This window comes from Gymnodraco acuticeps, unplaced genomic scaffold (genome assembly GCF_902827175.1).
Source record: "Gymnodraco acuticeps unplaced genomic scaffold, fGymAcu1.1, whole genome shotgun sequence".
Taxonomy (NCBI): domain Eukaryota; kingdom Metazoa; phylum Chordata; class Actinopteri; order Perciformes; family Bathydraconidae; genus Gymnodraco; species Gymnodraco acuticeps.
This window is the reverse complement of record NW_022989778.1, coordinates 231,148-375,326: the sequence shown is the minus strand read 5'-3', so window position 1 is coordinate 375,326 and position 144,179 is coordinate 231,148. Positions and strand designations below refer to the sequence as shown.

The following is a 144,179-nucleotide window of genomic DNA, read 5'->3' as shown; positions in this document are numbered from 1 at the left end:
CAAATAAACCTGCAGTGCTACCCCAGAATGCTCAACACTCAGGATTAATATTTAATTTTTCCCTCCAGCTAACTGAAGAGCTTATGCAAGGAGTAAAAATCTCCAGGTCTCCAGAGATATGTTACTGTGTATGTGTGTGCCCAGCTTGTACTGTACTATCCACACCAACCTGGTAAAGTAGACTCTGCAATAGTTGGCAGTTTGAGAAAGAAAAAAAAAGAGGATGGGATATTTCTCCCGCCATCTGTTTACTTGCTTCAGATCATTAGTAAAATATTAGTAACAATGCCAGCAGCGCATTAATTGAAGGTGTCAAACTTCCTTCTTTGGCTCACAGTCACCTCTATCCAACACTAACCCACCTCAGCAGAATCAGCCCCACTTATACAATACATGGGATATCCCAGCACTGTGCAAACACTGTGAAAGGACATACTGTGTTCCCATTGTCCTTGTATCCTTTGTGTCATATCAACAAAAACAGAGAATTTAAAGTGACATTCAGGGTAATATCAGTGTTTTCAAAATGATATAATTACATTTATTAAAGGCTTAAAGGGGCCCAATTATGCTTTTTTTTTATAGTGTTCCCTTTCTGAACATTAAGGCATGTAAACATGTGGCAGTAGAGGCACAAAATACAAATATGCAACCTGTACATTAGCATAATAGGGCCTCTTTAAACTTGGAGATAAAAGGAGAACTTAGGAGAGATGAGGCATAAAAAGCTATTTCAATAACATATACTCCAAAAATAACAATACACTGACATGAATTGTCTGTATTCAAACAGCTAGATTTGGCAACGGTACTTATGAGTCAGTTACTTTAAAGACATCATTATTAAACTACCTAAATAAGTGCGGCTTGGTACTTCCTGTTTTTGTTTTGCAGTCTTTTTAATGTCACACTGTGTTACAGTAACAACAATAAAGAAGTGACATAAAGATAGCAACTTTGACTCTAAAGTAAGTGGCTGCAGCAATGTTTATTTCATGTTTGTGACCCAAAGCTAGGCATAAGATGATTTCTAGTGAATTGTGCTTTATAAATACTATAATTTGAACATTGAAGATTGTGTAACACACTTTAAAAAAATCAATTTGCTGATGGAAGATAAGGGGATATTATTGAAGACGTTATACTGTACCGTGAATAAATGGATTCATGTGGTTGAAGTTGATAATCATCACTCCAGTGAAATCAATTAGTTACTCCGCTCTGTATCAGCCATTGTATACAAACCTCTGACAGCGTAGGGAAAATCCTTCTACAGTGTATTCGTTAAGTGGAACAGGCTGTGAGTAGCTTTCAAAACCAACACATTATGCATTGGAAAAAGTATTCCCACAATTATAGAAACATTGTGTAAACCGTGTCGTGGTTTTGCTGAATCTTAATCAAATCAAATCAAATCAAGTTTTATTTATATAACACATTTATAAACGATTTTTGGTTGAGCCAAAGTGCTGTACATATAATAAAAATAGCCTACAGTAGAGACACTTTACAGCAAATGATGATGATGATGATTCAACTTATTGTCATTACGTAGTACAGGTACTATGTAACGAAATTGTTTCTCTGCATTTGACCCATCCTAGTGTTAGGAGCAGTGGGCTGCCATTATGTACGGCACCCGGGGAGCCGTGTAGGGAACGGTGCCTTGCTCAGGGACACCTCGGTAGCACTTGGTCTTTCCGGGACTTGAACTGGTGACCTTCCAGTTGCCAAGCCAACTCCCTATGGACTTCACCACCACCGCCCATGAATACAACAATCACTGCATTGAACCAGCGAATAAACCGCATGAATCATTGCAGCAATAATGGAGTTTGTAGCTGACATGAGCAGCGCTGAGTCAATTGTTGTGCAACACTCACACACAGTTCATTGTTAACACCCTTGACATCTAGTCATTAGTGATCTGCAGCGCAAGGACGTGACACATGCTTGGCATTTATATCAAACAACACATGTACATCCCACTGACTGCTCCCTTTGACATCTGCCCACATTAAAACACTCCCACAAAGCCAATCCCTTGCCGTCTCCCGGCAGCTAAAACCACAGTTCACACACGTTATTATCTCTGCTGCAGATCATTTCCCTTCGTCCTGCAGGAGGCAAAGGAGGCCATGTATGTTTGACCGAGCCAGGGAGTGTAAAGCAGTGGATAAATCTCTGTAAGCAGGCCCTGGCACAGATCCCCAATTGCCTGCCTGCTGTGTGGGCAGTGGGCCTGAAGGGGACTAATCCCTTGGCATGGGCTCGGGTCACACATGTCGATGTGTACGTCTGTGCGTCTGCAGAAGATCCAAGCTGCAGGATGAAGACCTGGCGAGGGATTCAAAAAGCCCTGCAACGCCTCCCCTTCTTAAAGCAGCCCACACAGAGTCTCGCATGCTCCTCGGAGATGATGGGTAATGTTTTTGGAGGTGTGCCACAGACAGGGACTGCCCTGCTCTTACATAACCTCGGTCTGCGGGAGATTGCGTTGGAGTGTGTGGCCTTTGACCCCTACATGCTGCTCGGTTTTTGCTTAAGTGGACAGCAGATGTGTGGTTGTAAAAAGTTGACTCGCTGTTTCAGCCTCTTCAAGCTGCAGATGGCTAAGAGGGCGCGGCACCTCTCCTGTCAGTCATCTTGGCAATTAAGGTGAGCTGGAGGGTGGCTCAGGGGTAAACAGGTGTCAGCCAATTAGAGGGTCAGAGGATCGATCCCCAAACTCTGCAGATGACATGTTGAAGTTTCCTTGGGCAAGTAGGCATCTCTACGGTATTCAAGTGTAGGCAATGTAGGATAATATAGTAGCTTTTTCCCTGCAGCTTTACAAGTCCCACTGTGATTTCAAGACAGCACTGTTGTCTGTAAAACACTCGACACACATTGAAATAAGCTCAATATTTTTTCGCTTAATAGAAGAGGCAACAATATCATAAAAGTAATTTTTTTATAGCCTTTTAAAGACAACCCCACTATCATTGGTTGTCTGCTTAAGATAACAACATCTCATCCAATTATTAAAAGGCCATGTGAAGAAAATCGTTTGAAACATTTTCTGTTCATACGCTGATGTAATCTGAGCTCACATGTTTCTTATAAACACTGAACGTATCGTGTCAATCAACCTAAGATGGGCCTCTTTCCAAGAATCAAAGACTTGCCTCTTTCAAGTATTGACATCAAATTTCAATATGATTTACTGTCATGAGTGTAACAAGCGCATTGCCAAAGCGTCAAGTTACAAGATTAATTACAGTTCATAAAATCAGTGAAATCGCAAAGCTACAAAACAAAATAATGAAATGACATTTGATTAAAGCACAGAAATGCATTACCCATTGAAGCTTGTTTTACTGCGACTGATGAAAATTAGATGAAAAGATTTAATTTACTCTCAAAATTAGAGTCCGCCCACTAAGTAAAGCCACTAAACCTATTATACTATAAACACACGACCAACAAACAGTCTAGCACATGACTCCCCGTAATACCACAAGTTGTAATTTTTACACATGGGCTTTGTACAGAATCAACATATAAGCTTTCCAACTGCTGGTCCGATTCTGTTAACTTCAAACTGAGCCAGGCTAGCTGTTTCCAGTCGTGCTAAACTAAGCTAACTTATAAAAACATTACAGTGTAAATCTTCTTTGGTCACTTTTTGTAGGTTTCTAAGAAAGCAAGCTTATATTTCCCAAAATGTGGAACTATTTCATTTAAGTTCTTGGGAGTGGAAACATCCTCTGCTTTTAATTGAATGCGGCTACACTATTAAAAGTTCACTAATGGGAAGAGACTTAATTATTTTCTGGGGGCAGACTATAAATACAGCTGGATACTAACAGGAGATGTGCAGCATGGCTTTTATTACCAACACTGCTGCAACATTTAAAATACTTTGAATCATTCTCTTATGGGAGGAAACAGTACAACAAAAAATAAATATGGATACAAGAGATAATATATCGGGAGTATCAAGTCTGTTTGTGGTGAATTGTCCCTTACATCAACATTATTTGACGGTTTCATAATAACTTATATCAAAGTATATATATATGAAATATGAAAGTATGATTATAGAAGAGACGTTAGTCATTTTGGAGTCTAGGAATGAAACTGTCCAATTATTTATTGTATCAAAAAGTGACAGCTCCAGGTGAAAGCTAACACCAATAGGTGAGCAATGACACCTTGATTTGAACTGAAGCACCCATTGTCTTGTTGGGTGTCATTTTTCAGAGATTCCAACTATTGATCACAAACCAGAGGTGTAGTGGAGGATTAAAACAGTCCAACCTTTACATCTCAAGCTGACATATCTTTGGGAAAATTCATGACATAAAAGGAAAGTTGGACTCTTGAGTGCTTTTCTGAATACACAGCAGAATTGATTCCCACCCCCCTTTATAATGGTAATTATTTACCTTATAGTGACCACTGACATATTTTACCCACATTAAATCTACAGCTGTCACACTGACTAAAAGCTCCTCAATACATTATTCATATCTAGTATGTGCAGGTCCAATAGCTGTTTTCTGGAGGCAAACTATTACAATCTTGGCAAAAAAAATCTCAAGGCAGAGAGAAATTATTTCAAGGTTATAGATTTCAAAGGGAGGGGAAGGGGGGAGGTACTAATGCCCTTGAGATTGAAGATCTATAACCTAAATTATCCAGCAAGATATCAAAATGAGGATAGCAGGTGATTTGGAGGCCAGTTATTAAAGGGGTTTGGGATTTAGAAAATATGGATTTGGTTTCATAACAGTAAGACTAGTGTTGTTTTGAGGAGCATGATGGGCTTGCCTGGTCGCACAAATCCAACCTGTGCGATTGATCTGGTGCAAATAACGTGAGAGATCTCCGGGCCGATCGATGAGGTGTCAATCCAGACAGTGGAGATAAAAAACAGCATTATTTAAAAAGCTGTTTGCACATGCATTCAGGGGAAAGTCCGGTCTCCTTGAAAGGGCGCATAGTGGGAGGGCAGCTGGAAGCACAGGGGGCTGATGGTCCTCTCTCTCATCAGCTTGTTCTGCACCGAGGAGGAATCCATGTGAAGGGGGAGGCGCCCGAGCGAGGCGAGCTGCACGACTGCTGGCCGAATTCAACAATTAACCTTGATGAACACAGATTGGTTTCACTTAACAGACGCAGGTGCGTGGAGTTTGCAATCCGGCGCAGCTGAGCGACCCCACGTTCATGGCTGTGTACGCTGACGCATTTGATGCCAAACACATAAACTACACGGAGTGAGGATATTGCAGCTGATGTGTGTGCTTTTCTCGACGGGACAGGATACACGTTGCAATGGGAGCGCGTCCGACACCCTTCCTCTTGCCGAATTCAGGAGCATCGCTGAATTGAGTTACATTTGGTGAATTTGACCGCCTTGTCATTGCCCAGCCCACCGGTCCCAGCAGCTGAAAGGCATCTTCGTTGGAGACGAGCAAAAGGGGGGAGAAACTGTCCGCTCCACTACTCTCCATCTGCGCCCTGGACGGCTTGAAATGAGGAGCACATCCCGGCTGTGTTCCGTTTGAAGAAGGCAAGCGGGGCGGCAGTTTTGTTGGCTTTCAAGGACGCAAACAAAGTGGCCACCGGCCGAGCTGAGAAGCATGGAGCGGGACGACACCGACACCGTGAGCGCGTCCAAAAAGACAATAATCTCGAAGATATTTAAAGTTCGTAAGAGGAGGGAGATGCTTTTCGTTCAGGTGTGCTTTATCTGCAGTGCCCTTTTCCTGGCGTGGGGCATGTCGGCGCTGTTGACCAAGACAGGTGAGTGGGGAGGAGACTGCTGAGATGCACCGGGGCACAGGGAGCTGGGGAAGGAGCTAAAGACTCAGAAATCTGCAGTGAAATCATGCACCCACACACACACTCATCAGTATACTTTATAAAGCATCGATCACATGAACAGCATTATTCTCAAGGGCATTGGATGAGAGCGTTACATTTGTTTGCATGTTCATATAGTAGCAGACCGAAAGTGAGGAAGCGATGCCTCTGATGGTTGTCCACACGTATTATAAGATATATTAAAATGCAGCAAATGGCCCAGGATGCGTTTGTTGTACTCCTGACAGTCGAAAAAGTGAGCTGCACATGTTAGTGTCACGTTACAGTATCTTTCTTTTATCTCAGTGTTGGGTACATGCGTCTGTTTGTCCGTATGCCGCAGTGTGCGCGCCGTGGCAGCGGCACGTTTTTAATTTGAGAGGCAGGCTCATAATCACGCACACCTCCTGCTCCACATGCACACAGCGATCATGTAACCGATCCCAGAACGAAAGCAATTTGGTTGTGGTTTGTTTGCGCTTTGCATTTTTTCCTGCCCTATCTTGTTGTTCTTGTTGGGCATTCTCGGTCTCACTACACCGGAGCTCAGGATGGTGTTAATGCTGGCATCATCACGCCTGGCCCGGGGCTACACACACACACACACACACACACACACACACACACACACACACACACACACACACACACACACACACACACACACACACACACACACACACACACACACACGCATCATCACGCTTCTAGGTTTCGCATGGCCATCGAGGGATGGTGATTTTACGCAGAGGCCACTGACTGTCATTTAAAGGGTGGGGGTGGAGGGTGAGTGAGGATAAACACTGGGACACGTTTGCTTGCTGAATGTAACAATATTCATAGCTTGATGCTCGAGGGGTGATCATGCGTGTGATTCCCCCATCCAGGCACACACACACCAAACCACATGCCCTCCCATGCACACATGTCAAAACTCTTACCCCGGGTGGTGCAAACAATGACACACACACACGCACACACAGTTATGTAAGCTAACCTTGATATTTTGCTGGTGAAGAATGATATCTGACACAGCAATGGGATCAGAGGTTAACTACCCCCCCCCCAGAACAGTGCAGGGAACACTAAAACTGTGTCATCTTGAATTTTGGTCTGTACCCCCCCCCCTCAAAGTGTTTCTAACCCTATGCCTCAGCAGACCTTGGCCTGTCCTGTGATCTGTCCATCTGCAACCACTTAGGCCCCGGGCCTGAAAGTAGCTGTAAATTCCCCACAACTCAAGGTTGACTTTTAAAATCTGTCCAGGGACTACAGATGAAAAATAGCCTCTTGGCTAACTCTGGCACATTTACAGAAATGTTCATTAATGTGCACTGTCCCTGTTAAATAAATGAATGAATAAAACTCCTGCCTGGCCGCAGATCTCTAACTGATGTATCGGGAGTTTTTATTAATTACATTAAAAAACAACAAGAGGCTTAAAAGATTATTCTGGAATGATATCATACAGTCGAGTGCAAATCTCTTATCTCCAAAGGCAGGCACTGGGAGCCAAAGTAAGCCCTCCTCTGTCACTAATGGCTTGCCTTTTTTCATTTAATCAAGTTTGCCTGACCCATGCCGTGATATTCATGCAGGGGTATTTGACAGAAGGTGTTTTTCCTTGTGAATACCAGCCTGTGTCCTGTGGTGGTTGTGCTGGGAATTCAAGGTGACACGAAAAAGAGAAGAGAACCAGAAATACATTCTGAATCCACGAGACCCAAACCTCGCCATAATGAGATCTAATTGAATAGCTGTGGCCTTCTCATCTTTCATCCATCACAACAGGAACACGCATTTGTCATGTCACCGTAAAACCTGTGCCATGTGTTTGCCACCAATTTGATTGATAGTAGTATGGGGGGGGAGTGTTGATGTGCTGAACGGTCCAGATGGATGGGATTTGATGTACTACTCCCGGGTTACATCTCCATAAAGAGGGGTGGGGCGCAACATGCTGTCGTGCATGCTGATGGTTGCTGTGTGCGGGTATGTGTGGCGTAGGCTGGCCTATAACAGGTGTTTATGAGAAGCAGGGCTCAGCTCTGACAGGTAGCTGCAGCGGGATGACGCTGATGCAGGAAGGTGGACACGTTTAAGCGTCTTCACCACAAAGAGAGATTGATGGATGGTTGTCCTTGGTCCTGAGCTGATTGGACAGAGCTGGAGGACAACATTACTGCTGTGCTATTGTTGCTTGTTGTCTCCCTCTGCTCCTCAATGTAGTCTCAAAGTGCTCACAGCCTTATTCCATTTGGGTTTATTCCTTTGTTTCTGCTATAAAGTAGATTTGGTCTCTGGAATGTAACTGCGGTTTTCATGATTTCAGGTTGGATATAGTGTAATACTGCTTATCTATAAAGTAACTTTAATGTGCGCACAGTATGTTAACCTTCATGGGCGGCTATTCTGAAGATTATCTTTTTGATCTGAAACGATAATGAGGATATCTCCCTTTTTTTGCATTCCACAAATCATTGACTGTGGTTTTAAAGAATATTTAGCCTGTCTGTGGTAAGCTATTCCAGATTTGATAACTCTAAGCCTCAAGGTTTTGGTCTAGACCATGTACCATGCAGTCTAGGGATTGCCTTTTTTGCGTAGGAGTGTATCGGATTTTTAAAAATGTTTTAACATTTAAAATGATTTAAAAAAACCTGAAAATACTACACTTCATAGTCCTACAGCCCATACAAAACATTAAAGAGAGCAGAATGTCAGCCCGGGACGCAGCATAGCAGTGCCACTGGTGTCTGCTGTAAAAAAACACTGTGCTCATTGAACATGAAGAATTAGCCTGGACAACAAATCAATGTGAGTCATGCCTACAACACACTGCGGTCCATATTTTACCCCCAGCCTGCCTAGAAGTATTGACAGATCACGCCTTAATTGTTTCTCCATATCAGATGCCTGACAGAGAGCATGCACCGAATGACCCATGTTTCAAAGACATGCATGTCTGTTGTCTTCCAGGAAACTATAAGAATCTGTGTCTTAAACAAATGATTTCACAGTTATGGTCAGGTGACTCTAACTTCTTCAAGGACTTGCGTTACTGTTGCGTTACTGACTGTTGAGCAAACTTTCTCTGAAAAGAATGAAGGTCCCCCCCCCCCCCATTCACACCTTAAATTAGGACAGGTTTTACATTGACCATTGCTAGAATACAGTGAAACAAAAGACTGGAGACATTATAGGAGAGAGCTGGTGAGTGGGGAGGAACAGGTTGGAGCGATGACTGGAGGGTTTGGTCTTTTGGATCTGAGAGCTGTGTGAAGCAGCTGCGGTACAGTCTGCTTGTCCAGCGCCTGCTGATTGTCCGGCTGTCCAACTGTACTGGATTGAAAGCCATTTAATAAAGACTGTCAGTAAACATTTGGTCCAGTTAGTTGAGTTGAGACAGGGACGTACTTGAAGGTTGGAGAGTAGAAAAAGACAGGGTGCCTAAAAAGATATTTGATTTATGTTTGTCAGGCGCTTGTTAACATGCCACCTGCTAGATGTGTAAACAGACTGCTCATTTTCCTGAAAAAAAACACTTTTATTAACTGTGTGACATGCTGGGTTAACAGCTTGTTCACTCAAACAACACAAGAAATCATTCTACCAAAAGTTATTATTAAATATTAACTCAAAGTGAATATGTGTCGTTTCTAATGTACTTTGAATTAGGGTTGAAACTACAAGTACATTTATTGTTCAATGAAATCAGATTATGAATCTGCAATGAACTTAATCCATTAATAATGTTTGTAATTGTTGCGCAAAAAATGCTATACATCTTGAGTTTAAACTTGTAAAATATCAGTATATTTAGGTTTTCTTTGACATTGACATTTGGTCAGAAAACGCAATTTAATAACAGTACCTTAGAGACTTTTCTTAATAATTTGTCCTTGGAAGTTATTTTTTTTTCTATATTTGTTGGACCAAACCATTGATGAATGAATCGAGAAAGTAATGAGATTGTTTGCGTTAGTTTGCAGTCCCCAATTACTCATCAGCAAGCATACACCGATTCATTTCCTAACACTGAGATAATGTGATTCGACAGCTACAAAGTCTTTCACAACCTGCAAAGAAATTCCAAACAGGTAGCGTGAACAACTTGTATATCAAACACAGACCATCTGTCCTCAGGGTATTCCCTAGTGACGCTCATAATGCGTATACAGCGATACTGTTTAATCATGCTGCTATAAGTTACTACTTTGTCAATTCAACATCAAATTTGTGTGATATATTATGAAAATTGCATGTTTAAAACGCCGCTCAACTCGTTGGACTGATTTTACATAATACATTTGGGACAGCAGTAGTTTTTATGTCCTCATTATGGAGGCTTAAGAGCAGTTTAATGAGAAATGAAACTCACGCTCCTCCTCGCACTCTCCCGCCCTGAAACATACAGTAATGGCACGGCAGCTACATGTTGCTGTGTGATTGCTGACGCCGGATGAAAATGTCATGTCTAAAACTTTTAAGAGCAAAGCAACCTTATTTGGATTAAGTACCGTGATCATGGACATGTTGGGTCATGAAACATACTCTGTGCTCGAGCAGCCATGTTAGTTTTAATGAGTTTCAATATGTAAAATGGAGTGTCGAGGTTTCCTAGCATAACAAATGAATTGTCTCTGCAGATATTTAGCATTGACCTCCAACATGACGTGTGATATAATGTGCATACTTGTCGACAAGCTTGTTTTATTCATGTTGAATGTGTGATAAGCAGAGCTTCTGTTTTCCATTGCAGGCCATGGGATGATCGTGGAGGGACATCCGAACCTCGAACACTGGGGAAGACGGCTAATGGCCTCAGTTCCAGACAACGAAACGGAGCAGAAGAACTGTTCAGCACCAGGTATGTTTTGGGATTAAAGATTCACTATCAACGTGCTTTAACCTACAAAAGATGACTGACTGTGTTTCATAAGAGGTCCCACATAGTGATGTACCAACAGATCGTCACTCGGCTCCACAGAGCATCTTAGCGTCTATCAGGTCATTGTTTTAGTTTTACGCCGAACAAAAATGCCCTGAATATCCCACTACACTCTACCTGCCCAACACCAAACAGCAGTCAAGCTCAGTTAGCGACTATCTACTGAACGTATAAAGCATTTAGAAGCTAAAGAGCCATATTTTTCCCCCAGGAACAAAACCAGCTAAACGTACAGTATGAGACGTGCATTCCTCATGCCGACAAACACTATTGCAAATGAATGAATAGGTTGTTTCATCTATGAATAGGCAATTTTTTGCGAACATGTTTGCCATAACATTATGAGGTTTTAATGCTGTCAACAGCTTGTTAAACTGCAAATAATTAATTAATTAATTAATTAATATGGCTTAAAATGAGCAATTTTCCTCCATGAGATACAGTCTGTAGATAGTCAATATCTCTAATTTCAAAAGCTGGGAACAATTCAACGTCAGAAACACAGACTGCTATGGGCAGACTATTTCAAAGGATGTCTTATTCCAAGACAAACGCATTAATAACATTTGATAAAATCTCAAAGTAGGGCTTAATATTGAACGTTTTTAAAATGATATCCTGCTTTGATTGGGTCTCTATTGCTCTGACTCAGTTGAGAATACTTGCGCTGAAAAGGCTATTAAAAGGGTTGGGTATTGATTATGCTGAAGCGTCTTTGGTACGCTTAAAGGAAGCAGCATTCGCTATAATTAGACAACTAGACTCTATGCTGACAGTTTCACTGACACGGCTCACATCCTAAACTGCGTTTCTTATGAAATTATTGATTGAAATGTAGCGGCAGCAATGCAAAGCCATGTCATCGGAAATTCTTAGTGTTTTACAAACACATGGTTCATTTAACTCTATATGATCCTGCATGACAGTGTATTAAAACGGCTCGGAGTACTTTTAGCAACATATGATACGTATACAGTTTGTACTTCCTTCATATTAAATGGCTGAACAGGATTGACCTGCTCTTTCAAGCCTCTATATTTTAAGCCTTGAAGGGGCAATTTATATTGAAAGGAAACCTGTTGAACTAATTTGCTACATTATGTGCAACTGAATATTCTGATTTTGTATTACTATATCTTTTGGCTCTCACTCAAAGGATGACACCAGGATGCAGACGATTTAGGAAGTCATTTAAAAACGTACCAGTTTTGTCACAGCAGGAAGCATCCATCAGGGATTAGTGAACCATTGATTCTGGTACCTCCTATTTTATACATATAAACATTAAAAACTAAAATGTTTACACTAATGACTCTACACTATTCAGTATTGTGGCCATTTGATGGTGAAGCTCTCAGTCACAGTGGGTCCTTATTGAAATGAGTGCCAAATGACAAGATTATGTGCTTGAAGTTTTTTTCCTAATCCTTTAGGATTACCTTATTTTTTTTCTTTCAAATGTCTTCGGCACTGGAGGCACCAGACTGAACTTCACATTCCACACATTTCTCAACGGCTCTAGTTTCCTTTCCTCTGATCCCTCCACTGCTCTGCCTCGTCACCGTGATATGATCATATGACTCTTTGTTTCCTGGGCCTTGGTCTGGTGAATATTCCCGTGATAGATTTCAGGCACCTAAACTGACCAGTTGCTTTGTTTCGCCCAGTCGCCAACAGCATGAGCCGCCCTGACTGACCTATCATACGTAGAGTAATGTTCATTATAGTATGTTCTGCCTCTACTGTGACATTTCTCCATGCTTTAAGGTTCAAAAAGGTCTTTATTTCTCTCATACTACAATTATCTTCAAACAAGACGAGTAAAATCTCTGCATCAGTTTGAAGAAAGTGCCTCAAGTGGTGTTTGGTCACATGGAATCACACAATCAGCTCTTTGATGACATGATTCATGGTCAGTTATATCCAAACAATTCAACAAACACAACTCTGGAAATCATCAATATGAAAATCTTGCATGATTTGACACACTTGTCTTTGTAGTTCAAAAGACAGTCTGACTTATTGTTCATGTTGCAGTTGTCATCTGGAATGGATTTGCATGGTGTCTGTGGAAGGAGACAACATTTTGGAGTATGACAATCTTATTTATCACCCGAAGATTTCCCACAAACTTAACATAAGTCTTTGCTTCCAACTCTCAGTGAGAATCATCTTTGTATCACAGATCTGTGGGTTTGTCCAAATTCCCCGGGAAGTTGTTTGTCCAGAACTGATGATTCAGCCAAAGATAAGCTCGGCTGTGAACCCCTCCAGGGGAACGCATTCACTGTGCATCCCAGCTCGATCGGATAACAATTATTATAGGAGGCATTTTGTTTTATGCTGAGTGTTTGCAACATCTAAAGCTCACTTTAATTAAGCCACTGTTTGTAGAAGGATAGATCACATTAAGATAGCCCTGAGGCCTGTACTACACTGAACAAAAATATAAATGCAACACTTTTGTTTTTGCTCCCATTTTTCATGAGATGAACTCAAAGATCTAAAACATTTTCTATATACACAAAATAACCATTTCTCAAATATTGTTCACAAATCTGAAAAAATCTGTGATAGTGAGCACTTCTCCTTTGCCGAGATAATCCATCCCACCTCACAGGTGTGGCATATCAAGATGCTGATTAGACAGCATGATTATTGCACAGGTGTGCCTTAGGCTGGCCACAATAAAAGGCCACTCTAAAATGTGCAGTTTTGCTTTATTGGGGGGGGTCCGGGGGGGGTCCGAAAACCACCATTTGCCTCACGCAGTGAAACACATCTCCTTCGCATAGAGTTGATCAGGTTGTTGATTGTGGCCTGTGGAATGTTGGTCCACTCCTCTTCAATGGCTGTGCGAAGTTGCTGGATATTGGCAGGAACTGGAACACGCTGTCGTATACGCCGATCCAGAGCATCCCAAACATGCTCAATGGGTGACATGTCCGGTGAGTATGGCCATGCAAGAACTGGGATGTTTTCAGCCTCCAGGAATTGTGTACAGATCCTTGCAACATGGGGCCGTGCATTATCATGCTGCAACATGAGGTGATGGTCGTGGATGAATGGCACAACAATGGGCCTCAGGATCTCGTCACGGTATCTCTGTGCATTCACAATGCCATCAATAAAATGCACCTGTGTTCGTCGTCCATAACATACGCCTGCCTACGCATGAGTGGCCCATGGTGGTTGTGGGGTTATGGTATGCCATAACCCCACCACCACCATGGGCCACTCGATTCACAACATTGACATCAGAAAACCGCTCACCCACACGACGCCACACACGCTGTCTGCCATCTGCCCTGAACAGTGAAAACCGGGATTCATCCGTGAAGAGAACACCTCTCCAACGTGCCAGACTCCATCGAATGTGAGCATTTGCCCACTCAAGTCGGTTACGACGACGAACCGGAGTCAGGTCGAGACCCCGATGAGGACGACGAGCATGCAGATGAGCTTCCCTGAGACGGTTTCTGACAGCTTGTGCAGAAATTCTTTGGTTATGCAAACCGATTGTTGCAGCAGCTGTCCGAGTGGCTGGTCTCAGACGATCTTGGAGGTGAACATGCTGGATGTGGAGGTCCTGGGCTGGTGTGGTTACACGTGGTCTGCGGTTGTGAGGCCGGTTGGATGTACTGCCAAATTCTCTGAAACGCCTTTGGAGATGGCTTATGGTAGAGAAATGAACATTCAATTCACGGGCAACAGCTCTGGTGGACATTCCTGCTGTCAGCATGCCAATTGCACGCTCCCTCAAAACTTGCGACATCTGTGGCATTGTGCTGTGTGATAAAACTGAACATTTTAGAGTGGCCTTTTATTGTGGCCAGCCTAAGGCACACCTATGCAATCATCATGCTGTCTAATCAGCATCTTGATATGCCACACCTGTGAGGTGGGATGGATTATCTCGGCAAAGGAGAAGTGCTCACTATCACTGATTTTTTTTTTCTTTCAGATTTGTGAACAATATTTGAGAGAAATGGTTATTTTGTGTATATAGAAAATGTTTTAGATCTTTGAGTTCATCTCATGAATAATGGGAGCAAAAACAAAAGTGTTGCATTTTTGTTCAGTGTACGAAGCCGGATTTTCACTCAGCGAAGTAACTTCAGGGTTAACTCTGGGTTTCCGGTCCTACGACGCTGGTTCATTTCTTACCGGGGTAGATCTCCATGGTAACTTATGCTGAACGGCAAACCTGGTCCGGAGCAGGTTAGGTTCCTGTGTTCACTCAGTGAAAGCACCGCTGCTGACCAATCAGAGCTCAGTGTGCGGAGTTTAAAGCTATCAAGTCATATTACAGGATAGAGGAAATACAGAAAAACTGCCATTGCAGGAAAGACGGCCGGCGTGAACGTCGTGAACATTTATAAAATATCACCTCCCATTTTCAGAGCAATCTGACTAATATAACATTAGCATTAAGAAAGCTTACTTAAATATCTGCCACAACATAAGTAACCGGATCAAAGTAACATTACGTACAGACGTACGCACTGAGTGCAGACGTCGATGTGTCCCATTATCATTCATATCACATCATAATGTATCATATATTTCCTTATCTGAGTCAGCTTCTTGAGCCGTATCTGGCCGTGCAAAACTTAGTGTCTCTTTTATTGGCCTTTGACGAATTACCCCTAAACTAACAGTTGTTGTGCCTCTGCTGAATTGCAACGAATGCCTATAAAGTACAGAGAGCTAAAACACTGAGCAAGGGACTGATGCATCCTCTGGTTACTGTTATTTAACCGTCACATGGAGACCTCGAGTCACACCACCCCTTGAGATGCGTTTCCCCTGTAGCGGTCCCATAACAAATGGAACAAATGCACTCTTTACTTTTTTTAACCTAAATTTAAGAAGTTGCAATAACTCTCTGGAACAAAATGTTGTATCACTGAATTCAAAAGTCAAGGCTGTGAGGAATGTGATCAGAGATGTGTGTTTGACTTAACTTAAGGACACAGAATATTAGATCATATGTTCCCCTGTGGCTAATGAGGAATCATTTGCTTTTAATAAAGATGCTCTAATACCATATTTAAAACTCCGACTTGAGTGGCATAATTGGCCTGATAGAAGTAGACTGCGACAGGGCAAAATGTAGAAGTGAACAACAAAGCAAAGGTTTTAGTATGGCTTGGTTTGTACTATGAATTAATCCGACAGGATTTGATTGTAGAGGTTTTAGATATGGCACTAATCTGCTCAGTCAGGGAGGGTGCACATGTTGCATGTTAGGCTGGAACAGTGGCGTGGGCGAGGAGGAACTGTGGGTGACTGTGGCCCGACGCGGAGGCGTCGTCACCCTGCGAAAGCTTGCACTGTTGCTTTGGTGTAAATGTCTGTTGGTGGGTAGAGTGTGACTTCTGCTGCTGGAGAAAACACAAAAGGATTTTAGGCAAATGTGTGGATGGTGTATTGTGAGTCTTGGTGAATGTGGTCAGGAAATTTGGAGGCATCTAGAGGGTAAATCTGCTGGCTGGTGGCGGCAAGTCCATGTAGGAATGCAGTTTGTCAACTCCAGGGAAACACCAGAAGGAGGCTTTTTAAAAGGGAATTACACAAACGCGGATTATGCTGCGGTGCATAATGGAAACTGACCTCGCTTTGCTTCTCCCTTGCATGCCAACAGTTGAACAATGCAGTTGAGGGGGGAGAGCAGGCACGAGCACCTGCAACAGGGCACTTTCCGCGCTGTGCAGTTCAAACACGCTTGACCTCTTAAGTCATTCACATTCTGTTCGGCTTCAGATCGGCAGCCCATGCGCTACGCATTAATTTTTCTGTTCTGCTTTTGACTAGTGCTTTTCATTCAAACTGAGGCTAGAAAGGACATTTCCCCAGGTTTAAAGTCTGAGTGGTAGCTCTTCTCCCTTTTGCTTTTACACTGAGGAAGCTGTTTACCTATTTCTCCCGTACACAGCTGAATGCTTGCGTCTCACAGCAGCGTCGCCTTTAGGTTATTGAACCAGGAGTCTTCTGGTCCACCAGCTTGGCCTCTTTCAACAGCCTGACTGCTCCCTCTCGTACACACGGTCACGTATAGGCTGAGGGGAATTCATGCTCAAAGTAGAAGTGGAATAGGTATGCGAGTGTGTTCATGCAGGTGAAATTGCATGTGTTTTAAGTGCTCACATGAGCAGTTGTTCATGTGATGTTTAAGCATGTGAAAGTATCGAGCTAACAAGAGGATAATCCTGTGTCTTGTGTTAACTTGAGCCCCCTGCTCCTTTTCTTTTCTTCTCAGAACCTGTTCTTTCTGATGGTCACAGAGATTTTCCAGTGGCTCGTGATGTTGTCCTGTTTTACAAGAATGGCTGATGTCAGTCACAGTTGAGTCATGCTGCTCAGCGATGTGTGCCAGAGCAAGCTAATTATCTAATGGACTAATAATGACCCAGAGGAATCATTCTCCTCTGAAGAGTCTCTGACACTACTGTACTGGAGTGTCGACTGTATTCTGTTAATGACTGGGCTGGTGTGTGGGTCTGTGACAGAAGGGAGCACCAGGCACGGAGCCAGAACATCTTACATGCATCATAATATTATTACCCCGCTGTTTATTATGTGATTAAGTTGTGTTTTTACTTGAGGTTTACTTGACATAGGACTGTAACAACACTTTCTTTGTTAGTCTTTTTAGTCCCGCCCACCTTTAGTAGTGTAGTAAGTGGTACAGAGTGTTGTGTACAGTAGTTGAGACGAGAGTGTAGGGTTGAGACTGTCCTGATTGATTGAAAAGTTTATTAACAGTTTGTATATTGGGTACAGTACAGCTCAAAACATACAATTGTTAAGGGGATGCAGACCAGAGAAAGACTTTCGTCTTGTTTACATCAGGGTCCCCCACATCCTCACAGTCCTCGTGTCTCTGGGACAACAGGTGGCACTCAGTACTGAGCTCCATTTTATATAACGGCACAATATCTAGAATATTACCAGGTTATGGTATAATAAATGTGAAGAATGACTGGCATGCTCTGGATTTAATAAATTAAGGTTATCTAAGTAGATTTCCTATATTAAGAGAGAATATATGTTACACTCGACATTTGTGCAATTATTCAGTGTTTTTAAATAACTACAGAATACATTTGACTTAATGTGTAGACGTGTCACAACAAATATAAGGAAATGTACCCGTGTTAATGGTACATGGAATAAAAGCAGGATTTCAATTGGTTTTATGGACTATGTGAAAAGGAATAATGGGAGGAATATTATTTTTCTCATAAAAAAAAGCAAGGCTCTTCCCAAAGTTATTTTCTTTCATCCTCCACAGACTTTCAACAACATTACATGAATATTTAAAAAACGGTAACCGTGTTGAATTGGTCCCAGTCAATAACTTAAAGATGCAAAGGAGATTATTATTCCCTTTTTTTCGGTTTAAAAAAAAAAATGCTGTCCTTTTCACATGGCAAATGTCTTTCAGAGGGAACGCTGGAATAAAATAAAAACATTTTGGGTAAGAAAAAAGAAAATGGTGTCCTCAAAATAAAGTCAGGTCACCCTTTTCGGACCCCTTTTATAATTGTAATGCTGTCAAACTTAAGGACGTAATGGCAGTGCTGCATCTTATAAAATGCAAAGTTTCAGGGGTTGATAAGATGAAGAGGGAGGGGTTGGGGACACGGATGAACAAAAGTGTTGCCAGTCATTTCTTGCATAAGCTGCACAGGTGTCCAAACAGAGAATCCAGGGTTTATTTATAGTATTTAGATCAGCTTCTGAAGAGGACTTTTTTTTTTTTTCAGACATCCCTTTTTCCACGCTCTCGTTCCCTTGTTGCCTCCAAAAATGACAGCAGCTCCACACAAGAGCAGCAGGATAGATACTTTTTTGTTTCTTTCAGATGTGTACACATTTTGTTAAAGCAGAACACCCTCTACTCTATTCTAATAACAGCTTTCTTGGCGCCTTCTTAAGCAAATTTACCTGAAGATCTTTTTTTGTACAAGCTGTACTTTATGATACAATTATGTATGCTGTAGTAAATCTGTTGGGGGGAGGAAGTAATGTTAAACTGCAACTATTTTGATTATCATAATTTTTCACTTTTAATTTAGCATAAACCCCAAACTTTCTAATTCCAGCTTCTCACTTGTTCTTCTTCACTGCTTCTCTGCTGCTTTTATTTGCAACTTACATTTAAACAATTGTAAGTTGCCCTAAACTCTTTGAATGAATTCAGAAGGTTGGTCAAATCTTCTTGATACATGATTTCAATTTTCGAAGAGAATTCCTTTTTTGTCACAGAACATTTTCTGCAATAAGTTCTTCCAAAATCCATCATAACAATATGCCTTCTCCTCTTTATTCCCCTTATTTTCTGTAAGAGTGAGCCATAATTCAACTCAGCTGCACATTAGTCTATTGATGGGGCTCATTTGAGATGCATCACTTAAGCAATCTGTGTGTTGTGACTCTCCTGTGTGTCCGTCCTGTCCTTGTGTGGGAATCGCCTGCAGAAGCATGTTCACGTCCGGTTTGACCTCTACAGCGACGAGACAGAGACAAACCCTGTAGACGCTGTCTGCTGAATGTTTACAGGGGCTGGGAGGTGACCCCTGTCTGTCATCTCTCTGCTGGCGCCTTTTTAAACACCTTTTGTGACCACCTATTTTGACCTCTCTCTCAGCCAGCCCTGCTTGTATACTGTGGCAAGGGGCTGAACATGTAACCAAAGAACATGGATGTCAATGACATTTAATTATCGATTCATGGAAGACCTGCAGGTTTGGCTACAGAACGTGGAAGCAAGAGGTGAACAGGCTTAGACAAAGGCAAATTCAAACTGGATACTTTCCCCATGGTTTTATATAGTAAGCAGCCATATTAATGTATGGTTGTCTGTCCATGAGGTATCGGTAGGAGTTTAGCGTACTGTATTGGCATCAGTTGGTTTTCAGTCACCTCCGAGGGCACCGCTGACATATCCTGTAATTGATTGTGGCTTTGCTTGAGGGCCGTCTGCTTTTCAAGACGTTTCATTCAGCACATAAACCTGTCAGAAATGAAATGAGCTAACGCCGCCATCGACCGTTAATGTTGCAGCAAAATTCCAATGTCAGCCAGGTGTTCTTCAGTTTCTCGTCGTACTTCGCAAACGCATTACTCACTCTTTTTGTATGACTATTTTGTCCTCTAATCAGTAGCATTAAGTCATTTACTGTGTCATAAAGGCAGTCGAAGTGCTAAAGTGAGATGCCAAAACTCATACAAATCCCCTAAGATTTACTTGTGTCCCACCACTACTGACTCAAAGGAACTAATGCTATTTCTGGCAGAGATGTGTTGGATGACATATGAAGGTACAAAATGTACTACATTTCCATATGTGATGTAATCTGGGAGGCATGCAGTTGATTAGGTGGGATTGGACTATATATGTGCAGTGTTTGATTTGCTTGTGCAATGTTCCAAATGCAGCACTGATTCAGTCGTGTGTGCACACCATTGTGTATCAGAGAAACAGGCAGTGGGGAGGTTGGGACAGATGCAGTGAGAAGTCTCAGGTGAGCAATGTTCCACTTCACAACTCCATATGCGACTAGGGCCAAAATATTGCCTTTATTCTCAGTTGTAACGGCATTGTTCTGCCAGCTCAGACTATAGCATTTTGTTCTTGCATAATTTTTGTGTTACTGCTCTGCTTGAGTTGGTAAAGCGGAAAATCCCTCCTGTCTATTTTTTTTTTCTTTAGCAAATGTGTCTGCATCGCTCTAGGGATGGCAAAGTTGGTTGAAATTGCCATGAAATTCATCTATTTGTAGTGCACAAAGGATGAATTGACTGTCGCGGTAGTGTCAGCACTGTTGACAAGTATTCATTGCTATTTACAGCTGGCATATTCAGTTATGTCCCTCGCATGACTAGTTTGGTGATCCGCTTTAATTTGGTGCCATCATTGGGTAAAATACTTTGGCTTATGACCAAACCAATGAATGACAGCCACAATTTGACTGTGTGCATTGCTAATTGGCAAATGTTAGCATGCCAACGCACTTAACTAAGATGATAAACATGGTCAAAAACACAAGATATTTTGATTTCACAGCAGGGAGAGCACAGGTGTAGGAAGCTAAATGAATGATGGCTGAAATCCACTTTGGCTCATGAGTTCGGTTTCCTAGTAAGGCATACTGGCTCTCACTTTAATAAAAGAAAGCCATTGTTAGTGTTAGTAACACCTGTGCTTTTCCTACTTTGGCAAGTCCAAATTTCCGCAGTGAGAAAGGGCCTATTGTCGTTGTGTGCACCTTATTTGCATTCTCTTATCAAGGTGATATACAGAATGTAAAAAAGCACAGCCCTATATACTGTACAGATGACCAGACAGCAAAGGATGCTACAAACCCAACACAGACACTTCAAAATAAAAGTACACAACAAAAGAAAAAGAAAAAATATGTGTGAGTTGAACCCTGGGTGAATATAAAAAATATATTAAAACTGTGAAAATATCCACTAAACTAAAAAACTCTCACAACTGTATCCTTAAAACACTGCTAAAATATTCATTGATTGTGACATGCTGACATTAGCATTTAGCTCAAAGCACCACTATGTCTAAGTATAGGCTAAATGAGCCGCTAGCATGACTCCTCTTCATACATCCATGCTGTAGACTCTTTGTCTAGTTTTTTTTCAGTTGGATTGTTTATTCTCCCTGTAGTATAAGGCTAACTGTAGCTTAGAGCTAGCTTGAGTAAGTGACGTGTTATGCTAGTTTTGTGGCAGGCCTGTTACAAGGACAGACAAGATATGAGCCCACAGCTCCTGCCCAACACAAACAGGGCGGATTTCGCCGCAGATGTCGAAAGACGGCCAGCTTCTGTCTCCAGCCAGGTGCACCGTGGAGGCTGCTGCGCTCCCAGAGATGTGAGCCGTATGCTGGTACCACAATCACACTGTGTTCCAGCTGCACCTCTGGATGATCAGTCCCCAGCATGGGAGGGTTTTCCGCCTGCTTGATTTTAATTCTGTATGACTTCAGGCTCTTAATATAGCCAAAGCTTTTACATCAGGTTTTGAAGATGAGATAGGATGGTTGTTGTTTTTTTCCCCCCTTCCTTTATTCCTTGAACAGGGTCTAAAGTCATTTGTTGTCGAGTCGTGGGACTGAAGATGATTTACAAAAAGTATTCAGATCCATCTCAGGCCTTTGAAAATTCAAAGCCTCTGATGTTGTCTCAGGTTCCAGTTTTCTTTTTTGGATGATGATCACAGGCTGCTGTTCAATTTGCATTTGACCCCTTCTTGCTGTGGTGCCCTGTTTTGAGGTGTACAAGAATCCAGTGGGAAGAAACGGAACAAGGAGAGCAGTGATGAGGCTCCCATAGGTACCACAACCAAGAGTTTTTTTTTGGTTAGCTTGTTTACCCAAAAGGCAACCCCAGGCCTGCTCCTCTGAGACTGACACCTACCTTGAAGTTTATTCGATCCTCTCTGGGTGGTTTGGGGACATGTACCTCGCTGTCATACCGCTGATGTGTTGTGACCGTGACATTTCCTTTCTGCTCCTCAGCGGTACACGAGTTCCCCAGTGACCTTTTCACCACTGATGAACGCAGAAAGGGGGCCGTTGCACTTCACATCTTGGCGGTAAGAAAAGTTGTATGTTTTATGTTCTTGTTATAAAGCTGCTGCTTCTCACAGAGCTCAGATGGTTGCAGGTAGATTTAAGGTATCAGTTTTTTTCTTAGCAAGATTGTAAAGATCATTTTTAATGTTCAAATGATGCACGCATGAGAAAGATGTATGTAAGAAAAGTGGGTATTTGTTTTAATACTTCTTGGAGCGTTGGGGTTAATTCTTGTCCTTGGTATAATGCATATGTGCTCTTGGAATAGCTCCGTAAGTGCATTTAGAATTTGTATTCACATATTCCCTTAATGGGTCTTGAATTGATCTAGCCAAGGCACAACTACATTTAATAGGGCTTGGTATAAAGTAAGCAAAAAAGGCCTACATGCAAATCGGTAAAATATGAAGCACTAGATTAAAATCAGCCGATTTAATAAGTCTTTACTATATTTTGAATTTACATCAGAACAACTAAACTACAAGACGTCATTCATTTCATTTTACAGTTTCGAGGGTCATAAAGTGCCGATGTCTCTCAAAGGAGAGCTTTAACTCATGAGTGTCTGTGTGTGGAAACCATCATAAATATGCTATTGCTACTCTGATATTATAATATTTTTAGTCAGAGCTCGAATTTCAGAATGATTAATCAAAACAATGCACTGACTTGTATTGAAAACAGGCCCAGAACGGGGGGGGGGAAAAAGGACAGGCAAATGTCCAATATTTCTATTGCATGAGCTGCTTCCCCACGTCGAAAAAAAGAAGCTATTACTGTCTACATTCAGCCATGCTCCGCTGATTCGACATGGAGACACACAGGCGCATGTGGAGTTCTTCAGTGTTGTTCAGCAGGAGGTGCTGTTCTTCACTCTGGATTGAACTGGCTTTAAGAAAGGTTCTTAGTCAAATACAACTCGGGGCTGTAGCCAGTATTTTAAAACGTGCTGAGGTCAAAACACAACAAATCCTGCTCAGAAAACTTTGACCAGAAACTAAACAAATTTACATTTCCAAGCATAAAATGAGGTTTCAAAGCCTTTTTCATACTCTGGCAGAAATGCTGAAACTTACAAACATGTATTGTAAATTTTCAAGTCTGTCAAGTCAAAGTATTCACTTTTGCCCCAATGGCTCTGCTGCAACTCAGCGAGGGAACACAGGGAATGTTATCCTAAAAACAGTGTAGGGGTGTTGAATATAGCTGAAAACTCATTAGAAATTTAGATGTGTGTGTTTGTATATATAGTTGTTTTAAATATATTGTTGCACTGCAAAAAACAACAAATATATAAAGGACATGCCTCCGTGGTGGCACCAACAATACACTTTATCTTAATAGTTTTTTATTGCATTGAGAATTTTACAAACATTAGTGGGAGGCAGTTGTGAGGTGAGAGACCTGCAGTACTAATCCTTCCCTTGTGTAATTATTTCTAAACCTCAATAATCGCCAACATTATCATCAGTATTGTTTTTCTGTTGTGCCCAATTGTGGTTTTAATTTAAGATTGAAGATCAATTTAAGATTGAAGATCTTCTTAGTGACAGGTGAGGGGGGAAAAGTACTCACAAAATACTGGATGATGGGAGGTAATATACTCTGTTAAAAGTAAAAGTCCTGCATTATAATGGTTCTTTAAATACATTTAAAAGATTAAGGATAGAAAAACGACATGTGTAACAGTACTCATTGTACAGAATGGTCTATTTCAGAATAATTGTGCCTATATGATAATAATTACTGATGCATTAATATGTACATTGCTTCAGTGTTGCAGCTTGTAAAGGTGTGGCTATATTATAATGTCATATACTGAGTAGATTAATTTATAAGGGTGCTTCATCATTTATCAGTTGATTTATATTTTGTTCAGAATAATCCAAATCTACAAAGTACCTAGTAGTACCTATTAAATAAATGTAGTGGAGTAAAAGGTGCCATATTTCCCTTTGTAGTGTTTCGGGGATATAAAGTAGCACGAAAAGGAACTACTCAACTAAGGTACAAGTACCTCTAAAATGTACTTAACTATAGTGCTTTAGTGAAATGTTTCCTGCATAACCAGGAAATGAAAATTTGTCCAGACTGATTTTGAAGTGTCCCCATCTCTATGTTCCACACTGAAATATGAGTTCTTACTGCTGAGAGGAGTGAGATGAAGTCTGTGTGGGGGGGTGTGATCATCCTGCAGTCCTGCACTGCCCCCTGTGGATAGCATAGAGCAGAGCACTGCTGCTGGCTGCCCATAGTGATGTCACAGCTGATCTATCATTTATAGATCTTGCCTCAACTACTGAAATAGGCTGCCTCCCACCCACATCTATCCTGACATAAATTGTAAGAGAAAACTGCCCATCTCTTAATTGACATTTTAATTGGGTGCTGTGTTTTGAGATTCCCCTTCATCTGTCCTTTAGCTGGAGAACATGGGGCTCTGCCAAGGCTCTATTTACTGAGCTAATTTCTGCTGATTTGGGATGTTTCTACACAGACACAGTCCATATTGCCCTTGTCACACACACACACACACACACACACACACACACACACACACACACACACACACACACACACACACACACACACACACACACACACACACACACACACACACACACACACACACACACACACACACACACACACACACACACACACACACACACACACACAGTTGCACTTCTGATGTAACTCAGCTGATTCTGTCTCTAGGCTCTCTACATGTTTCTCGCCCTCGCCATAGTATGCGACGAATACTTTGTGACAGCGCTGGAGAAAATCTGTGAGGTACTTGGGAGTTTTAAGTCTTTCATCTTTTCAGTCGCACATTGCCGGTTCGTCTGTGAAATACTTTGCTTTATTTCTGCAGAAACTAGATCTGAGTGAAGATGTTGCAGGAGCCACCTTCATGGCAGCTGGCAGCTCTGCACCAGAGCTTTTTGCATCCGTCATTGGTATAGACACACACACACTCCGACATTCCCAGATGGTTGGATTCACCGCTGATTCTGATTGGCTGCTGCTTCCTGTGTGCAGGTGTCTTCATCACCCATGGCGATGTGGGTGTGGGGACCATCGTTGGCTCGGCCGTCTTCAACATCCTTTGCATCATTGGTGTCTGTGGCATCTTTGCTGGACAGGTGTGTGTGTGTGTGTGTGTGTGTGTGTGTGTTAGAGGGACTGACTTCCTGCTCCGGCTGCATCCTGCTGTTTATTTTTAGACCGCAGTACAGCACATGTGTGGCAGAAGTTTTTTTTTGCTTAGGGGGAACAAAGCCATCTGCTTCGGTTAGCTTTCTCAGAACTGGTTTTACGTAGAAATGTAGAATAAACTCTCGGGGCATTCACGGATCATAACTCTGTTTCTTGAAGTAAACTTTTACATATTGTGTGTGTTTGATAGTATCATATACCAACGTGCTTCACAGAACTCTAATACCCACAGATAAATAAAATATCTAAAATGTGACACTGCACTTTTCCCATGTGTTATCAGGTGGTGATCCTGACCTGGTGGGCAGTTTTCAGGGATTCCACCTACTACATCCTGTCTGTTTTGGCTTTAATTGCAGTAAGTTGGACCACATGGATTTATTAATTAAAGGTGGGGTAGGTAAGTTTGAGAAACCGGCTCGAGATACACGTTTTGTTATATTCCATGGAATGCTCTTAACATCCCGATAGCAATGAATATCTGAAGTGCTTTGACAAAAAATACATACAAAAACGTCATCTGTGGAAGCCGTAGTACTGTAAAAAGCACGACCAATCTTTTTAGCCGGCCCGGCTAAAGTAACTGGATGGCCTACCTGCCTGTCAGCCTTCCATCGGGGCACAAACTTATCTCGTGCCCTCATTGGTCATGTGCGCGTTCGTGTGTGTTGGAGGAGGGGCTCTGTAAGGAAGTGGCAGATTTTTTCCGGCTGTGTATTTTCAAATTCTAGCGCACTCGAGCTGGTTTCTCCAAAATTACCTACCCCACCTTTAACATCAGCCATGAATGTAGTTTTTTTTTTTTTTTTTTTTTTTATCTAAGAGAAATGTTTAATTTTTACTTTTCAGTTCATCTATGACGAGAAGATAGTCTGGTAAGTTTCTCATTCAGTTATTCTGTAAATATGTCCACATTTTGAGCAAGACCATGAACTTTTCAAAAATAAATAAATGTGTCTTCTAATTTATGAGCTTACATTTTAAGCAATAAAACTCAACCTTTCTTCACATTCAATGATTTTGCTTGTCTGGTATGACCTTTAGATCATGATGGCTACTGTTAGCAAACTTGTAATTTATATTTCTGTAACTGACATCACTATTTTCAGGCTTTACGTTACACTGTGATTTCTCATTGTCCTGTAACTTTTTGAACACAAGTTGAATAATCTCGCTTAGAAATGTAAAACTTCTAGGTTTTAAATCTTGGTTTATCCACTGTAGTAATCTAACATGTCCTGGATATTCTATGTATTTCTTATCATGTTATCCATCTTATGTCTTTTCTTCCTCTTTAGGTGGGAGAGTTTGATACTGGTGCTCATGTACATGGGATACATCCTCGTCATGAAGTGAGTTCTGAACATTTTGTCTCTTATTCGATTATTCAGTCCGTCTGACTGATGGCACGTTCCCACAGCAACCACCTGAGTGTGTGCGTGGGGGGGATGCTTGAGCTCTTACCCACTGATACCTGTGGGCTGATGATGAGTGCACTCAGGTTTCACAAGAGGAGAGTGGGTTTCCAGCTGGAGGGAAGCTTCTCATTTCCATGTCCTCTTTCCCAGATGTTAACGCTCGGCTTGGCTGCCTCAGTTCCAGAAAGATTTTTGTGATGCCCTTTCAAACATTTGGGATAGCATTTTCCTATTTTTTGGATCTTTGACAATCATACTAGATATCAGAACTTGTATAATTCAATTTTAATTATACAAATGGATTTATACAATGTGTTTTTAATGCTGCGAATAGATCTCCAGTTGGCAATTTCTGGTGTTTTACTAGTTTTAGTTTAAACGAATAATGAACTGTATTTAATTTTATAAAACTGTTGCCCCATGAAACACTTGAATATAGTGTATTATAGCCTTTCTTAGGGGTAGGGGTGTCTTTGTAGTCATGTTCTGGGGTATGCATAATTTATGAGGATTTTTCGATAACAATCTTACACAATCTCGTCTTTCTGTTTTTAATCCGTCACCTTTCAGCTTGTATCACCAAAGTCAACCTATTTTGCCTTATTGTGTGTTCATAGTCCAAACTGCATAATGCCGCCCCACGTCTCTGTCCAGCCGGTAATCTGTGTTACACTCAGCAGCCGTCTGCTCTCTCCCTGCCATAAGAGTTTAATCTTTCTCCCTCTTCAGTGGCTAAGAGCACAGGCTTAGCCGGATCCCTCCTCTCCTTTCTCATTTGGAGGAAAGAAGTGCTTACTGTAGGATGTGTTGTCATATGTCTCCCCTCTCCCAAAAATATCTGCTGACCATTACGAGCTGTTCCAGACAAAATGGAGTAGAGAGGGTTTTATTTAGTGCCATCAGAGCACCGAGGTGACCTTCCAGCGCCTGGGTTAGTTTTTGTATATTTCCCCTCTCCTCAAATAGCATGCGTGCTGACAATTGTGAAAACAAATAACACCATAGGGAAACAACTAATGACACAATGTAAAAGTAAAACAAATCTATTAATGCTTTTGAATCCTAAATAATGAGCATTTGTTTTGGGATGTCATTAGTCTAGATTGCTTGGGCCCAACATTGACTTAATTAAATTAGAATCAAACACCCTCCTCCTATCTGCATACAATTATCCCCATTTAGTCTCTTGTCCTCAAAGACTACAATGTTTAAGTAACTTTTTACAATGTAGCACAAATTTGAACTTCTGGGTAGTATTAGATAACTTTGTTAGCATTTGCCTGACATCTTAAAAACTATATCCACAGTTTAAAAGTGGATACTGTGATGATAAAGAACAGTAAAGTATCCACAGTTTAAAAGTGGATACTGTGATGATAAAGAACAGTAAAGTATTACCATTAGTGTCTCTTGTCAAGCTAGCTCGATGTTTTCTTATCACCTTATTCGAGGTTAAAGAAGGAATAAAGCTCTGTATTTATTTTTAAACTTTAACTTTATCGACAGCATCAACATTCCTCAATTTGACTCCTAGTAACATTTTTAGCCTTTGTCAGTTTTGGCTTAAATTCTGTACAAAAAATCTATCCTTTAACGCTGAATTCAGATAAATATAACAAACTTTCATTTAGTTTTAAGGTTTACACTTTAAGGCATATAACCTCATAAAGGGAGAGGGCAGCTCCTGTGGGGAGTTTTGTTCCCTTGGTCCCATGTTGCCCATCTTAATATCCTTTTTAATATGACACATTAATGAGATCTTTCATAGTGTGTTATATTCTTGGCAATGTTTCCCCGAGTCAGTTATGTTGAAATTCCCCGTGTACATCTTATACAGATGTTATGGGCTACACATTGAAACCATTGCCTTGAAATTTGTGGCTAGATGGTTTTCCTTTCTTTTTTCCGACAGGGATATCTTGAAAGTGGCTGAATGGCTTTTAAAGCTTTTATAAATACCCACATTACTTCATTCGTTTACAATTTTACCTGCAAAGATGGCCCTTCTCGCACAATGTTGAGATGACCCTGGCAATTAAAGTGTGTTTAGTGTTTGTGAGATCCCTTTTGATGAAATGTCCCCCAAATGGTCTTAGGCCTCTGGGAACACTAACTTTCTATTCTAATGTAGAATAGCATATGTTTGTATATTAAAATGCTGATGTGGGTTTTTAGAAAGTAGGCCATCTTTACTGTAAACTCATACTATAGAAATACAAAGGAAAAACTGGTTATTTTGGCTAATTAAACTGCATATTCAATTCAGTTCCAGCCTTTCATCTGGAGCTCATAAACCCTATTTGTTGTAAAAGTATTTCTTCAAACTGAATGCCTTATCTTTTTGTTTCCCCCCCCCCTTTTTGAACTCTGGGTTGAATTATTTCAGTATCTTTAATTTAGGGGATTTTGTTCCATCTCTTTATCAGATTCAACTCCAGCATGCAGAGATTTTTCACGGGTGCAAAGTCGAAGAAGAACGTGGCCAACGGTAACGCTGCGGCCAGCAGCGAGATGGAGGATGGTAATACTAGTTATGACTATGTTGTGGATGACGACCCGTCATTGCCATTGCTCTCACCAGGTAAGGTTAATCAGACAGGCTGGGTACCCCAAGACTATTCTCTGCCAGTAGTGAATAGTGAAAAATATATTAGATTTGACTTTGATTCTCTGGAAGACTGTGGTTGTTTCTGCCGTTCGAGGGTCTGTGGCTTAAGCTTTGCTCCTTTCTGCTGAATTTACCTACATTTTCCTTATCTTATTCTGCTGGAATTAATTTAAAGCAAAAGTTTGACATTTTGGAAACTATGCTAATTTTGTTCCTTGCTGACAGATAGATGAGAAGATCGATAACACTAACATTTGTTTAGCATAGCCTATGTACTGGAGACCGTGTTATGTCTAGATTATATCTCTGGATTTGCAAACCGTTGCATAATGGTTAAGATTAGGCATTGATCCTTGAAAAGTAAAGGTTAGGATAATTTGTTGGGCAGCGAGTCTTGTGAAAGTTAGTAAATCAAGAGTTAGAATGACAAGGTAACTCAAAGTAACGAACAAGATAAAGTCAAACACATAACAGCTTTTAAACCAGTTGGTTATTTTCTTTACCCTTACTTTACATTTGTACAAATGTAACAGCTGAAAGAATGAGTTTACTAATGAGCTTTAAGATGATGGTAAAGAGATTTTGTTACCTTGGTAGAAGCATGTGAATTATTTCCCCCCGTTTTCAGGCTTATCCCAATGCTAATCTGCTTCTGTCTGTAGCTTCATATTTAGCATAGCCTACTGACATGAAGGTGGTCTCAGTTTTTCTATGAATTTAACAAATAATAGCTGACATGCTAAATATTGATCTATATAGGTGCTTTTATGAAGATTGTCACCTTCAGACAAAGCTAGGACACTCTTCACATCAATGTGTTCCTTTGGTACAGTATGCTAGGCTAACTGCCTGCTAGCTGTAGCTTTATGTAATGTTAACATCAGTTCACACAACACATTTTCCGAATTGTCAAACTATTTTTAACATGATTCTGCAGAACTACATTTTTCAAAGATAATGAAAACTTCAGTCCCTTGACCTCATGAACTGCACTACCTGAAGAAAGACGGTTTGTTAAATGTACCTTTATCTTTTTCTTTGTCCTGTGGTAATTTTGTAAGTCCTATATGTTCCTCGATTAATTTTTTCTTTTGCTGCCAAGTCCTTTCCTTGGCTGATAAGCAACTGAAGCTTATCGGAGCATACAGGGGGCACAAAATGAAATGCTCCTGTTTTTAAAATGGGGCAGCAAAGTAGAGTTATTTAATCTTCCTTCAGTAATGCAGTTAAATGTCAGGGGACTTTGTTGTCTTGGGTTTCAGACTTATTAAAAAACGTCTGGACACATTTGCCTTTTCTAAATAACATCTTTTACTGTCATGCTCTTTGAGATGTCCTTTTTGCCGCAACGCTCCACTTCTTCCTTTCCTGCCTTTGGCCTTTTAGAAAAAGTCTAATCAGTGACATTTGACCCTTTCCACTTTGGCTGCATTAGATTTAACCTGCCTGTCTGTTTAGCCTTACTAAACTTATTCTTGCTTACTGTCAACAGTGTTGTGCTGCTGTGTGCCAATTCTTTCTGCTTGCATACTACTTTTCTCCTGCCAGTCTCTGGGGCGTAGACACCCTCACTCCTGAAGTGGTAATGAATTTCACTAGAGGAAATGTTTATGCCGGCTCTGTTTACACTGTTAATTTATGTGCATTCTTGCATGCATAATAAGTCAAATTTAAGGCAGTTAAACTAATAAGTTTACTGTAGAACTTTTTTAATCCCCATTCACTGCATCTTAAAGTTAATTGTAAACAGAGAGCAAATGAGGAGTTATAGGGTATCAATAAAACATGTAGAGATAGGTTTTATTGTCGGAGCACACATTTAATGTGTCAGATACCTGTATTACAGATTAACATCGTCAACTGATAGACGCCGGAGGTTATTTTTTTCATGTCATTTTAAAATTAATCTCGGTCGACCGATAAATATTCACTACTCGCACACTTCAAAGCTGCACCAGGCAATTTGGGAAAGCTTTTTGAAGCTCAGTACACAGAAATCATGTTAACTCTGCTGGTGTGTGATGTCTTATACCAAAGGGGAAAGAGTTCAACGTTGGTGGGTCCAGGGGGGATTCCCAAATATTTAAACTCTATGATATGAGGGTAGAGTGAAATAAAAAAAGGAGTGATCATTAATCTGCTACTCTGTCAAAACTGTAGTTATTTTATTAAGTGGTCCCATAGCTGAATTGGCTGCAACTGGAAGGTTTTTATGCTGCTCTGTGAACCTCACTCATATTTACATACATATATTCTATATCCTTCAAATATATGCAATTTGTATTTAGACTGAACATGTGTTCATAGGTGAACTTCTGTAAAAACATCCTTATAAATACATCCATGAAAATCTCATGCATAAAAGTGTTGGTTTTTATCAGTTGAAACAATTCATAGGTTAACTTTTTTTAAAAACCTATGAAATTATCTGTAAAATTCAATCGTAATGGACTGCATTAGAAGTTGACATTTTGGAAGATGATCTCACTTTATTGCGAGATGTAAAACACTGGATTTATAATGCTTTTAACCTTCATATTATGTTCCCTTAAAATGAGTTTTCTGGCAAGACAACAAACACAAAGAATCTCTTCCCTCATCTCTGAAAAAAAGCTAAGGGAGCCAATCCAAAGGAGGAATGAACTTCAGAGCTTTGGAAAACATCCCAACCTGTCCAGACGGGACATCCAGGCTGTTATTTAGTGGACGCCGTTACTCTGAAGTTTTGATTTGTGCAGGCATCAAACTGCCCGAATTGAGCCCACGTTGTGATTTAGGGTAATGGGAATGGTGCGTGTTGACATGAAAATCTTGCCTGGTGCAGCTCTAACTCAGAAAATATGACAAAATATCTCAGGTTTAGCAGTCATTTATATTCATTAGCAACTTGTCCCAGGAAACTGGAGTACTATTGACTTCAAAATGATTCTCCAGTACAGTACATTTTCTTGCTGCCTGAAGTTTTAAAGTCCATATACTTCAGTGAGGCAATTAAAACTAATAGAAAGTGAGTGAAAACAATCATGCTTGTCCGATGTTTGGTGGATTCATGTTTTTGATTTTTGGTTCACCAATTACATTTGTTTCATTTTTCTATATTTAAATCATCTTCATCAGTCAAGCCCACCAAGGAATACAGCCGTGGATCGGTGGTCATGGTGGACGAGATCATGCACGACAGCCCTTCAAAGTTCAGGTTTCCAGAAGCGGGCCTCCGTGTCATGGTCACCAGCCATTTTGGACCCAAAACCCGTCTGCGCATGGCCAGCCGCCTCATCATTACAGAGGTACAGATGAACGTTGTTGCTCCAATAAGATTAGCTACTGATATGTTAATTTATTTTAACTCCAGTTAAGCCCCATGCCCCCATGCCCCGGCCCGCATCACGCAACATCTTGCAAGAAACAGCGTCTGAGGGCTTCTTAACATTTAACAAACTATGAATGTGTCATACCCACTTAACGGAAAGAAACTCAGCTATCAGACAATATTAACCATTTTTAGCTAAACAAAACACAAGGGTAATAACAAAGGCTCTGAATTAGCCCTGAGCGAAACAATTCTAACGCACTTAGCACAGAACTCACGGTAAAATACCCTTATTACTTATCGGATCTGCACAAACAAGACATCGATTAGCAAGCTGAGATTCCACAGATTCCATAAATATAAGTATCATCACTGAGCAATCAAAACTCGCGACAGGGGAAGCAAACCTAGACATCACACAACGTAGCTTTACGGAGCAAACACGGGAGAAATGTCTTACCTTTTGCTGTTTCTGATCAAAAGTTGTGTTCATCGGCTTTAAAACGATAAAAACGCTGCTGAAGATTAATCCAATGTGTCTGTCACTTTGAAATGATTACTGATAATCCATCTTTATATTTATGTCAATAACGGAGTTTTCATATAGCTGCTATGATGGCTACCAGAGTGTATGACAGCTTCCGGTTTTGGGCATTCTGGCTATGCATCATTCATTCACCAATGGGTAATGTTTAGATGGATTTTAGGAACTCCCCCTCGATTCTATTGGCTCTAATGGTTCAAAAGAGGTGTCAATCATCCAAATCGACCGAGGGGGGCCAGAGATATGGAAAATCCACCCAAATGACCCCAGAAGTGTTTATTTTTGCTAAACCTAAAAAGGTCAAATGTCACTTGTTTTGCATCAATCTTGATACAGGGTACTTATTATATGTTATAGTTTGGATTCCTAAAGCTTTTAGTCTCCGATCCCATCATTCAAGGGTGGTTTTCACTATAAGTAATGTTTTTTTTCTTTGGACGGACACTATAATTTACATTTTCTTACTATGTTCATTCTGAATTTACTTTAAAATAAAAAAGATTCTATATTGATTCTAACTTTTCTACATCCAACTCACAGGTTTATCATTGCTTTGAGAAAAAAGATTATTAACTTACCCCTTTTTTAGAAGTGAAGATATAGTCATTTGTTCTGGCAGTCATTTTCGTGAGCATGAAAAACAGGCTTGGGGCTTAACTGGTTAAATCTTTTCAGCTTTGTGTTTGAGATTAGTTCCAAAAAAGGCTTCCCAAAGAGTCCTTATCTCACACACACACAGTATGAAAAGATACGTTCAAAATATGGCTGGAGCGATGCAGTCTGAGTATAAGCGCGTCCTCTCATGTGCCCTTTGACTTAGTTTATTTTTTCTGAAAGCGCCAGAAGTTGGTCCAAGCTGCCAATGGTGTGGAGACACAAGTGATCGACGGGAAGGTTGAGATCGAGAACGGAAACGTGCCAGAGGACAAACCCACCGAGGAGCTGGAAAACATAACCATCTCACCGTTTCATATCCCACGTATGCATTCACTTAATGTGCATTATTTGGTGGACATGGATGGATTCCTTGGGGTTAAACGTATATGGAAACAAAGTAGTTTTTTCCTTATTGACATTTCAGACACTTACATTATTTATATCTGTGTCCAACTGTATATCCTTTCTTTAAATATGCAATACATTATTAATGTCTTTGCTCAAATGTCACTGGCTTTATATACAAATTATAAAATGTAAAGAAATGTACAAGTTGGTATTTACAATACACAAAGGACAGTAGGTCTCCTTAGAAGGACATTAATAATCAATGTAGAAATAGATTCATAATATCTAAGGGGGACACCTGACTTGATTTTAAAGTGAAATATTTGTAGGAAATGTAGCGTTTCTAATTATAAAAGTGTAAATCAATGTAATATGTTGAAAGAAAAAAAAAAAGTACATTTTTCCACCATATTACTGAAGAGCAAGAGGCCGATATTTGGTTATAATGCGTCTTCCTGTTGCAGGGGGTATTGGTAGTAAGTTGAAGTGGCTGATCTCGTGGCCTCTGCTGCTCATGCTGTTCGTAACCATCCCAAACTGTGCCAAGCCTCGCTGGGAGAAATTCTTCATGCTCTCCTTCTTCTTGGCCACCGTCTGGATCGCCATCTTCTCCTACTTTATGGTCTGGATGGTGAGTGTAATGTTTGTGTGGATCAATCAATAACTTAATATGTTGTGAGTGTGAGAAATGTGGTGTTTGTTGGGTCAAGGGCTGCTGTTACAATAGACGTAATTTACTATTTAAAAAAAAATGTGTCGTAAAGCTTGATGCGATTAATTCCTTCTGCAAATTGTATCTGTGAAAACATTCAATGATGGCCATTAGAAATCAGAAAAATCTATTATAAAAATGAATTGAGGCCGTATCAAGACCTGGATTCACAATATTTTAGTCTAACTGTCAAATTTAGCACATTCGTGTGCATCACAACCAAAATGGTGAAAGCAACCGTTAGCCAACTGTTAGGAAACTGAAGTTTAAATGTTCGATGGTCAGTAACGGATCATTAAACAAGGACATTTTTGGCAAAGTTTAATGTGCTTTTTGCCATTTCATAATGCTATTTTTAAGTGCTGACACTATATCTGTCTCAGGTGACTATAATCGGCTACACTCTGGGAATCCCTGATGTCATCATGGGCATCACTTTCCTGGCAGCTGGCACCAGCGTCCCAGACTGCATAGCCAGTCTCATTGTCGCTCGGCAAGGTATACCGATTGCTCTGAAACATTTTAGATGTAATTAAGTTGATTTATTACAAGGTGGAGACCCAGAAAGTGCTTTCTGGGATGTCCCTTTTTGGATGGAGAAATGTATCTGTATGTATTGTATTCAAAGTATCCTCATACGACATTGCGTATGATATCCTACAAAAAGTTATCCTCATTTTTTGTGAGTTTTCATACAAATCTTTAGGAACATGCAGAATAAATCTCCTGGGAGGAAGTCTTGTGTTTTTGTCCATACCATCCACCCACCCTTTCTTTGTCCCAATGCAGACTTTTAGACATTGTATTCTTCCTAAATCAAAATCATATGGATTATACAGGAGTTGTTTTAGTAGGAAATGTACATATTACAGTGAGTTTCCTTAGTAGGAATTGCTACAATTTGCATACACATGGCGTTTACATGCATGTGTGCGACTACACCATAATTGATAAACCTAGCAGACTTTGTTCCTAGGGTAACAAATTAGTTGTCCGCCTCATGCATGTAAAAGAGTTGGAATTAAAAAGAAAAACAGCTCTGCATATATCGACAATATGGGGAGTCACGACTTGCATCTGAATAAGGTTTGGGCCCTTGTGAATAACTAAAAGTGCAGAACAGCAAATCATTAACCATCGATTAGAAAAATAAGTTTACTTGACCTGAAAGCATAGAAGAGAAACTTCCTTACCCTTGCTCCTTCTTACTACTTTTGGTTTTGTTGCAGGTTTGGGAGACATGGCGGTGTCCAACACTATTGGCAGTAATGTGTTTGATATTCTCGTGGGGCTGGGGGCTCCCTGGGCGATCCAGACTATGTGTGTGAGCTATGGATCAGAGGTAATGAGCTTGTTTTCTTCACAAAAACTCATGTTCATTCTGTATTATTTACTTATTGTAAGTCGCTTTGGATAAAAGCGTCAGCTAAATGTAATGTATTATTGTGCATGTGAGCATAGGAAACAAACAATCCAGTTACTCCTTATCTCTGATGTTGACCGATAACGTTCAGGAGCTGCAGGTGAATTGTTGTTTTTCCCTTGTGTGTTGCAGGTGATGATTAACAGTAAGGGCCTGTTGTACTCTGTGGTGCTTCTGCTGGGCTCTGTGGCCCTCACGGTGAGTAATAGTTAAGGATGTCTACGCTATACAAACATATTGACAGGAAGAATGCCTGTTTGCCGGACATGTCTGAAGTAAAAATTAACAGTACATTATTACAGAAAAACAAGATCCCTGTTCTCATCACTGACAGATGCTCTGTTACACAATAGTGAGTGACTAACCAAAACATTTAAATGCAGTGTTGTTTTTCCTGTGAAATATTCCCTGCTGCAAAGGAGGTTTAAACGTTTTTCTTTTTGGAATAAACAGAGCGAGATTTGGGTAGTTATTCATCATCATCAAGCAATCTGACTCTTACTGGAGAAAATAAACCAAAATGATCCTTTTTAAAGCAATTATGTCTGACTTTCTGGCCAGAACTGAATTGAAATATATTCCTACTTTACAATTTGACATCAAACAAACATGGGTTTTTGAAATGACAGTTTATCCATGTTTTTCTGAGCTTGCTTTCTGTGCCGGTGTGCCAGCTGCAGAAATTCTTAACATCTACAGAGATAAAATCACTGCTGTGGTGTAATCTCTGAGCAAAGATGAACACGAAAATGCTTCTTATAGATTTAAGTTTCATGATGAAATATGCATTTTATGTGTAGTAGTGACATTTTACTGCCTATAATTCAGCTTTTTTTTCTCCATCATTTTATTTTTGCTAAAACGACAACTTCGATGACCACACTGACCTATTTTGTATGCGTGCAGGTGCTAGGGATCCACGTGAACAAGTGGAGGCTGGACACGAAGCTGGGCATTTACGTGCTGGTGTTGTACGCCATCTTCCTCTGCTTCTCCGTCATGATCGAGTACAACGTGTTCACCTTCGTCAACCTGCCCATGTGCATGGAGGAGTAGAGTACTGCGCAGGAATCGCATACCAAAACCTCAACGCTCCCATAGCAACCCAACATTTTTATTTTTCTTTCAATGATACTGGACCTATCTGCAGACTCCTTTCCTTACTTGCAATCCTTTGTCCCAAATATGAATCTCATTTCCTAAAGAGGCAGTTTAGCTGTAAGAGTGGACTCTGTTCTGCTTCTCTAAGTTGACCTCTTGTCACACAGTGCCGGTCCTTAATGCCCATTTGTTCAGGCTTTGCCTGTTATTGCAGTTAAAGTCTTTATTTCCTCTTGTGCGCCTGCTAAATTTCTACCCATCTAGCATGCCTTTAGATGTCGGGGATCTCAGAATCATAAGTGCCCCTGTTGATTGTCGGTGTGTGTGTTTTCACTGTTTTCACATTGTAGATTTCCACACACCATTTCCAAAGCCTTTCCACAAACCAAACCAGAGTCTGTGAAGAAGAAAAAAATCATATGATTCCAACCAAAATCCCCACATAGACAGAACTCTCCTCGCTTTCTTCCTAAAACAATTACAGTAACCCCGGCACCCAAAGATAAAATACACTCCTTTTTCTCCCCCCACGGAGGAGGGCTTTGTCCTCGGCAGCTCCCCCCCTCCTGGACCCAAATATCCTGGCATGGCCTTTGGCATCAGGGAGCAAATAGTGTTAGCGCTTCGATCCCTCTCTGCTACTCTTCTCAACCTTCATCTGCTTGATCAAAACTGCTTTGTTTTCTTAAAAAAAAAAGATGACATTTTGTCAGGACGCTTTGTGTCCAGACATTTCACAGATCAGATGACTGAGGGTGTTATGCATATGCAGCACTGCACAATGTAAACTTGTAAACACTTCATTTATTTTGTATTATTTTTTTTCAAACCAAGGTTTTGTCTCGTATGATGTGCGGAGGAGAGCTTGTTGCAAATATAGGACATTGCCTGTTTTTCACTGAAACAAATTGCACATGGAAACGCTTTTCTTGCTTTGTGCTGTAAGGAGATTTGACCACTCAGCGTGGCTGCTGGTGGAGACTCCACTCCAGCGTTTATTCATTCATCAATGGGTCAGTCCACTTTTCCCTCTGCACAACTTCATTAAAAAAAACTGGCTCCAGATCTGTGGATGCATTGGATTTTCGTCATCATCAGGTGACTTGTGGTCATCTGGAGACAGCCACAGCATGGAGGTCATTGTTTTACAGTAAATGCAAAGAAACAAGGCGGTTCTCGACACTGACTGTCTGCTATCACACCCTCTGGCCAGTAGGGGGTACCTCAGCCCCTCTACTCAGGGCGGGGGTGCCAACCACAGCCGACGGTTATCAGGGAAACTCGGAGATGGACAACTCCAGCAGATGGCGATGGTGTGGTCTCTTGATTTTTGAGTTACATGTAGATATTGCACTTTAACAGCTGTCCTCTCATTTTGAATCAACTAGTGCTTCCTTCTGTGCGTGTGTATTTTCAGTGTAAGTGTGTGAGTGAGAGGATTGTGTGCGTGTGTGTGTGTGTGTCTGCTCAGTATGGGCCCACGCTATGTTTCCCACTCCGGGCTCTCCACACTTGGGACGGACTGGAACCTTGTTAACACCACGAGCACACCCACCTCTGACTGCAGTGCATGCTGGGACATTACATGCAGCTCCTCCACAACATCACTTCTGGGAATCATGATGGATACCGCCCGACCCACTTTACAAAAATCGGCAGCTACACTGCAATCCAGACATTTTGACATCATGCAAAAATGCCCGTGAGGAGTCCACAAGTGCGGTGCAGAGACTAAACGTGCGTGTGGGGAGTGTTTTCAGTGTCGAAATTATTCCTGTGCCACACCGTTGGCAGCAGGCTCTTGTATATGCAATCTCAATTTAAAGAATTCTATGTGACAGAGGGCCCCTGCAAGGTTGCCATATAGAGACAGGGGGGAACCTCGTGGAGATGTGACGTTGGTTTGTCTAGTAGTACTTGATGTGTGAGCTCACAGGTGTGTGTTTAGTAAAAACGGAGGAACTGAGCACAAAGGACTTGTCCATTTTTGGAACTGGCTCTGAGGGAAGTCCTACACACGTTCTCCTTTTTTGCCCCCTCTTTCTCCACTATTGTCTCCTCCTGCACAAGGGCATTAACTCTCCACTAACTCTAGCTGAAGGAGCAGCAGGGAATGCATGGATGACTTTCCTCCACCTCCCTCGGGACGTTGTTATTTTTGAAAGGACATGGATGAGAACAGACTTAAAGGGTAAAAAAAAGAAATACAAAAAAAAAAAGTTGGACCCCCTTAAGCTGCTACTCCATCAGGGTTCAAACTGCTGTGTTTACTGGACGGAGTTGACCACACAGGGCCTACAGACTGCTCCACTATGACATCCTTCCTCCTCCTGAACCCTTACAGTGGGTCTTATATAGAAACAGGACCTAATTTTTGATGCTTTTTCTGGGGAAGGAATGTCCGTACTTGAGTTGATTCAGAATGTGCAGGGTTATTTATTTTGTGTATATTGTTGTTGCTCTGTGTGGTCATGTCCCTGTTGCCATGTTTGAGTGGCACAGCAGGGGGAAACACTACTCTTTTGTCCTCATCTTGACACAGTTCTCACCGGTTGTCTGACTCACAGCTTGGTTACCAAGTCACTTTTTTTGGACGTGGGGGAAAAAAATAATTAGTATTCAGATGCTGTTTTTGTCGTAGCTCTGCATACATCCAGAATGTATGAAAAATCCTGTGTACAAAATAAGCGCGCACACTTTAGAACACATGTTAGAAATGGCAATTGAACACAAGAGAGGACCGGTATGTATTTCTTGATTGAATGCGACCTGATGCACTGTGAGCTCAATGTGACGTGGGAGTTGTTTGTCAAGAATAATAAATGATTAAAAAAATATATTTAATGTAAAGTTAGTTACTATAAAAACATTACTGAGGACATCTGTATAACTTATATGAATGTATTGTCTTGCTATACTGGACATATCCAACCAATGCATTTTACTGTAAAGCAATAATGTGAAGAAAATAAATAAAATGGCAAAAATAATTCCTGTACATTTGTCTCATAAATTCTTGAATTGTTTGTGAAACACATAATTAAATGAAGCCATTTATAGATGTATCTGCTGCTTGTTCGGTTTTGTTTTTCACAGCATGCACTCATGTTTTAAACAGTTTGAAGGGCACGTCTTCGGTTTTGTACGCCCCATACAAAGTATATTGCTTTTCACCATTGAGTCTATCCATATTAGGTTAAAGTCAATGGCGAAAAGTAATATACTTTGTAGTTTTGTTTGTTACTTTATACCTATATATTTTAGAGTAAATAAATGTACTTTTTATTCCATTAAATGTATTCTACAGCTGAAGTTACTTTTTAGATTAAGATACTGCACTAAAAAACACTTTTCTGCAGAATGACTTTTTTTCCTAATATGTAATCATGTCAACCTTCTGCTGATAACACTTTTCTTAAAGTTGTAATGCAGCAATATGTTATTGATCTTCTACAAGTTGGAAGACACAAACTTATATGGTCAAATTGTAAGCAGCAGATGCCAAGACTTTTAGTCCCTGGTCCAAAAACACTAGATCCCTCAGTTCCCATAATGCAACTTTGTAATTTCACACTTAAAGGGGCCATATGATGCTTATGAAGTTTTCACTTTCCTGTAGTTTTTTCACTTCCCCAGTTTTTTTAGTCCGGATGCTGCGGTACCGCCTGCCAGACGGCAGCAGACAGTACAGTTTGTGGCTGGGGTGATGGGAGTCTTTTATAATCCTGAGGGCTTTCTTCCTGAGCCGCTGGAAGTAAAAAGGTCCTCCATGGATGGCAGCTCCATCCTGGTGATGTTCTGTGCAGTTTTCACCACCCTCTGTAAAGCCTTACGATTGCAGCTGCCATACAAGGCCGCGATGCAGCCGGTGCCCAGCCGAACAGGGGCCCATGCAAAAAAAATTAAAATAATGTCTGTCCAATGACCTTGCTCCCCTTCATGTCATGTGAATGTGATACCTTGCGTGACGAGTGAACCGTTTAATCAACCTCAAAAGTTATAGGTACTGTAGCTAGCAGCAGCAAGTTTGGCAGCATTATAAAAAATGTAATAGCTTGCATTTATAATGTATTGCTAACCAAAGCACAAGAGCGGCGCTCAAAAGAGAAAGGACAAGAGAGAACAAGGAGATGTAACTGCTAAACTGACGAAATTAGACAGTTTATTTTGTCATACATCGTCCTCGAAATCTCAATTAATTCTGTAAAGTGATTGTGTGATTAGTTCGCTGTGCCGTTGTCAGGCTGTGGTGGGCTGAGGCCAGGGCAGGCTGTTGTTGATAGCTTACATGTGGCACTTATTGTGTGTGTCCGTGCGTGTGTGAGCGCATCAGCGTGTGCTTATGTTTTGGGCGATGGGGGGAGGGGGCCCCAAAACAATATTTGCACCGGGGCCAATCACAACCTTGTTACGCCACTGCAGTCAGGATACTCTCTATGGTGCACCTGTAGAAGTTGCAGAGTATCCTGGAGTCCATGTTGAACTTCCTCAGCCTGCGGAGGAAGAAGAGCCGCTGTCGAGCTTTTTTGGTGATGGTGGTGGTGGTGTGAAGAGTCCATGTCAGGTCCTCAGTGATGTGGACACAGAGGAACCTGAAGCTGCTGACTCTCTCCACCGTAGTCCCATTGATGGTGATGGGGGCGTGTCCCTCTTGCTGCTTCCTGTAATACACAATCAGCTCCTTGGTTTTGCTGACGTTGAGATGGAGGTTGTTATCCAGGCACCAAGATGTCAGGTTTTCGACCTCCTCTCTGTACGCCGTCTCTGGTGGAGGTTCCTTAAGGTGGATTTTAGTTCTAGAACTTTTGACATTGTTGTATTGTTAATGGATTTGTCTCTCTCTCATTTATGAAGGTTTAAAGAAAAGTATCCCAACAATATTGTGTACTGAACATTTTATTTTTTTCTGTAATTTATTCTGAACCATTACTGTGAGTTTTAATTAACAGAAAATTACCACTGGAGGACAACTTCAGACATGCTGACTCATTTCCCCCTTTAAACAGAAACCAAATGACACAGCACAGTTTCACACTGATTCTAGCAGTTTAAGATATGTTATATTTCTTTGTGAAATTACCCTTAAGGTACATTTAATGAGTTTCATGTACTCATTAGGGACGCTTTTGCACCAGTAGACATTAAAGCACAACAAAAGTGTATGTAGCCTCAAAAACTCTTTCTAATATATTCTGGTCACATCACCATGGATTGATTACATCTTTTATTTTTTTCCATTCTACTAGCCATGCTTTTATTCAATACAAAAAATCTGATTTTTAAAAATGCAATCATACCAGCTGTAGATAGATTCACACTGTTGGCGCTAAAAGTAATACCATGCAACAATACTTTAAATTTTTAGGATATGTGTGAGAGTTGATGGCAAATAAATCATCTGCTATTTAGTTGAAGCATCCCTGAATACAAGATCTAAAATGGATAAGACCCACTCACGGTCTAGACGCAGCAACAGCTTGTGTTGTGAATGATGAATAATGATTTATTGGTTCTCACTGAAAACTTTTCCAGTGCGATAATCAAGCTGAAGAGCGCTTTATTTGCGAGACAGGGTGATTGCAAACAATCTGTTATTTATCGTGACGGCTGGCAACATGTAAAGAGCCTATTGAGTGGTGAATGATGCAAAAAGATGATTGGATCTTGCCTCCATCAGTGTTTTTTGTTGTTGTAGTTGTTAAAACCAGTAGGGGGCAATGTTGCAACAGGATTCATGTCCCAGTGTCATGGACAAACGTTGTTACTGCTCAGTATGTAATTAAACCGGAGCTCCTTCACCCCAGTGAATACAACTCTGGCAGTATATATAAAAGTTTCAGAAATCAAACTGTGACAAAGTCAAACCATGACTTCAATGAATCCTTTCAGTATGATTTCCTGCACATAAAACATATTGCACATAATTAGCAAATGATGGATGTCCATATTCTTCATCAGCCAGCAGACAGGCAGCCATCTGGTGAGACCAGCATGGCCCGGGCAGGCTCCTGGTTCCTCTTCCTAATGAGCCACCCTTTTGGCTTCGCCGTTAACAAGCTTCTCTGTCAGCCGTGATCTTGTGCACTGATGAGCTCCCTGTCTGCCCCCCTAACAAGACGTTCGTGCTGCTTCTTCGTGTCTCCCCTGAACACCGGCTTAGCTCCCCATTTGTTGTACCACATATAGAGACAAGGCCCACGCATCCTGGCCTCCACATGCAGCACCGTAATCCTGCTTTGGAAAGTTGTTTATATGTTCCCCCACCGCCCCCACAGTTACAGTTAGGGGACATTTTATTTTCCTTGCCAGTATTTTTTTGACTCCACTGTGCTGTTTGGGTAAATTGCTGTGCTGCATTGATGGATGGTGAACAAACTGGGTTGCTGCTGCTCTCTGCAATCCCTCTTAAGGGCACCCTGCGCTGCTGAACAGAAGGTGTTGTGGGTCGCTCGTGTTTTCTTAACTGCTGGTTTGTTTGTCTTTCTCTGTGGTGTACCTACATATGTTTGTTTTTCAGAGTACTGACATTAGCTTGTGAAAACTGGCTGCATTTCTTTTTTAAGGAGAAAGTTCAAATTAGAAAACAAAGATTACCACCTCTTGTGCTGTTTTTCATTGCAGATGTTTTGATATATTGTCTCTTATATTTTTGCTTCCAACCCACTTCAATGGTAAATTGAATTTTGTGGTTGGCGCGAAAGAAAATACATTAAAAACAGAAACATCTCTTCCCAGAAACAATTTCCCGGTAACTCAAGATAATCCACAGATCTCAGTGTGAATAGTTTCTATTTTTAATTCTTTAACTTTAAAAAATGTCCTCATAAAAACTGTTGACAGAAAGTAATTTGGATTCTTCAGATCAGCTGTAATCTGTAAACCCCTTTTTGGTCTTATTCTGTCGAGCTGGTGACATGTAAATCTTGGAGGTCCTGGGCTTTTGGGAACATTTTTGTTCAAGTAATAGTTCCCAATCCTTTCCGACTTGTAGCTCCTTTAAAATAAAGTGATATTTTCTTGCCATCCCTTATCACAGATTGAAAATGTCACTTGTTGATGGACAGCTCAACCAGAGAAGGCCGGTTTACATAATTTTATTTGAAATGTGAAAAAGTAAACATTATGACATCCAGTGATACATTAACACGTGACGTCCCTCTTACAACCAACCAAACACATTCTCCTAAACCTGCCGCTCTATTTAAGCTGCCAGGTCTTCCTGCCTCTGCCTCGCTAATGCTGCTGTAGCTGCGTTCATACCCTTCTGCTGTGTTCACGTTGCTACTGCTGCTGTGTTTCATGTCGCTGCTGTTTGCCTGCCCCACCACCACCCCAGCTCCATCCTAGCATCCACTTGTAGGCTTGGAGAATAGTTGTCTAATCATCACTCAATGTTCTTTGTAAATCTATGGAGTGATGAGGCCCGAGCCTAGACGCGAAACTCAAACTATATGCTTCTTCCAATAAACATGTGAGTTGTCTGACTGAATTATGTGAATCCAAATGTGTAAACCTAAACCCAAGTAGCTCTTTAGAAAATGCATTTTTAAAGTGTGCAAAGCTTCCGTAGAATTGCACTCTCCCATGGTCTTGTCATGTTTCCTTTTTTAAATGTTTTTTTGGTTGAAATTACTCCTGTCCTTTTGTTCAGAAGTCCAACATCTTCTGGCTGAGTCCATTTAAAGCCTGTAAGCTAACAAGCCCCAATGCTTAAATGGTACATTGCTATTGTACTCCATTACCACTGTGACCTTTCGCTGGTATTTAAACCGTCTGCATACTTTATAACTAGATACAATTAAAAAAAAAATGAATAATGATGAGAACAGTGACATTATCAGAGCTGTAATCCATGGGTGATTTGGGAACTTTTTTCAAGCAACAAAGACAATAATGAACCCACTTTTTAAATATGACATAAATGAAGTCATAAAGGACAGTCAGCTGTTTTCACAACTAACAGCAGGACCTTCTACAACGGTGCAAACTCAGCTTTCATTTATTCTTATCTGTTTATGGCAGCCCCCACATTCTGTTCCCTTGTGCATTGTGGCTCCGTGATTAATCCATTCTGCACACACTGTACAGTTCATGAAGGTAACACAATACCTCCTTATCTACGTATGTATGAATATTAAGCAGTCAGCCAGTTGAAGTGAACAGTGCGCAATGGAGACATAGTTTGATAAGACCATCTGGAAATACCAAGTAATGGTGAGTCATGCTCTGAGCCCTTTATTCAAGGTTATAGTTAAGATGTGTAACGTACCATAGATAATTGAGCACTGTGGACTTTTGTTAAGCTAATCAATAGACATCTATTATTAAAAGGACACAGTTCGAAAGGGTCCAAGGTTTCCGTTTACTTTATTTCTTAAGATTCACACTCAGAATCATATTTCATTTAAAACTATAACACTGAAGCTGATTTGGATGCATGGCTTGGTTTTTAGAAGAAAGCGATCATAATGCAGTGTATTCTTATCTATGTTTAAAATAAGATGAATCTATGAGTGCATTATATTTTGTTAAAGTTGGCATTAATTCAACATTAAATCATGACTTTTTTCACTATTTGTGTGTGTTTCGTTTTCAATCTGTCGTGACATTTATTCATCTAAATGTTATGTGACCATTGCAGTATTTCTGTATAGCATACAGTGTTATGTTTATGCATATTTAATGATGATATATATTTGTTTAGGATCCTTGCGAGAGTAAAAAGCTGATCCGTCGTTCCACGACCTGGGAGTACGCTTATTCGGTCTACATATGTTTTGTAGACTTGGAGAAGGCGTATGACCGAGTTACTGTGGGAGATGCTGCGGGAGTATGGGGTGAGGGGGTCTCTACTCAGGGCCATCCAATCTCTGTAGGCCTACTCCCAAAGCGAGAGTCCGGGTCCTCTGCAATAAATCGGACCCATTTCCGGTGAGGGTTGGCCTCCGCCAGGGCTGCGCTTTGTCACCAATCCTGTTTGTAATATACATGGATCGGGTTTCGAGGCGTAGTCGTGGGGGAGGGGGTCTGCAGTTCGGTGGACTAAGGATTGCACCACTGCTTTTGGCAGATGATGTGGTTCTAATGGCTTCATCGGTCTGCGACCTTCAGCACTCACTGGATCGGTTGGCAACCGAGTGTGAAGCGGCTGGGATGAGGATCAGCACCTCCAAATCTGAGGCCATGGTTCTCAGCAGGAAACCGATGGACTGTCCACTCCAAGTAGGGAATGAGTCCTTACCCCAAGTGAAGGAGTTCAAGTATCTCGGGGTCTTGTTCTCGAGTGAGGGAACAATGGAGCGTGAGATGGGCCGGAGCAGCGGGAGCGGTACTGCAGTCGCTTTACCGCACCGTTGTGACGAAAAGGGAGCTGAGCCAGAAGGCAAAGCTCTCTGTCTACCGGGCCATTTTCGTTCCTACCCTCACCTATGGTCACGAAGGATGGGTCATGACCGAAAGAACGAGATCGCGGATACAAGCGGTCGAGATGGGTTTTCTCCGCAGGGTGGCTGGTGTCTCTCTTAGGGATAAAGTGAGAAGTTTGGTCATCCAGGAGGGACTCGGAGTGGAATCGCTCCTCCTTCGCGTCGAAAGGAGCCAGTTGAGGTGGTTCGGGCACCTAGTTAGGATGCCACCTGGGCGCCTAGGGAGGTGTTCCAGGCACGTCTAGCTGGGAAGAGAGCAAGGGGTAGACCTACAGTAGGACCAGGTGGAGGGATTATATCTCTTCGCTGGCCTGGGAGCGCCTTGGGATCCCCCAGTCAGAGCTGGTTGATGTGGCCATGGAAAATAAAGTTTGGGGCTTTCTGCTGGAACTGCTACCCCCGCGACCCGATCACGGATAAGCGGGAGAAGATGGATGGATGGATATATTTGTTTATGTTTTTTGTTTCACTGCTACATCTCTTATATATTGTTGTTATATAGTTTACATGTGGGGCATCTTCTACATGTTTTAATTCTATACATTGCTGCTACCTTTCCTTTATTTTCTATTTGCCCTATTTCTACGGCAGTGTTTTGGTTTGCACCTGCTTCTACCTAATGATACAATGTTTAAGCTTCATTAATGCATTATTTAGTCCACCCTGGGGCAACGCAACAACCTGTAAAACATAACGTAGACATATGATTACAGTGTAAATATATATACAGTTGCAAGAAAAAGTACACACATAGCGTTGTGTGTTCCTTCCAAACAACTCAACTTTGGTTTCATCTGTCCACAGAATATTTGGCCAGTAGTGCTGTGGAACATCCAGGTGCTCTTTTGCAAACTTCAAACGTGCAGCAATGTTTTTTCTGGACAGCAGTGGCTTCCTCCGTGGTGTCCTCCCATGAACTCCATTCTTGTTCAGTGTTTTACGTATCGTAGATTTGTCAACAGAGATGTTAGCATGTGCCAGAGATTTCTTTAAGTCTCTAGCTGACACTCTAGGATTCTTCTTCACCTCATTGAGCATTCTGCGCTGTGCTCTTGCAGTCATCTTTACAGGACGGCCACTCCTAGGGAGAGTAGCAACAGTGCTGAACTTTCTCCATTTATAGACAATTTGTCTTTCCATGGACTGATGAACATCAAGGCTTTTAGAGATACTTTTCTAACCCTTTCCAGCTTTATGCAAGTCAACAATTCTTAATCGTAGGTCTTCTGAGAGCTCTTTTGTGCGAGGCATGCTTCACATCTGGCAATGCTTCTTAAGAATAGCAAATTCAAAACTGGTGTGTATTTTTTATAGGGCAGGGCAGCTTTAACCAACACCTCCAATCTCGTCTCATTGATTGGACTCCAGGTTGGCTGACTCCTGACTCCAATTAGCTCTTGAAGAAGTCTTTAACCTAGGGGTTCACATACTTTTTCCACCCTGCACTGTGAATGTTTACATGGTGTGTTCAATAAAAACATGAAAACATATAATTGTTTGTGTGGTATTAGTTTAAGCAGACTGTGTTTGTCTATTGTTGTGACTTAGATGAAGATCAGAACACATTTTATGACCAATTTATGCAGAAATCCAGGTAATTCCAAAGGGTTCACATACTTTTTCTTGCAACTGTATATATATATATATATATATTAATTGTGGATTCAAAAAGTGTACACATTAAGGGGCAATGGAGCAACCATGGAGCAACATTAGCAATAATCTGGAGTCTTGTTTCTGGCCACCTGACACAAGTAAGTGAAATATTCTCTTGTTTTAGTCTTGTTAATGTTAACTGAGGCGTGAGAGAAATATCTGTCTTTTCTTAACGAGGCTTAAATTAAGATATAACATTTTCATATCTGTGCGTTAAGTAGGGAGCCAGCTGGGGATAAGTTTAGCTAGCATGGGATAAGACTGAAAGAAGGGGGAACATCTAGCATATCTCTATTTGCAATTTAAAATATATAAATACCAGCATTTGAAAAGCTTTGTAGTTAACATGGCGTGTCTTGTTTGTTAAACCAAAACGGAAATGTGAACACACTTGTTGTTTTATTGTAAAATAACCCGCAATAACTAAGAATTAAAAGCATACACTGCTGCTCACACACAGGTGTTTTGATTAGTCGCTGAATACACCTCTGTTAGGTGAAGATACACTACGCTACAGTGCAGAGGAAACATCATAGATGTATAAACTAGTCTGCATCTTCTTTAACTTTAAATAAAAAAAAACACATGTGGTTCACAGAAAATAGAAAGGAAGAAATGTCACACATTTAAGGATGGTTGTAGTTACATCCAAGGCAACATTGGAATCTGAAAATATAATTCTGCCTACTTTTAATGAGGCTTTTCACCAAAATGTTAAAAATGTGCCCGAATGACGAATGCAGCTTGAAAACTCAGTGACTCCATGGCAACACTACACTTCCTGTTTGAAGTTGAGTCTGCTTGACCTACAGTGCCACACTCTGAGAACCCCTAAACTGAAGTAAAACTCTACTAATTGGCATGGAGAGCTGTAATGTCATAATCCAATCCCACACTTTGTCTAACTGCAGTTATTAGGAAGGCTGTTGTTTGTTGACCAAGACTCCAGTGGACATACATGTGTTTGCAGTCCTATGATGGAAGTCAAAGAGTGATTTCCATATAGATTACTGTGCTCGGTGGGTAGTACAGTCGTAGGGGAGTGTAGCCAAAGTGATTACGATGTGAGAGCCATTTACTAACCAGTGTGAAGCAGAGAGCAACCAGTAAAGCAACTGAGTGGACAAACTCCGACAAGTCAGCAAATCAAAATGAGGTCAAGAGAGAGTCTGTAAAACTAAGAACACCATCCTTGTCTGATTGGTTTGAATTTATCTGAGACTAAGTGCTACAGGAAGTCACGGATACACAGTAAATTAGAGGCAGAGAGAGAAAAGCGCCTTTACCGAGTTATTACACATAGAGAGCACAATTACATTCCCGATACGCATGCCTGGTGATTAATGAATGAATCCCTCGCTTACAGGGTCCCAGAATAGGTGATCTGTTGCAAAGGCAGCCACAGGTAATTTATTCTATTCCCAAATTTTCCATTTGCTTTCTAGCCTTTAACCACTTGCGCTGACAAGATTTATTCAGACAATAGCGGTATTATGATGTAAGCTTAACAATGAGAGAATATTTGGTCTCAGTCACAGGGTTATTAGGTTCTAAATGGTACGAGTGACTGGTTCTTATTCATACAGTGGGACATTTTAATTAAATGCTGGATATGGATCTTCCCATTTTTAGAAGAAAAGGTGCTGAGTCTACTGTTTAGACAGCATAAGAGAGATTTAATAATGTGAATTGCGGCAGAGTGCAAACCAGGCCATGATATGCCTAAAAAGGCTCCACAATCTCAAAACATTATGTAATGACTCAATGCTGCATCTTCAGCTTTGTTAGAGATAAAAGATAACACCTGTTGTATTTCAACATTTAGACATTTTTTGTTGCATGATTTGTGCAATTGAATTTCTTCCTTTTTTTATTATTTATACTTGTTTTATTGTTATTATTGCACTATGGCAAAATCTAGATTTACTGCCTCGTTACTTACAAAGCGCTAATATAGGACAAACGTTCCTAATATAGAGACCTGGATGTGACGATAACATGTGCAAGGTGGTTTTGAGAGATTATTTATTGTAAGCGAGTAATACCTCTTCCTGTGGGTGACAGATCATGGACTGTTAACAGCGTAATATACATGTTCATTAATGTGATTTTGGTTTTGGTTTTGAGTCTGACAAGCCATTGTGTTGCCTTACAATGGTATTTGAAGTTTATTATAACTTGGGTCTTATTTTCTAGTTTTGTCTATTTTTATTATTGGTTATCAAAACTCACTTGAGTAATTGCTGAGATCTCCTAATGTTGTGATGTATCTACAACAAAAGAAACACACGCCCTCCGATGATTAAACCAATTGTAAGAAAGTCAAACATTTGATTGGGTTATTTGAACCACTTTATTTTGGAGGTGAAACTGTAATAATCCATCACTGCCGAGAAAACCATGCACCTTTGCTACTATTATTTAGTCACTGTGCACCAGCAAGTTGATCTGTGACAGACAATGGTGCAGAAACAAGGACGCTTCAGAATTACACTTTTATTTCCAGAAAAGCCCCATCCTCTGACAATAAAGCAATTTAATTGAATGGAAATTGAATTAAATCTTCATTCAATATCTTCAGCCATGTTGGAGATGTTCTACTATGTCTTCTTAGTGTCTGAGACGGTACATCGTCAATGTAATAACTTCCATGTCTTAAATTCACTGGACACGCATGTCAGCATATTTGGGTTCAAATTTTAATTAACTTGAACTTTAGCCAAAAAGCCTGGCAGAAAATCAGAGCAGTACAAGCATGTTGCCCTTCTGATGTGAAAACAAATTATTTTAACACTTGTTTTGGATGAGCTTATGAGTTTAATTGAAACCTGTATGATTGCCTGACATTTTTCTTTTTTTTTTGATCTTTTTTTTTTTTAGCAACGTCCCTACTTTCCCTGATCTCAGCAATGTACTTGGTGAGTACAGTATTATTATCACCGATATAAATCATGGCAAAACTGAACTGTTTACTGTACAGTAATGGCAATGTATGAATAAGTAAAGTAAAAAATAGATAACATAGAACATACCTAACACACCATAAAAGCTACTTCCTCACACCTTACAGAATTTAAGGTGTTAACACTTCACTTTGTCAAAGGGACTTCATATATTTGTATTTCTTATTAATTATTAGGCCTCATGGTACTATAATACAGAAGCTGAACTGAAAATAACCCGAATGAACTGAATGCGCCTGGAGACATATGCCTGGAGAAATAGCAAACACTCCACCCAGCTAAATCAATATCTTTCTAAGAGATTGCAAGAGAAGAGACTGGCAGTTTATACAGATACTGTAACCCCAAACTGATCCTCTCAGTTAAACCATTGGTTGTTTGATTAGCTTGAAGAAACATTGGACTGTGCTTTGGGAATTCAATTACCTTTTCATTGTGCACGCTTTAGTTAAGTTTCTTGTGGCGGTGTAATTTCTAAACAAGATTCTATGAGTCTTGCTCTCTGATTATTATGCAAAAAGTTTATAAGCAAGCAAATATACCTTAACTTGAGTCTTGTAGCAATTTGCCAGCCATGCACATTACCGGAATCTAACTAAAAATATAATTAAGCTGTTGCAATTGATGTCTTTGCTCTGCTGTGGATATTTGCCAGTAAAGTGAGCAAACCCATTATCGTTTCCTTGTAAGTTTTACTCCTGCAAATGAGAACACATCAAACTATTAATAGCTTTAATGATACAAATTAAATATGTCAATCATATTTATTTTTGTAAATTAAAATATGAGTGAAGTTTGTTCTGGGATTTGCAGTCCAGTCTGTATGATTAAGCTTCAGTGGCTCGAATAAACAGCTTTGAACTATTTTGAGAACCAGCAATGAAATCAGAATGATATTTTAAATGCTCTACATTATGCTTGAAAAGTGAAAAGAAGAACCTCACTCCTTTGTTCTTCATCGAGCCTCGTTGTCACTCTGCGGCTGACAGTTCTCGCTAATGGAGTGCGTCTCTTTGAGCTGAGATCAGCAGTTAACCTTAGTTCACCTGACGGCAGTAAAGTGTCTGTCCCTGTGAGCCTGACAACTCTTGGGTCAGTTAAATAAAAATCTTTATGGCAACACAAGGGCATTTCAGTATCAGCTGTAAAAGTTCTCAGGTTGGTGCAAATAAGATCAGTGTCAATGGAACAAAAGGGAACTGGGAGAAAACTATTTGAGAAAGGGTTCATTAATTTGTTATCACATTAAAGATACATCCTTTGCATACTGGACATGTGGTAGCTTGAGGGGTAGAGCATTAATGCCAGGTGGAGGCATATCACCCCTAAATATTGATGTGCTATGTGCAACGTTTGCTTTTATGTAGACATTTCAATGACAAAAAGCGCATCAATAACCCCTTAATTAAAGTGGACCTATTATGCTATATTGGAAATATATTTGCAATATACAGATCACCCATGGTAGCCATGCCTCATACTGATCATACCCCTCTTTTGCAGCCCTGTTAGAGAAACACAGATTTTGGGTCCTTAACTTGAAAGAAAAAAAAAAGAGGGGGCGGAGCTAATGCCTGATCAGAATTCTACCGGAGATAAAGTTACATTCTGCTGTGATAAAACGCCATCCTGTTCTAAACCACATCAAGGATTATTTCTGAAACAGTATGGAGCTCAAATGCTTTCTCTCTTGCGGGTTTATCACAAGGCGAGTTCTTTTTTTATCTCCTGCTTTTTAAACACATGTGCTCTACAGTACAGGTTAGCTCTGAGTGTTAGCGAGGCTTGCTAATGTAAACAAAGACGAGATTACGTCCAAAACACGTCAGGCATTGTTTCTGATAGCAACTTTTTGTGTGTCCGCTGCCGATTTTGACGTCATATCGGCAGCAAATCTGTACCCGCTCGTTGTACACCCGTTTTTAAAAGATCTGGGTACAGAGGAAAAGAGAAAGGGTTTTATTTTCTGACGCTGCGTGAGTTCCCCGACGCACCGGGGACACATTTATGTATACAATACACCAAGAAGTGCATTTTGCATGATAGGTCCCCTTTAAGCTAAAAATAATAAATATGTAAATGGTTAATTTGGAAAAATAAACCATGCTTTCATCATAAATCTTTTTATTCATACTTTTATTAAAACATAATTTGCCTCCAACAAGTAAAGAATGTACAATAATACTAATTAACAATAATAATTATTAATAATAAATTGAATAAACTTTTTTCTGTTTGAATGATATAGTATTTATATTGTATCTTGTGTCAATTCATTAGTGAGGTGTTCTCTGGACATTTTTTCTGACTTCAAGGCTTCAGCTATAGGTTCGGAGGAATGTACAGTACAGGAAACAAAAAGCATCTCACCATCATATACGTTTTTTTTCTATTTTCATGTATTTCTTCAGATTTTCAATACATTACACACATAAACCACTCACATCTGTGCCAAAAAAATAAGCTAAACCTCCTGTGGTGAACACGTACGCCTGCAGGCACACATACTCTAGGCTAGAGTGTGCGTGACATACACACACAGTAAAACACACGCTTGGATGCCTGCAGTGGACGGTATAGTGCTGAGCTCCGGTGCTTTTATCAGACATTTGGTCGTAAAGCGTTACACTGACCGAGACAGCAGCTTCCACAGAGCTCATTTCTCAGCAGAACCCTACACAGAGGGAAAAGCATTCGTCTGCCACCAACCTCGCTGTAGCACAGCACAGATAGCCCCCCATGACTGACCCTTATCAATCTCTGCTCCTCCTCTCCATCAGTGCCTCGCGCTGAATGGTAGTTCCTTGGGTGCTGGAATTCAAAGGAAATGCCACATAGTTGAAAAAGTGACCTTTAAAAAATATAAGATACTCACCGAGGGGCGACCAGCTGCCCATTTTACACAACATAATGTCACCGGTCTGCACACTGTGGAGATTGTCTTTTTAATAAAAGTTTGAGCTTTGAAAACATTTGAAACAATTAAAAACACAATAGCACGATAAAAACCTTTGACTTGATTTCAAAGTCTGCACGCTGCACTCAGAGTCAAGTGTAGGTTTACAGTATGTTCTGACAGGCAGGTGATGCTGAAAATCTCTTTTATGGTTTCACAGCAGTTCATGTGGGCTTGACAAGAGCAGAATATCATCCCGTCATGCAGCTGATTCCTCTATCCACCTCCACCTCCAGTAGGTTTCATTAAAAAGCTTTGAGTTTCTAATGATGCTCAGTCCAGAGCTGGCGGTCATGTGTCAATGACGTCCTGCGCCGGCGAAGGTTCATGTGGTAAACTGGTGGCGTTGGGCAGCGGCTGCGTGTGGCTGTTCTGCTGCAGCTCTAGCGCCATGGCGTTCTGCGGGTGGGGGAACTCTTTTACCTGTCGGCGGTACTCCAGGAAAGTGGACGCCTTGGTGGCGATGGCCACCACGTTCTTCCCGACAAAGATGGTGGAAACCCGGCTGTCCTGAAACAGCACCATGTTCACACCCCGTATGAGGATGGTGACCACGTTTATAGTGACCAGGCTCAGGACCGGGTACAGCATCATCTTCTGGGGCGACATGTGCTCCCCCTGCATGCTGATTTCACTGAGAGACACGCAGGGCAGGATGAGCAGCAGGATGTAGCAGTAGAAGAACATCAGGCCCTCGGCCCAGATGGGTAGGCCTGTCCGCTGCGGCTCCCACAGGTTGGCTTGGATATCCAGCAGGTCCAGCAGGTCCAGAGCCACCCAGAACAGACGACTCCTCATGTCCTCTTTCTTTCGGAAAGTTCTCACATATTCCATACTATCCAGAGCCACTAGAACCAAGTACAAGCCCGGTACACATACTGATAATAATAACGTCAAAGCTTTCCTGGCCACCGTCTCCAAGCTCTTCCTGTCTGCCTTGCAGTTCTGGAAAACAAAGTAGAGTTTTATCTCTAGGACAAAGATGTAGAGAAACCAGAGGATCATGGCGTATCCTCTTCGGGCGGTGCGCACCTCTGCACCGACCCACACTGCCACATAGCGCAGCACTATGAGGAAGCATACATCCCCTACCAGCACTATTATACACACACCAATCTTTCTGGGACCCTGGTTCTGCTCCACCAGGTAGGCGTCCATGAAGGCCATGCTGGTCATGATGACGATGGTGGTGAGGCACACGTGGCGTTTGTCTGGGGGCGGTAACACCATGGCGAGGGCACCTGGTGGCTCTCACTATTAGTCCCCAGTTTCAAAAGCAAAAACACACCAGAAGGTGATTGGGCACTGTGTCCACTCCAAACCTCTAAGGTTGGAGCAAAACGAGTTGCATTTAAAGTGTTTCTGATAGCTCTTGTGTGCACAGGAGCAAATGTCCGCCTAGAGGGTCTTTATATTACAACAATACTATAATTGACTACACGATCAGTCTTTAAAGGAGGACGGTTATTGCAATGTAGAAGCAGAGCAGTGTGTGGAGTCAGCGGAGATATGCTGGCTGCTGATTGCTCTCAGACCATGTGAAAACAGGAACATCACCTCGTTACTCAACGCACTTCCATTGATCCGCCTCTGTCCCTGAGCAGCGACTACACCGCGGGTTTTACAGCTGACACACCATGACTGATATTAATCCACACACAGTCAAAGGGAGAATACTCTTAGAGCATGCTCGGTCTAATGGAAATGTGATGGGACTGCGGGACACGCTGCTGCAGTATAGAAATGTTTATGGAGGGGTTTGTTTTTATATGAGACTGTGTTGAAAGCAGGAGTTGTGCGCGCGCCTGTGCTGCAGCTCAGCATGTGCGAAGAATTCCACTTTGGAAGCTCCCGTAGACGATGGTGCAGTGTGTGTGGCTCCTTGCGATCCTGCAGTGTGTGTGGAGGGAAAGGAGGTGTCTGCAGTGGCCGGAGTCCCCCAGCCGCCATAAATCACGGAGACAGCAGGTCAACGGCCCATGAGGCCTTGCATCCGACGCCGGCTTCCCTGGGGGTAGGCTCTTACACCGGTCTGAAGATCCATCCTTCCCCCCTCCTCTTTCCACGTGCCAGCCTCTTCACAGCCTAGAAAAGGGAGACATAAAGAGGAGAGGAGGGGGAGGGCAGGAGAGGGGGAGAAAGAAACCTGTCAGCACTACTGGGCCATATAACACCGTTTTCATTGCCAATGGCCCTCCACATACGATGAGCCAAGCAATGTGTCAGCTTGGCTCAAGTAGAGCCTGTTAAACTATTGATAGGGAAGGACATATTGCACATGTTGGAGTAGGACTGCTTCATGATGTCATTACCTCTCTATTGTCTGTGATCTGTCACAGGACAACTGGAGTCATGGCTTAATATCCTCTGGTGGTAATGTTATTATCTTCAGCATATTTTGGGAACATAATACCCAGAAGTTTAATTTGGGCAATTGAATTAATAGAAGATTTATTACAATCATTTGTAGAAACTCATTTAAAGTCTTATGAAGTAGCGAACTGCCTGACGAGTTGTTTTTTATTGCTTTACTTGGTTCTACATTTTCTTCTTGTGCAAGGGTAAATGGCAAAAAGATTGCAAGTTAATTTCCTACATCTTTGGTTCAGTATGGTGCGCTGACATTTCTAAAATAAAACATCGACCATTTGAATGCTGTGTGTGCATGCTGTATCATTATTACTGGAGGACTAATAGGATTAAGGAGTGTTTGTATCAGTGACAGAAATTGATCGCACAGACAAACAAACCGACTTTCAGCTTTAATGTGTGACTTTCATGCATGCTCAGTGTCTAAAATGTGCCAACTGTGTATTGAAAATGATACAATTCCCCCCCGTTTATTTAACCTTCAGTTCAAGCTCCATTTAAAGTCTATTTTTGCTGAATGATGTTTCAAAGTGTTTCTGTTTTGACCTGTTTAGTATTCCAGCTGCTGTGTGTGCTGAAGCCTGTGACGGCTTGGGTCAGGGGGGGCCTCTCTTCAACAGTCCAGTTTACAGCACTTTGGAAAAAGAAACCGTACAGATGCTGAGAGCTTAACATGCCAGCAGGAGTCCACCTTGCGCACTGGCCTTGTCCATAAATAACACAGCCTGTATAAATATTTGCATAGAGAGCAAACAAGGCTTTGAGAAAGTCAAATGTGTTAATTGAGCAGAAAGTTCCCCACGAGTTGAGCTTGGTGAGCTTCAGGAGAAACTAGAATTGATCTGATGCTCTGTTCTGCTCTGTTAATTTCTGTCTCCTCCTCCACTCACTGGATCCTTCAGGCAGAACACAAATAAATCACATTAGTGTTTCTGTCAGCTGGGGGTACGTTTCAAATTAAGATATGACTGTATCAGGGAGCATCTGCAGCAATCCCAAAATATTACCGTCTCGCCAAAAGGGGAGTTTTAGTTGACCTACAGACCACGATATTAATAATGTCTGAATCTCTGCAAAACAAACAACAGGTAGTACTTGAATTGTTGGCTTACCACAGCTTACTTCACTATTTATCAACATAAAAAAAACGAAATAACTGACAACTAAAAAGCATTCAGTGTTCAAACGTTAAATATCGATCCTTCAAGTGTACTTCACTAACTTAGTATTGCTTTTACATAAAGATTGGTGACCCCCAAGAGACAGATTTAAAGAAGGTGAAAATCAAAGCCACAGGTTGTGACCGAGCACAATGAACCGCGTCGTCCCTTAAAACTGTCCGGGGTCATTGGGTTGTTCCCTACCTCTCTCCCTCATTTCCCTGTTATTTCTTTACAATCCCTATAAAATAAAAGCACAGCAAGATGACGGCCTCAGGTTTATTCTTCAGATTTGGAAAGTCTTTATTAGACTATAAAGACTTTATTTAACTCATTTCATGGGCTGAAAAGTAATCTCCATTAAAATTTGTTTAAATTTGATGTCTAAAGTCGTAGAAGTTCAGAGTACCAATTTTGCTTTAATGCACCCTTTTATAAGCTTGTACTACTGTCTTGTCATTAGTTAGTATGTCGTTTATCAATGCTTTCACAGTAGGTCATTCATAAATTTACATTTTGAGTTGCCGCGTTGCTGAAAAATCACATCAGGTGGTTATTATATTTTATTTTTCATCATAATAAGGTCATGTAATGTTAGTTAAACCGATGAGGATCTAGTCTGCAGTTACAAGTGTCTATTTGTTTAAAAAATATTCACAATTTGGGGAGATGCTTCACTTTTCTTGTTTGCTTAACATTAGATTAGGAGATTATTGTCAGTCTTGGATTTGCACGATAAATACGTAACTTGGGTCAGCAGTCGTTTAGCTCGAAAAAAAGGGGAATCGACAATCCTAGCTCTAACCAAAGATATCTGGAAAAAATTGCATATTTTCCAAAATGTTGAATTATTCAAACATTAGTAAAATATGAAATACAACTTCAAACTGTGATCAATAGTGAGTCCAAAAGAAACAGAAGGCCAAAGCATTCATTTGTCTTGATATTTACTGATGCAAAAAAACAATGGCTGACCTTTCAGTGCTATTGATTGGATTCATTTTGAAAAGCCAATTTAGAAATGGATTACAAATTGATCCACCACTGTTTACCTTTGTAAATCAAAGGCTTCTATTTCACTCCATTTTGATGAACTGAGCTCTTGATATGAGAGACTTAAGTATGTGATGAATAAACATGAGTTTGTTTTCAGCTGCTGTGTGAAACCTCAAAAGCAAAATGAGCTTTTTGAATGAGATCCAGAGTTTTTAGAGAGGATTTTCATCAGAAAAATACACCACTTGAATAATATGAACTGTACCGTGCATCTACAGTATAGAGAATATATGAAAAACAACAACCATGGAGCTTCAATGGCTCATAGCAGAAATGTTAATAGATACATTGTGCTGTGTCACTGCGCACAACCTTGTGTGTTGAACAAAAAAAATCATGTAACATATAATAACATCCCGATTCAAAGGCTGTCATTGAAAGAGCCTGACACCAGAATGAGCCTCATTTGTAATCCAAGCATGAATTTGAATGTTTAAAACCCATTATGTAGAACAGTGCCTAAGTAAGAGATTACATTCATAGTGCGGTGATTAATTGACTGATTAGCAGAATGCTGTGGATCATTAATATGCTATAGGGAAGGCTGCCCCCACATATACAGTACATCATATCATCATTTAAATGCCATTCATTATCAAGAGAGACTTTGAGATTGTTTCCCTAATAAACGGATTACAGCCGGAAAAATAATATTAGAGCGCTAAATTGGATGGTTTGAACCTCCGTGGAATTAAAACTCGAGCTGCAAAACATGGATCCCAAGATGTCATTAACGTGATTCAGCGCTACATGGAACAGGAAGCTGATGAACTTTGGCAGCAATGGACGATTATTAATCCTTTCGGTCATATTCTGTAGAAAAGTGCCTTTGTCTGTGTGAGATGATGACATGAGTGCTCTGCTCTGCAAATTCTGTTATAATTTAGAACTCTACCATGAAGATTAACCCCGCAGAAAGAAATGTCCATTAATATGTAATTTGACAGCTGTGATGACTATAATTTTACATCTTTGTTTGGCTTTTTACCCTGTGAGAGCAGGGGGCCTCTGTGTACTGAACGCTGAACATGCTTATATGCTTCAATTACATCGTATTAATTATGGTGTACTATAAAAAGGCAACATGGAGGGCTGTGAACTGGCAGCACAACATTTCTTTGCAGAGGAAAGTCTATTACTGTGTCTCTGGTCAAGGCCATTATCTCTCTAAACAGCCAGAGTTTTCTTGTCAGGCAGTTATATTAACGGTTAGCCTCCTGGCTGCCCCCAGGCCTCCACATGGATCACAACAAGGACAAAGGTTGGGGCAGGAAGTGGCATAACTGCAACTTTCTTTTGTTAGTTTTTCAAATTATAACCAAAAAACACACTGGAGTTCTGGTTAGTTCAAAGCTCCGTACAGTCAGTACAACTATAAGAACAGCATTTTGGCCCCGGATTCTTCCTCTCCTTCCCAGTTGGAAAATCAAATCAAAAGTTGTTTAAACGGTGCAGTTTTGAGCTACTGCTTTTGAATATGCACGATCACAGTTTCCCTTTAAGCACTGACATGCAGTATCTTAATTACCTGTGTTCTCGCTTTTGATGTTTGTCTTTTTTTTGACACAGGCTCAGAGCTTAAGGACAGTAAAGTCTTACAAACTTCAAGAGGCTTTCTTTCAACACTAAGGTGTTCTGAGACATCATACACCTCGTGAGGGCTGTGAGCTAGCACTTGTTTACAGCAGCAACATCATTTCATCCAGCAACTGTGGATGGTATGCTCTATTACATTCAGGCTTCAAAGGAAACTGAGCTGTTTATGCTTTTGGGGAGCCATATTGTTATGCATTAAATGTATCCTATTACATTTCAAACTCTGCATTCACTCCACGCTTCCGCTCACATTTCTAAAGCCTCAAAACCCTAAGGATGATCACATTTCAATGTCAGCAACACAGCAGTGGGACAGTGCAGGTCTCCAGAGCCGTCCGTTTTGTTCGATATTTATGTCAGGTTGTCTTCATTAGGGCCAGAATGAGACCCATATGTCGTCTTGGCTGCCAGCCATCTCCATCATCGCAGCAGGTGTTCTGCGCCGTCCTTTGTGTTACAGTCAGCGCTCGGATAGTTTTGGGAGAGGTGGCAGATTGCTTTGAATCCGCCCAGTACTCAGAAAACAGCTCAGAACAGCTAAGCCCGAAACTAAATGTTGTAAACACACACAAACAGAATACACACAGGCACGTATGTGTGTGTGTGTATGAAAGCTCTTACACACACGCATTCCTTCCCTGAAAGGTTGCTGACAGGATCTGCAGGTCACGTCTTTATTCCATCTTTCACATCCTGATAACGTTCTGTAGCCACACACTGATCTTGTACATCCTGTACTGATTGTAACAAAGTCAGGTATTAGATCCCCTAATCCCTGAATACATGTTAATACATATCTCAGATAACAACCTGGCTGTGTTCAAACACGTCGGCTTGATTCCCCCTGACACACTGACGAGTGTGTGAGACATCTCTCAGGCGCTCGGCACATTTCTTTAACATATTAAACCAAACTCATCTGCCCTCATAAGGCTTAACCTTGTCAGTGTTGCATTATTCACACTGTATGGTGCATCTAATGGATCGGTGCGCTGCTTCATTGGAATTACAAACACGTCTGTTTTGCATTTTATTGATAGTATTTTTTGGCAGGTGTAGTCCTTTCCACCTGTTTTGTGCAATTCAATGGTACACACTTTAATGAGTCAAAACCCAATACACAGGGTTTGTGTGTTATTCGCTACCATCCTTTCCATTCTCTTGTTTTCTTGTTATCCTGGCATAATATGCTTGTAATTGCTTATGAGGTTGCACAGGGTTAGAATACTGAGGAGGATCTGAAATTGAGAAGAGCACTGTGTTTTGTAGCAGTGGCTAAGCTCATTTTTATCACCCATTATGGTTGATTAAAGCTGATCCTCGCTTTACTTTGTTATGTCACATTGTGCATGATAAGCACTGAAGGTTCATTTCAGCACATAACTGTTACCAACCCAATCTGTATCCAGCTGTCTGTGCTTTCAAGTAGCTGTGGGTGTTGATCAAACGCTGCCGAAATCAAGCATGCTGCACATGACAAAGGACGGATAGCTGCTGTGCCGGGTAGCCTCCCATGATAGGCATTGTTTATGGTTAGAAGTAGAAATCAGCTCAAATGTGCATTTCCTCCAACTTGGCCCACAGCAGCATAGACGGAGCTTTTCAACATAACAGACGTGTATTCTTCTCTCCTGCCAACTCTGAAACGGCCATAATGTGCGCAGCGTCAATCAAAGTCTATTCTGTATTCACAAAGCTGGGGAGAGGATCAAAGGCACCGTGCCACAGTGAGTCATCATCACAGTGAGGAGCATCCCTCTGACATCCCACCCAGAAGTTAGTCACTGACACAGGGGGTGAACATAACTTATACGCAAGACACTCTTGAAGTACTGTCCAAAAATCATGTTGTTTAAGTGGATACGGCTGTAACCTTTTTGTGGAAGAAGCGTACCATTTCCTCGTCACCAGCGTTTTGAAGTTGCTGTACTGTACGCACACTGAGAGCTCATCACTATAGCCCGGTTCCATCAGCTTCTGTAACTCAATGCAATCTCTCATTGAATCCTGGGGTTCACCATCCATGTTCTACCATCCATCCCCATCTTCTACAGCACTTTGAACCCTTTATGAATTCATCAGCCAGGATTTATTTTTTAGCATTCATTACATTACATTGCATTAGGGTTAGGGTGCATTCGAGCAACAAGATACAACCTTGAAGAAAACAGAATCATAAAAGTACATCAGGTTTCATAGAGCCAAAACATTTCAAGTGCTACTCAACTGGCTTTAGATAAGCCAGTCCTTTATTAGTATATAAGTGCTTTGTTAGCAATTCTTTGTAAGTAATTCTATCGCTCGAAGTGGAGTCGAAAGAGATGAGTTTTCAGTCTGCGCCGGAAGATGTGTAAGCTGTCTGCTGTCCTGATTTCAATGGGGAGCTCATTCCACCATTTTGGAGCCAGGATAGCATTCATGAAACTATAGTCCCTATTTAACGTGAAACCAGTTCCACCCACACTCTTTACTCTCTAACCTCCTCTCTATAAAGAAATGTGAACCATGATCAGCCATTACTGTCTGTTCTCGCTTTGTTTTCATCAGTCTGTGAAACTAGTAACATTTAACCCATGATGGTGTTTTAAAAACAACAATAATATTTCACAGTTTTTCCCAAATGTATTCCAATCCCATCTAGACAAATGGAGTGAATGCTTACCACACTCCTAAAGTGGCAGTACTTAACATTTAGGCCCTGGTTGATTTAGCAAAACCCTGTTTACTGATGTTAAAGGCAACTGTGTTAAGACCAACAAAACAAACCATTTTTGTTTTGGTTACAAATTCAGGCAATAATTGGGCTTTTTCTAGCACACTGTAAGCAAAGCATGATCTGATTTTATGCTGCACAGGGCATGAAAACAGCCAAAGTGGGGATGATTCCTCATTGAGGAGTTGGAGCTGTCGCCTGCAGCTCTTCGTCTGACAGATCACTGCAGCTGACTCTTCCATTACTCCCTGCAACACTTCAAACTGATCCGCTGTAAAAAAAACACTGAAATGAACGTTGTCGTGTTTTTCAGACACATTTTTGATGAACGTCATTGGTCAGCTCACTGTCAAACTCGTTACATTTTCTCTGACTAAAATTGAGCCTGGCAACCATAGCTTTAATTTATTCATTTACATTTTTTACGAGTTAAGTTTCTGCCTTGGTAAAGAACAAAAGACCAATTTCTCTCTCTTTTTACTTTAACTTAAAGAACCCATGGCCATTTCTACTGATCATATTTCCATTGTTGAGGTCTACTAGAATAGATTTAAATTGTGCAATTTTCCAAACTCACATTGGTTTCTCATACAGCATCTCTGTAAAGTATGTGTATTTACCGGTATTCACTGTCCTAAACGGCTTGTTGGAGCTCCTGCCCCCCACCCCATGGCAGGTTAAGGCTGTTTTGTAGGCCCCCTATTTAAACAACAAATCAAAGTCATTTATAGCCTCGGCAGGCTCTGTGATCGCACTTCTCCACTCTGCTCTACACGCGCCTGGTCCTCTCCTCCAGATGAGTGACGTATCGGGCCTCCCTCATGTATTTGTCCAGTTGGCGTTGGCTCCCCTCCACGTAGCAAGTCCTCGTCGTCCTCTCCATCTACTCCAACAGATAATGTCCCTCCTGTCTGTTCTTCCTCTCCCGCTACTCCATCGCTATCAGAACCAGACGGCCTACTTGGCTCAGAGGCCGCACGGCCGGCAGCGCTGCCGCTCGTTACAGAACTCATCTGTCCTTCCTCCTCATCCTGGCCTACAGGTTTAAAATAACCTGTAAACTTCGGCATTTTTTGTAATAGGCCTAGCTGCTTGTCTCGAAACTCCTTTTCCCTCAACAATTTCCTTTCCCTCAAATTATCAAAATATGGAGGGAAGATATTTTTGTTTGGATTACTGGTCTGGGGGAAGCTCACGAGGTGTGTGTGTGTGTGTGTGTGGTGTGTGTGTGTGTGTGTGTGTGTGTGTGTGTGTGTGTGTGTGTGTGTGTGTGTGTGTGTGTGTGTGTGTGTGTGTGTGTGTGTGTGTGTGTGTGTTGTGTGTGTGTGGTGTGTGTGTGTGTGTGTGTGTGTGTGTGTGTGTGTGTGTGTGTGTGCGTGTGTGTGTGTGTGTGTGTGTGTGTGTGTGTGTGTGTGTGTGTGTGTGTGTGTGTGTGGGGGGGGGTTGTGGGGGGGTGTGTGTGTGTGTGTGTGTGTGTGTGTGTGTGTGTTTGTGTATTTTTGCGTTTGTGTGCATTGTGTTCCCGGGGAAAACACTCACGAGAAACACCGGCTGTTGTTATGCCTGCTGTGACGTCACGACTCCGTTCTCCGCTTGTAATTATGCCGTCACAAGCTTCAAAGCTGTAGGCCTATTTATCATCTGAATTTGCCGAAACAAGTTTAATATTCTGGAAGCCAAGACTTTGTTTATTTGAAATCAGATGAAAACAAACTGTAACGGACCTTGCCGTGTTATCTATGATTACTATACGCCTTACATTCACAATTTCATCGGAGGGAGGGGAAGCGGCGCTGTGGAACAGCAGAGTGGCGAGGGAGAGCTGTCTTCTTCCCTTTACAAGCTTCAAAAATGTATTTATCGTGTGATTTTGGAAATAAAAGTTTCATATTCTGAAAGCCAAGACTTGTTTATTTAAACAAAAATAATAATATAATATTTAAAATTAAAATAAAAACACCCGAAAAATGAATTTAATTATTTATTTATTTTAAACGTTATTGGCTCATGATAGGCCCCCGATCTCCGTAGGCCCCTGGGCTTCAGCCCAGGTCAGCCCGTGCATTAAGGTGGCCCTGGCGATACCCAGGAAGAAAACATTGGAAAAAGAGAAATCTCCAACGAGGCGTTCTGGGGCAGCATAGACAGGTATTTTCTGTGTTACGGCCCGTCCACACTACAGCTTCGACAGCTTCAAAAACGGTTTCCAACGCGTCTGCCCATTCACTTTGAATGGGGTGACGTCACGTTGCCTCGCTTTTCGCCGAACTTAATTGTGGGTAGCATAGCGGTCCGTCTCCGGCGTCTCCGGCGTCAGAAGTTGAATGTTCAACTTCTGACGCCGGAGACGCCGGAGTAGCCAGCGCCAGCCAATCAAATCCCGTTTCTGAAAATCTGACAGCTCAAGCGCTAGCCAATCAAACCGCGTCTAAGCTGGGAGAGATATCCCGCCGTTCATTTCTATATTTAAAAAAAAGATGGAGGAGAAAATAATTATCGCCGTAGCAAATCACCCGGTTTTGTATGACCAGACCCTCTTCACCTACCGGGATACAAACCGGAAGAACCAGTCATGGAGGGAGGTGGCAGAGACAGTGGGTGAAACTGGTATAGGTTTTCGCCTGTTTGGGGAGTTTATATATATATATATTGCTCGCATAATATCCCCGGGTTTTTTTGAGTTGTATGTTGGGGGCGGGAGATTCATGTGATTGGTTGTTGGTCGCGTTGCTTGAATAAAATCCCCAAGCTTCAGACACGCCCAGCTCCAAGCTTTTTTTGAAGCTGTATGGACGCTCCGTTAGAGTTTTACTCCCTACAGGGTGAACTTTGAGGGTTTTTGACCGTTTACATGCATACAAACCTTCATAGCACACAAGGGGACGGGTAATAACCGGAAAAGCATGACATGGGCCCTTTAAATGTCTGTCTCTTTAGCCAACACATCCTCACTCCCAGGTTGGCCTATGTTGACATTATGTCAAGTCCCCTGTGTCGGCTTTTTCCAATGCAAGGGGGGGCCCTTAGCGTCCATTTTCAACGCAAGGGGGGGGCCCTTAGCGTCCATTTTCAGCTTTCCGGGATGTCCATATGCTCCTATGGACGCTCATGGAAGCACGGCATTCGTTTGTGTCGGCTGCCCTTAAAGGCAATGTGAGCGTCCATTCTCATTGGATAACGGAGAATTGTACACCCGGAAGTAAGTATTCCCCTTACTGTCGATTGATTTTACAGTGATATCTGCACTACTCATCGACTAAAAAACACCAGATTATCCTTGTTAATTACACAACATTGATTGGTTTAAATTGTGTGCAATGCTTTTGTATTTTCCCCCTTCGATTCGGAGAAACAAATATTTTTTCGGAGTAAAAAAGGATGGCAGAAGACACTACACTACCTAGAATCCCCAGCTATCGTTTGGACTACACCATGTGCTCTGTTTGACGTCACGTGATCTTCAAATTTCTCCCTGCAGAAAAAAAAAACATGGCCGAACTTCGTTTTATTCTCGGTGGAAAATGCCTATTTTAAAGTTAGTTTGGCCATTAAAATGCGTTTTGATGTCATTTGATGCGAGAAATATGAGTTGTTATTTCAGATTATGTGTGCCGTGGATGTACATGATCTTTAGTTTGCTAGTTATTACGAAGATTACTTCAGGAAATTGCGTCCATAACGTTCATTGTTACCAAGGTGGTTGCTAGGGACGCTGCTATCGATATTATTTCTGTTATGTTGTGTAACTGTTTAATGGTGTTATCTTTATTGCTACCCCCTTCCCCGTCAATGTATAGTGTTGGTCCACAGCGCAAACATATTAGTTTAACAAAATCCGCATCTAAAGATAGCCTACGTTATTTCCCCCTGTGCAATTGCAGTCTCACATCTCACAGCACATCGTCATTAACAAATACCGGAAACAGACCGAAAACATTTAAAAAAAAAAAAAAAAAACTTTATTCCGAGTGTGCTTGCTTTTCTCTTTGAAAGTCATCACATACCGGCATTGTAATACACGGTTCGGCTGCATTAAATATTACATATCTGCCGTAGTTCTGTATTTATAGAGCCCTGATGAGAAGACTTCTAGACAAACATGAGGAACTGAAAACGTGACGTGGACCATAAATAGATCAGCCATTAAACAACATCTTACATTTCTTTTAACACAATACGTCTCCTTGCAGTATCAACACTAATTCGGCTGACTTTTATATTTGATCCAATTGGTAGATAGGCTGTATTTACACCATAAAGGTGCAAAGCTGATATAAAGGGACACCTAGTGGTTAAAGCATGTTATTGAATTTCATTATTTTTATTATTAGATATTAATAGGATCCCTATGAAATATATTCATTACTCGTTATTCTCTACTAATAGTTAATTAAAGACTGTATATAATGACTATTTTGCACATCCCTTTCAAGATTTCAAGATTTTCTAAGGTTTATTGACATATCATATAGGCCTACACAACTATGGTGTAGTTATGCATTGAATGAAAAACTTGGGTCGCAGGTTCCTCAATAGTGCATTAAGACATCTATCAATATTTGTGCATACCTCCAGCAATGTTAACTATGTTGAAGCACTTATTTTAACTGATATTATACATAATGTATTATACTCTTATAAGATGTATGTAGATATTTCATCTCCGGCCTTGTCAGGTATTGAACAATCAATAAATAAAGAACACAGAATTGTTGAATATAAAACACAGAATTTGTGTGATTATACTAAATGATTTACAAATAAACACCACTGCATACAACTGTTACACATGCTGATGTAACGCAAATGTTCCAACTTGGGATCAATAAAGTATATCTTATCTTAAGCTGATCGATGGCTACTGCCATATTTGCAAAATGTGCCTCTGAACCTTGACAAGTGCATGTTTCAGGCTTATCAATTAATGTAATGTAATGTAATGTAATGTTATCAATTAACAACAGGGGTCACAAACATAAGACCAGCTGTTAAATAAAGCTCTTTTGACCTTAGCTGGCATGTGTGTATATATATTAATGCTGCCCATTATGGGCACAAGCAATTTTCACCCATTTATTAATTATATGTTTTAAATGTGAGTGTTTCCTATCCCCTAAACCTCCAGGGATGTACACAGTTTAATACTGGCAACTTCTTATTATGGGAAATACGAAAACGTCTTTTAAAACTACAACTCCCAGTAGAGACGTGCCATAGATAGAGAACATGTTGCGAAACAGAATAGCCAGCATGTGTAGTTCTGGGGACGGGGTGGGGGAGGGGGGGATGCGGTGGACCCGTTCAAATCCAGTTTTGGACAGTCTGCCGTGGTTCCATCCCATTTCAAGTGCTGTTCGAGGCTCGGCGTAACCCTCGGAGCACACTCTCCAATCACAGAGCTTGAGGACTATCAAGGGGTTTGTCAAACAGAGCACATGATGTAGTCCAAACGATAGCTGGGGATTCTGGGTAGTGTAGTGTCTTCTGCCATCCTTTACTCCGGAAAAAATATTTGTTTCTCCGAATCGAAGGGGAAAAATACAAAAGCATTGCACACAATTTAAACCAATCAATGTTGTGTAATTAACAAGGATAATCTGGTGTTATTTAGTCGATGAGTAGTGCAGATATCACTGTAAAATCAATCGACAGTAAGGGGAATACTTACTTCCGGGTGTACAATTCTCCGTTATCCAATGAGAATGGACGCTCACATTGCCTTTAAGGGCAGTCGACACAAACGAATGCCGTGCTTCCATGAGCGTCCATAGAAGCATATGGACATCCCGGAAAGCTGAAAATGGACGCTAAGGGCCCCCCCTTGCGTTGAAAATGGACGCTAAGGGCCCCCCTTGCGTTGGAAAAAGCCGACACAGGGGACTTGACATAACGTCAACATAGGCCGACCTGGGAGTGAGGATGTGTTGCTTTAGCAGCTACAGTAAATGTCCCACTATGTTCACCAGCTAGTGACTAACTGCCTGTGTGCCGGCTGTTTGGTGTTGGACAAGCAGAGAACATTTGTTGTATTGGATTTTTTGTTGATGTTGCTAATAACATCTGCCTGCTGATGCTGAAAGGCTGCACGACTGTTGAAAAATAAAACACTAGTAAAGTGGCGGCCCTTGAAATGAAAAAACAATGAGCTGTTAGATCCTTAAACACTAGAACCGAGAGGAACTGCAGTGCTGCTGATATTTCTCTGTGGATTCATTTAAGATACCCTTTTTTATGATGATTTATGATATAAAAATATTGATTGGCGCTGCTTTACGGATAAAAAACATGATGTTCTGCCAATACTCCGTGTCGTTTAGGATGACTGACGCTTCAGCAGCATGTCCTCTTTGCCATTGTTTAAGAGCACACAATGACATAAATCCAGTGAGAAATGGGGAAACACTACCACTACTGCTGTCAGTGTAAACATGATCCTTTAAAGGGAAACTCCACTCACTTTGAGATGTACTGCAGGTCCTTTGATCAACTTTTTCAGTTGACCTACAAAATCACTTTAATACCCAAATGTGCTTTAGCCTCTAATGCCGCTGCCAGCTCTGATCAACACATAACGTCATCCCCAGGAAATAGCCTCTAATTTTCTCTCAATGTTATCAAAATTCCCTGATTGTAGTCAGTGAAGCGGGACCACACATATAAATCTCAGCTGCTTTGTCCCTGGCTTTTGGTTTCGCGACTTAAACTCCAGTAATAATAATTAGGAATTGGCCGAATAATTAAGGCAAGCTTCCTTTTAATCCCTTCTGTTGAAAAAACACACCTTCAAGCACATACTGTAACTACCCCTCACACTGATAATTGGATTGTCCCTTCAAGTGATTGTTGGACACCCTTTTCATTTTTCAAATTGAGGGCCACAAAAGAGTGTAAAGTGCCGCAGTGATTACCATTAACCCTCATCCTAAACACACACACACACACACACACACACACACACACACACACACACACACACACACACACACACACACACACACACACACACACATATACGCACGCTCAAACAAATATCTCTTGCATGGCACTCTTCTAGCTTTCTATTCTCCCAAGCACCCATGCAAGGGTTTAACAAGCATATTGATTTGCAGTTCCAGCTCTCATATTCATTTTCTCTAATGATAATTTCGGAGTGTGATCACCCAGGGACAGAAGTGATTTTTATCCAGCGGTTTTACAGAGAGATCCATTTAATCTTTGTCTCAATAACCAACCCCCCTGTCTTCCTCCTCTCCCCAGCTTCCTCTTTTGCCATGCCTTGCAATTCCTCCTCCTGTTGCCATTTCTAATCCGGCCACCCGAAGGGAGGAGGCATCCATACCTCATTCCTGTCACGCTTCCTTTCAGTTTGCTTTCCATCCCACTTGAGGGTAAAATGACTTCCCAAAGACATCAAAACCTCACAGGTCCGTTTCAGTATTTATCACTCTTGAATTGGGATAATGCAGCCAATGTTAGCTGAACATGCAGAGTTGCAGATAAGAATCCTCCGGTTCAAACAGGTATTTTAGTCACTAAAGCTAACTGTGTTTTTATCTTAATTAAAACCCCACTCCCCCTGCTGCTCCTACTTGCTCCCATTTGTAAACACAGATGTTCACTGTTAGGTAAATGGGTAAGGTCACCTCATGCACTGTCCTCAGAGGTGAACGAAGAAGCCAGAGAAATAGAGGAAGGAGATGAGATAGAGGGAGAGGGATTGATGCAAGAGAGCAAGGGTTGCAGTTCCACGTGATTGAATGAAAGGGAAAAGAGATGCGATACAGGGAGGCTTTGAAGTGCTGCTAATGAGCTGTGAGTAAAAACGGATGGCTTTGCAGAGGAAACAGATTTGAATATTACCAGTCAGAGACTCAGGGATCAGAGCGAAAACCAGGCAGAGAGAAGCAAAACATTTCGCTTTCAACAAGTCATTTAATCTTACATTCAGTCTGAAAGAATTATGTTCCATGAAGCGAGAGAGGAAAATCTATTTATAGGGTGCACAAATGTTCCCCTTTTTAAGGGTTAGAGTTTTTAAAGATAATGTACCCTTTTAGCCGACATTTTCTGCACTTTCTGTTCATGTGCTTCTCATAACAGCTGTGAAGTATTTGACAAAACGTTGCTAAACTTTGAATGTGTCTCACGGGCCGGGTGTTGCTGAAGGCGGCACCTGCTTTGTATGATAATGAAATGGAAAACAATATTTCACTCAGGATTAGACAATTGCCTGCCTGCGACTCGCTGAGGAGTGTCGAATGTCTTGGCAACTTCTTCTGCTGAGGTGTGTTTCTAACTCTCTAAAGTTTAGAAGTGCTCTGAGTCTCTGAAACAAGGATTCATGCCATTTTCAATTGCATCAGTGGAACCAAAACTGGAACATTTCACCAGTGTTCTCAACTGGATGTGGCTCAGACTCAGCCTATGACCAATCATTCCCCTCAGGACTTATTATGTGTTGTCTACTAAGGTTTTTACAGGCAATTATAGGCTGCGTAAATGTGAACAGACTGGAGGCTTTTGGCATGTTATTGTGAATCTGTTCAGCAGTGTGCAATTTTTGATGGGTAAATGATGTTGATGGCATCATTTGGCTGTATGTTACATTGTCAGGCAGAAGCTATCCCGCAGTTACAGAAGAAAATTATACTCAATTGCAACCCACTTACTGAACCTGAACAAAAGTGATGTCTGAATTCAGCGGGCAAACAGCTAGGAAGATGCAACATGTCAATACTATAACCTCTGAGCTACCAGAAGACGCACACTTCTCTTTTCCATCACTCACACCAAATGAACACACCAGACCTGTCCACTGAGCCCGAAGAGAGAAAACTGATAATAATGATATTCCTGGTAAGACTGCATACAAACATATCTCCATAAAGTGTAAAAGAAAAGAAGCATTACTGGGATTAGTAGCTGCAAGTCATTTGTGAATTTCACATTAAAACCCCTTAAAGCAAAAACGAATAACAGACACTCAGTGTTGCACGGCGTAACTGCCCATTACTGATGTATAGACACGCAAACATACTGTGTGAGAAAGTCTTAAAGCCCCTATTACTGTATACAGCCACACACGTTTTCTCACTCATGTTGCCTGATTAGAGCTCTTCTCAATACTCTGAGGGCCAGTTAAGCTGTGTGTGATTGACCTCTCCTCTGACAACATGTACAGTTTATTTTAATGTGTGGGCTGCTTTGTCACAACTCACTGCCAATGTGCATGCCTCAAAGGAATATAAAAGAAGCGTTCACGCAATTGACTTTGCTTAAACTCCCAATATGCTATTTTATAGATGTGAATGTTACATTAACGGAGCAATTGCTAGTGATGACACAAAATGATACCCTTTGGAATCTCAATTCCCTGCTAATTACTGTATAGTCAACTGTGAGAGTCTATAGTTATGTGTGATGGATTGCCTAAGAGCCATTGTGCCCAGATCCATAAAAGACATTTAGTCACAATTATAGGTCAGGTATTCCATTATGTGCACATTAAAGAAAAAATCATGTCACATCTGAAAAGGATTATTATCAAAGTGACACTAGAATCAATAAAATATCCTACTTGCTCCATGAATAATTCTCACGATCATGCTCGTAATTATATAACAAAGTGTGCTGTTGTGTGCCACTTCTACCCCTTCACATGGCCTTTGTCAAGGACATCAAGCACCATTGGCATCCACTTAAAGATGATAGCATATTCCTTTTCTCTTCATGCCGGCACTTTCTTATCAATTAGAGGATCTGAAGCCACGCATTTAAGAATGACACGAACATCAGGTTGTCTGATGCAAGCAACCCTAAAGAGCCCCCCAAGCAGATGGGGCACACTAATAAACTGCTGCTGTGCCATGCTCTCTAAACAATGCTATGCGGTAATTCACAAACAAATCAACAATGCAGAGGAGCCATTAAGAGAAGCAATTCAAGTCTGAGGTATTAATTATGTGACTGCAAACGTTTAAACAGTGAAATGCGGCCTGCAAGCAAACTTTTCATTAAAAATGTACATTTCATGTCTGCTGTAAACAATATAGAAATGTAAGGCTATCCTTAAAATATCCTTATTCATCTATAAAAAACAACATCATACTTAGTGGTGCTTTAGTCATATTTCCAACACTGCGTCAAGCGTTGATTGGAGCAGCGGGAACCAAATATTGTCCAATCCTGACTGAAGGTCTCAGATGAAGCTGGAGGGCTGTTGTGAGCTAAAAAGTCAATTTGATCAATCAGCCTGAATCGCTTTTTCAAATGAGAACAGCCTCCATCTGTTGAAGTGATACGCTGATGTATAACACGCACGCACGCACGCACGCACGCACGCACGCACGCACGCACGCACACACGTGCGCGCATACACACGTTCCGCAGACTAGCCTGCATGTTCATAGGCAACAGAGTGTATAAAGGAAATAATTGAAAACAGCAATTTGCTGCCTCTCCTTTAGAATGAGCTCTGTGTTTCCAAATGCGATTCTGCCTTTGGGCTGCGCTGTAGCCTTTATTAACAGATTAAAAGCCAAAAAGTAATTGAGCATTAGCAATTCATCAAAAAGTTATTGGCGGGTTGGACTTGCCAAACTGGGTCTTAAATCATTCAGGCCACGGGCTCCCATTTTAGCAATCCTATTTTTCCAGCCCAGAGAGGGAGTTGGTGAAATATGCTATGGCCCGCCACTGTATTCATTTCTGTGGTTTGTAATGTCCTTTGACAGAAGCAGAGCCCTATTTAACTGCCTCCTACATTGACACGCAATTTAGTTTTTGCTAATTATAGGGTACAGCGGTCATAAATTATTCCACGCTCCTTAGCTCTCCCTCTCCCCCTCTTTCTTCATACACAGACAGAAACACACACTCCCACACTAACCATACAAACAAATTACCATCTGCTGATTTTCACACTGAGGCTGAATGTCACACACAATGGGATGCTGCACACTGACTCTGGGTGGGGGCTGGAGAGCTGAGAGACAGAGAAAAGGAGAGAACGCGCAAAGAAACGAGAGCAGGGGAAATCCAGCAGTTCATCTGTCCCCTGCTGTTTAAAGCCATTCATAAATACTCTGCATCACAGTCACAGATTCTATGTGACTGTAGTGTCTCAGTATATCACAAGCAACACTTTAAAATATCACAACACCAGAAGATGGAAACAGAAAATGTATCCTGACAAGAGAAGAAGTGTAGGGTTCAGAAACTGCCAGCTCAAATGTAGCCTGTTAACAGCATGGCATGCTAGCTCCCCAATTATAATAATGAGACATTCACAGAGCTGCTATATTCAGTCGCATGCGGCACAAAGGTATTATTGAAATGTTGAATAGTGCTGCAAGTGCTGAAACTCTGAAACTGACTTTTGCTGTGCTTGTGTGTTGTTACTGTATATGTGTCACTATGTCATGGCGTTAATAAGGTCAACACTAAAGGACAAAGACACAGAGAAGCTAAAGAAATAAGAAAAATAAGACTATTAAAACATTTGGTACATCTACAACATTGTATATGTCCTATGTTGTCAATCTATTAAATAAAAAGTAGTTATTAAATAATGAAAGAACACCAACTGAATTCCCCATGCATCCCTTGTTGCTGTATGACTCTGGACCTCCATGTGTACACACGATTATTAATTGTATCTCAGCTGTTAGGAAATGAAGCTTGTTAACCTGTAACAGTCGTCCCTATTCAGCTGCATACCCTGCATAATAAATCAATTTCTTTCAATTAGAAAAAGAAAATATTACCTATTCCTTGCAATATAGTATAACAGTGTCTTGAAATTGCTTAAGATTAAAGTTCTTTAGTAAAAGATAATACATTATTTAATCTCAATTATGTTTGTATTTTAGTTGCTAGTATAGTAGCAGACACCCAAAGCATTATTATGTGTTGATGAAAAGTAGTGAAGCATTTCAATCCACATTTGAACATTGAATTGACTTCCTTGTCTGGTTTTGTTGCAGTCATTGTGAGCTAGTTGTATGTTCCTACAGTAGAAGGTCTTGGTCTGTGGTTTTTAGTTATCCCTCATCTGGACTATGTTTTTTTTACTCTGCTTTATTTCTCTCTGTGTCTGGTCATAAATGTTGAGTATCCACAAGGGGGAAATGCTCCAGTTCTCCCATTTCTCTCCTTGAGTGAGCTCTGAGATTCCTCCCCTAGCTCCTTCCCGCTCTGCTCCTCTCCACGTCTCCTCTGCCCTGATTCCTTCCTTCTCTTCACAGAGCCTGTTTGACCTGTGCTAAGGGGATACAACTCTGCCCTCCTCACCCCACACAGAGCTAACAATATTCCCCTGCTCCTGGTTATGCTGAGCATTCACACGGCAACTCTCACTCAAGGTCATACATTCAAGGCTAAGCTCACGCTGTTCATGTTTACAAAGCAAGAGAGGAAGAACAAGCGCTTGGAATCAAAATTGAACCTCCATAACATAAAAAAAACTTAAAACAGTAATGCAGAGAGGACACTGAGCAGCAAACCAGCAGGCTATGTTCAACAGAGCGACCGATCTCCTGGTGGAGACTAGGGAGTGATATTGAAGAACATGCTGTAGTGAAGACCTGGCTCCCCTAAGAGAAAACACTCGAGGCCAGTTTCACAGACAAGGATTATGCCTAGACTAATTTGCCTTTTCAACAGATGTCTCTTTTGAGAAATCTCTTTAGTTGGACACTGAGTGCACGGACCCCCTGTGTTTCCTCTTGAACTTTCTTCAGATCAATTGTCTGGCTTTTCTCTCTCTCCGAAAGCCTCGGACCAACATGGACTCGCTCCATTGGCAGTCTCACCCCTCTACCCCTCGCTAGGACTGGAGATTTAAAACCTCAGCAGATAGCACAAGTACGGCTCCGGCTAATTCATCATGTTAAATATCCCTTAGCCCTCTGCTCCCTCTGTGTAGATTATTCAAATGAAGGCGCCCTCATATTTGGAAGTAGGCCGTGGACATATCGGCTCATAAATTTGCGCGATCCAACAACACACTCCAGCTACAGAGAGCTCCCATGATGTATGCTCTTGTGTGTCATAATGTACTATTATTCCATTTGCAACACGCTAGTGGGTGCTGTGCCCGTGTCAGCCACCCAGATTAGAGTCATAAAACTTGGCTCTGGGATGATGTGACATTTCGCCCGCGCTGTAGAATCTCAGCAGGCTGATTATACGTTCACACTGTAAATTAAAAGCCTGCAGCAAGAGTACCGAGTCAGGCATGCACATGGTATGTTAAATGTGAGCATATACAGTAGGAGGCGTCTGTCTATTCTTGTCTGTATATAATAATAATACAAATAATAATAATGCATTACATTTTTTATTAGAGCGCTTTTACAGGTGCTCAAAGCGCTTTACAATTACACATATTACATTACACATATTAAGCATTCATCCAATTTATAGATGATGGTGCTGTCTGTGTGTTTGAATTTATACATGCAGCATGTACAGGAGCTAACACTCGGCATGTGGGCATCTCCACTGTACCCACAAGTGTATTCAGCCATGACACGCATGTTCTCAATAGAAAGTATTTGCCTCTCTTTCCTACTTGCGTTCCTAAAACTTATTATGAATATTCATCTTGCTCTCCTGTGCTGTGTGTGTGTGTGTATCAGTATCTCCCCATTGCATCGGGTGGGGTGGCAGCGGGTTGTACAAGGGAAGGAGAAGGGACAATGAATGACATTGACAGGCAACGTGCTGCAGAACTTCTCCCCGTTGCAGGGACACTGAACTGATCGCTGATAGCAGATGTGTGTCTAATTGCGGAGGGGTTGGGCGCCCTGGATACGTCTCTGTCTCTGCCTGCCAGGAAGCTAAGCCCCCTCCAGAGCCCCCAATCACTGCTTCTAATTAGAGGCCTTATCTCTGTCAATCACTGTGCCATTCGCTCTCTGGATAACAGGGGAGCAGGCCTGGCCAAGGATGGCGTGGTGGTCACAGGGGACGAGAAACAAAGATAGACAAGGAGGAGAGAGAAAATGCTTCAGGGAGCTGAGGTAGATTTGGATGGGTGGGGGGGGGGGGGGGGTCAAAGGGGTGTGTGTTTGTCCCTGCTTGTGTGCAAGAGTGTGAAAGCACTGGGCTTGTACAGGTGGAGTAAAAGAGGAAAGGTGTGAAAATGTCTTCCTTTGATCAACACCTACAGATTCACTCTACTCCACTGGAACAGTACGAGGTTAAGTGCTTAGCTCAATGGCAGCTCAACACTATTGAGGGAGAGGCGAACTATTTATCCAGCTGCTTCTATAGATGGTTTTCAGTCCCTACGCCTACAGCATATATGTACCCTTGACAGCTATGCTCGAAAATAAAATGATAAAAGACATATGCATAGTTAGAAACAGAAAAAATATATAGAATATTGGTATGCATGGATTCACAAAAGCCTTTCAGACATGCACTCGGTCCGGCTAAGAAGCTAGTGTTACTACTCAACTTACAGATTGAAGTGTCGAAGTCCATTGAAAACTCAGAATTCAGTTAATGGCTTTTAGATTCAAACGCTGTGGAATCTAATATTTACACGCTTCCTCTAGAGCTGTGGCGAAAATCAACACCATCGACCAGATAACTCCAGCAAGATGTATTTAAATCTTTAACCAAGACACGTTGAATCAAACTTACAGATCAACAATAGACTGGAGAAGTGAAAGTGTAACCAAACGCAGATAAAGTGTCTTTTTTGGTGTGCTATTATACCCCAACATACATGGTTAATGTTTTGAATATTATTAAAAAGATAATAAAAACAACCAATAATGGGAATTATAAGAATTCCTCAATACAAATACTAATTGGTGTTATGCTGAGAAATTTATTTGTATTCATTTAAAGGTAAAAGGTAAAATGTAGCTTGCTTGCCCAGTGTGAAATTAAGAGACTATATAATCATGTCTGTAGGTTAAATATGGAACTGGAGGTTAGATGTGATTATATCAGCTTGGGCAGGGGGAAACATTAATTATTACAATAAAGTAGCTACTCTTAACAGTCCGTGATGTCATGTGCCTCCCTGAGATTATATTCTCAGTCCAACTAAATCACATTGCAATTCACCAGACTTAAAGTTTTAGGTCATATATACTTATGACTGAGTTAAACAAGATAATACTTGATAAGACAATCACATCGTAGAGGTATGTGAACAGAAAACCTGGGCAGGGAGAGGTGAGATGTTGAGGTTAAGTAAAAAGAGATTGGAACAAAAGGACAGACGTGTGGCTCTGAAGCTTAAGTGTGGGATAAAAAGGGAGATTAGGCCAGGGGTGAAAAGGGCTGGAACATGTCCAGAGTGAGAGTGAAAATGAGAGGAGAGTGAGGGAGGGAGGAATCCTCTCTCCCACCCATCTCAATGTCTCTCCATGCCGGTTCTGTCTGAGCACCTTTTCAAAATCAATTTAAGAAATTACCATTCAGCCGGAGTTCCGTCATTAGGATTTTATAATTTCATCTTCCTCCTCCAGTGCCTTTATCCCAGAGCCCCTCGGTTCATCTCTGCAGCACAACCCCAGTGAATAATTAACCGCGGCCGTGAGCGGAAAGGCGATGAGCGACACAAGCGTTCTATCATTCACACACAGCCGCACACCTTCGGAGGCGACGACGGCGGCGTGCTTTTAAGTCTCTTCCTCGGCTTCTATCTTTTTCTACGCTTTAACTTAAACCTGACATGTTTCTTGCTCTCACGCTGACACGCCAGCTCTATGAGATACAGGTTATCCTTCACATGCACTCACATCCAGTTTATCATCTGCACACACACTTGCTTACTGTCTGTCTCCTCTGCCCGTCCTCTAGTCCCTGAAGGCATTTCGGCTGAGTAGGCAGAGGTAGGTGGGGCAGCAGGGTTTGGGAGGGGTGTGTGTGCAGGGACCTCAACCTCTAAGATCCACTATGTGCCACAGCAAGTTGGCAAGCTTCTCCATCAATACAAGAACAGCAATACCTGCTGAGGCGGGGGCGGCAGAGCCCTCACCTGACCTCTCTCGCCTGCAGTGTAGAGCTCAATTACCCCAGGGTGGGCTGGGAGGAGGTGGGTTTCTGTTAGAGGTACGCAAGGTGTGGATCTTAACTAGGTCTTTGCCTCAGGACCAGATAGGGGTGAATGTATTTCTAGACAATCAATAGGGAAGCTCAAACTCATCCTCTGCAGTCCAGCCATTTCCAGATCTCTCAATACAACTGACTCTGTGCAGAAAAGGCATTCATCGCTGAGCCATTTGGTCTAGAGAGTGTGTCATATCTGCAGCTATTATTCCTTATATTCTGCTCACACAGCTCCAGCATGTCACAGCAATATGTGATAATGGTTTCGCCTAAGATTTGTCAGGGTTGGGGAAAAATAGGACCCAAATGCAGATTGAGGAGGAAGCAGGTTTCAAAAGGAAACAAAAGGCGAGCTTTATTTACAAAAGCTGAACAAAACAAGAATGCATGAACAGGTACGAGGTAGCATCCAAACCAAAGGTTGAGCAGGTCTCCCTTGTAAAAGAGTTCAATGATCTCAATGGGATTTATCTGGATAAATAAAGGTTTGAAATGAAATGAAATGAAAGGTGACTGTGACCAACATGAAGGGAGACATGAACGACAAATAATGAACCGACACCGAACACAGGAAGAGACTAAATACAGGGAGGCGTAATCACGAGACGAGAAACAGCCGGGCAGGGAAGGAGAAACACAAGGGCAACAGGTGAACACAATCAGACAATCAGACACACCAGGGAAACTAGCAACAGGGAGGAAGACAAGACACAGAATTGCAAAATAAAACCAGGACAAGACAGACTAAACAAAACCGTGACATAAAACTAAGATTAGTGACAAGATTAGCACGTCAAAATTGTCTAAATGCACTGAGATGCAGTCGGCGCCTGAGAGATATTTTTAAAATAGATTTAGTTCTGCAAAGTAACTACATGTGTTTGATTTGCTTAGCTCCCTTTTACTGTATGCATATAATTGGTTTACTCTTTCTTTAAAGCGTGTTGTTATTTAACTCTTCTTATTTTCTTAATGTCTTTAGGTTATCATTTTAATTCGTTTCCGTCTTGTATTATAATTGGTTCTTGTGGAGGCGTCATTTTAATGTTTTTTAAAGTTACTGTTGCAAAATATGTTTTTTATTTTCCTTTTTAATAGCATACTTTTTATTATACATTCTTAGCCAAACAGCTTGTGACCCTTGGGTTGGCCCGGATGTTTTTTTTGTCACCACGAATGTCAAGACTGAACAATTCTTTGATGGATTGCCATTATATTTCTACTGACATCGATGTTCCCTGGATGAGGATCCCTACTGAGTTTTTATTGAATCATCAACAGGGCAACAATATAGTATCTCTACCACCAGAGGATAGATCCCAACAAATATGATGACCCCGATTTTTCTTCTAGCAGCAGTATGAGATCAACATGTTGGATAAATTAGCTTGTCATTTGATGCAGACGTCCTAACTTATTGTTAACTTTGCAGATGCCTTTTAACTTTTCATCTGGTGCTGTCAAAAGAGCCAAATGAGCCTCATAGAGCTGCTAGCGAGGCTGCACAGTCTCGTTATAATGCAGAGTCTTGTTACAAAGCTACAAATACTCAATGTTTTTAAAGATAACATGTTTTATCTATGCAATGATAGAGACGGGAGCAGTTCTGGCTGGATCTGCAATCTCAGGAGAGCCGACCAAGGGGAACTGATTGGTTACTGTCTCTGTCTAGAGTCAGAAACATTTCAAAGATGGGAGTCAGTGCCAACAAATAATGTTCAAAAAGATGTAATCTAGGAACAAATCAGCCAGGAGCTACAGGCAGATTCAAATCCCAACTCTGAGTTTCGATAACAAGTAGATAGAAACTTAACTTAAAGTTAGTTAGCATGAAGTCAGTAAGTTTGTTTCAAAATGGACAACACTTAAAAGTAAAGAGAAAAGTTGCAGACATGGCAGAGAAAATATGTTTGCTTTAAATATAGTATATATTTGTTTAGATATTTAGCTGCCATCCTTGTTGGCATGAACACAGAATAAGCCTCAGTGTTGTTGGCATGTGAGGATGAGTGTGTGGGTTTAGGGTGGCGATGTCAGTCTGACTGAATGCCCCGCTCTCTTTCTGTGTACAGTGTACTTAGTCAACACATGTTGTTGTAACGTTAGGGCCATTGGACAAGTGTAAAAACAGATAGACATTCATTTTCACTGTTGCGAACTAGGTGGAATTTACAGATGGGAAGTGGCATGCTATCATTCTTAATAATGCACATTCCCCAAAGTGTTGACTAATTGGAACGATTAAAATCTTGACACCAGTGGTTAATTTGTTTCCATGTGTTTTATAGTGATCATTTCTCCCATCGGAAAGCTCTGATGAAACATGAGGTGATTACAGCAGTTAGCGAGTCTGATGTAGTTGGAGCGGTTTAGCGGGCGCGGGACAACATCTCCCACTTCCCAAAACCCCCAATGTCATCAGTAGCTGTCATTTTTGTCACGTGGAAAAACAGAGACTGAATCGTTTTTGCGAACAAGACCTTTGTGAATCCCTCCGTGACCTAAATTGGAGAATTGTCAGCTTGACCTTTTCTTTGAAAACACAGTGAAATATCTTAATTAGAAAGAGATGGAGTTAGTAGGAACACACATTGATCAGGCAGAAACTACAGGAGGAGAAAGGGGAACATAATGCAGGGCTGTTGTCGGACAATGGCCATGAATCATGTTGGTCTGCTCTGGAATGAAGAATGAGGAAGCCTTCTGTGCAAACTAGTTTTTAATGCAGTCACAGAAGACTCCAAGGATGAGAGAGCTGGCCTTCTACATAAAAGAGTTTCCATTGATTCAATTCATTCTTGTCTGGGTTGAGTACAAACTTCAAGCACAAAACATGAAGTCAAAAGCCGTTTTATCATGTACACCTATAACAAATCCAATGCAATCTAATACACCAACGTAGCCATAAATGTTACATTTACTAAGATAATGTTCAGTTTTGATGGACACTATCAGACAGGTTCTTTTTTTAATTAGGTGTTCCTAATGCTTCTATTTATTTCACTATACCATAAAACATCGACAACAAAGTGGTGTATCTCATTTAGTTGAACACTGAATATAAATGAAAAAATACATGAGAGGGTGGGAGTTTTCCAAATGAACATCGTGAAATCGTCTTGTATTGTGGGTCATGTTGAGTGGACAAACAGTCCAAAAGCATATTTTTTTCTGTTTGCTATCAAATTAGACACTTTAAAAACTCAAAGCATAACTGCTGAGAAGCTGCAACCAAGTAATGTTTGTAGCCCGTAAAATGACAACATGATTAATTGATTATCAAAGTTAGCAAAAACATTTTTCAGCTCTAAAGTGCATATAGATTTTTTTTGTAATTACATTTAATCAATCTTGACACACAAAGCCATCTCTAGACATTATCAGGAAACACTGCTTTTCTTCCCTTCCAGTATGTAGTAATTAAAAATGTTGTTATATGGGCTTCAGCTGACATCAGTGAAATCCTATTTGATGCGTGTTTTGATATTTTTTTTATATGTCTTTCAGTTTCCAGCTTCCTTATTCTACGGTGTTTCTTACTGTTGTTTATCCTACTTGGTGAATGCTTTCTTCTACCTTCTACCTGAGCTGTATTTCCTGTTTGTAATTCAGTATCACATCGCAGTGCGAGTAAATGTCATAAAACCCATTGGTGGCCATCTAAGAATTGTTATTGTTATGCTCTACCCATTGTGCTTCAGTATACAGACCCACAGGTTTCCAAATGCAGTCATAAGGGCAAAAAAGGACCTCGTAGCTTGTCTCAGCTATTGACAGAGACATTACATTACATTACATTGCATTTAGCTGACGCTTTTGTCCAAAGCGACTTACAATAAGTACATTCGACCAGGAAGACACAACCTTGAAGAAAACAGAATCATATAAGTATATCAGGTTTCATAGAGCCAAACATTTCAAGTGCTACTCAACTGGCTTTAGGTAATCCAGTCCTTTATTAGTATAAAAGTGCTTCGTTAATCGTTCTAACGCTCGAAGTGGAGTCGAAAGAGATGAGTTTTCAGTTTGCGCCGGAAGATGTGCAAGCTATCTGCCGTCCTGATGTCAATGGGGAGCTCATTCCACCATCTTGGAGCCAGGATAGCAAACCCACGTGTTTTCGCCGATGGGAACTTGGGTCCCCCTCGCAGCGAGGGCGCAACGAGTCGTTTGGCTGATGCAGAGCGTAGTGCACGCGCTGGGGTGTACGGTTTAACCATGTCCTGGATGTAGGAAGGGCCAGATCCATTCGCAGCACGGTAAGCAAGTACCAGTGTCTTGAAGTGGATTCTAGCAGTTACCGGAAGCCAGTGAAGGGAGCGCAGGAGCGGAGTGGTGTGGGAGAATTTAGGAAGGTTGAAGACCAGACGAGCCGCTGCATTCTGGATGAGCTGCAGAGGTCGGATGGCACATGCAGGTAGACCAGCCAGGAGGGAGTTGCAGTAGTCTAGGCGTGAGATGACGAGAGCCTGGACCAGAACCTGAGTCGCTTTCTGAGTCAGCTGGGGACGTATCTTCCTGATGTTGTAAAGCGTGTATCTGCAGCAGCGGGTTTGTAGCAGCGATGCGAGCGAGACCTTGTAAAACTCACTGACTCAGTGAAGCAAGGCAGCAGTCTACCTCGGATTCACCTCCTTGACTCCTGTTGACCGCCTCTGATGTAGACAGAGTGCCAGAGTTGAGCACTCGTTTGACCAAAACGATATGCTGTCTGTCTGCTGCTGTGATGCAACGCTGGCCCTTATCTAATTTCCTGCCTGCACTTTAGATTTCATTCAACTTGCATCACTGTCTGTGATTGACTTCAGATATTGGAGATAGATTAAGAGCTATATGAGATACAAGCGATATTATTTGGCCTGACAGCCTGCAGAAGAGAAACCAACTGGAGGACCCAGATGAAAAAACAAGTCTTAGCCGTTGCAAACAGACGGAGAGGGAACGTGGTTGATATTGATCTGCTGAGGCTAAGAGTAATGTTCAAAGGCATCAGGCTCTGGGGAGTAGGCTCGTCGGGTTTCATTAAGTGTAAACATTTTCAGGAAAGAAATAGTCTGAAATGAGAGAAATCTAAGGATTGGGAGATGAGGCGGAGAGATAGAAAGCCAATGAGAAAAGAAAGGGAGAACAATTCATGTGTTTTCTTTCTTTAATATTCGAGCCATCTCTTTTACTCGGCTGCCAGCTCAGGATACTGTAGATGAGCGTGTTTGCTGGATGATGGAGCTCTACAGCCCTGGTGGTGGCTGCTGTCCTCGTCTCTGGCTCTGACATGAAACTGTGGGCAGCTGCCCCTGGCCTACCCTGCCAGAGCACTGTGTGGACAGGGATAAAGCACCTACCGCCGCGTTAATTCCGGTTCCAGGAACAACACCCACATAAATGGCCTATATGGGCTTTTAATAAGTGTTTGAACAAACAGGCACTTGCATCTGCTTTTGTTTGATGCGTTTCAAGGGCATAGTGTTGTCTGTTTGGCAGAGCCGGCTTCCACCTGCCGAAAAGCTTTACAGGGAAGATAACAGCATTTGACTTAGATCGAGGGCTTTGCAATGGGCAAGGCATGAATTGTTTCATCTTTGTTTATCAATGTTTTTCCCATGGCTTTCGGCTAATTGCAGAGCAGAGTGGCTTTCAGAATGCCTATTAGTGCCGTGCTGTGTTGAGAGACAGGCCAGACAAAAAAAAAATGCTCTTCACTGAAAACGAGAAAAAGCCATGAGCACTTATACACATTTGTATGTAGAGTTCTCTTGTACTGTTATTTCCGCGTACACAGTCGTACACACACTGATGTGCATCCACACACACACACACACACACACACACACACACACACACACACACACACACACACACACACACACACACACACACACACACACACACACACACACACACACACACACACACACGCACAAAGACAACGGGCAAAGATAAGAAGGGCTAGCCTTTTGTATTTGAGCCCACACACAGAAAACGAAGCAGTACACGTGAGAGTACATCACTGCCGAGTGTGTGTGAGACTTTGCATTATCTTCTGCCTGCTGGGGCTGGTGTTTAAGTGGTGCAAAGAAAGAAAGAAAGAAAGAGGAGCGAGAGAGAGGGAGGGAGGTGAGGAGAGATAAAGTAAAGTTATGGAAGTGAGGGTAGGAAGGTGACAGGAAGGAGGGGAGAAGAGCCCTGTATCTTCAGAGTCCTTGCATCCCAGGGGCAGTGACACAGCAGCAGCTGCTCCTGCCTTTCAGAACCACAGTCGTACGAAGCAACATTTATCCCCCCAGCAACAACCTCAGCATCAGCGAGCCAGTCTCTGCTTCAGCCGGGCCGAGGCAGGCTGACTTTTCCCCTCGTCAGGTTTGATCTGTATCGATGCTGATATACACAATAGTAGCTGTGATCGCTGGGCTGAAACGTACAACACACAGGCAATAATGTCTTACAGAGGGGTCAGGTGGCCCCATATAGTGAGGGTTAATTCCCTGCCCCCTGCACCTCACAGAGCCAGGGAATATGTGGAGGTCTGACAAAGGCCGGCGAATGGCAAACGAGAGAATATAAGGAGCCGTGCAAGAAAGTATGAGGCATGCACTCCTCTGTGTGTGCATGTGACTGTATGTTTCAGTGCTAATTAAATCATGATAGCCTCTGTTTTGGAGCACTGCACATGGAGCCTTGACTAGCTTGAGTGCTCACTCTCTGGGCTTCACTTAATTACAAGCAAACACACATGCTGTATTAACACACCACCACACCTGCACCACACTGCCAGCTCTAGCAATATTTCAACAATTTCAACGTCCTCCAATAAGCACGCTTAGAGGACGACCCAATGACGTCCTGTTATTATCTACTGCATGATTCAGCTCGGACAGTGCTTTAGCTAATGTAACCTTCGCTCTGGATGTTTTTGTCTGTTAGTGAATAGATCAACATTTCAGATGGATCCAGTCATCTCAATGTGTTGTGCACTGTAACTTTTATCCATGTACTTTTTTTCTTTTAATGTTTAATTGACTGCACTGTAACTTTTATCCATGTATTTTTCTTTTAATGTTTATTTTATTAGCTTTTCTTTTTAATGACTGATTTTAAATGCCATTTTCTTAATCTCTTTCATTTTTTGTAAAGCACTTTGAATTGCCTTGTGTTGAAAAGTGCTATATAAATAAACTTGCCTTGCCTTGCCTTGCCTTGCCTTGCCTGGCCTTGCCTGGCCTTGCCATGCCATTATGATAATAGTTTGATGTCCTCCAGCTGGGTGAGATTTGCACCATATGTCCATACATAGAATGTGTTTCAGCTTACTGGACCACACCATAGCTAATTAGAGCAACATAAAGATGTACAGACAGCGTGTGGTAGAGACACATCATTGCTTTCACACACATGGACGCACACCGACACACGTCTGCACAGATTAGATACAGCTACACAATTACTCGGTACACAAATAGACAAAACACATCCCGGCCAAGGATGTATATTTTGCATTTTGCCGTGTCTCGCTGGTTTTAAGATCGGCTTGTTGATCCAGATGCTCTTCTTTCGTTTGCCTCTCAGCCAGCATGGCAGCGTGCAGACAGGGCCACCATAGGACCAGGCCTCTGTCACCCTGCGGCCCCAATCTGATCCCTAGCTGTCGCCTACATGCTACAGAACAACATGAATAAAACATTACATTACATGTCATTTGTTAGACGCTTTTATCCAAAGTGACTTACATACATTCAGTACTGTGGACAATCCCCACAGGAGCAATTTGGGTGAAGTGTCTTGGACACAACGACATGCTGACTGCAGTGGGACTCGAACTAGCTACCCCCTAATTCGAAGTCCAGCACTCTAGCCACTGAGCCACAACCGCCCGAATAAAAGGTGGAAAATGTCACAAATCACTCTGAAACGTTCTGCAAATAGACAGATGAGTGTGTCCTGTAATTCCTAAAAACAGTGGTTCCCAACATTTTTAAGTCAGGCCCCCCTTGGGGAACTTGGAAATATGTTCCAACCCCCCTTAACCCGGTTCCCACATAGATTTGTAGGATTCATTGTTTATAGTTGTACAAACATTACATTTATCTACTAATAATGACAAGGCACAAAGATCTAACACATTTTACATGTTATTATGGATTGAACACGAACAAAAGTGCTTGTATTGGCAAATGATCCTGTGCCACTGTGAAATAATAAGGCCTTGTTGAAACTGACTTCCTTGAGTAGTAGATTTTTGAAATTATTTTGAATATATGAATCAACATGAACTACCATGTTTTACTGCAGGTTGCAAATAATCACTATTCCATCCCTATTGGGGTGTGTGGTCTCCAAGTGACGTTTCAGCTTGTTTGGTTTCATGCTATCTGCTGCTAAGGTTTGAGACAGAGGACACACAGCGGTCCTTCCTCCCCCACCGACCACTTAGATGTGAAGCCAGGGGAGATGTATATCTCATCATACTTTCTTGATGTGGGCTTTGTATCTGGAAGGCTTGTCGTCAAGCAACTTCTTCACACGCTTCAGGCGCCCGACAGTTTGAAAACCGCTTCCTAAATCGATTTGAACCTACAGTTGTGTGAGTTAAGGAAAAACCTGAAAAAGTATCTTAGTTAGGTGTTGGTCTACCACGAGACATCTTTAAACACTTTTTCATACTTTCTACACTGGAGTTCTTCAAAAATATATTTCCACATTTAGTGGTGTAAAGACAGTAACTGAGCAAACTGTGTAACAATGAGTTCCATAAATGTCCAATCGGGTTGAGATCTTGTCCAAAGCGAAAGAACATCATCTCTATCTAATGAAAAACATCAAGCAAGTCAAGTCACATGGAATAAATGATCAATTCATGATCATCTAATGTTTGATGCCTAAGCTCAAAACATGTGCAAAGCACAGCACATCAGGGAGGAGGGAGAATAATATAACCCCCCCCCCAAGGGAAGGTAGTCTGAGACTCTACAGGTGGGTGCTCCGTGACGAGGGGGCTTTTGAAAAGCAATATGAACAGAAGTAGTGGCAGCGAGTGTAGCAGCGAGTGACAGCAGAGCTTTCAGGCAGAGAGTGAGCAGAGCACTGTCAGCCTGAGTACAGCTCTGTGGTTGAAAGGGTGCTTTGGATTTATGTGGCGCAGACAGATCAGCCACGTGAATGAAGCAGCAGGCTTAGGTTGGCTTCCTTAACTAGCTCACAGGTTTTGCTTCATGCATCTCTGATTTTGTTGATTTAAAATGTTCCAATGAATTGACGTGAAGTGTTCCTTTATCAGAGAAAAAGCACCGTCACAGAGCTGGAAACAAGGCGTCCTTTCTAATCTAATGATAAGGTTATTAAGATTCATGATTCACTTAACCGTCTTACTCATAAACCTACAAAATGTCTCCTCAAGCATCTGCATTTTTTCCTTGTTCCTAAGTTTCATTTGAACTGATTTACTCACTTTCATACTTTCTACTAGTATAACACAACTTTGAAACTCTAAAATGCTCTGTAGATTTTCCTCGCTGTTCACGACTTTACAAAGCTGTCTGTTTCTGCTTTTAAATTAAAAGTATGTTGCTGCACTTAGTGCTTCTCAGATTCAGAAATGGTTACATGTTTAGTTGACACCTCATTGCCACTTGTATTTGGCTTCCTTTGTAAAATATAAGCGCAAAACCAAGACACACTCACATACTGTATGCTCAGACTCTATTCTCACAAACAGGAAGAACTACACTCGTACAGAGAGCACTAGACACACACTTACCATCTGGTTCTTGCAGTAATGATACACAAGGAACAGCCACACGCCAACAGGAGAAACGCATACATTTTACAACAATTTCTATGTAATAATATTCAAAATCACTAGAAACATCGCCCTACTGTGACATCCTCCTCATGCACGAAAGCATGTATGTGCATGTTTGAATTCACAGCCATGTGAACCCACATGCTGGTAGAATAATGTCGCTGCTTGTCATGCTGACAGTCCAAGCATTTAAGCGAGGTTACGCTTGTTGTAAGCGGTTTCCTGTAAGAGCTTCTGTAAAATGTTAATGTAAATGGAGCATACACTTCCTGTCCCTGCCTCCTGTCAAGATGAAGCCATTGAAAACTCTGCATGAAAATGGGCTCACATTCCTACTTAAAGTCATTATAAAGGAAGTCATCTCTATGGGATAATATGCCAATCTAATGTTTATGGACACTTAAATCCTCCAGAGCCTCCAGCTAAAATACATAACCTTGCACTGTTCAATTTTGTATGTGATTCGCTGTTGGCCAAGGGTGCATCCATTGCATCTCATAGCACACAGCTGCAGAGAAACAATAAAATGCATGAATTAGATATGAGATTGACACAGAGATGTAACAGATCTGTTTGCCTGCACACTGCATCGCCCACTTTACACAAAAGCAAACACAACAGCAGATAGATTGATACAAGATGGATAGGTAGGTAGGTATGTAGGTAGATGGACTTCCCATGTGACCATTATGAAAACAATTCATATGAAAGTGTTCTGATCTACAACATCTAAAGGCAGCTTAAATGGAAATATCATAGACTTTGCAGAAGTAGATATTTAGGACACTGAGAAAACGTCATATTTGTTTTGGGAATTCACTTTACTTTTTACAAACTTGGGGGATTTTGTACCCACGTTTTTGTAAGATAATGGCCAGAGGGAGTTTCTCTTTCTCCCCCCCCCCCTGTAACGCCTCTATTGGACTCCTTTGTTTACTTCTGTGACATCAATAGGTAACACTCGCGTTTACTGTTGCTCCAACACATGACTAAGGGGATTTACCAATCACAACATAGCCGGCCATCTAACCAATCACAGCAGACTGGGCTCTGTTTTTAGAAAAGAAAGAAAAGCAAATAGGTGTACGAGACAAATAAAGACCTTTTTGAACATTGCCTGAACATTAACATAATAGGGCCCCTTTAAGTGGCCTATATTGTATTGTCTTTGCCATAAGAATGACCTTCCTAAATAATTGATCATAGTAGAAAGCACATACACGTTTGTGTTGGTTCAGTGGTTAGAACAGTGAGCTGCAGACTTGCATCTGGAGAAGAGAAGACTCCTCTGTTCATCACAGACCAGGCCACTCCACTTGAGCTGATTGATTTCCCATCACTTCTGTATCCATGATAACTGCATGCCTGGAGGGCTGCCATGGCTCCAATATTTCACCCCCATATACCCGCACAGCTCTGTTTTAAAGCATGGTTTTCCATGTGTGGACGTGTGTGAGAGTCGGTGGTTATATGGTTGGCTGTAACTATGTAGATGTACGTGTTGATTGGTCTGTGTGTGTAACAGTACTAGCAGCTACTGTAGCTATACAGTGGTGTGGTAATGAAATGCCAAACTCTTCTGTTTACAGGACCGAAATAGGCTTTGCATTCTGCTGCTGTCCCTTTCTCTCACATCAACTATCCTCCACTGAAGCAAATTAGCTGAGAAAATACCCAGAGCCAAACCAGTGATATGGGAAAATCTTTAATCACTATGCATATGTTGCAGTGTTTTATGATAGGCCTACATTAACTCGTCATGTGTAACTCAACACTGGCAGCGATTGGTCCAAGCCCACATCTGCAAATTAGTTTCCTCGTCGGGCAACACTCAAAGATTTGAAGTCTTTGATTTATAAACGTCCAGTGCAGTTATTGTTACTCTGCTTTATGAGATGCTGAGCAGATTGCCAAGCTGCTCTCCCACAGAGAACCTGCCAGTTAAGGTGCTAGTGATTTTTAAAAGCCGGATCTAATCATACATTGGCTCTCACGGCGTTAAAGTGTGGTACAGACGGAGAGATAAACATCTTATCTCCCATTCAGGGCAATTTGCTTCTCTGTTGAAATAAAAGCATTTACTGAGCTCTACATGTGACCCTTAGCGAGTTACCTTTCCAATTTGTATTCTTGCCTAAACCCTTTATGCTTTTTCGCTGTGCATAATATAATCTCTTTGGATACTAGAGACAACACATTTCAGATATGGATAGTTGAAGTGCCTTCATTGTAGATGAGTAAACCGGTTATCTCCCAGATAAAACTGCAGAAATGTTTTTGTTGCCTTTTTACATTTAAATATTGTTTTTCTTAGAGCTCTTTCAAAAGACATGCATACAACATTGATTAACACTTTAAACCCAATAGATTTTCTGGCTTCTCAGGATTAACCAACAAACCTTCAATTGAATAGGTTCAATGTATGAACGCTATGTTCTTGCCTGATTTTGAAAACCACCAATTTGTGTGGAAGTGTGTCAAGGAGAAGTGTAGGAGGGGTATTTTAACAACTAGTTATACATGAACCTTTTCTTTTGACCAATCATGAATATTTATTTTATTACACTGTTAAGTATATGTAAAGTTGTATATCTCAGTTTGGGCTTGACTCTTGAGAATCTGGGCATATTGGGCATATATACTTTGTGTGTGTGTGTGTGTGTGTGTGTGTGTGTGTGTGTGTGTGTGTGTGTGTGTGTGTGTGTGTGTGTGTGTGTGTGTGTGTGTGTGTGTGTGTGTGTGTGTGTGTGTGTGGTGTGTGTGTGTGTGTGTGTGTGTGTGTGTGTGTGTTTGTGTGTGGTGATTAAAGAGAGAGGCAAGCAAAGTAGTGCCAGTTTTTCCCCTGTGCTTACATTAGCATAGATCATGCAGCAATCCATAATACATGGCTCGTTAAATAAGGTTGGTATTTTTGATCCATAATTAAGGAGTATATTTTCAAAGAGTTTCCACAGTTAAACATGTGACGGCTGCAGGCTACTTTCCTTTCTGCCACTCCGGGGCCACGTTATTGTACAGTATGGTGGCTATTGATTCCCCGTGCCATTTGGCCATTGATTGGAGTGGACGCCATTATGTGAGATTATAGCCCTCCGAAGCACAGTGATTCTGGAGTGGAAAACCAGTGGCTGAGAACCGATGAGATGAGCCGAGTACTTACTGCGTCAGATTCAACAGCAGCTGTGTTTCAGCTAATGACATCAAGTGAAGCCCAGCACAGAAGCATACAGCTTAGCTTAGCACGGCACAGCCTTGCCCGGAGCAGAGTCCAGAAAAGCAAAGACAGAGCACTCTCATTTCCCTCATGTCTATCGGTGCCAAAGGGAGCTATAGGAACACACAGGGGAGGGAACAATCACCTTCCGGCCTCACTGAACTCATTGCAGCCTTTTATTTTCTCTGTGACAGCCTTTGCTTCCCAGGTTGTCTTCGGGTTGATCATTCAAATCGACCACAACTCACTACGCAGCAGGGTGAGGGGCTTCCACATGGCCTGGGATGATTGGAAAGGAGAGTGAGGAGGGTGAGTGGGTGGTCACCGCCTCTGCCTGCTCTCTGGCTCTCGGACCAGGCCGTCATGTATTTATAGTTATATTGAATTTAATTGCGCTTCCAGCATGGGTCCATAATGGCATTCCAAGCATACAAAAAGAACATGGACCAATGTGCAATGAGCTTGTAAACAGCACGCTCATGAAAAGCAACCCCGCAATCAGTGTAATGCAAACATCGGAAGCAGAGCTCATCTGCCAGCTGTGCCCTGGATGCCAATGAGGGCTGGTACGGCTGACCCTCAGGTTGTGCCATGCTTTCCAATGAGGCACAGGGAGACCGGTTAAAGAGACATCCTTGTAGTGGCAAATGGTGGTTAAAGTAGCTTTGCTTTTAAGATATAAGAAGTGACTCCACATAAATGCCCTGTATTCAGCGTCCTACATGCCCTCCAACCTTGGGAGTTTAATTTCTATTTAGACAAAGGCACTTTAGAAAGAGGTAACCAGCAATTGTGTGGCCTGCCCCCTGTAGGGCCACTTTCAAATTCAAATTCATGGTCTGTTTATTGGATAATAAATTGAGCATGAAAGATTAATTTGCATATACAGTAGTTCATCATTCCCATGATATAGAGCAGCAATTTCCATACAGTAGCGTCCAGAGCTCAATAACGCAGAGGCAGAACTGGCATATTAAAAAGAGCTCTCCTTCTTTCGGGGACACTAGAGTCAAGCCCTGTGGCAACATCTCCGCTGATTCACACTTCTTGATTCGTTCCACAAAATTCTTGTCACTCACAGCCTGAGCCGACATATCAGACACAGTTAACAGCGAGCCGAGAGTTATCACACGTTCAGTGTAATCAAAATCCTAATGAACATCATTAAAGTCAAGGCTTTAAAACCGAGGCTTACATCTCTGTGGGTTTACACAGTCAGGGCGTGTGAATGCTTTTGTGTGCGTGAGAGTGTGTTGAGGGCTATCAGAGCCTGGTAATGCCCCACAGGCAAAAATCATGGCGGTCACCTCTTATTCAAAGCTGGCCTGACATGGGCATTTTTCTTCCTTTACATTCTGAGAATTAATTTCTCAGTGCAAAAGAGCTGCAGCAGGTTCAAGTGATGCATGGAGGAAGCTGGGTGGCCACATCATTTTCAGCCACGCGTCTGGAAACCCAAAGGTCGCATGTTTAATCCCAGCAACAGCTCATGTGCAACTGGGATTAAGAGGGTGTCGAATAAAAAAAATAAATAATCAAGTTATGACTTTGTCTCCAACCAAGGATCATTTTCATTATCGATTAATATGCTGATTCTTTTCTTGAGTAAACAATTAAGCGTTTATGTAATGCAATATGAAACATAGTGAACATTTACTTTCAGTTTCCAATCCAGCAACTAACACATAAGACATAGCTCATATGTACCAAATCAATGAGGTGGAACTCAAGCGTTCGTTCTATGATAATTGAGCAAAAATAATTGGGTACTCAATTTCTAACAATTAATTGACTACTCATTTCTGCTCTAATTATGGCTGATGATTGCCAAGATAGTCAATCAAATATGTTAAATACCTCAAAGTCATTTTCCAACACATGATAATGAACACACCTTCAAGATCACCAGTTAAACACCCGGCATGTGCCTCCAAGAAACCACATAGAGCATCCATGCAGCAGCCTTGTTTTCTGTTGAGGAGCCATTGAGCAGAAACCTTAACCCACTGGCTGCTGACTCATAGTAAATCACTCTGGGTTATTGGCAAAATGAGGTTATATATTATACATGTATAGGTTAATTATAGATATGTACACTGAGTTATTGGTGTGGTGAGGAATCATGGTGCTCGTGACAGGAATATGTTTTATTAGTGACTTGCTGCAGGCTTTGTGTGATTCGGTGTGTGTGTGTGTGTGTTTTTTTCGTTGTGTGTGTGTTTTCCGTTTTTCCGAGTGTGTGTGTTTTTCAGTGTGTGTGTTTCGGTGTGTTTGTACGTTTACATGCATGGGCTCATTTTCCGCGCAGACCGGAGGCACGAGCCGCTGCTGCCTGGCCACGCGCTGACTCTTCAAAATAAGCATCTGCCTTCAATAAAACTGACGGCAGGTAACGGCAGCTGGCCTTATAGCACTAATAATAATAATAATTGTATTATCATACTAAAAACCTCTATAACGTTACGCGATTACTTTAGCCTTCTTTGCCGTGTCACAATGCATGTATTCACTATTATTAGGCTGCAACGCGCTAAAAATGGGCAGCTTTAACATGGAGAAGAGCGGCGGGAAGAGTCTCAAACTAGACTGGTACAAAGTGGCAGAATGTATGGCATTTATCCCTTAAACCTACATGCTAAGAAACAAGTTGAACTGCGTTAATATACAAGAGTTCCGCCAAATCTAGACTTTTCCACATTTGTAGCGTCTGGCTTGCCTGTAGAGCTATCCAGTCCCTCTCTAAATCAGCGACGCAGCACATTTAACACATTATAAAATAGTATTGTTTTCCCCTTGCGACTACCATGGCCCCACAAACTGATGTTAAACTCTGCTGGCTTACCTCCACTGGTCGGTTAGTCTTTTTCTCCCGACAGCAGTAAGGTTTAGTCGCTGTCCAGGGTTCTGAATAGCATAGCAGACTCCGGAGAGGCTTTGTAAATCCGCTGAGAGGAGATGCCGAAAACGCCGGTCCGACAACTGCTGCTGCCGCCGTCAAGTTACGTTAGAGAACATCCCATTTCCCCGCGGCGTGTCCAACACTGCACAGGCTCAGCGAATGTGCTTACAATTGTGAACTCAAATGTAAAACGGTGGATCTTTAAAGTGTCGCTTGCTGGCTGCGTGGAGCCGTTTTGGCAAGTGTAAGTGCTGAGGCTTCTTCGCTAGTTTCTCCTTCCTCCGGATAGGCTCCCTCTCTTTCTCTCTCTCTCCCTCTCCCTCTCCCTATCTCTCTCTCTCTCTCTCTCTCTCTCTCTCTCTCTCTCTCTCTCTCTCTCTCTCTCTCTCTCTCTCTCTCTCTCCCATTCTCCTCACTCTATCAATCACTATTCAATTCAAATATGTTGGAGTGACACGAGGGAAACCTATAGCCTCCATCCTCTGAGCTACGATGAGCTCATGACTGCCAATACTTAACAGAAATCATTTGGAAGTTGATTTATTGGCAGTGATTCAATTAAAAGTGCTTAAAAAAATATGCCACTGCTATTTGCTGTAAGATTACCACAGAGGTTCATTTTCTGACTCTCTCTGTCTCTCGTTCTATGGTGCACACACACGTGTACACACACACACACACACACACACACACACACACACACACACACACACACACACACACACACACACACACACACACACACACACACACACACACACTGGGGAACTGAATATAATTTATGTTCAATTTAGTTATTTAGAGGGAACAGCCATCTGTTACGGGAACCTCCTGCCCCATTTTTTATACACAGCAACAATTGTAATATTCAGTGGAAAGGAAGTGGTAGGATTAGTCACAAAAGAAAATAACTCAAAATTGATTTGGGAATTAATCACAGTGGGACCCGGATAGCAGTATTAGTGGTTAGTGGTAACGCTAATATAAACTCAGTATATAGAAGGCGAAGCAAAGAATACTAAAGCGGTTCTGCAGGAGATCAAAATGATAAAAGTGCTTCTGTATGTTTTATGAGTTTCAAAGTAAACTCACCATATCCAGCGTTGAGGATCAGGGTCAAATGAGACACTAAGATATTATCTCTATGATATGATACCATAGGACATTAAAATGCCAGCATGCATGCGAGGGTCATAACATCTAAATGAAGTACCATGGGGACATTACAAGTGTCCATTAGCAATTTGTCAGGAATAAGAGATCAAACTGTAGACACACACACACACACGCACGCACACACACACACACACACACACACACACACACACACACACACACACACACACACACACACACACACACACACACACACACACACCCACACACACACACACGTAGCTGTGAGGCTTTACTGAGAGACAGCTGCATTTGAGCTAAATGCTAAACAAACAAAGTAACTCATGTAACTCATATGGTTACCGAGGACATGAATGACTGTAAAATGTGTTAATAGGATACATTTTTCTTCATTAAATAATATTTGTGTTCAGGTATTTGCTGATTTGTATTTGTATATCTAAGAAGGGACAATGCACATGGTCACTTGAGTCCATCGTGTAAATGCGACAGATTAAGCCAGGCTGTGGAACTGCCTAACTGCTAATTTTCATCTGCAGTTCCACAAAACCAAAGTACTGGACAACTGAACTTTTGACCTGATAATCACACTAAATGAACATGAAGGGGGTCTCCATAGGCTTACTCCTCTGGGGATCATGCAAGTCTGTACAAAAGTTCATGGATATCCAGTTGTCAGTGTGGACCAAAGCAGCTTGCCATACAAACAACCACATTAGAGCTGAAATGGGTGGTTAAAATACTGGCAACACTTTTTATTTTAAAACTATTTGTACAGTATTTGTAACATCTCACTAGTTTATCAGTTTAGTTTCAACAACAATTGAATTTATAAACATGCCTATATTCTCAGAACAATTTAGTTGTATTTAAATAACCCACTCATCCTATGGTAATTTTGTTTATTTAAAAAATATTATAATTGGATATAATGTTTACAAAATGGTTATAAAGTGTCATACAAACCACATTAGTAGATTACCTCAACCTGTAGCTGAATTGCAGAATCAAAGCATGAGACAGGAAAAATATGACAGATAAGATCTATATGCTAAGACATAAAAACAGCTACATAAAATAAGGTCATACGTTCACAGTTGAATGCATATTAAGTGGCTATATTATAGCAATATTAAAGGAATAGGGGATGATGGAAGACTCTGTATGAGCATTATAGTGTACTACATGCAATACGTGCCAATGAAAAGGAAATTTATCCTCCAGCACACCATAAAGTCAAGGTTGAAGTATTCCATACACAGTCTATATGCTAGCTGTGTCCCTTTAGGGTTATAATGTGAATATGGTAGTGTTTTTGAGTCAGGGATTTGGCAGCCCTCTTCCCCGTGGAGGAGAAGACTCTGCTCTGTCTCATTAGCTTTCAAAACCACATCTATATGGAATGACTGCGCACAGCTACTTCAAATCAAGTAGGCACAGAAAAACCCTCCCGCACTTCTTGCTCGTCAGTTTAAAGCAATTCAGAACTCACACATACCGACATCACATTAAAAGTAATTTTCCATGATTAAGCTTTTCATAAGCCAATCAGTGCCGATTAGACTCGGAGAAAGAGGGAGATGTGAGGTGACTGTTGGAGTGAGCTTTGATGGGGGAGATCAGAAGGTTATTCCTCCTGAGTCAAAGTGAATGTGGGATGAGAGGAGTTAAATATTGAGGATTACCCACTCCTCCTCGCTAGATCTCTAGCTGCAGCTCCAGCCTTGTGTAATGATTTTTCCCATGTTTTTGGGGGTGTGTGAAATGTGGGCCTCCGGGTGCCGAGGAGGGGAAGTTGATGCGTGACGCATGCTTTCATCATACAAGGATGAAGCGGCGTTGTTGCTACCTGTGTGACCCCAGCTGAATTGAAAAATTGCCTTTGAAAAACCAAACAGTGTATAAAATCGAAATAAAGATAGCAGTATCGAAGTGCACTTTTAAAATCCATCGTTACATTCACAACACTTCTATGCCTTATTGTTTGGAAATCAATTCAGAATATCACATGCTGGAAGATCCTATTAGGGATTTTATCTCTGACTTTCATCAGTCTCAATTATGCAGCAAGAACTGATACAGAGTTATTATGTTTCAGAGATACCGTATACACCCAAATACATGTTTTTTTCTTCATAATAAAACATTATCTGGAATGTTTTAGAAAGAAAGTATGCAAATAAACAATACATTTAGCGTTAGGATGCCTTACTGTAGCTAAACAATTTGTGACACATTTGTTTTACAATCACTGCAAAATGGATTTAGATTACAATATCTGTGCCATCATGTTAATGCCTAATCCAAGATCCAGACTTTGTGTAACAGAAATACACAGAGATGAGAAGGTGCACAAATGAAGCTTGAAGCGTGGGTCATTTCAGCCCATGTTGCATGTACTTAGTAACGGCAAAACAGCTCATAATGGCGGCTCTTCACACCTAGCCAGGGCCGGCCTTGACCAATTTGCTGCCCTAGGCAAGATTTTAGCTGGCGCCTCCCCGCGGCCGCTTGCATCACAGTAAATTCCAATGTTAATAAAAGCACACAGAAGCTGTATACGTTTTTGGGGAGTTTGATTTATTTTAAATGAACACACAAATACAAAATTAAAACCTATAATTGCACATTAAAACCATTATTTCAGAAAAAGAACTATTTCACATAAACCTCTGGTTTTTACTGGGGCTGGGGCAGTTCAACTTACCTGATTCTGGGGGGGGGGGGGGGGGGGGGGGGAGTGCGCCAAAGTGTATGGGTGCTATACACAGTATAGGCGTAGTTCTGTTAGTATAAGATAATAAGATGTACTTTGTTGATCCAAAGTCGGGAAATTGTTTTGTTGTGAACATTTATTAAAAAAAATGTTGTCGGCGCCTCCCATGGGTTGACGCTTAGCATTCGCCTATAGTGCCTAATATGCCAAGGGCCGGCCCTGCACCTACATGTAGCAAAGGGTGTAATCCTACGATAACATCTATACTGTGTTTGTTGACCAGTGATTAGCTTTTAACACCAGCTGGCAAAAATGCAGTGAGGTAGAAAGCACAATTCTTCAGTTGATTTAAAACACTGCTTCATAATTTGCATTGTACATACAGAACAATTACACTATGCTAGATTCGATCAACACAACTCAGCAGCTACTGTGTGTGGACAGTTTTGAGAAAATCATTACGATAAAATGTCATTTAAAATCAAAACGGATTTCATTTTATTAACTTGCATGAAGTATATATTTCAGTAGGTTGGATTTCGTCCCATTGAGTTAAAAATATTGATTGGTGCGGATTCAGGTTATTTTCTTCTTCCAAGAAACAGAAAACAACTTGTTCCGCGTCTCAGAGTTAACATACCACTAGTTGTGCAGTTTATTTTGTAAAAAAGAATATGATTTCAGCAATATTTAGTTTGATGAAATGATGAACAAGCTGTAACGCTATTCACATAAAGGTTAACTTCAATCTTAAATGTTTGCAATGTTCATAATTCAAACTCAACTCATCAAAAGCTCTTAGTTTTATCTGGTATTTCACACCTCAAAATCCACTTTCATCTTTACCATAATTCTACCTTTCTTTTTCAATAAGACTCAAAATTGTGCCCAATCATGCAGACCCACATTTTAACCCACCTATTGATTTCAGTGATCCATTTATTGTGCTGCTTAAATGGTTCTTTATTACATCGAACAAGCACACAGAGGTATTCAACTTTAGGTAACCAAAGAAGAACTGAAGAGAATAGGTCTGAGGATTTTGTGCTTCTTTGAAGATGACTAAAGTGTTCTTGGCAGAAAATGTGAATTTCTTATCCAACCAAATCAGTTTAGTTTAGAGTCCTAAGTGTTTCCTACCAATATTTGTTTTTACAGAGCAGCTGTCACTGTCTGAAAAAGTCACATTCATTTAGCCTTTTGACAGATTGACTGCAGTTGTGTTTTTTTACAGCAATAGCCACAGGTTTATTGGCAAAATATTGAAAATATTATGACAAGTTCAGCAGAAGGACTGAATAAAAGTACCAGCACAAGCCTTTCCCTTTAGGTTGTTTTTTCCCCTCTGTTTCTGTCTCTGCACCAAACACCGCACAGCTGTACGCTCTGCTTTTCTTGCATTAGCATTCTTTCAATATTCTTGAGTTTTAAAGCATTTTTTGCATTTTTAACGCTTTCTGCACACACTGTGACAGCTGCAAGCGACCCCCCCCAGTGACAAGAGCTGCTGATGCATGGTCTCTCCAGGCTTGGCCTACATTTTCTTGGGTTTAGGTTGAGCCTTAGGGAGAAGAAGCACAAACTGGTGTAAATGGGGTTAGCATTTCAGACAGTGGCTAGCGGCTAGTTCTACAGTTCCAGCCTTTACCCATCTGCCACTGACCCTTGCTTTGCCAAAAGACCAATTGCAATTTGTGGCTGCCAGATTACTCGATGGAGACATGATGATTTTGTCCTGCATAAAGGTGATTTGACATGCTCTGTTGCCTGTCTGTTGCTTGGAGGCTCCTCAAATGCGGCACTCTGCTTCTGCCTCATTACTGTCAAACACATCAGGAGACGGTTGCTCTGTTTGGTGCGCATTAACGCGCGTGTACTGTACGTGTACATCAACATCTCCTTCTCGTGTGTGTGTGTGTCGTATTTTCTGTTTTCATGCGGCTCTTAGTGGGAGTCTGCTATTTGTTCTCATCTGCATGATTTCGGCTTGCTATCCATTATTCATATTTTCTCCAAACACAACTTGCCTTTCTCGCTTTAAGGCATTTTCTCATGTTAAGCTTTTACTTTCCCGCAGCTTTCCTTTTGTGTTTGCTCTGAGCAGTGCTTTGAAGTCACGCTGCTGGCCCAGCCCAGCTGTCTGGACCAGGTGAGTTGGGATTCATTCTTAATAACATTACAAAGAACTTAAAACACATTTCATGGCCATCCCTTGAATTCTCTGTGTTGCGCTTGGGAACATTTTAAGCAAAAGAGGAATGAGTCAAGTATAAAAGTATGAAAAAAGGCTACAGCTATGAAAAAGACCTTGAAGTCCCCCTTCAAATCGTTTAAAGTGCCTAATTCTTTAACCGTTGGCTCATTAAAATCAATATGTACCGCCGACATAATGATGGAGTGATATTTCCACAGCGCTCTTGTAATTGAGATGAAATGTTAATGATCCCCACGGGTAAATTGGGAGGTGCAGTGTAACAAAATGTAGCAATGCGGTGTAAGTAACTGGAAGACACCTAATGCACATACACGCTCTCATGCATAATGATGGAGATATAACGTTTGGAGAATATATATTTGTGCTGAACATTGAATTAACAATGAACTTTTTCTACGTTTGTATCCGTTGATCAAAGGAGTGATAGAGAAAGACAGATAAGAACACCGAGGGGAAGACAGTAAATCCTTCCAGGTAACAGTGGCAGCAGTGTTGCCCAAACAAGTCCGCTCCTCTCTTTCTCCCTTCCACTTCCATAAAGAACTCCTCCTCCCACCCTTACCTCCCCCTCGGCCTTGTGCATCTCCTCACGACTCACTTTCATCTGCGCTGCACTACAAACGGAGCTTCTTACCACTTCAAAGCTCATACCTGTTATGTCGGCTCTTTCCTGCCTCCCATCTGCAGCGATTTCGGCCAGAGAGTACCTGAGCACACGGGTGGTGAGATTCGGCCAGGGGTAAAGAGTATAGGAGGAACCAGAGGGAAGGCACACAGACATTTAGAGTCAAAGAGAATTATACGTATATAATATCCAACATATCCAGAACTCTGCTGCCCGCCTCCTCACCCACACCCGCTCCCGAGACCACATCACTCCCGTCCTCCAGAACCTCCACTCGCTCCCTGTCCGTCAAAGAATCAACTTCAAAGTCCTCCTGATTACTCACAAAGCCCTCAACAATCAGGCCCCTCCCTACCTCACAGACCTGCTGTGAAAATAAACCCCGTGAACTTTGGAAATTACTCAATAACCAGCTTGGCTGCAGTAAAAAAAACTCAAAACGAGATTTTCTAACTTAAACATAAAGACAGATAACAGGCTCATCACAGACAAACTGGATGTGGCCAAGTACTTGAACATTTTTTTCACAAACATAGCCACAACTCTTGTAAATAAATTACCCTCCCACTCAGGGCTTTTTGGGGTAGATCACATCATGACCTACTACAAAAACCTAGGGGTACGCAAAGATGATTTCAGTCTAGCAAGGGTAACAACAGCAGAGGTACTCATTAAACTAAGCGCCCTCCAACCTAACAAGGCCACTGGCCACAACAATATCCCCTCCAAATTCCTCAGAGACACAGCAACCACCATCTCACCAGTCACAGCTCACATAATTAACCTCTCCATAAAACAGGGAAAAGTACCCAAAGACTTCAAAATTGCAAGAGTAACCCCCCTGCACAAAAAGGGCAGCAAATTGGACCCAGGCAACTACCGCCCTGTTTCTATACTTACCTCCATCTCGAAAGTCATGGAAAAAATAGTATATGAACAGGTCGAAAAGTACCTCGCGGAAAATAAACTAATCTATGAATTTCAATCTGGCTTTAGAACATCCCACTCCACTGACACATGCCTTCTTTATTTGAGCGACCACATCAAACAAGAGGTGGACAAGGGCAAGTACTGCGGCATGGTGATGCTGGACCTACAAAAGGCTTTCGACACTGTCAATCACCCCATTCTGATTGACAAGCTAAAAGCAATTGGTTTTGATAAACTATCGGTGAGCTGGATGCAATCCTACCTGGAGGGGAGAGAACAGATGGTGGAGGTAAACGGTACTCTGTCCCCCCCCCTCCCAGTGAGCTGTGGTGTTCCACAAGGAAGCATATTAGGTCCGTTACTGTTCCTAATTTATGTAAATGACATGTCATCAGCATGTGACTGCAACTTGTTCCTGTTCGCGGACGACTCAGCCCTGCTGGTCTCTGGCAGGAACAGGTTGCAGGTTGAAAAAACCCTCAGCTCCGAGCTCGGCAGAATCTGCACCTGGCTCGCCGATAATAAAATAAATTATCATTACACCTGGGTAAAACAGAGTCCATTCTCTTCGGTTCGAAACATAATCTCAGCAAATCCGACGACTTCTCAGTTGCAGTGGGCGACATTATTGTCACAAGTAAGAAGGAAATTACATACCTAGGATCTATTCTTGAGGCAAACCTCTCCTGTGACAAAATGGCATCCAATGTAATAAAAAAAGTCAATCAAAGAACTAGATTCCTATACCGGATCTCCTCTCTGGTAAACAAAAACACTCTGAAAACTCTGGCAGGAGCACTCATTCAAGGGTACTATGACTATGCTTGCACGTCATGGTACCATAGCACCTCCAAGGCGCTCAAAATAAAACTTCAAACATCGCAAAATAAACTGGTCAGACTACTGCTTGACCTTTCATCTAGAACCCACCTCACCTCTGCCCACTTTGACAACCTAGGATGGCTTAGAGTAGACAACAGAGTACAACTACTTGCAATGGGCCTGGTCTACAAGATCCACTACACCTCTATGGTACCCATGTACATGTCAAAATTCTTCCCAAAGGTCAAGGAATACCATGATCATAACACCAGAGGGAGCTCCACAAATCATGTGAAACCCAGATTTGGCACAAAAAAGGGGGAATACACGTTTCGCAATTATGCCACATCAAGGTGGAACGCTCTTCCCACAACTGTAAAGGAAAGTAAAACTATACTTACCTTCAAAACCTCTCTTAAAGAGCACCTTCGGGGGAGAGCATTGCAAAACTGGCCTCGGTAATGGTACAAATCTCAACCTGTCGTTCAATGGACAGCTTTCCCCCCCCCATCTATGTATATACTCGCATTTTAGACTCTGTTACTAACTGTATATCTGTAGACTTGGTATGTCTTAAATGTCCGGTTAGGATGTATTAGAACGAAATCTAAAATGAAAATTGTAAACAAGCAATCTGTATGTAAAAAAACCACCTGTATGTAAATTGTAAATAAGCCATCTGTATCTCAAATATGTCTTATATGTCTTAAATGACATGATGAATTGGAAATGGGGGACCCTGATGTAAACAAGACGAAAGTCTTTCTCTGGTCTGCATCCCCTTAACAATTGTATGTTTTGAGCTGTACTGTACTGTACCCAATATACAAGCTGTTAATAAACTTTTCAATCAATCAATCAATCAATCTGCACCACCACACCCCTTCCCGCTGCCTCCGCTCATCAGAAGCCAACCTCCTATCAATCCCCACCCGCATAAATCACCGGACCTGGGGGGACAGAGCCTTCCCCGTCGCTGCCCCCTCCCTCTGGAACTCACTCCCACAACCCATCAGAGACTGCACTGACCTCACCACCTTCAAAAAACTTACAAAAACTCACCTCTTCAATCTGGCTTTTAATGTGTGATTGTTTTTGTATTATTTGACTTTAACTTTAACTATATATTTATTTGTTGTTCTTCTATTTTATTTTCTCTTCACTATATCTGTAAAGCGTCTTTGAGCACCTGTAAAAGCGCTAACAAATTAAATCTATTATTATATTATTATAAGTATAAAGGATAAGACTCTATTGGCACAGCAGGTAAACAATGATGTGGATTAGAGCGAAGCACGCAGTCTGACACGCATATCTTTGGCTTGTTTGTACTCAACAAACGTGTAAATGCGGGAGGATTTCAATGAAACACGCGAGGAAGTGGCAGCATGTCATTATGTGTGTTTGTTAAGGCATTTGTGTTTGCATTTATTAGGCAGGCGTTTGGCATTTGGAAACCAGCTAGAGAGCTTTGAAGCATATTGTGTGTTCCATCTGTGTGTGTGTTTTGTGAGCACACGGATATGTGTGTAAATGTATTTAAAGCCTGCCTGGCCGTGTGTGGGGGAACGGGAGGCAAGATAAAACTATAACTTCAATATGTCGTGTTTTTGGCACCTTCACTTCCCTAAAAATATAATTTGCATATTGATTATGTTTCTGATAAAGCTTATAGTGAAAATAACATAGTTTATTTCTGCCAAGGGATTGATATCCTGCTCTTGTGGCACATATGGCTTCATGAATATGAATCCTTTGTTGCAAAACTTTCTTTGGCTGCAAGTACATTTGACACCTTACCAACAATAATCCTTATTCATATTTATGTCCTCTTGTTGTTATGTTTTTGCATTTATTTTTCATATACATGCTTCGGCAAGATAAGCATTTCTTGTCTTGTGGTTTTATAGCAAATTAAATTGAATTGCGGGTTTCAGTTGAATGGATGTGTAGGATGAGAGCGAGAGTGAGAAAAAGAGGGGAGGGGATGAGATTAGAGGAGGTGAATGTCGGGGGACAGAGAGGGGGATTAGTGGAGGGCAGCGTGAAAGAGAAAGAGTATTGCTCTGCCAGGTGCGCTGTGAGGTGAACCAAAGCTTTCACAGATTATAACCGGAATGGCTACAGGTCAATCACGGGGACACGTTGTTAGAAACCGCGAGGCTTTTCATCTCCCGCCGCTCAATCTCCATAGTGACCCATTGTCAGTTTGTGCCTCATTACCTGTTCTGGGATCAGCATGTTCTGAAACAAGTTGCTGAGGAGAGAGCGGTGCGGCTGATTGCAGCAGCGATGTTGATGGATGGTGATGGAATGGTGTGTAACAGGATTGGTAGACGGGACGGGGGGGGTTTGGTTGAGGCGAGGTTCGATTAAAAGAGAGGGGTTGGGCTCTAATCTTGTGTAGTTGTACCAGCACAAAATATGGAGATTTGGAGTCATTCTGGTCAGAAGATGTGAGGTTAGAATAGCAGTGTATTCAAAACAGAATCATCTCACAACAGATAATAAACAAAAGAGAAATTCCCGACACTTGTAATATGCAACCAATCAAATGCAACATTGTATTATTTGGTATTAAAGTCAACTAGCAAGCCTAATGGATAATGTTGGCAATATTCTTTATGTTTAGCTTTGTTGAAGAGGCTCTACTTTTTGGGGGTTTCCCTTTCCTGTAGTGTGTTATGAAAGTTTGTATGCATGTAAATGGTCTGCAAAGGCTAAAATCCCAAAGTCCCCCCCCCTGCCTGAAACGCCTCAATAGGAACCCTTTGTTTGCTTCTGTAATAAAGTAACATCACCCTGTAAAACTTGCGCTTCTATTAGCTAGTGCTCCAACACATTGTTTGTGGTGGTGGTTGACCAATCACAACAGAGAGCAGTTAGCCGGCCAGCTAACCAATCAGAGCAGACTGGGCTCTGGTTTCAGACAGAGGGTGAAAAGAGGTGCTGCAGCACAGGCAGTATGAGAAAAATAAAAAGCTTTTGAACATTAAAGCATGGAGACATGTCCCAGTAAAGACACGACATGAGACACGACCCTGAAAATGAGCTCAATATGTCCTCTATAAGAGAATCCAATGAAAGAACAAAACCCACATTGTGTTAGTCCTCTCTCAATACTAACGCTCTTCCTTACCCTGTCTGTGTCATGCGGCTTAAAGCCCATTTATTCCAAATATTTAAAGATTCCCTGCAGATATGCTGTGAGACATTTAAAAATACTCTCTTGCAATAATTCTTTGTATCTTGTATGTCTCATAAAAAAAAGTTTGACCACCTTGTCAAAGATGACTACTAGGCATATCAAGAATCGGCGACAATGCATATTATGCTAATTTCAAAAGTGTAACTACTGGGCACACGGTGTCTCCTACTTTACTGAAAAGCCCTTTGTGTCTAACTCGTGCAAATTACATTTTGTGTGAAATGTAAAATGGAATGTGAAAACAGCCTTCGTGTGAAACAAGACTCATTCTGCACGGTAAAGCTCAAACATCCAAATGTGATGTACATTTTTAAAGTGGAGAAGGACTTTAAAAATGGATCGTGAGTATTTAAATAAATATACTCTGCAGATGTTAGAAACCAATACTCAGGCAGTTAGTTTGGCACTGCATTGATAATACTTGTAATGTAAAATCATTGTTGGTTTTGGTCGTTTTATTGAAGTTGGATACAGTCATAAGAATATGGAAATGTCGCCACACTTATCCTTTAAGCTTTTAAGTAACTGCATCACGATTGCAAACACAGCTACAAAGCTGGGTAATGTCATGCTGCATGCCAATTAGCAGTGTCAGCCCCATATGGTGTGAACTGTTTGTCTTATCCCCGTGTGTCCTTCTTGTCGTGTGACCACTCTCTTGTTTGTCCTGTGAGTGCAGTACATCTGTCTTTAGAGTGTGTTGTCATGGCAGCTGGGGTTATTTCTTTTGACGCTGCCATGCAATCTGATAAATTGAAATGAAAAGTCATACAATTGTTAAACTCTTGACCTTTTTCTTTGATGGCCAAAACTGCAATTACAGGGGCTTCTAGTCAGTATGACATACCTTCTATTTTTACCTTTACAAAACAAAATTCCATCTCCTGTATGTTTTTATTTATTTATATAAAACAGACAACACTGATAGTAGAAATGTCAATGTTGGTAGCAAAGTCTCTTCAATATATCCATACAACTTGGCTTGACTGTTATGAGTGCTGCCTTTTATTCTGTATGTCCGAGAAGGTCACTTGAAGTACATCTTAAACACTCTTATTGTACATTATTCATACCAGTAAGCATCAGTATTCTTCAATGTTCTCTGCAGAGTAGAAACAACTCTTGGTGGGAGAATGGGAGTCAATATGAATGTAAGGCACAGAGAGATGTGGAGTTTCCTTTCTCTTTCTCTTTAATAGGATTCCTTTACTTCATATCCTCTGGAGCCTCACGCAAAGTCCCAGCCCACCTGTTGAAGGTGCAGCTAAAACCCACCGGAGCAGAAGGCAGGCTCCGACCTGATACCACTGTCCCCTTTGGAACAGACCATGATATCTGTGCAGTGATGAAATCGTTTTAAGACATTTAAAACAGTCCCCTCATCATTAGTTACACTAATTACATTTTCCTCCAGGCTTTTATCTCACTGTGATTGATGCCGTTTCTTTGGATTGACATTCTCCGATTGCAGGTTGCCTGGAGGTAGAAAGTCTGATTAATAACTTTGGGTCTGGGTGTAATTAGTGTGGTCTCTGTTATGACTGCTGAGGCAGTGCTCAACTCCCAAGTTGTTGAAGGTGTACAAGAGGTGACCCCAGGCTAAACAATTGTGCTTGATTGGCAATGTGTAATACATGAGAATTATATTTTGGAATATAAGATTCTTCTTCTTTCGTGTAACGTCAGAGGTCCAACTCGGTGTTGTGTAGCCATGCCCGCATCTCTGGTCCTACGTCGAAGGGGCTGACTTCCGAGGGTGGTCTATATAAAGGGCAGGTGGTTATATTCGGCAGTCTGTTCAGGGTCACCGCACTCGCATGCAGCACTGTCTGCAAGGCCCCACTTCTTCATTGATGTTTTGAAGCGACCGACCCCAGTTCGTAGACGGTTTAGTGTGGTCCATTGCCGGCGTGGTCGGTCGTCTCCTCCTATGGCGCCATCTCCTGGGTCCCAGATGTAGCGATGTATGCGGGAGGGCCCGGCTAGCTGAAGAATAAGCTAGAATGTAAGATATTGGAGTTAGTCAGTTTTTAACATATTGATTTGTAGTGAATAAATCAATGATGTCTGTAACAAGACTAAGGCTTTGTATTGGATCCCAATGTCATCATGTAACATGCTCACATTGAAGATGTTGCTTTGTGATGTAGCAGGTCAAACTGAGGCTTTGGTTTTGCTAATTTGTACCTTTTTACAATCATTACCAATAATCCTCTGGGCACAATGAATGTTTTTACTGCAATCAATCCTACAATAATATATATTTTAATACAATCCACAGATGTCAAACTCATGTTGGTGCTACAGTGAAAGACAGGGGATCACCAAAGTCAGAAGGCTCATCCTCTGGGGACCATGAATATATCTAGCCAATTGAATGATAATCCATTTAACAGTTGATGAGATATTTTCTATGTGGCCAACGATGGTGGAGTAACCTGAGCGTTCCTATACTCACTCTATCTAGGTCAACAGTCAAAATGAATGTTGGCACCATTTTCAAATGCTGCATTATCTCCAAACACCTTGAGCCGCGTAACCTGAGTGTTTTGAAGAAAAGCTCTAAGAATGACTATTATCAGAGAGGATAAAAGAGGTTAGTATAATAGTGGGCGTTTGAATCCACAGTGCAATCATCTTTCTGCCAAACAGTGAAATGAAACTTAGGGGTATTGGCAGTGAAAATGGAGGTGAGTAAATAATGACATTAAATTGGTTTTGGGTGAGTTATCCCTTTTTAAAGCTATAACTCCTCACGTGACAGATCAGCTCTCATTTACGTCATTGCATCTCTTCCCAGAACACTTATGAAGTAAAGTGGAGGGAGGATTTATTATTTATTGGGCTTGTCTTAAATAAAAAAATGTATTTTGTTTAATAATAAATACTTACTGTTGGGAGTTGCATTTAAAATGACATCTAAATAAGATGCTTCCCTGTATTACAAGTTATTTTATGATACCTATGAATTAGAAAGGCAAATCAACTGCATATTCGAGGGAAATTACAACCTAATAAATGTAAATGTAATTTGTTTCCTCCCTTCATTTGGGAATATTCTGAACTCAGGGCTCTGAAGGGCCGCTTTTGATTTTAGACACAAAGTCAATCCATGTCCAGAAGTCATGCGTTGTTGAATTTCATTGACTCTGCGGATCATAAATCAAACGGTTTGATAGCAGCAAAATGACCTAAATGTCTGGTCTGTTATTTGCCTATAAACCTTAAATTAACACTTTTATCCAAAGCGATTAACATACATTCAGTACTGTGGACAATCCCCACCGGAGCAATTTGGGGTGAAGTGTCTTGCCCATAATGACATGCTGACTGCAGTGGGGTTTGAACCTGTGACCCCCGTGATTCAAAGTTCAGCGCACTAAAATCAGCGCACAAACCCACTGAGCCACAGCCTCCCTTTTCCTCAATGCATCTCTGTGATCAAGGCTATTTAGAATAACAACATGTTTAGAAATTGTGGTTTTCAGCCCAATTAAAGCATGAAACCTTGCATGCTTTAGGAATAGTTAAGCTCAATCTAATTTGTGGTGCACAATTCATTTAATTGGGTGTGAGAAACTGCAAGTGCTAATCAGAGCAATGTGTTTTTGCTTCTCAACACTTTTTACCCATTATGCAAATGTACTATTAAAACAGAAGCTCAAACAAGTCTTTGTTAAGAAAAACAGCTCTGCTCAATTAAATCTACCTATAAAAGATAGTTATTGGTACAGTGTGAAAGTTCCCGACAGCTGGTTGAACAGAGGATGGAAAGTGTTGCAGGAGGACGAGTCATGCAGGTGAAATAATTAGAAGACGATAGATGTAGATAAAGGACAGAAGAGCGAGATGAGATAGATAAATGCGAGATACAGAACGTTGTGTATGTGGAAGTAAAAAAGGAAGAGTTTCTTGTGTTGCATTTGCTTCATTATTGGTGTTATTTTCTGTCTCTCTTCTCTTCCCCACTTTTGCTGTCTCACAGTGACTCACTCTGGGTAACAGAGCTGTACCCACAATTCAAAAGTAATTTGGTTCCAGGTTTCCTGCGGTGTTGTTTTTCCACTGCTATACACTCAGAAACAACTCGTCAGTGTGGCCATGCGGTTATGTTGTTTTGCTCTTTCTTTCTTATATTGATGGAGTTGAAATTGCTGTAGGTGTCTGTTCATCCAAGTTATATTACTGTTACATGATGTTCCTGCTGGAAACATCAAATGCATCACTCTGCATGGCGGAAAAGGGACTACAGACACTGAAAAAATAGCTTCCTTGGTAAAAACAGTCCTATGATTTAGCCATGTTTTGTCATAATATCTATTTTAATTAGCTATTAATGTGAAAGTTCAATCTTTTCAGCCTTCTGCACTATGAGCACTTATTTTGTTTTTTTAAGTTGGTCGATGAATAACAGCATTTTGACAACATCAATCTAGGTCATTTTGAACATGCACATTAATTAATAATAATAACCAAAATAGTTCAGAATCATCAATAATGCAATCATTGGTTGCAGCCCTGTACAAAATGAAAAACTCAGAATCCAATGATCCATAACATCTTTCTTCAATTTGCATTGTCTATCAAATTTGGCTAGTGATTATTATCTAATGTAAATATTATAAATAATCCGATCACTTAAAATAATTAAACTTCACCACCTAGCTAACTTTGTTGTTCTACAAGTGTGGAAATGGACACCAGGATAAATGTTTTGTATTAGTGCCAGACCATTAAATACCCCGAGCCGATATATCAGCCAACATTAACTTATCTCAGAAACAATATATCGGTACCATTGTACAGTAGAAAGGAATTGCAGTGCAATTGCCAAAATGTGTGTACGGTAATTAAGTGTCACCATTACACTTTGTTAGAGAACTGAGAGCTTTGACAAGTTTCTGTTTCATTGTTAAAATGTTACACCATACAATACTGTGGGGACACTTTCTCTAAAAGAAGAATCCTCTAAGGCGTCCCTTTAAAAATGTCGGTTCCTGTTATGCGTTTATGAAAAAATATGACTGATTTATCATTATTGGATTTCTTTAATCTCTTAGCCTGGAAAATGCAATCTCTCAGGAGTGTTTTTGTTTCTCTTAACATCAAATCTAATCACTGGGTTAAATCATTCTTATTCTGGATGATATGGACTGTAGACACACACACACACACACACACACACACACACATCATGTATACATCACTTCAGGGGACATTACATTGACTTACATGCATTTCCTGGAGACTTATCCTAACCTTAACCATAACCAACACATGCCTAACCCTAACCCTTACCCTAATCCTAAACCTAACCAAGTCTTCACCCTAAAATTAATGATTCCCCTCATGTGGACCTCCAATTTGTCTCCATAAGGGAGGCGAGTCCCCACACGTGACTGTGTAAACAGATTTAGGTCCCCACAAGTATAGTAATGCTAGGCCACACACACACACACACACACACACACACACACACACACACACACACACACACACACACACACACACACACACACACACACACACACACACACACACACACACATATTGGCATTTAGGAGATTCAAATTCCTCTGACCGTTAGACTTCAGGAGGAGGCTGATGCAGCTGAAGTAAAAAAAACGCTAATCTCGACAAAAGATGCACATTCAGCAATATTGGGGATTTACGTATACAGTTTATCTTCTTTATGAACTTCAAAAGAAACAGTGGACCTGGTCAGACTATATTAGACAAGGCCAGGAACAGCAGGGGGGCAGCCAGCTCTGGTGTATTAGCCTTCCAGCGTTGTACTGATAGATTTACACAATACTCAATCTCTGACCTTTCAGTCTTGCCAAACCAGCAGAGGACGCCCACATGTCTCCTTCTGTCTCCCTCCCTCCACCCCTACCTCTCTTCTCAGCATCTTTGGTCTCCTTTCAGAACCCAAAAGCTTCCTGAAGACCCTCCTTCCCTCCTCCAGCAGAAGTGAATGTATGTAACACTTGGCTCGGCTTGCTTAGACTCTCTGATGGGAGGCGATTAAGGTTGAAATCTATTCACACGCCAGCCTTTGCAGGAAAAGCAGGAACATTTCACGCTGCCTGTAATCAAGGCCGGTTTTTGAGGAAGTATAACAAAACAAAATAGCGGCATATTTCTTGCCAACCGTGCTTCTGCTGCCTGCTTGTATTGCTCTGCTTCTGGTTTTCTGCTCTCCTCTCTCTTTCACACAGACCACATTCTCATTATGTATCACTCTTCTTACCTCGCTGCTTATCCTCGCTTTCTTTCTTCTTTCTCCTTACCTTCGATGACACTCTCTCGCTTAAAAGCATGGTTGGTGGAAACTCTCAACCCAGTACTAGTGACCCAATTACTCTAAGTTGTCCCTCCCTGGTAGGATGTAGCTGTGTTCCTCCCTGGAGACAGTGCACAGACAATCCATCACTCTCCTCTGCCACCTCCCTCTCGCCACATTTATAACTGTCTCACACACAAATACTAAGAGACGTACACATTCCCACAGGCACGGATGCCCTCAAATGCTCCTAAAAGCAGACGTACACATCAATAAATCACTTGAGTAGTCACGTGCATGGTTTTAATTCACATGCATTTATACACTTGCACATTCCATAATTACTCGGAGGCACCTTACACATGTTGACAATTATTTGATTTTGCTCACGATCCTGTCATCAGAGTTTGATGAAGGGGGCAGGCGTCATGACAGCAGTGTGCAACCATTCATTTGCTGAAATCACCCTCGGCTGCTGCTGCTGGCGAAAACTCTGTTCAGAGTAGGAGTCGGCAGGCGGAGTTGCATGTACAGATTTTTCATTTTTTCGTTGACAAGAAAGTTGGCAACTGTAATCCATTGCAGTTCCTGTACTGTAAACACTGATTTGTGCACTTTGCTTTTATTATATCAATACAAATACCTACATTACTATGAAGTATGTTTGAAGGAAACGCATACATATAAATCAACATGTAAACAAGACAGTAAGTCACTGAAAAAAACATGATTATTTGGACGAAGTAAAAACTAATTTAACCTTTCTTCTTTGTTTAATTATATCTTGATAATCTATTGATCCCAAACCATCACACGGGTTCTTGTTAAGCAGCTTAGACAGGCATCGGTACACACTCTCATCATCAGTATTAGGATGTGCAGAGGACACGGAGTATGAACACACAGTGACAGTTTGTGGATGTGAGCCTTTCTCAGCAAATAGCAACTCTGTCAAATCAGCAAAGCAAGGAAGAGGAAATGGGACGCGTTGGTAAAACATGATTATCTCCAAGCAAGAAACTAGACCAGTCAATAAACACTAATAGATTAATGGAGACAACGGGGGATGGAGTCCCAACCCTAACTCTGCGCATTAGTTTAATGATCAGAAATGCTGAAACAGGCTTCGATTGAGTTCGGCCTGCTGGACCTCTAATGGCTCCAAAGTAGGTTTCAACTCCTGTCACTCACTGCATGTGTGTTTCTGTCTCTAACTCTTCTCGTGTGTGTCGCTCTTGCCTTCTGGCTGTGTGGCTTCCTCTGCTCCTTGTGGCTTCCAGGCCCCATGGTGATTGACAGATCCTGAGAGAGGAGGCAGAAGGGGTTATCGGCCCATCTGACAATCACAGCCTGCTTAGAGAAGCCGCACACAGCCTTTAGCGCAGGAAATAGGCCCAGAAGTCTGGAGACGGAGGTACTAAAGTTTAATAGATGGTTTTTTTTAACCCTTTTTACCCAAGAAGTCTGACAAATAACACACTTCTCCTGCCTGCACACACTGGGAATACCATATGAGAGGCTTGATAGATCCTGTGTTGGATACATCATTGCAAAGTGGCTCGGGGATGGTGGAGGAAACCCCGCGGGGCTCTTAGTATGGGACTGCATCTGATATGGAGGCCCCCAGGAGAGAGAAACGCACTGCTTCGTGTTCTACCAGCGTGGCACCTGTCCAAGCAGGTGGGCTGGCTGAAGCTAGAACGTTTGTCCTGCTGCGCCTAAAGAGGGCCGAGCAGGGGGTCGACTCCTGGCAATCACTTATCAATTCCTTGCTAAATTGGTCCGTTGATGCTGGTTCTGCTGCAACTCTTTCTATTTCTTTCCATTTGTCTTCCTCATCGTCCACCTTACCTGTCATGGCTACCAATGGCTTCACAATAAGTTCCCCCTGTTGTGTGGATGCTTTTCTCGGACACACGCTGTGCTGGAGATGTTGCAGATGGTGGGAGGGAAGTAGGAAGTCATGCCTTGTCCACAGGAAGCAAAGCCTTCAGGCACAACACTAGTTGTTGAAACTGCATGTGACACACTCGGGCACTGTGAGTGTGTGATTCCATTGCCATGTTTACATTACAGGCTTGTTGGTTCACAGTCGCACTCGATCAAAAGGTAACATTTGTGGCAGCAAAGAATTATAAGACATTGCAATGTAGACACTTTAAAGAGACAGTTCAATGGTGTCTGCAGCCGAGCCTACATGCATACTACTTCAGTTATAATTAATGTGTATATGCCTCAGAGCTATTCCACTGTCAAACTGTAAAGTGCATGGTCACTCTGATGCAGACTTTTCCACTTCACTATGTAGTCTCTCTGTGATCCCTCATAACTGCAGACTTTCCGGAGTGACTCACATTATTCAGAGCTAAATTGTTGACATATAGAAACTTGGTTGACCTGCCTTCACAGAATGTAAACAAATAGAGCATGAATTGCCAAGGTAAGAAATCTGTATGAAGGTTTAGCAGGACTGTGGCATTAACATGTAACCTTATATAATGTGCCTTGATGAATAAAGAAATATGAGATCAGCTTGTCAATGGTAGCTGCTAGAGCGACACTTTAAGATGTATTGAACCAATATACGCTATGTTATTAAATGCTTAACCTTTAATTATATACATCAATTATTCATTAAATAAAAAATGCATTTCACAAGATACTGCACAACGTGTCATGTTAGATCAAAAAAACACATAGGAAGTCATATGTTTATGTATAGTCTCTGCAAGGCACGAGCTGGGATGATGTTAAGTCTCGTAAGCACCTTGGTCGTCTTGACATTGATAGATGCGAGATAAAAAGTCCTACTGCGGCAATTGTCAAATGCATACGTCAATGGAGGTATGGATTTTTCGCTTTCTGTTTGAATGGTAAGTGTTATCTCCCAGCAATGTGTGGGGGTCCCGTTCCTCCCCTTTTACACCTTTTTGAATGCTCATCAACTCACACACTTAAGCACTACAGCTGCACAAACATGAGACATCGATTAAACCTTGTAGGGTCAGTGGCTAGGCCTTTGGGTGAGATATGGATTGGTTCAAACATTTAGTAATTGCTACTCAAAATGTTTCTGTTAGGTCCAAGAAAAAGAAAATAGCCCTGTTAGATTAATATTTGTGTTTCAGCCAGAAACAGATTAGCATCTTCAAATACTCTTGTCCCACATAAACACAAAACAAATCCTGTTTGTGCCTGCTGGCTATAAGTCCCACCAGCATATATTAACCCTAGTTCAGTTTGTAGCAGGCTTTTAAGACGAGAACAACTAAGGATGCGCTACAGAGGTTGAATTAGTTGATTAAAAAGTTGCTTGATTTTTAGAAATAAAATATGTTTATCATCACTATCATAAATAATATAGTTTGAAGCAACATTTGACTAGCTTTGTCCTTGAATTAGGGCTGTATGATGGCCAAAAGAAGTAACAATATTTGTGTGGTATCTGTAAAAGATCAGCCAAATTCACGTTTAACTTGGTTTGTTGTGCATTTTTTGGGTCAGTTTTTGTAACTAACATTATACATTTAAGAAGCACTCGAGGCTCCATACTAAGTTTTTTCAGTACTGTCCTCTAAAAGATCATTTCAAAGTACTGCGCAGTTAGTGTAAACTGTCAGAATTTCTTGCTCTAATTTCTATTAACACAATTTTGTAAATATCTTTGCTATTGTTAGTAAGTGAATCCCCACTCTGAAGTTTTTTTTGCTTGAGATATACAACAGGACAGCAAAGTAATCCTTAAAACTCTTACTACTTTTAAATCCAGGCTGAAGACTTGTCTGCACTGTAACTTGTATTCATGTATTTTTCTTTGAATGTTTATTTTATTATCTTTGCTTTTTAATGACTGTTTTTAAATGCCATTTTCTTAATGTCTTTCATTTTTGTAAAGCACTTTGAATTGCCTTGTGTTGAAAGGTGCTATATGAATACACTTGCCTTGCCGGAATGACCATTGATGATTATTTTCAGTTCCAGGCTGTTTACCCTTTCATCAGCAGCTGTCAGTCAGTCTGAAGGTGAGAATATCTTCTCAGCCCAAGGATATGAAAACATTTTGAAATCAGTGGTGTGATAAAAAACTTGTGCCAAATATTATTTATCAGTCATGCAGTTGGTATAGAGGAGTCTGACTCTCACTGGGTCCACCGATGCTAAAAATACTGTAGGTTGTATTACGATAAAGTCACCCAGCTTGAGGCTGTGGTCTGACGAGATCTGACGTTAATCCTGTGGGCAGCTTTTCGAAAGACTGGTTTTTAAAAAAAAAACATATCCCATTTCCAAACATTTTGTGTAGTGGGTCCTCAAGGCCTTTGGGTCCTGAGCACAGAGGAGTGTTTTGTTACACACTGTGCTGTCTGCAGACATGAGCAACATGGGGGCGATTAGTAGGCCTACTGCCGACTTGCTGAACCACAAATTCTCTTCCCAAATACTCTCTGTGGCAGTTCTCTTTACCTTTCTGTTCTCAACACCATCCTCTGTAAGCCACAGCCTCATTTGTAAAAGACGAAAGACCTTTCTAAGCACGCTGTGTCTGTCTGAACGAAAGGAAACAAATTGGGGAGGGATTATGTGAGCGGAGTTAATTTGAAGCTGTGCATAATATGGTTCACATACTCAAAAGTATGTGTATTGTGTGTTATATTTCCATGGCTGTGCTTACTAAATGAATGTGTGTGTCACTTTATTTTAGTGTGTGAGTCACTGTGTGCACTGATTGCGAGACTGGAAATGAAAGCCTTCCATGTTCCCGTGTGTTTGTGTGTCTCTCTGTCTAAACGTCAGTGTGCCCGTGTGTGTGTGCATGCTTGTGTGTTACCGTGCTCCTGTATGGGAGCTCAGCAAGACAAAAAACCCATTGAGTCATTGCGTGAGACTCCCATTACAAGCAATAGCTCCTATTTTCAGAGCTCCCTCACTCTCATTACAGCTCACACTGCAGACAGAATATGCCTGACATTTAGCCATTATGCTCTGCCTCCGTGCTATCCTCTACTAGCCCTTTCTGAACTAATCGACTGTGTTAACAAGCGGGTTAAAGACCATGGTAGATGGCATTAATGACAGGCCTGCGAATACAGTGAAGGAAAAGAAGACTTTGAATAAATGGAGCGGGTTAAGTCCTGCTCAGAATCAGAGAGTGGGGTTTAGTCAAGAAAGCAGGGACTTTGTAAACTCTCAGAGGATATAGAGCTGTGCTGCCCGTGATCTCAGGAGAATTTAAAGGGGTTCTGCACCATCAGAGTGCACAAAGTCCAAGGGAAAGCAATTAACACAGAGGGACTTGATGACCTCGGCACGCAAGGCGGGGGGGGGGCAGAAAGCAGTGTGACATTTGTGTCTGAGACACGCAACTGCCCTGCTCTGCTGCTGAACATGATAATTTCTCTTGTCAGGATGTGATTATCTGCTCTGGTCTCGCTCTGCCCCCACCCCCCCCACCCCCAATTATGGTGTTCTGAGGGAACAAGCCACAACATGCCAGAGACAGCGAACGCTATCCTGCAGACGTGTTAGGAATGGCCTATAATGTTCCTATACGTTAATGACAAGCGTCATGATGCTCTTTAAAAGTCCAGGAACATTCTGCTTTTGTCGTGTTCTTCCACAAAGCAGCACAGTAATATAAAGCTGTCCGCTGGAATGAGACAAAAATAACTAGGAGCAAATAAAGTGGGAGAAAGAGATAAAGTGATCGAGAGACACGGAGAAGGAGGGAGGAGGGGATGGCTGAGCCGACTGTGCCCAGTCACCATGGCAACCCCTTTGACATGCAGCTGCCATATCTGCTGCCAATATCGGAGCTTTAGTCAACCATTGACTTTGTGTCTTTGTATAAGAGACACGCAGCATCATATAAAAGGCCAGAATATGACATGTATTGAATACATGTACACATTATGTATACGTGTGAATCTTTCTCAGCCTCTCTTTTAGTGTATCTTGAGTGCTTGCTGTAATTATGTCTGAGAGCGGGTGTTTGGCTGAAAAAGGTGCTTTAAAGGGAGTTTTCAGACATCTCTCGCTGGTAATTACTTTGAATTATTACCATAATTTAAACTGCGGTGCCCTGGTGTACCGATATGTGTGCTTAGGAGTGTGTCGAGGTGCGCGTTCTTCAATTAAAAGGTAAAGCTTCGGGGCAGATTTTCTGAACTAAAAGCACCATCTTACCAGAAATTCCCCCAGCGGGATGTTGGTTTTTGATATGAAAGGAGGGCTGTCAGTTCTGAGGTGTGCTGAATGACCAGTCAGTTCTGCCTGAGGCCGGCTGACATCTATACAGCCTGACAAACTGTGACAAACACCTGCGGCTTCACAACATCCGCCATCTCACCCTGCAGCTAAAAGCTGATTCTTGCTTAGTTTTATGTGATGATTTATGCATATATGGAAGCATAACTGGTAGCTACTTGCACACGTCTGCATGAGCATACATACACACACAGCAAATTCATGAAGGCACACAAGCAGACGGACAGAAGTGCTCTCACAATGGTCCTCAGTGCCTTGAAAAACACCATTGGCGATGTAATTCTCTCCTGGGTTGTGCAGAGCTCTTGTGTATTTTAGAAGTGTTGTTATGGCCCCAAGAGGCACCAACAAGCCAGTACACACACACACTGATACACACACACACAGACATTCATAAATATATTCGGGCACACACAAACACGTGCAAGCTCATGCCAACCAGTAAGGAAGTTCTTTGAGCTTTTTTCCAATAAGACTTATAAACACACGGATGAATAAATAACAGTGCTGTCAACTCTCTACTCACGCCGCTGTATCCGGGCAGCGTATCCTCACATGACACCGCCTTGTCACTCAGTCTCTTCAAACTGGGATCAGGACACAGATAGTCAAGCAAAGCAACATGAAACATTGTGATTTCTTTCATCTCCCAATCCCCTTAGGCAGGCGACTTCAATTTCAAATGTCTTTTTCAGACAATTGTCTTAGTAAGTTTGATGCCATGCTGAAAAATATGAGTCCTGAGCAGCCACTGAGAGCACAACTAGAATTGGGTTTGAGGTGTACGCAAAGTAGTGACATGTTTTCTGCAATATGATCCTTTGTCATATTAACTTACACTTACTATGCTTCTGAACTCCCCGGTTTAAATCTTGTCATTACAATTATTTGATGGAACATGCAGATTGGAAATAGATTAAATGGTCATTTTGTGACTTCTAAGAAATGATTCCAAACATCAGGTTGTGAAAACCTATTGCTATTACATCGCAAAATATCAGCTTTCACATACAATTTGGAATAAGACCGCTAGATGGTTTGGGTTAAAAATTCAGCAGTACAAATGTTTATGTTATATAATACAGTTTGAGGTTCCAGTTTTCAACATTGAAAAACTAACATTCATCAATCTTGTTTTAATGTGCTTACTGCCAGCAATCCCACCAAAATAACTTAAGGGAAATACCTTGAAAATAATGACTTTAGGTGGCATGGGACATTTTTATCACCAGTGCCATCATTTGGATTTATTTTAGAAGTGGTCTGCTGTTGAGGGGTTGGTAATGTATCTACTGTAGTGTGGTTCTATTTGTATTTGCTTCACAAAAATGCCATCTAGTATTAAGATATTTCTAGCCTTTAGCATGTCTGACATTGAAATAGATTCCCATTTCTCTCTCTCACTGGAGCCGGCAAATACCAGCGTTCCACTTTGCTGAGGCTGCTAAGAGATTTTGATGGTATTTCTTCCGTTGACAGACTGGACTCAAGGCTCCTCTTGTTTGGCTTAAAAACAACAATAAAAGATGAAAGTCTAACAGGAAAACAACTGGGTTTTGCAGTTTTCAAGAGTTTTCGGCTGCATAGCTTTATATAAAGTTACTTCCGTCTAGTTTCTCAGATTCTGACAGATTCTCCCCACTGGACGGAAGGAATGCATGTCATGTCTCTTTATCTATAAAGCCCCCCCCCTCTTAATCAACTTCCTCCTGACTGCTTTTCTGTTGTGTTTTTGTTTTGTTTTGTTTTGTTTTGTTTGTATACCCCCCCTCCCAAATGTAAAGCGTCTTTGGGTCCAGAAAAGCGCTATATAAAATGTATATATTATTATTATTATTATGAGAGCTAGACTCTGCTGCTTGTTTGACAGAAGGTACTTTGTTAAAAATACAGGTTTATGAGCTAATGTTAACTTCTGTCATCTAATAGCCGACTCAGCACATGTATCACAATTCTGCTCCTCTGCGGCTCTCATTGTATATGATTCAGAACCTCATTGTGTTATGTGATTGGGAAAAGAGTCCTGGGTCAGCAAAAATAACTGGCGAGTTAGCATGTCATCAGTAGATGTGATTAAATATTTTAGTAACGTGATCAGAGGCTTTTAGCCCAAGCTGCAACCTCTGAGCCTAAAAAGTGAAGTAAAATGCTGAAGTGCTACAAACGGTGGCCACCTGATTGACAGGTCAGGGATGTTGGGGAAGTTCGGTAGGTGCGCTCTGTATTTTTGTCTTAGAGCATAAACCCTTTTACGGTCTATTTTTTGTTTATGAAGTTATTGGAACATTTCGAATCGTCGAAAAGTAATCATTTTAAAGTGTTTAGTTGTGCTTTGCTCCACCCTATCCTGGCTCCAAATATCCAAGATGGCACCGGCCGAAAAGTCTGATTTCAGTGCTTCAAAGCCGTTTACAAACCAACATCTAACCTCATCTGCTTATAATCAGTCTTTTTAAAGAAGCTTGTTTCTACTTATTACTTATATATTATATTTGTCTACAATAGAAATACCTGCTCGAAATAAACATTGGTAATATTCATGCGTAATTAAATTAATAGAAACAAAGGCATTGATTTCAGACCATCATTTCGTAAGATAAGGTACGCAGTTTCTTTCTCTCATATTATAACCCAGGAGAGTCTGAACAGGATGTACCCTGAATAAGTCTGAACAAACTCGGCAGCAATTTACCATCCCTCTGTACAGCATTGAAACAGCATTATTCAGATGTAGCATGTGTTTTTACAAGTCTTTAAAAGCTTAACATGCCACATCAAACCACCTAGATGCAACTGCTATGTCCCCCGTTTTTTTGCAACATCAAAAGAGGACTGAAATGAAAATAGTTGGCAAATTTCTTCCTTGAAAAGCTGACATGCAGAGGGACTGGATTAAAAGCATAAATAACATGCATCAATTACTGCTGTTGGTGTGTTAATGCTTATTTCACCAAAAGCCTTGAGAATAAATCTTAGCCTACTCACACATGGGTACAGAATGTGTGCTTAGTCCCAAAGCAAGAAAAGCAGAATCTGCAGATGCTTACATCCATATAATATATATTTTTCTGTCTGCACAGTATCTTGAAAGTGCTCATGGGATCTGCTGTGCTTCTGCTTCTGAATGGCAAAGTGAGCGTTTGTTATTGTAAATCATTTTTGATGTCTTATTTTGTCTTTGTTTTGTGGCGATTCAGTATTGCTCATTCACTTTGTGTCTTTATTTCTGTTGCTAAAACATTTGTATTTTATTCCAGTAAAGCTTTTAATTTGGATTTAATGAGAGACCAAAGAGCGGCAGAAAAAGAGAGACAGAGAATAAATCTTCCCAACTCTTACAGACTAAAGTCTTTCACATCTCCTCTAACTTTGAAAAGTCATGATTTGAATACTGAATATGAATATTTCCATTCTCTCTCCATTGTGTGCTTGTGTTTGCGCCTCAAACCCCAAAGACGTGACACTTTCAGAAGCCTATATGTTTTGCTGTTGAGGCGTTATGGTAACTGAGATAGAGGGTTTTGTTGCAGCTCATTACATAATGTCAATAGACAATTAGGAATGTACTGGTTTCTACCCGCAAGCTAATTAGAGCTACGTAATTAGCGGTGGGAGAGTCTTAAGTGTTCCCAAATGGAGCACCCGATAGCCACTTACACAGTGCTGTGCTGTTCTTCGGCCTCACACTCCAATCACAACCCAGAGACACTCCGACGAGGACAAGAGGTGCTTGACTCGGCTCAACATGTCGTTAGGTCAGGATGAGTGGTGTTCAATAGTGAAAAGAACGAATGCTGGTTGAAATGTATTTTTGAAAATAATCGGTGCGGTTTCTCTACGCGCTGAACTCACATTTATTTCTCAAGAACTTAAAGGTGGGGTAGGTAAGTTTCAGAAACCGGCTCGAGATACACTTTTTGTTATATTCCATGGAATGCTCTTAACATCCCGATAGCAATGAATATCTGAAGTGCTTTGACAAAAAATCCATACAAAAATGTCATCTGTGGAAGCCATAGCGCTGTAAAAAGTACAACCAATCCGTTTAGCCGGCCCGGATTGTTCTGTGGAATGACAGTTTTCATCTCAGCTGACTACACAAGTTTTGGAGATGCTAAACAACGCAACTTTTCTTATTTACGCATTCCAGTCATGCTCTTTCCTTGACCTCGGCTCATCTTACAACTCATCTCCACCATCTCTGTCTCCCTTGGGTTCGTTTTTAAAATGCCTCGTCTTTTTTGCTCTGATGGACTTCCAGCTGTGATGCAAGACTTTCCAAGACTGGCATGTCTCATCGCCTCTCTCTTTCCTGCCTTCAAAACTCTCTTTCCACCCAAACTCGTACTTGTGATGTCCATGAATCAACATCTCAGTCACATATATCCTTTGCTTTCTGTCTCTCGTCCATCCGTCTACTTGTGAAGCCTTTTCTTGTATTTTCTAAGTCAGCGTGACCAAATGGCAATTGCAGGTCATACAGAATTCAAATATATATTTCATGGCACTCTTGAATAAAAGGAGCATTTATATTAAAGTGGACCTATCATGCTACATTACTCTTGCTTATCTTTCTTACAGTGCAGACGCTTTTCTGCTTGCTCTTGCCTCTGCTTACTTTTTATGCTGATTTTCCTATTCTTATTCTCTGAAAACTTCGAGCAGCGGCTCCTGGACATTAACTTATCACTGGGACAGTTCATCTTCGTAAATAGACGGAGGGTTTCAGCCATATTTCAACATTTTTACGACGACGTCAGTCTTACAATAGCGTGGCCTAGCAACAGCTAAAGCCTGGTAGGCTACTGCTATTTAGCTTAAGCTAGTTGGTAGCAAAATGCCTCCGTTCTCTACAGATGACTTCCAGAAACTTATACAGAAGATGGCTGTGTTGGAAATGAAAATGCAACGGTTGGAAGTTAACGTGGAAGTGAATGGACTATGTCGTGGGAATGACACAACTTTACCAGTGTTGCTAAGTAATGGAGAAGGGTATGCTAACTCACAGCTAGTTAGCAGCTACAAAGATTCCAAGGAACAGGAGGGCTGTGTACCGGGTAATAAATCTACAAGTGGTAGTCCTCCCTGGAACTCTCTGGGTGCAAAGCCTAAGAGTAAATCACTTCCATGGGATTTGGGAGGACGGATAACAGGCAGAGCCCAGAGCTCCGAAATCTGTGATGCGACCGGCTGGCCTGCATTGTTATCACCCAGGAAGAGCGCCTCTTCAACCCCTATTCATACTAGGAAACAGCCGTGGACAGCTGCTAAAGGGAGAATTACAAACAATCCTCCTAAACCACCAAGTGTGCCAATCCAGAACAGATACGCTCCGCTGACCGAGAACCGGAGATCTGATGACCTGGATAACCTGTCCTCTTCACGCAGCAGGGTAAGGACCAATAGCTACTCTAAAAGTAAAAGGCTAGAGGGAAAGCTAACGACTGGGCCTGAAACTCTGATTGTGGGTGACTCTGCTGTAAGAGATGTAAAAGGTCTGTGTAATAAGAACAACACCAAAGTACTCTGTTTTCCCAAGGATGTGGTCTCTGACTTGGCTGAGAAGATCCTGCATATTGGGGCTGAACATCCGACTGTGAAGAATGTGGTACTGCACATTGGAACAAATGATGTTGTGAAACAACAGTCAGAAGTGCTGAAAGAAGACTTTAAATGTTTGTTGGAAACTGCCAGCTCTCTAAATGCAGAGGTGTTCATCAGTGGCCCTCTACCGCCAGTCAGAAGAGGAGTGGAGAGATTCAGCAGATTGTTTGCACTGAACACGTGGCTTTCAACGGCCTGTACTGACCATTCTGTTCATTTTATTGACAATTTTAACTTTTTCTGGGATCGCAGACATCTTTTCAAGGCAAATGGAGTTTGCCTGAACAAGTCAGGAGTGAAATTGTTTATCTCTAACATATTCAACTGCCTGCGTCATCAATCTGTTCCCTCTGCCAAGGACAAGCGGCAGGAGGAATCAAAACACGAGAAAGACACAACACATCACGCAGAAAACCCTGAAGAATTATCACTGCACCCGCCTGAGGAATGTTCTGATTATGGGAGACATATGAGACACATGGAGGAGTCTCCACTGCCCCCCCCCCCCTGTCAACGCCTTTGAGGATACTCCGTTCACCCTTTCACCCTCGCCCACCCTCCTGGAGATCGATGAACACACAAAGGAGATACAGAGGGTTGGCACCGATTCCTTCCTGGAGTTCAAAGACCAAACGAAGGCGATACGCAGGGCTGGCACCATGTCCTTTACCCCCGCTCCTCAACGACGCCCACCAAAATCACCGCGGAGACGCGCACCATCTCCCCCGTCCTCATCACCGCGCCTACGTCAACCACCTCCCCCCCCTGGCAGCATGTCCTCTACCCCCGCACCATCTAGCCCGTCTCCATCACCGTGCCTACGTCGACCACCTCCCCTCCCTTCGAGGGGGCTTCTGCAGTCTCCGAAGCCTGATAAGGATGTGTGTGTACAAAACACAACAAACTCTTACTGATATGTGATGGGTCCAGGCTCAAGGGCGTATGGCACTCTCAACTCTTTCAAGGACATGTCGGGGCCCTGCCTGCCAGTAGCTTTGCCGATATCTGTGTTGATAGGTAATAGATTAAGAGCGGTGAATCATAGAAACAGGAAGCGCTCAAACGTTTGTGTGAGTGTATCTAATTTAGCAGTGATTGCATGTCAGCCACAGCTTGTTACAAAAAACATGACTGATAGTGTGTTTAACAAACTTAAACTAGCTTTATTAAATGTCAGGTCTTTAGCAGGAAAAACATTTTTAATCAATGATTTTATCACTGAGCACAATCTCGATTTTATGTTTTTAACAGAAACTTGGATTGAACAAAATAACAGTGCAGCTGTTCTTATCGAATCAACCCCTCCCAACTTCAGTTTTATGAGTCAGGAAAGAATGCATAAGAAAGGGGGTGGAGTTGCTATTCTGTTCAATGATGCCCTTCAATGCAGGAAGACATCTTATGGAAACTTTGATTCTTTTGAATATGTGGCCCTCCGGCTGAAATGCTCCTCTCGAGCTCTGTTCCTAAATATCTATAGACCACCCAAATACTGTGCAAGCTTTTTTGATGACTTTACTGAACTGCTGTCTATAGTGTGTATTGACTTTGACCGTCTAGTCATTGTTGGTGATTTTAACATCCATGTTGACAACCCCCAGGACAGAGGGGCTAAAGAACTGTTTTGTGTTCTTGATAGCTATGGACTGACTCAGCATGTGACGGAGCCCACGCACAATAAGGGGCACACTCTGGACTTAATTATCTCAAAGGGTCTGAATATCTCTAAGGTTGTGGTGACTGATGTTGCACTCTCTGACCATTCCTGTGTTTTCTTTGAGAGCTCTATTTCTGTTCACAAAAATGTTCAAAAAGAGGTAACCACAAAGCGATATTTAACTGAAAACACTAGGGAAATGTTTACTCAGAATTTCTCTTCCACACTTGCCCCTGCCAACATCTCAGTAAATGAGCTAGTAGATCATTTTAATTCAAAAATTAAAAATGTTATAGATGCCATTGCTCCAACTAAGGTAAAGGAAGTGTCTGGCAAGAAAATATCTCCATGGAGAAAGGCCATGACCGTGAAAACAGAAAAAAGAGAATGTCGAAAAGCTGAACGCAGGTGGCGAAAAAAACAAATCTCCAGGTTCACTTTGAAATCTATAAAGAGAGACTTGGCCTCTATAATTTGGAATTGAAAAACGCACGACAATCGTTCTTCTCTGACATCATTACCAAAAACAAAAACAACGCACGTGCCTTGTTTGCTACCGTCGACAGACTAACTAACCCCCCAGTGTCAGTAGCCTCTGAATTTCTATCCACCAGGGCGTGCAATGATTTTGCCTCCTTTTTCACTGACAAAATTCAGAAAATCAGACAGGCAGTCAGTGCCTCTGCATCAGGAACAGTAAATGTGTTGTCCCTATCTCCACTTAACATCAATTCAGACATCATGACACAATTCCATCAGATTAATGATAAAAACCTAGAGGACATTATTCAACTTCTGAAATCCTCCTCCTGCTGCCTTGATATTATTCCAACAGGATTTTTCAAAGATGTTTTGCCTTGCATGGCCTCAGATCTACTTCATATAGTAAACAAATCTCTTCACTCAGGTATTTTTCCACAGGCCCTGAAAACTGCAGTCATTAAACCGCTCTTAAAAAAGAATAATCTAGATGCTTCAGTAATGAACAATTACAGGCCCATATCAAACCTCCCATTTCTAGGTAAAATCATTGAAAAAGTTGTTTTTCAACAGTTGAGTAATTTCTTGCATTTAAATGACTGTTTTGATGTGTTCCAGTCAGGCTTTCGTCCAAACCACAGCACTGAGACTGCTCTTGTAAAGGTCTTTAATGACATCCACTTAAACACAGACAGTGGCAGAACTTCAGTGTTAGTATTATTAGATCTCAGTGCTGCGTTTGACACTGTTGACCACAGCATATTACTAGACCGACTGGAGAACTGGGTGGGACTTTCGGAAACAGTTCTGAATTGGTTTGAATCCTACTTAAAGGACAGAAACAACTTTGTTTCTATAGGTAAATACACATCTGAGTTGACAAATATGACATGTGGGGTTCCTCAAGGCTCCATCTTGGGGCCTCTTCTCTTTAACATCTACATGCTACCACTGGCTCAGATAATGAAGAACAACAAAATAAGTTACCATAGCTATGCAGATGACACACAAATTTACGTAACAATTTCACCAGGAGACTATGCTCCAATTCAAACACTGAGTAAGTGCATTGAACAAATCAATGACTGGATGTGTCAGAACTTTCTCCAATTAAACAAAGATAAAACTGAGGTAATGGTTTTTGGAGCCAAGGCAGAACGTATAAAAGTTAGCGCTGAGCTTCAGTGTGCAATGTTCAAAACAACAGATAAAGCCAGAAATCTAGGTGTAGTCATGGACTCTGACCTGAGTTTCAACAGTCACATTAAAACTGTTACTAAATCAGCCTACTATCACCTAAAGAATATATCTAGGATTAAAAGACTAATGTCACAGCAGGATTTGGAAAAACTTGTCCATGCTTTTATCTTCAGTAGACTGGACTACTGCAATGGTGTCTTCACAGGTCTCACTAAAAAATCTATTAGGAAGCTGCAGCTAATTCAGAACGCTGCTGCTCGAGTCCTCACTAACACTAAGAAAGTGGATCACATCACTCCTGTTCTGAAGTCTTTACACTGGCTTCCTGTGTGTCACAGAATAGATTTCAAAATACTGCTGCTGGTTTATAAAGCACTGAATGGTTTAGGCCCAAAATACATTTCTGACCTCCTGCTAAATTATGAACCATCCAGATCTCTCAGGTCTTCAGGGACTGGTCAGCTTTCTGTCCCCAGAGTCAGAACTAAACATGGTAAAGCAGCGTTCAGTTATTATGCTCCAAATATCTGGAACAAACTCCCAGAAACCTGCAGGTCCGCTGCAACTCTGACTACTTTTAAATCCAGGCTGAAGACTTTTCTTTTTGTCGCTGCTTTTAATTGAACTATTCATATCTTAGACTGCACTGTAACTTTTATCCATGTACTTTTTTCTTTTAATGTTTAATTGACAGCACTGTAACTTGTATCCATGTATTTTTTCTTTTAATGTTTATTTTATTAGCTTTTCTTTTTAATGACTGATTTTAAATGCCATTTTCTTAATCTCTTTCATTTTTTGTAAAGCACTTTGAATTGCCTTGTGTTGAAAAGTGCTATATAAATAAACTTGCCTTGCCTTGCCTTGCCTTGCCTTACATTTGAAACATATATTGTAGGGCCATACCTATATAAAACATGTCTAAAGTTTTTTTTTCAAAATACCAAACAGATCATGCATTTTAGCCATGCCTCATTTCGCTCTAATTGCTCTTTTCCAGCCCTGTTTTTGCAAGGGCTGATTCTGCTTTTGTGGCGGACTACAGCGCCACTTACAGGCCTGGCATATGTACTACAGCGTCTCCAGCGCTTTCGAGCGGTCTCTCATTCCCCTGATAGGTGGTGAGTTGCCTATATAGGCGGAGCACCCCTTTTCTGACGTCAGAAAAATTCAAATAATAATCAGCTCCGTTGCAGCCCCGTTTTTAGAGATTTGGGTATGGAGGAAAAGAGAGAGGGTTGTGTTTTCTGACACTTGGTGAGTTCCCTGACATACTGGGGACACATATTAATGTATAAAAGACGTACAAAAGTGCATTTTGCATGATAGGTCCCCTTTAAATGACATGTCTAGATCTACAGGTGATCGTTTCGTTGACTGCTACACCTCAAAGCTCCCTGGTTATTGGACATTTTCACAGGCCAAGACATAAATACTTTCTCAATTCCAAGGCAATCTTTTAAAAAAGGTATTCATATATTTCATAATGAATGCATACGGTAATACAAATTTAGGGAGTCAAGGGGTTCATCCATTTTTAGCATTAAAGTCAGAAGTTGCTCAAATGTTGTTAAATGACAGCTTCCTTAAGTGAAGTGAAAAGAACAAAAAACAAACGTTAACTGTGCACATAAACTGTACATCAGGCTTTTCCAAGCAAAGATCATCTTTTTATGTCAACATACAGTACTATAAGCCAAGACACTGTTCCCAATATAAGCCTTGATGACACACCTCCAAATGTCAAACATCCCAGGCAATAGGTCAATAATGAAAGTAGGACATTTGTCACCACTGCTGTGCTGTGGGCAACTTCGTGACACAATGGGATCAATGTTATGGTTTCCCAAGACTGTCCTCCCAAGAAAAACGACAACAGCAGTCATTTCAGCAAACTCAATTTATTTCCTGTATGTACTTCACAAGGACTGAAATGTCAAACAGTGGCACCAGAAGAGATCTCTTAAAAGCAAACATTTGAAACAATACGCAAAATGTAACAAAAGTACTCTTCAAATAAAAAGCCTCCTGTTCGACTTGTAAACCCCCAATTTTAATTTAATATTAACTGACAGGTTTGAGACCCTTGGTGAGGACAGGAAACAAAAATAGATAATTGAATGTCACTTAAAATGCTTCGTATATAAAAAACAACCTGTAAATAGTAGTTTGTCAAAACAATCCAACAATGCAACTGGAAACTTCATCTGTTAAACGTGCCATAAATGAAAACTGCTGCAAAGCTCACATGTAAGGCAAATCAGATCCATCCCCATCACAATTCATCACTATTCATTCATCAACTAATACTTTTTTGCTGTAGGAGATTCACCCATGTCTGAAGAAACTTAACTATTATCAGAGTGCTTTTGGATTCAGTGCCCCCTCTGAGCAGAAAAGAGTTTGCATTTGGACTTTGGCTTCTAGGGTGTGTCTGTCTCCTGCTGATAGAAGCCTCAGCCTCACTTGTTATCAGCAGACACTTCATAAGTGATTCCCAATTGGATGCTTTCCTGAACTGGGACCCAGAAATCAGATTGTGAAGGACTGTGACTCTGCAGCGTCCCTGCAGCAGTGTGTGCTCTACCTCCTGCTGAACAACAGCAAGCTGCCAATAAACCAATTTAGTGTTTGAAGAGGGGACGGTTTCTGGGTCGCCTGCCTGAACCCAAAATCCTTCTAAGTCTCTCACCAAGGTGTCAGTGAACCTCTGTTCTCCCTCGACAGCCAATCAAAGCTATGGCTGTCGGTGAGTGTTGCTCTCTTCTTATTTGAAGAAGCTTGTTTTCCATCCATGGAGTTCTGCAAGAGATAATGATCCATTGAGTTTAAATCATAGCATGCTTCTAAATCAGTAAAGGTTAACCTTATCAATTATGATTGAAAGCATTTGCTAAATACACAATGATAGTGGTTATTTTACTTGTATGGGTTAGGGTCAACTACACTCTACAAGTGGAAGCTATTAAGTATTAACTATGATGCTACGTCTATTGTGCAAATTGTCCATTAGAGGCTATTGGCTAGCTTACTAATTCAAACTAGACATTACTTTTCGTTCACAATGGCCACCAGTGACAGGGAGTCATAAACATGAAAAGTTAACTTTGCAGACAAGTCATTAAGATAGATGTCAGAAATAGAGTGTCTACTCTAAAAGAGGTCCAACATTTACTACTTGTATTGTGTTTTAGAGAATCAAGCTGCATGGCTGTTTCAAGGTCAGATAGTGAAGAACTGAAAAAGTACTTTGAAATAAGTGGAGCACTATTGAAACTCATGACAATAAGTGCAGACAAATGTAATTGGCAAAGAGTTACAGAGGGCACAAGAAAAATCTCAGTAAAAATAATGGATAGACACTTAGGCGCTGTTTACACGGGAACGAAACGGGTTGTATCTGCTACTTTTCTCTTTCGTATAGCCCGTTTGTTCACACGAGGCCGTAACGGAACCGCGGAAACGGACCCCTAAAACAATAACGGGTCCCAAGGTGGATAGATCTGCGGACGGAACGCTCTGGGGGGCCAAACGGCTCCGTGTGTACGCCCTATACGATCATTTGCTGATAACGGTGAAGCTCTCCCCACCTCTGCTGCTCACTGCTGTAGCATGGTTAGTAGCTCCTGACCATGCTACAGATGTTAGTGCAACATCTACAGCTCCTCTACCACAACCATCAGCAACAAGTGGACATGGAGAACTACATGAACTACATGTTGCTAAATCCACCGCGGAGAATGAACAGAAGGGCAACCAGACAACCATGGCAACCATGCTCGGGGGTCTTCTTCGCTGCTTTTTGTGTCTTTTGTGGCGGAAGTACAGCGCCACTTACAGGCCCGGCATATGTACTACAGCGTCTCCAGCGGGTCGAGCGGTCTCGTGTGAAGGGACACGTTTATTGAGCCGTATCCGTGTGAACGGAAGACTTTTTTGATATCGAATTTGGTTTGTTTGCATTTCGTTTGCGTTCCCGTGTAAATGGGGTCTTAACACAACACCTGTTAAACAGTTTAAAAATGATTGCTTCAGAACTTAATCAACTACATTCTCAATACAAAGCAGCTGGTATGTTTGGTCAAGTCAGAAACTATTAGTATATAAATAACCTGTAAGCAACACAAATTAAGCACACTCATTTTTGAAAAAGGCTCTTGTTAAGCATTGTGATTGATCTTCTGTGTTAAAAAAAAGCCCAGTGTTACTGTGATTGCAATGGTTGCCAGCTAACCCACACATCTGACCATGTTATACATTGCTCACTTCTAATGTCTGTGGCCAAGGGATCGATGCAACCTGCGAGGTGCAAACTCTGCTGCCTCATGGTGTTCCCATTCCCTATCTTACTTTTAATGTATAATGTCAGCAGCTTCCTACAGTACATTGTCAAATGTAATTACCGCTGAAGCTTTGATTACAAATTAGATTCTTCCTTTGTTCATTCCTCTAAGAGCCGGATTCTCTAAGAACTGTCCAAAATCCACTACATACAGTTAAGAAAGCATGTGACAGGAATCCAAAAAATATGTTCTGAATACAAATAGTGACCCTTACTTTAAGATCTCTCATATTTGTCTCCCTCCCTTTACAATGTGTTTATTTCTTCCCTCCTATTCCCACTTGCTGTGTCTCAATCTTCCTCTGTGTTTCTCATGTCAGACGGAGAGAAGGAGTGGCTGCAGTACCAGTGTGATGGAGTGGGGTTGCTGTGCATTTTTGTAGCTGCTCCAGAGCTGTCAGTTGTTCGCCTCCGGAGGTAGACGTATAAAAACAAGGAGACAGGAGTATGTCACATAGAATTGAGCTGTCACACAAAGGCTTCCCTCACCAGGCTCTATATGCTATGCAAAAGGTCACACACAGCGGGATTCAGATTTACATGCTCAGAATGCCAAGTACTACATCTTATGCAGTTATACAGGTTTTTTTTTTTTTATCATATAACCATAAGAGAGTTTGACTTGCTTGTTTGGGAGGCTGTACAGCCAAATCCCTGGCTATGTGAAAGGGAATATCTGAAAGTATAAACCAGTTGAACTCTGCTGCATGTACATAGATCATCATAAATCAATAATTAACATATATGTGTAAAAAAAGCCATTCGAAATAACCAGCCGGTAGTTCAACTTTATTTGAATCCCTAGGACTGCATACTCAGCATCTAATTTGCATGTTCTCCCCATGTATTTTTCAGTTTGTAGTATCAGAGATTTTTCTGGGCTGTGCTTGTTGCAAGAGGACATCATTTTTTTTTTTACTCTGATATTCGACGTTTTTATTGCAGCATGCAATTCAAAAACATCTGAGATGTATGGGGACTTAAACTCCGTATAAAATCCGTCCAAACGAGTCTGCTCCTCGCCTATTTGTTGGTGAAAATAGCTTAAAGCCAGAATCGACATCTCGAACATGAACTGTGTGTCCTTGCCTTTCTGCCTGCGGTCTTTAAGTGTGTGTGTTCACTATGTGTGATGGGCTAACGTGGATTGTCTGCTGTGACACTGATAAATGGCGATGCACTTTGAGTAGCGTTTCACAGAGACTCAATCCCTCCTGGCTGTCTTTGCTCATTTCTTCCTCCTATCATTTATCTGTGTAGAGGAGAACTGGAGGGCTGTCCGCTGTCTGTCAGAAGACAATCCGTCTGCACAGAGCCCCTGTCACCTGGCTACAACTTCCTCACACTTTGGCACACTGTGGCCTTCCAATGTCATTGTAACTTTACCACACCCAGTGGTGTAACAAAAGGCTTGTCGTTCAGAACCCATCGGCTTTCAGTCTGACATCAAGCCTATATTTCAGCTTCCGTGTGGCCAGCAACTTTTGACTCGAGAGTGAAGCGTAAGTTGATAGACAACCACATTGTTTAAAAAGTAGTCAGTTTATAAGCTAATTAAAAAAAGGAAGCCCGGAGTTTCTCCTCGAGCGGCACAATATAATGAGATCACGTTGTGCAGTTGATAGCTTTTGCTTGGGTATCCTAGCATGTAATGATGAACAGGTGGAAATGTTGAAATTAAATATAAATTCTCCTCACCAATGTTCCAGAAAATACAACCTATAATTATCTTTTGTTGTCAGTTTTTGATATACTGTATAGTTGTTTTTTTTCTGGAAGCACCTGCAAAACTTAAATCCTCTGCATGGTTGTTTTCCACTGCAGCAGATTAATTTTTGGGCCGGTGTTGCTAAGTGATGCAACTGGGTGGTGTGCTGCTACTAGAGCTCATCAAAAATATATATCATATGAACGTTGATACACAAGGCTTTTCTCTTTTTCAACAAGCCCACATAGCTTTGGTCTGCCTTGCCTTTTTTCACAGTACAAATGTGGATTCTTAAAGCAGGAAAAGTGCAGGTGTTACTAACACAATTCAATATTAAGCTTAACTTTAATTCAAGCACTTCACTTACTGGTCTATTAAATGGAGTGTATACTAGTACATTAAATCCAACTGGTGAGAAAGGAATGCTAATGCGGAAACATGAATAGGACTGTTGTGTTTAACTTCAAAGAATGTATTGTGTTACATCTCCACCAGTATTTTAATTAACTGGGTCAAGGACCCCATCTCCACTACATTGTTCCGGTTTGAAAGAGGCTGTTATGCATAAACAATCCGTTCTGCCCGCTAGTCCTCATCGTGCTATCTGATGGGAGTCACCTGGTTGAGAAAAAAAAACTTTTGATAGCCTTTTTTTTTTTAAATCAACACACGTTTTTGTGGCCAGTGGCAGTGAATGAGTAGAAGAATTATGTGGCAGCCATCTTTTTTGATGGGAAATGCTTCTGTTGGGCTTTTAGCTGCGTAAGTGGCTCTTTTAAAAAAGCCAGATGTTTTTTTCTGACTGTCGATTTTGGGTTAGCGAGAAAGGTGTACAGAGATGTGGAGGGAGAAAAAAGGTACAATATATATAGACGGATACACATTGTACACACACAGGCAGCTGCATCTAATCCCCATAGAGAAAGTGAAAGAACAGGAAAAAAGGCAGCACGACAAGGAGGGGAAGGGAATTGGGAGGGGGATTAAAGGAGCGAGTGACCACTCTACTGGCAACTCTCCTCCTCTGATCTGCCATCCACTGGCTCCTGTCCGGGGCATCCGTTCCCAGAGTGGAGTCCAGCCCGCCAACCTTCTTTTTGTTCTGCATTTGCCCCTTTCACACTCGGCGCTGCCTGCAGCTAATGGATTCAAGAGTTCAGCCGCCTGCTAACTGATCGGGTCAGATGTATCATTTAACTTCAAAAGCAGTCCGAATGTGTATTTATGGTTCAGTGTTAACACATGTTTTATTCAATCCTCAATGTGTTAAAAGGATTTTTAGCCATGTAGAATGTATTTAAGGTCATAAGGTCACTACTTTGTATGCATACAATGTTAATACGTAACCCCGAATTAGGAAAAAAGTGTTTTAGATCAAATCACAATAGTGCATAAGAAATAAAGGCAGCAACATTTTATTATTCTAAAAAAGTTTTTCAAACATTATGCTTGGTCAGCTCTGGAGGCAGGGATGGGGCATGACATTCCTGTTTTTAATTAATTTAGTCACATTTTGCCACTATTGTTCCACGCTTAAGTAAATCCCCAAGCCTTTTTTTCCTCTGCTTTCCATCTGTCCCTGCCAGTGGGTAAAACACTGGGATGTTTTTCATTTTCAAAGTTTAGCTTTACAAAATTAAAAGTTTACACGGTCATTGATGTGTCATTGCCTGCAGGTCGTGGCAGCCCTTCTGTCATTTTCTCAATAGTTGAGTTTAAATGAGACATTTACTTTTCTACCACTTATGAATAACATTTGTTCTGCAGATATGACTTTGTCCAGCATTATTATTACTGTGCAATGTGAGGGCCAGCTGGTTATTGATATGAGGCGGGGAGCAGGTACAGTGTCGGGTTAATGAGGGTCAGAGACACTGCTGGTGCTGAGTGCAGAACGCAGGGAGGATACTGTGAATATTAACACGGTTAATTGTGGCTTTCATGCAACACAGACATGTACCGCCCTCTCTTAGCAAAAATACCTGAACCATACAAATAGCCCTGTCTCATGAACCAACTCATGAGGTCTGCACCAGCATCAATATTCACTGCTTCACTGCTTCACTCCTGAGGGTGACTTTTTTTATTAGGCTCGGAAAATACAATTTATTATCATAGATCATTATTGGACAAGTATTTATTCTGATCTGTCAACCTTATCAGCAGGGGGACATTATTTTGTCGGTGCCTTCCAAAGGCTTACAAATCACTGTTGTAAAATAAATCAGATTTATGATGTGACACCGCTGTTGTTAAGTGTTTGTAAGATTTGGCACAAAACAACTTTGATTATGCTTTGGAAAAGATCAGGGTTTGGGTTCAAATAGGTTCTTTGTTACGGTAAGGGGATCTTAGACGGTGATGGTTACAATAATACCAATGTGGTTAAAGTTAGTGAACACATGATACAAAAAAAACCAGGTTGGCTGTTATTTGAAAACAGGAAACAAATCTGTGTCTCCTGTGTTAAAGTCACTAGAGGACTCTGTCTCTTCAGTTTAAACGTGTCGTGTTTGGGTACCTGGTGAAACAACTGACTCTGCTGTTCTCTGGGACGAGTGTCTCACTTTTTGCTAGTTTTGCTAATGGAAAAGCAGAAAACAGGTATTATGTTTGACATGCTTAACAATTTCATTTTTTCAGAGAAAAGACAGATGCAGGAAATGGTGGAAAGTATTGGCACTTTTAATTCAACCTTTCTCAAACACACATTTACTAGTAGCAGCGAGATACAGCTACCCTCAGTCCAGAAATCTAATTTGTTTTTGGAAAAATTGGACACTCTACAATTGCAGCCATCCCAAACGCATCCCTGGTGCAAGACCAGAAGGTCACCGCTACTGAGTTTTTGAGTGATTATATTTTCCAAATTGTGCTGGCTGCATTGACAGTAAGCACAGTGTCATCCAGGCTCCACCATACGAGCCATACTACATCGACACAGGGAGCCTTCCCATCATGCTCTTGGCTGCTGTTTTTGCAAGCTACTGCCTCCAAGTCAATGATGTTGGTGCCTCTGGCAGTATTACTATTGGTACCATCTGTGAGTCCTTTAGCCAGAGACTAGGCCAGCTCCCTGGTTCAAACACCTATTCCTGTGGATGAGGGGGAAAATAAGTCAGCCTCAGAGTTTATTTGTATTTATTATGACATTGAGCATTTATTCCAGACTTTACATATGGTAGTTGGTGGTTGAATAAACGTTTAGATTGTTGGCATCTCAGTGCAGGATTTATCAGACACAAGAGAGCCATATGGGCCCACCACCATGAGGACTGTCCTGAATCCACGTAGCATAAGTCGGCCTTGGCAGGTGTCGACCACCAGGGCAGACACTCGGGGCTAAAGAGAGAAGTTGACCTGTTTTCTCCTAGCAGCACAAAGTGGAGTGACGCATCCACCTCTTTTTCAACAGCAACTACTTTAAAACGGCAATTTCCGCGAGACATTATTATCATATTTTCAGGCTCAGAAAAAGATGTAACAGGCTACTACACTAACCTCTCTTTCTCCTTGAGCCCTTTGAGCTTAGTGCCTCCAGATACAAGAGTTTACAAAGCCAATGAAGATGTTATTAGATAACAGACCATAATCGTTTTCTACCCGTTTTATTTGAGAGGTAACACACACTATTCTTATCTACCATCATAATACAATGTACACACCTTATCGAATCCAAACACAGAGATTGACCTGTTCCTGTCAGTGGACTGTAGAAGTCAGAATCCGCAAATGAAAAAGCCTTTAGATAATTTAATTAAATAATGAAATTGCTAAGGTAATTGTTAATGTGAGAAATTCCCAATTACATGGAATACATTTCATGTTACCAATGATATCGCAGTACTTCATATATTCCTGTGAAAGGCAGGATGATAAAAGATGAAGACACTGACCTTTGAAATATTAATTTGACTGGTAAAGAAAAAAGAGGTAGACAGCAGACGCTAATGAATCCCATTAAAACACAACCTGTCTGCACTGAAATGAAACATTCATCCAAATCGTTGTGTTCACGCTCACAGGCCTGCTGACAGATGAATGCTGGATCAGGAGAGAGAAACAAAAGGTAAAGCACAGCCAAGGATGATGCTTTTCATGCACAATGCTTTGATTTACATATTACTGTTAACTGTCAGAACTCCCATATTCCCTGTGGTACTGTGGTTGCATAGATAGTGGATGAATTTCGCTCTGCAGTACAAAACGTCTTTACAAAAATGAAGAAATCATTTTCTGCTAAAGTTACTTCCACAAGAACTCCAGAACAAAGCTCCTTTCAAATATAAAAGCAAAGACTTTATGGCCAATATTCACTAAAAGTGCTTTGATAATTCTCTGTATGACGGTAAAGGGACTGAATTGGAATTTCTTGTCATACCGCAAGAGTTTTGTCAAGGTAGCGTGACGCACAACTAGAGATGTTGACAAGCAATGTCAGTCAGCTTTTCAATTCATTTTAGTTTAACACAAACATATCAAATGTTTCAACAATCCTGCCTTTTAAATCAACTTTTGGTAAACATTTAGTCCCTCAAAAACGCAATTCAATGCTTGGTTGTTAATAAAAATGAACAGATTTCAATCCGTATTTCGCTCAAACTGAAATTATTTTCTTAGATGTTTTTAATTGTTGATTTCTTGAGTTTTTTTAAGACTTAAACTTAATACCGTGAAGAAGTTGGTACATTTTCAGCCTCAGCCTGCCTCGCTTGAAGTTGGAGCCTTTTAAAAATTGGCATGAGGCTTCTGGCAGATCTTCTACCTTCATAATTTGCCTCATCTTGAGCTTTTTTGGCATATTTGCATGGAGCCCTGAGACCCTAAACCTAATGGACTGGGCACACCGCAGAAACAGGGGGTGAGTCATGGGGACAGGGCGGAGAGGGGACTGTTATGATGGAGGTCAAATTAATGGCTGCGAAGAGCAACAATGCCTGAGAGCGTCACTGGACCCCAGGCAGAGCAGACAGGCTCTGTCAACCCCCCATGCGCTGCTGGAGTCATGGGGGGTTGATCAGTAAGAGCTGGCATGGAGCTAAAACAATTCACAGCACGCATGAACTCAGTGATGGAGGCACCAGGAGACGGTGTTGGCAGCCCTCCACAGCTACATGTAAATTACAGCTGGTGTCTCTCAGGTTGAAAAGAATGGACGAAGTTAGACAGAATCTGCAGGAGGCTGTCGTCTTGTCGCAGCGGCCTCCATCTCCTGAAGAAAAATAAGTAATTTTCTCCCTCTCTCTGCTTTCAATACGAGCCCCTCAGCCCACGCAGGTTTGATAGCAGTCAGTAAATACTACCCACTTATTACTGTGTGGTTTATGACTCATGAGGAGGGATTGTGATTTGCGGGCTGCTTCACATCCAAGACGCTCTGTCCCTGATCTCTTTGAGTACACCTGGTGCTACGTCTTAAGAATACGGATGAGTCACCTTTACAAGGTAATGGCCACTCGATCGAAGTCCATCATCCCTTTTATAATTTGGCAGACAAATTAACCATTGTCTACATGCCCTGCAGCAAATGTCAATTTTAGCGTGCCATCAAGCCTATTTTTATCTGAGATGTTTTTACAAGTGGATTGTTAAGTCTCCTCAGTAAGTGCAGTATTATTACAGAGAAAAGGATGTCCGCAGAGCCTGAAAAGTCTCAAGCTATTTGAATTCATTAGGCACAATTGTTCATGCAAAATACCGTTATCACACAAATGTGCCAAAACTATTTGAAGCATCAGATCACAAACACTCATCTTTTTTTACTTTTATTGGGATGGAAGGACTCGTTATTTGCTTGATATTTGTTTTGACTGGTGTCCTTTTCTTGTCGTTTTCTGATCAGAACCCATTTCCGTTGTTGTTTGCATGAAACCACATTTCTTGTCATCCGTCTAATTGCTTGCAAGTGTTTTTGTTTGTCACTCTGATGTGAATATATTAGCATTGTGAGTCCAGATTTGATTTGTTGTTTCTATTTGGTGCATCCAAGCTATATCCCGTGGAGAAACGTGACCTTTCCAGAACATATCCTGCTTATTCCTACTTTCAGAAGGTGTGAAAACAAATGCCAGCGTCCGACTCTATATTTCATTTTAACCCTATTCAGTGACAGTGCACAATTTGCCAATATATGAGTTTCTTAAAGCCAACTCATTTCTCACTCCAAGTTTTGATTCAAGAGCTAGTGTCCTGCTGTTTAATGCCAAATGTTGGTGCTAAAATACTTATGTCCAAATGTTTGCTTTATAAATTACCATAAAACACCAACGAGATAAAACAATTCTGAATTACTAATGCATTTTAATAATTGCATTGACGCAAAAAACATCCCAATGTTTCTTATTAGATGCTCATTTGACACTACAACTAGCGCCAAGACAGAGCAGTGATTTTACTCATGTAAATTGTCACGACAGTACAAGACAATTACACTTGACATTTTGACACCAGACATCCTCAGTAGGGCACCTTCCATCGATCTGAATTACTGCCACTTAGCATGCGCTGTCCCTTGGTATATGTGCGATCTCTAATTAGATGAGGCAATTTCCTTGTCTAGATTACATTTATATCCCTGGATCAATATTAAATGACTTGACAATCCATCGAGTTCCTTCTCAAATGCCATTTCCATACCAATATTTATCAAAAGCCATTTCTTGCCTTGCAACGTGTTAAGATTCTCATCAAGTTACAGGCTGGAACAGCTTGTGTTTAAGGTATTTTATGCAATAATTCCCCGAATGTCCCCATGGGAGCCCTATAAACCACATCACTCTACATCTAAAGTACGTGAGGATGATTGCCGCTCAGAACAGAAGCAGAGTCGCTAAAATGGAAATCAAATGCAGCACATCTCACTTATCCTATCAAATTACTTGTTTGTCTTCCTTCGTAAAACTCTTAGTAAATAGAGCTAAACAGCTGTTCGCGTACTGAGCAAATGAATCCTCCCACGCTCTCTGAAACTCTTTCTTCCCGTGTCATCACTTGGAATTTCAACACTTTGGAAATGACTTGAACCCCATGTGATTGCTGATGGATAGACTTTGTCCCCATTCTACTTTCCTCACACATGTAAACCAACACACACGGATGCAACCTTGACTCCTTTCCAAAGTAATTTCCAATTGGGATGGCCGCCATCTCTGAAATAGCTTCTCCGTTTGTTTGGAAGAGAAGCTGCGTACGTTGCTGCAGCCAGAAGGCGACTTGTCCGTCAGCAGAGAACAAAAGCAAACAAATAACCCCCATTAATCATTTACAACATATTCTTATCAATTATTTTCATGGTTGGTCAAAAAACAAGGTGCAGTGTCAATAATGCATCTTTGCACAGCCCTGATGCGTTTGACAGGCCATCCCTCTTGCTGTGAGCTAATCCAGCTAGAGGGTGCATTTATGTCCCTTTTCTAAAACACATTTCTCTCTGCCTACAATCCTGCTGAATTGAAGCAGCTCTTCATCTACCCAGTCTTCCATCTTCTTTCTTCCAAAGGAATCACAAGCACGAATCCTGTTCTATCCACAGGGGGGGATTAAAAAGGGGTTTCGTGCAGAGGAGGAATGTCTAATGCGTACCTTACTCTGTGTGTGTTTGTGTGACAATGCAGAACATCTCCTTGTTGCTCCAAATAACCTTGCACAGCTGTACTGTACATTAACTGACAATTTGTCAGTTAATGTACCTCGTCTTTGTGGCAGGGATGCCTCTGTGGACTCTGCTGTTTAACATCCTTTCATCTTAGCGTCAGGGATCTCCGCAGCCCTTGTAGTCCCCGTCACAATGACTGTACCCCACCTTTAGAGCTTCTTTGGTGACAGAATCAGGACAGCTCTGCCGTCAGCAGCATCAAAGCGGAAGCGAGACGGAGATGGATTAATAAGTAAAGAAAAGTGTGACAGAACATTAAAGGCTCCCAGATCACACAAAGGCAGTGAAGTCACCTGGGGCCTCTAAAGGAGAAGAAGTTTTCAAACCCGTTTGTTTTCCAGCAGTCACTCAAAGAGTTTCTACATGCATGAACGTCTACCATTCCCAAACAGCAGGGGCAGGGGAGGGAGGAAGATGGACTGCCACTGCTGAGGCTGGCATACAGAAGTTTGAAGAGCAAGTGAAGGTTTGTGCAAACACGCATTCGCCCAGCATGCCGCTGCTCATTATTCCACCAATCTGTCAACTCCCTCTGCTGAATCATCATGGTGACACAGAAGGAGGCGCCCAGCGTCCTGATGCTGTACCAGTTTTGATGTTTGACGACATGAATGGCTCATCGACTGTAAAAGGGAATGTTACTTCAAGTGAGTAAGGGTGAGGCTTTGTCCCTTGGAAGGATCATGACCTCACAACCTTGCATTTGCATTTTTCTTATGTTTTGTCCTCTCTCTTTCTCCCTTACTTGTTCTTCTATGCGCTTTCTATATTTTTCTCATATCCAGTGCCTCTTTACAGCTTGTTCCCTTTAAAGCTGTCACCATATCTGTCATAACTGCATTGGAAATTCTTATCACAGAATTTAGAGCAACATTTTGTTGCTGCGGCACTACTACTAGTTTCAAAGTAGTATACAGCCGCCGGCTCCAATACTCTCCGCTGCGGAAAGTTCAACTCTATTATTTAAAAAAAGCACACCCTGATGATAAGGGATACGGTTTTAGCTTTTTTTCATATCAAATATGATTTGCTCGCAGCAAGGGGGTTTTATCAGATGCTTAGGATGTTTATGAGGCATCACTGTTTATCAGTTGCTATCTGGTGTTTAAATATAATCTTTATGACACCTGAAAAACAGCTGTGAAATCACACAGTGCCGGTAAGGTCACCCTGCTGACGGACTGTGGCTAACTGCTCCCGGAGTCAATCGCCTTGTCAACGTCTCGCTGAGTCCGACCAATCGAAGCCTCTCGTTTTACAACATCCTGACACCTTCAGCATTACTGTTTATCACTAAATGACATAGTAACAAAGCACATACATGTACAATTGAAGGCCTTGAAGTGTAGGCGTTCTTGTGTCGCTAAAGTTATGGGATTGTGTTGTAGCACTTTATGAAGTCTGTGCCCGAACACGACCACACTAAACTTTCCGTGATCTTGCTTGACCCAGTAACGGGGAGAGGCGTAATGAAGCTAGTTCTGCTCCCTTCCTAATCTGGTTTGACAGGTCCCGACTCTGAGAGTAAGATTAATGGGAGCTGCAGCTGGAGCCGGACGCATTTAATGTCATCCGCAATATCACCCCGCTCCAACAAATGAGGGCCCAAATGTCATAAATTCATATGGCACGTTGTCCATATCCATTAGAAAACAATTTATTGCAGAGGTGACAATTTTTGTTGTTATTTTGTCATGCGGTGCCACCATA

General features: G+C 41.4%; 2 protein-coding genes across 5 annotated transcripts; one reads left to right on the top strand and one right to left on the bottom strand.

The window, feature by feature from the left end:
* The first annotated feature begins 4,734 nt into the window (after positions 1-4,734).
* Positions 4,735-40,741, top strand: slc24a4b (solute carrier family 24 member 4b). 4 transcript variants are annotated; one of them, XM_034220302.1, is made up of 17 exons: positions 4,735-5,790; positions 10,613-10,720; positions 22,347-22,423; positions 25,122-25,196; positions 25,279-25,363; positions 25,446-25,549; positions 25,906-25,980; positions 26,472-26,497; positions 26,921-26,974; positions 29,467-29,621; positions 32,766-32,935; positions 34,346-34,481; positions 34,972-35,138; positions 35,603-35,717; positions 36,449-36,561; positions 36,775-36,840; positions 37,549-40,741. In XM_034220302.1, exons 1-17 carry the CDS (start codon positions 5,628-5,630, stop codon positions 37,696-37,698), a joined length of 1,839 nt encoding a protein of 612 aa, XP_034076193.1. In that variant the 5' UTR covers positions 4,735-5,627; the 3' UTR covers positions 37,699-40,741. The 4 variants fall into 4 exon arrangements, with proteins under 4 accessions (XP_034076193.1, XP_034076184.1, XP_034076208.1 ...); XM_034220293.1 differs by having other exon boundaries at positions 4,738-5,790; positions 34,340-34,481; XM_034220317.1 differs by having other exon boundaries at positions 4,987-5,790; positions 29,467-29,561.
* A 13,181-nt stretch (positions 40,742-53,922) lies between these two features.
* tmem121ab (transmembrane protein 121Ab) lies at positions 53,923-95,891 on the bottom strand. Its single transcript, XM_034220245.1, has 2 exons — positions 95,565-95,891; positions 53,923-56,828 (listed from the first exon to the last, which is right to left on the bottom strand). Exon 2 carries the CDS (start codon positions 55,971-55,973, stop codon positions 55,035-55,037), a length of 939 nt encoding a protein of 312 aa, XP_034076136.1. The 5' UTR covers positions 55,974-56,828; positions 95,565-95,891; the 3' UTR covers positions 53,923-55,034.
* Positions 95,892-144,179: the final 48,288 nt, after the last annotated feature.

Coding starts and splice junctions, on each gene's coding strand:
- tmem121ab (XM_034220245.1), bottom strand. CDS start 55,973: ATGGTGTTACCGCCCCCAGACAAACGCCACGTGTGCCTCACCACCATC.
- slc24a4b (XM_034220293.1), top strand. CDS start 5,628: ATGGAGCGGGACGACACCGACACCGTGAGCGCGTCCAAAAAGACAATA. Junction 22,424..25,121: donor TTGCACTTCACATCTTGGCG/GTAAGAAAAGTT, acceptor TTCTGTCTCTAG/GCTCTCTACATGTTTCTCGC. Junction 35,718..36,448: donor TCTCATTGTCGCTCGGCAAG/GTATACCGATTG, acceptor GTTTTGTTGCAG/GTTTGGGAGACATGGCGGTG.